This window comes from Muntiacus reevesi, chromosome 6 (genome assembly GCF_963930625.1).
Source record: "Muntiacus reevesi chromosome 6, mMunRee1.1, whole genome shotgun sequence".
Lineage (NCBI taxonomy): Eukaryota > Metazoa > Chordata > Mammalia > Artiodactyla > Cervidae > Muntiacus > Muntiacus reevesi.
In genome coordinates, this window is record NC_089254.1 from 19355871 (window position 1) to 19477766 (window position 121896).

Consider the following 121896-nt stretch of genomic DNA (forward strand, 5'->3'; position numbering starts at 1 on the left):
TGAAGAAGGTTGTATGAAAGGCCACATTGACTCATTTAAATAGTCTTATTTTGATACTATTTGAATTTTATTTTATTTTTATTTATTTTTTTACTATTTGAATTTTGAAAAGAAAGTTTATGGCTCTTACAGAAAAAAAAATGGAAAAAGTATATTGTGCTATTTATTTACATTAGGGAAAAATTGTGCAGTTTACATACAAAAGTCATACATTTACAGACATTTTCTTTAATTAGTGTACTCTATAATTGAAGAGGAAAATTAAAATTTTACATAACCTCCTGCTCCTTCTGCCTCTGTAACACAGCTTGCTCTTTGCAAAGTCTGGATCACGTAGGTCTCAGAAAATGGGGCCTGACAATACTAGAAACTGGAGCTTATCTCACTTGCCCTTGTCCTGCTCTTTGCAATCACCCAGCCCCTGCAAACCCACAAACCCACTTAATCATGCCTGTCCGTGTATAAAAACTCTGTAACCCCTTTGTCCGGGGCTCAGAGCTTTGCCCGCCGGTGTAATAAACCTGAGTTCTCCAACTCCAAGTGTGGTGCTTGGCTTCTCAAGTACTGGTTTCTGCACCATAATGTTTGTGTTGATTGAATACTTACAAAGAAATATAAATGTGATAGACTGAAAAGTTACCTCAGGAGCCAATGTGTTTAATGAAGTAAAGTTGATCTTCAAATAGCTAAAATGTTAAGAGCTATTTCTGTCAATGCACTTAATGAGCATTCTTTATGCATTATTTTATGTAATTCCTACAGCCTTTTGATGTCATCTATTATTGCTGTTTTTCATTTTACAGTTAAGAAAACCGAAACTTAGATCAATTGGTATTTTAATTTTCACTTGAACTTTCAACCAGAAAATAACTTATTAATGTCAGGAAAGCAATGCATTGCTTTTGATGCCTTTTACTCTTGGTTTTCAGTTATATCTACTTTTATCATTTTAAGATTTATCAAAGGCAAATGTGTTAATAGTATCATAATTTCCTTTTTATCAAAAATATTTATCATATATTTTAGAGTATGTCTAAAGACATAAGTATGATGCTTAGCATTGGAAGTCTAAAACTGATATAGTCGTGGGTACCCAAAGTTTTAATTCAGTAAATTTGAGCAACAGCTACATATAAGTCACTGAATTTGGTACTATAGGGGATACAAAGATGAAAGTAATACAGCCCCAACTTCAAAGAAAGACAATTTAGTGCCATGAATACAGTGGATCCCTACCTTTATCTCTTGGACATTTCATCCTCCTATTCTTCAGTGTGTAACTCAGTACTGTGTTTCTAAGAGAGTTGGAGTACAACGATAGCATTTTGGGGGACTGGGAGAATGGGTACAGGGTAAGGGAGACCAGGAGAGTCTAAGCATAGCTGTCCAATCTGCACCGCAGATGTGTTACAGGTGCCAGCTTACTAGCAGCCAGTGGCCTGGGGCTGCTTGCCATCTCAAGTTGTAAGCATTCTTGTTAGCTTGTCCTGATGGACTGAACAAATATTTCCTAAGAACACTTTGGAGGGAAAATATTGGGAAGTCCTGTACTTGAAGGAAATGATGAATGAAATAATACCTTTGTTAATCATATTAACTCTGATTGGAAGCATGTGACATTAGAATAGACCATAGTAGTATTCATATTTTCCCTTGAATCAACTCTGGGTTTCAACTTGTATCTGCTTTTATCATTTTATGACTTATTAAAGAGAAAGATATAGATATTATATAAATAAGTATATGTATATATATAAAATCTTAGTTCTAAGTAATATGAAGATAAAAATGATTTTTGAGGACAATCTTCTTATACATCAGTACTGGATATAGACACATAGTGATTTACAAGGAGTTCAAAATGAATATATACAATGAGTCACTTAAAACATTTGTTTTGAGGCTTCCTGGGCTCAGATGATAAAGAATCTGCCTGCAATGCAGGAGACCCAGGTTTGATCCCTGAGTTGGGACGATCCCCGGGGGAAGAGAATGGCTACCATCTCCAATATTCTTGGAGAATGCCTGGAGAATCCCGTGGGTAAAGGAGCCTTGGCAGGCTACAGTTCATAGAGGTCACAAAGATTTGGACATGACTGAGTGACTAACACACACATTTTGAGGAAACATGATTTTAAATGCTGGTAGCTTTGTTCAAATCCTCTTTTCACTTTCCAACTGTAGAAATACAATATTCAAGGACACTTGCTGTCAGTGGTAATCATTTTTATTTAGTTTATCTAGGGCTGTAGACCAAATCCCAGCAGCAAAGTACCACTTTGATTTAACAAACTACACGTTTAAGTTTTTGGACAGTTCACTGTAAGAGGATTACAGTTGAACTGCAGATATTTAGCCAGGCCAGTTGGCTGTATGCAGAATTAAATGGAATTCTAACTAGAACAAATAACATATATATTCATCTGTATTATCCTAATCAAAATCCTGACAAAAGTTTTCATGGAACTTGACAAGCTAACACTAAGACTCAGATGGAAGAATAAACAGTCAAGACTAGCCAAGAAATGGAGAAGGAACTGGCAACCCACTCCAGTGTTCTTGCCTGGAGAATCCCAGGGACGGGGGAGCCTGGTGGGCTGCCGTCTCTGGGGTCGCACAGAGTTGGACACGACTGAAGCAACTTAGCAGCAGCAGCAGGAGCCAAAAAATTTTTGAAAAATAAGCAAAAAGTGTGAGCCTGCCACACAAGCTTTCAGATATACTTTAAAACTATAGAAATCAAAACAGCCCATTATTGACCCAGACTTAGAAAAATTGTTTTTAAGAACTCAATACGGGTTCATAAAAGTCCTTTACCTTAAAGTCCCTTACCTACTGGTAGGTAGAAACATATTATCTAATAAATAGTGTCACAGTGGTTTACTGTTAATTTGGGGGGAAAAGTTAAAAGTCGTGCCTCACATTGTTCACCAAAATAAATCCAGAGAGATTAATGATCTAGATCAGGGGTCAGAAAAGTTAATCCATAGACCGGCTGCTGTAAATAAAGTTTTATTAGAACAAACCCTTGCCCATATCTTCATGAATTGTCTTTCACAAAACAGCATAGTTCATTGTGATGCAACAAGGACCATTTGAACTACAAATCCTAAAATATTTACTCTTTGGCCTTTTAAGACAAACTTGTCTGATCCCTGATTTAGACATTAAAGAATTAACATAAAGGCGCTTTTTTTCCTTTTTTTTTTTTTTTTTTTTAGGGAATAGAAAAATAGGATTCTGGCTTTTGGGTTTATTACTAGTAGTCAAATTAGTTATGGTAAGCTAACTGCTATGTCAAATAATCCCAGTAAATCAGTAATTTTTCAATAAAATGAAAGTTTACTTCTCACTTTATGTTCAAGTCCTAAACAGGTTGTTGTTCTGTTTCTAGCAGTCTCTTAGGAGTCTAGAATCCTAAGGTAGTGAAGACCTGATCTAGATCCTGGAGTGTCAGGAAGCATGTAACAGGAGGCTTCCTGTGTGCTGTTTTGGATCTGTCTGGAAACCTTTGGCCCTTATTAATTCCTGAATATTCAGGAATTAAGAGGAGAGGCACGCCTTTCCCAGGGCTGAGGAATCCAGGCATTTCCTTTGCTAGTTTCTCATTATGGTGATAAGTACCCTCTTCTCTCTTTAACAGGGAGCACCTTGTGTTTTGTAAGTCTGAAATTTTAATCTTTATCTTTGCTGAGAATAACTACCTTGTAAGACAGTATATATGCCCACACCATGTCGATTAAAACACCTTTGCTCCATCAGAGCTTGGGTCCCTGTGTCTTTCTTTCTCTCTGTCTCTCTCTATCTCTCAATCTCTATCTCTATCTCTCTCTTTCTGGCTGATTCCCTGGAGCACGAAAGCCGGCTGTGTAACCCAGGGAATATTAGCCTCTTTCCTTCTTTCACTTTCTTATCGTTGACTCCAGACCACCAGGTTCCAGTCCAATAAAGGACCAACACTGGAGCGGAGCAGAACTTTACCACCCTAAAATAGGTCTCTTTAGCATATTGTTTTAAACTAGTTATTTTCTGAGAAACAGCAGACAAAAGAGGGGCTCTGAAAACTAAACATGAATTGCCCTTTTTAAAAAAACATTGATTTACATTTTTAAGAGAAATTTCCATTTTTAAGTGGGTCTCCCTCTATGTGCCTGAAAGATGATGAAACTTCTAGAAACTTTTGTCCCAGAAGAAGGCAATGACTTAAATCGGGAAAAAAAAAAAAACCCAACTTAACCTGTTTACTATACTCTTCCTGGTAGCCTTCTATAGCTGATTCTCTCTACACTCAACTTCATTTTTTGCCTTTCGTTGAGGATGGCATTTAAGGTGAAGGCTGTGGCCATTTTGCAGAGTTACTCAGTTTTCTACATCTCTCCTTTGTATACATGTTACTAAATTTTGTTTGATTTTCTCCTGTTAATCTGTCTCATGTCAGTTTAATTTCTTAGACCAGCCAGAAGAACTGTTAAGTATAAATTGGCACTTGCCATGGGCATTTGCCTGGAGAAGGAAATGGCAACCCACTCCAGTACTCTTGCCTGGAAAATTCCATGGGTGGAGGAGACGCTCTGGTGGGCTACAGTCCATGGGGTTGCAAAGAGTCGGACACGACTGAATGACTTCACTCACTCACTCACCCATGGGCACTTGCCATCTACGTCCACAATCATTAAATCATGTGCTGCTGCAGCTGCTGACTTTCCACAACCCCTGAGAGGAGTTCAGAGTGGAGAGCAGAAATGAGGCACTCTGCTTGGGAAAGGGGTGCGGTGGGGGCTGACAACATGTCTTTAGATAGTTAGATTTTTTTTTTTCAGGAGCTAATTTATGAGCCTAATTCTTATATTGCCCCAATATATAGAAAAGTACTAAACTCCTTTTCATGGTGAGAACTGTTTGTCATTACTTGCAAAAGCTTCATGAGACTAGCAGAAATCTTCTGGAAAAATACATGCTTGATTGCATGTATTCCCCCGTCACCAAAATCTGATATATACAGACCTTCCCCCTTGCTTCTTTGGAGCAGTTTGTCAGAGCTATCTGAGGTGCTGTCTCCCAGGCTTTAGTCCTCATTATGCACCCAATAAAACTTAACTCACAACCTTCACATTACATTTTATCAATTTTGGGGGGGGTTTAGGTTTTCGTTTTTGTTTTTTGGCTATACTGGTCTGTGTTTTGTGTGGACTTTTCTCTAGTTACAGCAGGCGGGAGATACTCTGTAGTTGTGGTAAGCAGGTTTCTCATTGCAGTGGCGTCTCCTGCTGCAGAACATAGACTCCAGAGCTTGCAGGCTCAGTGGCTTGGCTCACGGGCTTAGTTGCTCCTTGGCATGTGGGATCTTCCCAGACCAGGGATCAAACTTGCATATCCTGCATTGGCAGGTGGATTCCCTGAACCACCAGGGAAGCCTACATTGTGTACTTTTTTAAGTCGAGAGAACCTAGATGGGTAGAGGAAAATTTCTTCCTCCTCAACTTTATTTATGAAGTGAAGTGAAAGTCACTCAGTCACGTCCGATTCTTTGTGACCCCATGGACTGTACAGTCCATGAAATTCTCTAGGCCAGAATATTGGAGTGGGTAGCCTTTCCCGTCTCTAGAGGATATTCCCAACCCTTCAGATATCTTTCTCTGGTACAATTCTGAGTCCTACTGTGTGACTATCTTTCTTGTTTTAATTATACAATTAATGCTATTTAATTACAGGAAAAAGAAGAACTATACACTTAATTTTATAATCACTAATGATTACTTTGAGAGCAAATTAAAATGTACCATATAGACAGTCTATATTATCTTTGCAATAGAGATATTTAATATGTCTCTTAAACTTAGGTTCTACATTTTCATTTTATTCAGTGCAATATAGAACATAAAGCATACCTGTTATAAAATCTATTTTCTAAATGAAGACAGTCTAATGTTTCATTTTCCACAGTAGTGAATTTCATGGAGCAAAAATCTTTCTAGATAACTTAAGATTATGGAAATTAACTTGATACTGCTTAGCCAATCTTTATATGAAGTATGCTTGCTGAAACAAATATGTCATTTATGAATTATATACAAACAGCGTAATGTAGGTGAATCATGCTGACACAGTAGAGTGATTATAGTACTTGGATTTATGTGTGCTCAAAGAACAGAGCAGCTAAAGTACTAATAAATTAGCTGCCCTTTGTGTGAATGGCTTCCTTATGCATTAGTCATCTATCTACTGGGACTCATGATTCTAATGGCATATTTCCTAACAGAAATAATGTTACCCTCCTCTGTTGGAGACGTCTTGTTGCCTCAGAATATCCACTCTCCTCTTTTACAGAGCTCTGAGTTTTAGGCTGGTCCCTTGTTGACAAGTGAGGCTTCCCCAATGTCTTGGTCCATAAAGAATACGCCTGCAATGCAAAAAACACAAGAGATGTGGATTCGATCCCTGGGTAGGGAAGATCCCCTGGAGGAGGAGATAACAACCCACTCCAGTAATCTTGACTGGAAAATCCCATGGACAGAGGAACCTGGCAGGTTACAGTCCATGAAGCTGCAAAGAGTCAGACATGACTGAGTATACAAGCTTGCATTTGCCAATAAGTAGAAAGAATACTGCCTTTACCAGCCTACCTTGTGGCTAGATGTGTCATATGACTAAATCTAGGTCAATAATATGTAAGTGGAAGCACTGTATATGAGATTCATAAGTAGTTTTTGAAGGAAAAGTTCCTCTTTTCTACTGCATGGAACCCAGACTAAATGACAGGAGCTCTTTCAGATTATGAAGTAACCGTGAATTAGAAATCAGCGCTGAAGGTGATGAACAAGCAATAAAGACTTGCTCGAACAAACACACACTGAGAGAATTTTTGCCGATAGGAACTGCCTTGCAAGAAATGTTCAAATGATTTCTTCAAAGAGAAGGTACGGGCCAAAAACTTGGATCTACATAAAGAAAGGAAGAACTTTAGAAATGGACAGATCATTCATTTGGGGCTTCCCTGGTAGCTCAGATGGTAAAGAATCTATCTGCAATGCAGGAGACCTGGGTTTGATCCCTGGGTCAAGAAGATTCTCTGAAGAAGGACATGGCAACCCACTCCAGTATTCTTGCCTGCAGAATCCTATGGATTGATAAGCCTGATGGGTTACATTCCATGGGGTTGCAAAGAGTCAGACAAGACTGAGTGAGTAACACACACAAGAGAAGGAAAGGTCATTGAAGATCGTGCTGAGTTGGGAGTATCCCTTGGGAATTCACTCGTGTATCCCCACACCCAGGCCCATTATGCCGCAGACCTTCTGTAAGGGTTTTGCAAGAAGTGAACACCAATACCTGGAATAAGAAATCTTGGGACTCACAGATAAGGAACCTGCCAGAGGGAGATCATCTTCAAAGCAGTGCACTTTTTCATCATTTCCTACTCTACCTTTAGCATTAGTATAACTTCATTGGAAAAGGAAAATGGTGAGTTATACAAATGAATACTTTTAAATCAGGAAATAAGCAAGTAAAAAAACCAAAAACTAAAGCTAGAGTTATGACTCCTTCTTCTCTTCATCCTTTTCCTCTAACTGTCCTTTACACCATAGCCCCCACTTTAAACAAAGCCTGTGAAAATGGTACACAGTAGGTCTCTTGAACTTTACACAATTGTCATCGTTCCCTCTATGAAATAAAATTCATATTTTATGGCAAGACAAGAAAACTCACATAAAAAATTTTCTCTGCCCTTTGGCCTCTTCTCTTCTACTCTGCATCATGTGCATTATGCATCAACCGAACCTCCTCATCAGCAGAAATGTCTGCCCACCAAAAAGAGCAACATTCTCCTAACACCATCAAGACAATTCCTTAAAAGATAACATTTCTTCTTGATCTTATGAGGGGCCAAGATGATGCTTAGCTCAGATCAGGATTGTGTAAATTGTCAATACAACATTTAATGTAGGGCCCTCTGCCTCAAACGGAGAAGGCAATGGCAACCCACTCCAGTACTCTTGCCTGGAGAATCCCAGGGATGGCGGAGCCTGGTGGGCTGCCGTCTATGGGGTCACACAGAGACAGACATGACTAAAGCGACTTAGCAGCAGCAGCCTTTGCCTCAAAAAGTTATTTAACTGTGCCTTAACTTCTAATGGGTATAAGCTTCTCAGAGCTTTCTGAGATGCTACCCGAGTTATAATCTTCAATTTGTCTCAAAATTTTCTGTTTCTTTCTTCAATAGACTGATTAATTTGTTATTGACACCACTGACCCTCAGCCACAGATTCTATCTGTACTAGCCTTCTCCTAACCAATAATTTCCACGATATCACAGTTTGGTGGAGAAATTGTATTGTTTTAAAATTATACAGTCATTAAATTTAAATCTACTGATGTAGAGAGAAACACTGTCCTGTTCCACTGTTCACAAACATATCACACTTTGGGAAATTGGGTTAGGGTATCAGGCTGGTTGTTAGAAGACCAGAGGTTTAGAACTTACTCTGCCCCCTCAAGGAGCTGTGCTTTTGGAAAGTATGTGTGCATGTGTGCTTCAGTTGGGTCCAACTCTGTGACGCTATGGACTAGCCTGCCACTATTCCCTGTATATGGGGATTCTCAGTGGGTTCCCAAGATCCAGGGGATTTTTCCAACCCAGGGATCGAACCTGCGTCTCTTACATCTCATGCATTTGCCTGTGGGTTCTTTACCACTAGCACCACCTGGGAAGCCTGGGAAGCCCAAATAAGCTGGTAAACATAGGTAAATGTTTCCCTGAGCTCCGTGAGCCATTCTAGCAAATTACTAAATTCAGGGAAGCAGTCATGGGAACCAGTTTAAAGCCCATGAGTCAGAAGTACAGATCACAACCTGGATTTCAATTGGTGTCTAAAGTAGGGGTGGTCTTACAGGACTGAACCCAAACCTGTGGGATCTGACCTATTGTTACCAAACTAGACAGCCCCTCTCTTAGAGTCCTAGCTGAACTGAAGCCCTCTGGCTTGGTCAGAGAGTTCTAATCTCCTCAGGTTCATATTGTCAATAATAAAACTGAGTTTGATGCAAGCAAGGCAGGCTTTTATTCAATGATCAGAGAATGGAGAAGAGGAGCTCATGCTCTTAAAAACACCTTCTCCTGAAGGGATGAAAGTGGGTGACTTTTAAGCAGTAAGTGGCAGACAGATAATCAGGGCTCTAGGGAAAGTGTGGGGATTTCCAGGGGCAGCTGTGGGCAGCCAGGGCTTTTGTAGTCTTCCAGGCTCCAGGCATTACTGTAGAGAAATCAGGGCTGGTTGAGGGTGGTTTACCATCGTATATCTCTGAAAGCACTCCTCTCTCAAAGACAAGTGCAAAGCATCTCTGCCAAACACCAGGTACATTTGAAATGAACACAGAGATGAATCAGAGCATGTTGTTCAGTTCTTAGGGGTATGGAGACAGGAAGAAAATAAATCAAGGCAAGGGATGTGGTGACAAAAGACAAACAAAAAAACCAAAAAGCAACCCACAGATCTGTGGCGTGGGCTGCATAGAACAGGTGATACTATCTCCAGGTGCTACTAGATCTATTTCTCTCTTCACGAGAAATGGTGCTGGGAAGCAAACCATGCACTGATTACTTTGCATCTCTCAACTACTTTGTCTCTACCCTGTATCTCTGGAAGGAAGCAAGATGGCCTTTCACCTAGAAGGCTTGCTAAAAGCTGGGTGAGCCCTATTTCTGCTATGCTACTTCCACTATCCAAAGTGGATAATGGCCAGTAATTCACAAGAGACAATCCTAGGAAAAATGAGCTAATTTTACAAAGCTGAAATGTGAACTCTCAGATACTGAATATTAAAAAGCCAACGCTTTCTGCAGGAGCCATTCAGCAGCACTCCAGGGGACACTTGATTTGTCTGAATAATAATAAACTATAATGATAATAGCCAAGTGCACCTCACAGGAGTACTAAGCTTTAATGACTCAATATTTGTGGAACCCTTTGAGCACCTCCAAAGTTATGTATGCACAAATGAATAGGTAGGGACACCATATACCATTGTTATTTCTACATTAAATCTCTCTTGGTAATTTCCTATCTTATAATGTCTTGTAAGGTAGGTACTGTATGAGACTAATACATGAACAAAATTATGGAAGAAATAAAATATAAAATAATATATAGTAGTGATTTCCAATGAAATAATTATAATTTCATATTAGTGAAAGAGAATGGAGTCATTAATAGCATCTCTAAAAAGTCATTCCTAGGTTGTAAAATAGAAAAATGAAAATCTGGAATAGACCCTTAAGATTTAAATGTCTGAAAAGAGTCTGAAGAAACACTTGCTATTTTTTTCTTAGGAAGGAGACACCTAAGATTTTAGTTGTTTTTTTCCACACTGAAGAAGTTATAATGATGTTTTCTCTGTTTATTTCCTAGTAGAAATTGTACACATTATTTTCATACATCTCTCTTTCCATCTTCTCCTCCATCACCAGCAAAATTTATGCAACGTGATAGTACTTTTAATATTCCTAGTTTAAAAAATATATCTTCACAGTCCTATTATCTTCATCATATTTTCCAAAATGCACCATTGTGATTTTGATATTATCCCTAACTTCCACTGAGGTAGCTATGCACAAAATACATTGACCCAAACAGTCTCTTCAACAAATTTTCCTCTAATACCAGATCTCCACCAACAAAAGACTCATTTCTTCCAGTGAGTATTGTCTATAAAAACTCCTCTGAGAGAACGCTGTGGAAGAGAGTACCTTGCCTTTTCCCTTTCACCGAACTGACATCACATTCTTCAAGACCCAGGGTGTTTCCAGGGGTGAGGAGGAAAGGAAAAAAGAGTAAGGTTAGCTCTTTGAGGAAATTCTGAGTAGGACAACACTGCACCAGGTTTTGAACAGGTTCCTCATCCTGAGAGAGGGAAGAAGGGACGAAGAGAGGTAGGAGGACCTTAATACAAAACCCACATGCTTTGTGTTCTGTCCAGGACCAGACGTGATGGCCTGCAAGCATCGGTCATAGGATTGTTTTCCATTCACTGAGTATTCTTGCCAATGTTCTGCCTTTTCTTTACAACATTGATGTTTTGTACACAGTTAATATTTTTACATCCTAGTACCCTGTTGAACCTCCTAAATTTTGTCATTCCAGTAGTACTTTTTTAAGATAGCCATTCTCTTATTTATTTATGTATGCATTTATTTATTGGCCTGTGCCAGGTCTTAGTTGCACTCAGGATCTTCTATCTTTGCTGTGGCATGTGGGATCTTCTTAAACTACCTCAAGTAGGATGGTTTTAGATGCACAATGTGGGAGTTTTAGTCGGAACATGTGAACTTTTAGTTGCAGCCTGTGAATTCAGTGGCAGCATGTGGGATCTAGGTCCCTGACCAGGGACTGAATCTGGACTCCCTGCACTGGGGGCACAGTCATAGCCCCTGGACCACCAGGGAAGTCCCAGTCCAGTAGTACTGGGATCAACACAACTCTTAGAGTTGGACAAGAGGGGTGTCTACTCCAGCAAATGCAGAAGCTGCCGTTTTCTATGTCACAGCCCATAGGACCAAGGGTATGTGACCACGCAGAGATGGTGTTCCACCTTCTAGACCATACCATGGTACCTGGGACTCTGGATTGTCTGTTCTACAATCCCTGAGCCCATTCTTCATCCCTATGGGAGCTCTTTCCTGAACCCTCTCTTGCTGTTGACCTGCTTACAGTGGACGTCTTCCTCTCTAGACCCTAGGGGTAGAGAGACAGCTGTTAGCAGAGATGTCTATGGATCCTAGTTGTGAGGGTGCCTTGTGGGCACTGGAGACCCCTCAAGTGTGAAGTGATACTGGGGTTGGGAGAGCCAAGTAGGAAAACTGGATGGTGGAGTGGGGAGAACTGGAGGCAGGGGACGTGCCATCATCACATACAGTTGTAGAATACAGAAATTTCTGGGAAGTCTCAATTAAAACCTTGCCTCAGACTCAGACTTCTTCCAAGAGTTTTTAAAAAGAGTCTTGGAGGTAGGATCTGAGCTCATCATATGGGCAGAATATTCCAAGAATGTATCTGATAGCATGGGCTTCTCAGGTGGCGCTAGTGGTAAAGAACCCACCTGACAATGCAGGAGATACAAGAGATGCGGTTTCGATCCCTGGGTCAGAAGGGTACGGCAATCCACTTCAGTTTAGAACTCCATGCACAGAGGAGCCTGGCAGGCTACAATCCATAGGGTAGCAAAGAGTCTGACACAACTGAAGCGACTTAGCACGCAGGCAGCAGGTGGCATAAAGAGAAAACATATTACTTTTTCTTTTCTTTTTTCTCCCTTCCTGCCTTTCTTCCTCTCTTTCTTTTCTTCCAGACAAAGGAAAGCTTCCTCTTTTGATCAAGGAATGGAGACGCAAGCCCCTGCTTTACAATATGTGCTCTCCCTAACAGGCTGCTGCGAGGATCCTTTACAGGGGTCTTGTCAGCAGGGTGATGCCATCCAACCATCTCATCTTCTCATCCCTTCTCCTCCTGTGCTCAATCTTTCCCAGCATCAGGGTCTTTTCTAATGAGTCGACACTTCGCATCAGGTGGCCAAAGTATTGGAGCTTCAGCTTCAATCCTTCCAGTGAACATTCAGGGTTGATTTCCTTGAGGACTGACTGGTGTGATCGCCTTGTTAGCAGGGAGGGGCGGAGTTCCTGCAGATTGGCCCGGGCGTGCTATTGGCTGCCGAGGCTCCCAGCCGCGCAGGCGCAACACCTCTGAGCACCGCCCACTGCGGCCATCTTGAACTGAGCTGTCAGGGGTCGCCATTGCGCTCTGAGAACTCTGATCTGAAGTGCTGGGTGCGAGGCCTCTGCACACGGCTTCCTGTGAGCAAATGAAACCAGACTAAGCCAACAGGAAAAGAGCAAAAGGTTAGACTTTATTTTCTCACTCACGTTCTATTTTTATTTTCTGAGTATTATTATTGGGCTTTGCTAGTGACAAATCCCCCTTCTGCCTTTTGCCCTGCCCCTCATTCTCGCGGGGCACTGAGGGGCACAGGTTGTTTTCTGTAAGTGCTTCCTGTTGAGTGTAGACGTTGTCATCACCCCAGTGGAGCGGCGCGACTTTCCCCCAGCTGCCTTTAGATATGTGTGATGGTCCCGAGGCCTCAGCCAGAACTCTCTGTATCCCTGAGTGACCACTTTTTGTCTTACCTTTTGGAGACAAAGGACATCAGACAATTTAAGATACCTGGCCCAAATAATAACAGAATAATGGTCGTATGTCAAATTTTCCTTAAAGTGAAGGTATCTAGGTCTTTTACCTGTAGGCAAGTGTCCTCTGACATTGAAACTCACTGCTGTGGCCTGAGTATCCCTGGACACACTTGGGTTTTGTTCTGGAAGAGAAGCTTCAGGTCGGAGAGAGGTTCACATGCATACTCAAGGAGAGTCTGTTGCCCCAGGTTGTTTCTCTGGAGGCTGGGGCTCAGGAGCCTCTTTCTTGAGTGTGATGACCCCACGGAGTGATCCCCTGCAACTTTAGGACAGAATGGGTTCTTAGGATCACCAAGTGGGGGCTTCCTGCCTGGTATCACTGTGCCAATAGATAAAGACTGAGTGGTTCAAAAGCAATCGAAAGTTCTGTGCTTTGATTAGAGAATGGAGAGGTGCAAGCTTGAGCTCTGGAGGACAGGCTCTCCTGAGAGGCCCGCAGTTCAGCTGCTTCCTATTGTTCCCTTCAGCAGGGACAGGGGCGGTGTTCTGGGGGGCCTGTGGAGTTGTGCGGCTCACTTCCAGGCTGCCTGTCTTTGTCATGCTGTGTGTCAAGCAATAAAACTAATTTTAAAATTGTGCTATTAATTTTCCTGGTCCTTTACCCCATGAAAAAATTTTGTTGTAAAGCTATATCTGTTTCTTAACAAAAGTATAAAACATTTTATTTAACAGTTTGTAGTTTTGTTTTTTGTATCTTTTATGTTTGGACAAGCTGGATCTAATTATGTAACAGAGCCCTCACCACTTTCCGGGGTACAGTTTTTTTGTATAGGATTGAGAGGAAATTAGGGGGATTTGCAGGTGGAACTAATGGTAAAGAACCTACTTGTCAATGCAGGAGACATAAGAGAGGCAGGTTCAACCTTTAGATTGGGAAGATCCCCTGGAGATGAGCATGGCAACCCACTCCAGTATTCTTGCTTGGAGAAGCCAATGGACAGAGGAACCTGACAGGCTGTCCAGGTAGTCCATGAGGTTGCAGAGTCAGACACGACTGAAGCGACTTAGGAGCAGCAGCATAAGAGAAGAAATTACTGGTTTAGATGAGTAGTTTTATAACCAGACACCAAGCAATGAGCGTAATGTAGTTAGTCTCTATGCTAATCAAAATATAAAATATTTTCATGCTATATATGAAAAGGGGAGAGAGAATGGAGAAATCTAATGCATACCATGATGTATTCTTTTTCTTTCTTTTACTGGGAATGGGGGAACAGAAAACCACATTTTGTTAAAGAGGTTTTCATTTGTTATGTAAATTATAACAGTGATCTATGACCACTATAAGGCTGGCTAGCTTGCTCCCTAATATTTGGTGATTTAATACAAGTCTAGGCCTAGGGACATGAAAGAGAAGTAATGAGGATTCCAGAGCTGCACTAGTAGTTTGAAGAGAAGCCCCACCCAGCAGCTGCGATGTTTTCTCAAAGTAGGGGGTGCATGCATGCTCAGTCATGTCCAACTCTTTGTGACCCCATGGACTGTAGCTCACAAGTCTCCTCTGTCTGTGGAATTTTCCATGCAAGAATACTGAAGTGGGTTGCCATTTTCTACTCTAGGGGATCTTCCCAACCCAAGGATCAAACGTGCACTTCTTGAATCTCCTGCATTGGCAGGCAAATTCTTTATCACTGCACCACTGCCACATATAGCAAAATGGCTCTCTTTTCCTCATAGTTAGCAAAGCACTCATCTATGCATAAAATGAAAAGCTGATTAAATTTCTAATAAGTGCACCTATATAAGTGACTACTATGGAGAAATCATTATATAGTACATTAAGAAGTTATTGTGGAACTTTCTCTAAGCAATAGAATGGAATAACTTTGGAAATAACACTTTACTTTGTATGTAGAAGGAAGTTAAAAGCTTCAGTCAGTGCTCTGTAATTAAATAGTGTTGGTGCCAGATTCCTAATAGAAGGAGCTTTCTGCTATAATCACTCCCAAATGGCTGATCCATCATTATTAATACAAATGCCCAAGATGAAAATTGATATTGTGTACAGATTGTATTTCTGTTAAACTAATGTAAACTTCCCTTTGTTCAATATTTCTAGATTCCTGGTTTGCTACATTATTGCTAAATTGTTTAGCTGGAATTCACTGACTAGTACCAAGCAAATATTCTGCAAACTTAAGGAAAACTATATACAAAGGGTTAACTGGTAGTTATGATCTTTTGTTCCTAATTAAAGGACTTGTCGCTAATCAATGAAGGGACCACCAAATTAGACATTTTAGTTGGAGAACTACATTGCAGCAGAAACTTCCATTCAACCTAGAAATGTGTTTGCTTTGGATCTTTGACTAGTGTCACACTGCCACTTCTCAATATTTGACGAAGTAATTAAATAAATAAATGGAGTAGATGGTTCTGTATAACTTGGCAGAAGGTAGATTCAGTTTTTTACAACATGAGCAATCAAAAGGAACCTTAATGTTATTATTATGGAAAATAATATTAGCATTTAAACTTTAAATACTAACATTTAAACTTTAAAGAAAAATATGCTTTATATTTTGAAGATAATATTTCTATTTGGTCTGTGCAGCAGGACAGAAAAATTGATTGTTCGAGGAGCAAAGATCTCAACCCTATATTGATTTCAGTTGATTGGAAGTGAGAATGTGGTTTTTTTTTATTTTTATTTTTTAATTCTTTTTTTTGAGAATGTGTTTTTTTTTTTTTTTTAAATTGAGATGTAATTTACCCAAAATAAAGTGCTCATATTGTGAAGATACAGTTGATACAGTTTTATACATTGATTCACTCATGTAACCACTACCCTGATCAAGATACAAAACACTGTAGTCTTCCTTGAAGATTCCCTCCTGTCCCTAACCAGACAGTGCTCTCCCCCCTACACACACCACCATCCTGATTTTACCACCATTTTAGTTTCTTTTTGAACTTCCTGTAAATAGGCTGATACATCACATACTCTTGTGTCTGGCTCAACATTAAATTTGTTAGATTCATATAGGTTGTTGGGTGTATCAGCAATAAGTTGTTTTTCTTTGAAATTGGTAGGTGAAAGATTATGTTTGGCTTTTGTTGGAAAAGGGAGATATTTTCCCAGAGCTAATACCAGGAAAAGTTCTATTTGCTCTACACCTTCCCCTGTTGTCTTTTGATATTTTTAAATTTACCTATTTTGGTGGATATGGAGTGGTTTTAATTTGTAGTCCTCTGAAAACTAATTTTTTTTTTTTTTTAGATATTTAAAACTGCCACATTCACTCCAAACCCCATCCATGTCCTTCAGCATCCAAAGATTAAGCACATGTTCTGCTTAGCTATATAATAAAGTGGCAAGCACGCTGCACCACTGAAATCACAGGACAGTTGCCTATAAAACTAGACTTCTGACGCTGGGCCCCAGCTTTACTTTCTCACAGGTCGTCATCTTCATCCGGGAGAGCAGTTGTCTGAGCAGCCTCTAAATCGTGCTCGTACTGTGCTGCCAAAGCTGGGTCCATGACCACCTCTGGCGGGGCAAGAGCAGGCATGGCGACAAACTCCAAGTTAGGGTCTCCAATCAATTTTCTAGCAAACCAGAGGAAGGGCTTTTCAAAGTTGTGGTTACTTTTGGCAGAAATGTCATAGTAATGAAGATTCTTCTTTTGGTGGAAGACAATTGACTTTGCCTTAACCTTTCTGTCCTTAATATCCACTTTGTTGCCACATAACACAATTGGGATGTTCTCACACACTCGTACCAGATCTCTATGCCAGTTAGGCACATTCTTGTAAGTAACTCTTGATGTTGCGTCAAACATTATAATGGCACAATGAGCTTGTATATGATAGCCATCTCTCAGTCCACCAAATTTCTCCTGACCAGCTGTGTCCCATACATTGAACTTAATAGGTCCTCTGTTGGTATGGAACACAAGAGGATGGACCTCAACACCCAAGGTAGCTACATACTTCTTCTCAAATTCACCAGTCAGATGACGCTTCACGAATGTAGTTTTTCCAGTACCACCATCACCAACCAAAACAAGTTTGAACTGAACTTGAGGTTCTCCTTGGGCAGCCATCGCGATGTTACGCAGTTCACGTCCTGGCGCCCTCACGGCCTCCGTGGCAGGGGAGAGAGGAGAACTCTCAGCCCAGAGGACTCGGGACTCCTCATGGTCACCGCCCGCCGCTGCCTGGACCCCCCGAACACCTGCCCCCGCCCCGGCCCCACTACCTTCTGAAAACTAATGTTTTGAGGATCTTTTTATTTATATTTATTGGCCACTTTGATATTCTCTCTTTTAGGAAGTATTAACATTAACAGTTGAATGACCTCTTTCTCATTTAATAGGAATTCTTCATATGTTCTGGATATGAGCTTGTTGATACCTGTATATTGAGGTTATTTTCTCTCAGTTTTGCCTTATTTTTCATTCTCTTAATAATTTGTTTTAGTGAACCAAAGTTCTTAATTTTAACAAATCTTGTTATTTTTATACTATAATGATATATTTTGCTTTGTATTAACGTCGAGGCTTGTTTGTTTTAGCTTTCACATTTTAGTCTGCAACCAATATTGGAGTAATTTTGTATGTGATTTAAAATACAGCTCCAGGTTCTTTTAAATTTAAATATGCCTTATTGAGAAGATTGTCATATGAAATTGTAGTAGAGACACATGAAAGAATAAAGTATAGACATAGTATTTCCTTTGGATGAGATTGAATCTCAAAAAACAACAAAAAAAGAAAAAGATAAAAGGGACATTCTGAGAAATGTCTCTTTATTTGATATTAGGGACATTTTAGTTTTGGATTAAGAGATAAATTCTGAAAAAGAGATACTAATATTATAAAATAAAAATATTTATTTAAAGATGTATTCAAATTTCCAGTTTCAACTCTGACATGTAAGGAAATTAGAAGTTGTCATTCTTACCCTTATAAGAAAAATGATGGGGAAAAAATCTGAAAGTCAATGACTTATCTTGGGCTTATCAAAGAATTGAGGTTACAGGGCAAAATGAAAATTGAAAGTATTAGTTGCAGTCGTGTGTGTATCTGCGACCCCATGGACTATAGCCTGTCAGGCTCCTCTGTCCATGGATTTCCCAGGCAAGAATACTAGAGTGGGTTGCCATTTCCTTCTTCAGGGGATCTTCCCAACACAGGGATGGAAACTGGCAAACCACTGATCAAAATCTGGAGAGACAGGCAAACATAAAACGTCATAGATAAGATAAAGTTTCGTGGGACAGAAGCTGCTGTAGCTACAAGCTGGTAGAAACACTTAAATGTCACTTTTGATGAATTGTGGGAGGCAGACCTAGTGTGAAAAGGAGAAACTTCTGAAGGCCACAGCTTTAGAGAAGATCTCCCACACATTTTTGGAGGGGTTAAAAGAGCTTCTTGATGAGGGTGCAAGATGAGAGTGAAAAAGCTGGCTTAAAACTCGATGTTTAAAAAACTTAAGATCATGGCATCCAGTCCCATCACTTCATGGCAAATAAAAGGACAAAAAGTGGAAGCAGTAACAAATTTTATTTTCTAGGGCTCCAAAATCACTGCAGAAGGTAACTGCAGCCCTGAAATGCTCCTTGAAAGGAAAACTACAACAAACCTAGACAGCACATCAAAAAACAGACATCACCTTGCTGACAAAGGTCCGGATAGTCAAGGGGAAAGTCACTCAGTCGTGTCTGATTCTTTGCAACCCCATGGACTGTCCAGTTCATGGATTTCTCCAGGTCATAATATGGAGTGGGTAGCCATTCCCTTATACAGGGAATCTTCCTAACCCAGGGATTGAATCCAGTTCTCCTGAATTTTAGGTGGATTCTTTACCATCCGAGTCACCAGGGAAGGCTGGATAGTGAACGCTGTGGTTTTACCAGTAGTTATGTACAGATGTAAGAGTTGGACCATAAGGAAGGCTGAGTGCTAAAGAATTGATGCTTTCAAATTATAGTGCTGGAGAAGACTCTTGAGAGTCCCTTGAACTGCAAGGAGATCAAACCAATCAACCCTAAAGGAAATCAACCCTGAAGACTCATTGGAAGGACTGATGCTGAAGTTCCAGTGCTTTAGCTTCTTGGTTGGAAGAGCCAAATCATTGGAAAAGACTGTGATGCTGGGAAAGATTGAAGGCCAAAAGAGAAGTGGTGGCAGAAGATGAGATGGCTAGATAGCATCACTGAATCTTGGTGTACATGAATCTGAGCAAACTCTGGGAGATAGTGAAGGACAGGGGAGCCTGGCATGCTGCAGTCCACAGGGTCGCAAAGAGTTGGACATGACTTAGCGTGCCAACAGTCTCTATACTCACTGATCTTGTCTTCTCCTCTGTTCAGTGTGCTGTTAAAATTATTCAGTAAGTTGTTAGTCTCAAATACTATATTTTACTGTTCTGTTGTCCTAAAATGTCCATTAAGATAACTTTATAGACTTTAAAGTTCTAAAAAAAAGTAATTTTTCATTCATTTCCTCATTATTTTCTATTATCTTTAATATATTAATCATAGTAATTTTCAAGTCCTTCTCTGCAACTCCATTTCCTTTATCATTACTGGATTTGAACCTACATCTTGAATATCAGCAACTACCTGTTGTTTTTTGCTTGTTTAGTAATTTATAATTGTATATTAAACATTTGAATTATTTTATGTGGGAGTTAATGATTGTATATATTCCTCTAGATTTTGTCATATTTTGCTCTGGCAAGGAGTAAATTACCAGCCCCTACTTTGAATGGCTTAATTTAAGAACTTATAGTCCTGGTCTATGCTAGTTATCTTTTTACTCCTAGCTTTTTGTCCTCAATTGCAAGGCTGACCTTTCGAGATGAAAAACCCTGTTTGAAAAAAATTTCTATTCTAATGGGCCCAAAATCCAGTTTGTGAAGCTTCTAAAATCTCTACTCAAACTTTCAGTATCCCAACCGCTATTCTCTGCTAGATCTCCCAGTGTTTCATAATAAACATGCAAACTTTATGAGTTGGCCAAAGACCAGAGGGAAATTTTTTTTTAAACTTTTTATTTTGTACTGGGGTATAGATGATTAACGAACAATGTTGTAATAGTTTCAGATGAACAGCAAAGGTACTTGGCCATACATATATATGTATCCGTTCTCCCCCAAACCCCCATCCCATCCAGGCTGCCACATAACACTGAGCAAGGTTCCATGTGCTATATTGTAGGTCCTTGTTGTTATCTATATTAAATATAGCAGTGTGTACATGCCCATTTCAAACTCCCTAACTACCCCTTGCCCCTACACTTCCCCCTAGCAACAATAGGCTCATTCTTGAAGTCTTTGAGTCTGTTTTTGTTTTGTAAGTTCATTTGCATTGTTTCTTTTTAGAGTCCACACATAAGGGATATCATATGATATTTCTCCTCCTCTGTCTGACTTAACTCACTCAACATGACACTCTCTAGGTCCATCCATGTTGTTGCAATAGCATTATTTCATTCTTTTCAATGGCTGAGTAATGTTCCATTGTATATATGTACCACATTTTCTTTATCCATTCCTCTCTCAGTGAATATTTAGATAGCTTCCATGTCTTAGCTATTGTAGACAGTACTGCAATGAACATTGGGGTGCATGTATCTTTTTGGATCATGTTTTTCTGGAGATATATACCCAGGAATGGGACTGCAGGGTCATATGATAGGTCTGTTTTTATTTAAGGAACCTCTATACTGTTCTCAATAGTGGCTATACCAACTTACATTCCCACCAATACTGTAGGAGTGTTCCCTTCCCAGAGGGAAATTTTAATGCATATTTTTGGCCTCCTTGTGTTGGTCTTCTTCTCTTTAGTACTCTGATCCTCTAATCCCAACCGGTTATGTAACCCAGAACTCTGATCTTTGTTTTCTCCACCCAGTGAAACAGCACTCTCTGATTGTGTTCTATTTTCCTGGCTAACAGTTTGGAAAATGCCTCATTGAAAAAGCCAGTGAGTGTAGGGTGCACCTCATCCTCCTCTCTTCTCTCAAGAATCATAAATAGCCTTCAGTGGTATCTTTTCAATGCTTACAAATTTTTTTTATGTATATAAAATTTTCCAGTTTTATTATATTCATGATAGGAGTTTAAATTTGTTCTTAGTTACTCCATAGTAGCCAGAACTAGTCATTAAAATTTGAAAATGAATCTCCTATAAGAGAAAATTTATTTTAATATGCATTTTAGGTATTTTTGAATTTTTTGTGTTTTAGTCTATGACCTTTATCCTCCTAAAAACTGTAAGATGAAATAGAGAACAGGAACTCAAATTTTCAATAACAGTGCAGAGTGTTTGTTTCCTTTGAAATATAAAACAATTACAAGAAGATGTCATTTTAAAACTAGGTCTTCTTATGAAAGATTAATTTTACGTGCTGAATACTTGGCCCCAGACCACTGAAGTTCTTGAGAAGATAAATGGCTGTTTGAGCTAGTCAGCAGCCTAGGAGGAAAATAATAAAGCAATACATCCAAACTGGGTAATTTGAAGAGTTTAAAAAAATGACTGTTTTTGAAAAGCATGTGGATAAAGTATAGGGAAACCACAAGAAGTTATACTGCACCTGAGACTAGTGAATCATGGCACTAACACCACCCTTAGGACAGAAGGAACAAAAAGACAAAAAGGGCTATTTGGAGAGAAATTCCTGAATAGGAGCTGAGGTCTTTAGTCAAGGGGCTTGCCAACACATTTCACTCCACAAGAAGGAAGCCAGGAAGAAAACGTACATTCAGATCTCATTTTCCTCCCTTCCCCTAAACTTCTGCTGGGCTTACCCAATTGAATAGAATGTCAGAGGACAAGGGAGCTTGTTAATGTAATTCACGCAAATCCACTATTTCAGAATGTGGAGTAGGGTGGAGATAAGTAAGGAGTGTCTCTAGTTGAGCAAATAAAGACTGTCCAGCACAGCAATGACAGTGTTTTCCCCCTTAACAGTAATTCCAGCTTGGATTTATTTTTCTTCTCAAATGAGATAATAATTTACAACACACGTGTGTAATATTTGTTACACCTCAGTTAAGTAATTAAAATGGAGTTTAATTTGGGACTATAGTAGCTAATTATTTAAGAATTTATTAATTACCCAGTGAACTAAACTGTTTTATAAACTGAAATTGAGAATTGCTATTTATCCTATTTCAACTTTCTAGCTGATTTGAAGTTGTGAAAACAGTTAAATGTTCTTTCTCCTTACTTTTGCCTCTCTTTACTTTTCCCTTTTATTAAAATCTCAGAGATTTAAGTCCTGAGCCCAGTGGATCTCTTCTGTTACAATCTACTCAGAGTCTTAATACCTCAGGAAAAGACTTTCTATCCTATGAGGTCACCTAAGATAGAGAGTTACTTTCACAATACAAGTAATCTGTATAGAATATTTTGTACATAAAAAAAGATTTTACAGGAGGACAAATCCTTATAGCCAAGGAACCCATTTTAGTGGAGTTTAAATTGTTCTCCAAGGTGATCATAATTTGTATTGAGACATCATGTTACAGAACAAATCACTCTGTGGTTCTTTTGATTATATGGAAAGTTCCAGGTTTTTTTGTAGTCTTCAAGACTTCTCAAACAGTTTGTGATATCCGCCTTTAAATAAGGAAAGAGTATTCTGTTCAACTTCAGAATCATCAGGGCCATAGCTATTATCAAATGGAATCTATTAATTAATACAGTTACTTTGTTTTCTTATATTAATTTCTTTAAAATTACAGTCTATTATGCCACCTGTTTAATAGGCTCTGAACTGATTTCTTGTATAGATTTAAGTAAAATAAGTCACTTTAAAGAAAATTATTAAGTTAATAATAGTATAGACAGCATGAACATATATGGCAAACCTTATTAAGGTGTTAATGAATGCTCAGGTTTCAGGGAAATGGACAGGGTCTTTGTTCTTGTTCACTGTTGAATTCACAAGTCTTTGAACAATCAACATATATTTCTGTGACTGAATCATGTATTGGAATTTAAGACAGAGTAGCAAGTAGGAATATCCTTGGAGAAATACCCTCAAACTATGTCATATAGACAAATCTATATTTTTTCTATCCAACAGATTGATCCTACTGTTAAGAATGTATTGCTTATCTTCAAATTCTGTCTCACTATATAATTAAAAATATTTTTGAAATATAACAAATTTGAAATTTGAACTATTGCTAGGGACTTTTTAATATCCCTTAAAGTTTAATAAGTAATGTCTTAACTGTTTATCAGAGTAACAAAATACGAATTACTTTATGTTAAGAATAATGACTTTTATATTATTTTGATCATTTACAATGTAAATCACTACAGATTTCCATTACATCTAAGCTTTTATTACTAAACCACAAAAATTAGCAGGCTGTTTGACTACAAAATTGAATTTTATTTCTTATAGTCATAAAAAGATATGAAAATTAGCTGCGTGAGAGTGCCTTAATTAGGCATCAAAACATGTTTAAATTAGGAAGACAAAAGCCTTTATAGGTTATTAAAGAGCAACGGATTTTCAGGGCTTTATACAAATTTATCTATTAGTTAAAGGATTTTTTTAAAAAGAAAAAAACAAATGGCCAAATGTAACCTATCCTGTAAATATATATTTTACTGAGGTTGCTGTCAGTGGAAGGACGGCTGAAACAGACCTGCCTTTCCGTTCATTCCCTTTGTGATAGAGCTAACATTTCATCAATGGTTTGATGAACTGAACTCTTTCTAGTAAAAGATACTATATATGAGATATTTCTTGGAGCATTCATGAGAAATTAACTTTTGATTGTGTCAGACTATTTAGATTTTACCATGGTTGATTCCGACAACATTGCTAAGTCTATTTTGACTTATATAGTCTATGTAATATAATCTAATATATTTTAATAGTTATAGTAAAAGACGTGGCCCAAAAGAAACCTCATACCCATTAGCATTCATTTCCCATTCTTCACTCCCCTTCACCCTTGGCAACCACTAATCTACTTTCTGGTAATATGGATTTTTTTCTATTCTGGACATTTCATGTAAACAGAATTATTCAGTATGTGTCTGTAAATGACTTATTTTACTGAGAATAGTTTTTCAAGTTTCATTCATGTACTTCATTCCTCTTAGGGCTGAATAATATTCCATTTTATGCACATATTACATTTTGTTTATTCATGTATTTATACACAGTCAGATTGTTTCTATTGTGTTTTTCAAGTTAACAATGCTGCTGTGAATATTTGAGTACAGTTTTTTAAATGAACATATATTTTCAGTTCTTTTGAGTCTGTACTGAAAACTGAAATAGCTGGGTAATATAACTCTAGGTTTACTTTTTTTTTTTTAAAACAATGAAGCCATTTCCAAAGCATCCACCATTTTACATCCGCATCAGCAATTTATGAAGATTCCTGTATTTCCACATTATCACTGACACTTGTTACTGATCGCCCTTTTGAATACATTATGGTAAGTGTAAAGTGGTATCTCCTTGTGGTTTTGACTTTGTATTTCCCTAGTAACTAGTGATATTGATTATCATTTCATGTCCTTCTTGGCTGTTGGTATATCATCTTTGGAAAGATATCTCTTTTGATCTTGTGTCTACATTTTAGTTGGGTCATATACCTTTTAATCGTTGTGCTGTAGGGTATTTTTAAAATGTATTTTGGATACTAGTCCCTTATTAGAGATGTTCAATACAAATATTCTCTCCCTGTAACTTGATTTTAACTATAGAAGAACTGTTAAAAAGTTAGTGTTGGGTGATGAGTTGGGAGAGATGAGGAAGGAAGAAGGAAAAGTAATTATGACCTTACTGGAGTAATTCAAGAGAGAGGTGATGAGGCAGTAGTGATAGAAATGGAGAGGAAACAGGGGAAATTTAAAGAGTTATTTTTCTATATGATTTGATAATAACATAAAATAGATTTAAAAAGCTGACTTTGTTGTGAGACAGTCTAAGTTGTCATCTTTGCTCCTCTGCTTCCTAGCTGAATGATCATGGTGCTTATGGTGTTTGGAGAAAATAAGTTGTACTCACAATTTTTATTTTAAAAATGGCTCATAGATAATACTTTTTGTTCAAATTTGCTCAAGTACTGAAGTTTTGGGGACATTTTAGAAGAAAAAAGTTCTGAAGGACCTATGAGCAAATTTTAATGAAAACTATGCTTCTGGGAATTTTGGAAGAAAAGTCTATGTAACACCAGTGTTCACCTCTGACTAGCTGTGTGATCTTGGGCAATTAAATATCTTTGGAAATCAGCTCTCTCATCTGTGAAATTGGATATTTCTCCCATATGGCACTAGAAAAAGAAAATAATGTGGTAGTTAATAGCATGATTTTTGAACTCAAACTTATACCAGCTATGATCTGTTTTAACTTTGGGAAATTAATACCTTACTGTACTTCAGTATCACCTGGAAAAATGGAAATAGTGTTTAACATCAAAGTGATGTTATGAAGATTGAACTTACAAATTAAACTCAGTCTGATATATGATAAATATAATTCCTGATGAATATTAGCTGTTATTATAAATGTTACATAAAATAAGAGTGCTGATTTTATAGTAGTAAATACATGCTTGATGCTATCCTTACAAAAACCATTATTACTAGATGTCAGAGAAAGAAATATTGAGAGGTTAAGGATGAACATGGATTCTAGTTTGATAAAGATCATGCTGTCATTTGTTATTAAAGAAAAGTAGCATGCCGAAAGGAAAATAAAGACAATATTTGAGCATATTAATTCAGATAACTTGGTAAAATGTCCAGTGGACAACTGATCATATTAAGGTACAATTAAAAGTTGAACTTTATGACCACTTTAAATCTTTCCAAATTAGAAGATTTTGTCATTCTAGGCTTTAGTTGGAGAGAGGGCTAATGTAATGGGAAAATACAGTATGTATGATCCTTGGTTCACTTGGAAGCAGAGATGAGAGGAGAGAAACACTAAAAAACAAGTTCAAGGTAAACTGATTGTAAAAGTGATACAAGGAAGTAGGGAAAAGGGTCTTTTGTTTGAACCTTTAGTCATCCATTCTGGATTTATAAGTGAAGGAGTGTGTGTCCAAGGAAGTTAACTGTAATAATTATAAGTTATGAATTCAAAGCAATTATTTGCCTTTATAACTTTTCTAGCTTTGGAGGCTTCCCTGGTGGCTCCGCAGTAAAGAATCCACCTGGCAAGGAGATGTGGGTTTGATCCCTGGATCGGGAATAGCCCCTGGAGAAGGAAATGGCAGCCCATTCCAATATTGTTGCCTGGGAAATCCCATGAACGGAAGAGCCTGGCATACAGTCCATGGGGTTGCAAAGAGTTGGACCCAACTTAGCAACTAAACAACAACAAGGTTTTTGTAATAGGGAAGAGAAATATACTTAAAGTAATTACATTAGTCAGGGTCCTGGTAAGACACACATGTGATTCAAGTTTGACAGTGAAGGAGAGTTTAGCAAAATATCTCTTTAGAATGGTGAGAGCGTAGTTTAGAAAAATCAAGGTGGGGGTATGCTGTGCCTGTGTAACTGACAACCAGCGTGCCTTTACTAGCCATAGATTGAAAGCAGCAGGGGAGGTAGCAATGATCAGATCCTGAAGAAAGATGTTTGTAGGGAAGGTGATGTGTCAGCTGACCACAGCCAACCAGAGGTTGATGTCACATGGGGGAATATGGAAGAATGAATATCTTCACACTAACCCCCGCCCTGCCTCCAGCTCTCTCTCATCTCCTGGCTTTGTCTCACTGTCTGAGGCCAAAACCTGTGGGCAAGGAAATTGATGCCTACTAGGTTCAGCTCCCTGAGACACAGAGAAAGATTGAGAAGGTATCTAGAGTGCGAGCAAAACTTGAATAGCTAAAATAAATTCTTGCCTCACACAGGAGAAAATCAGTTCAATGTGTTAAAATATAAAATAGTGGTTTAAATGAGGTTTCAAATTATGCTTAATTTACTTTACCATACAACTCTGATTTGTCCCACAACTGAAAAATAAATTCATGGGAAGATTTAATCAGAAATAAGAAAATTACTTTAGAAAAAAAATCAATCTTCCTAATGGCTACATAATAAGCCAACAGACTTTAAAGTGTGGCTGCATAATAACCAACTTGCTGTGATTGTCCAAGCCCTGCCGGGTTCAATATGAGTGCTATGAAGTGGAATGAAAGACTATGGTGAAACAGAGTTTCTCAATTGATTTTAATAACCTTTGAAATTAAAAATAGATGTTCTCTAACAAATAAACTTCTCAATTTTCAATGAAAGACTTATTACACTGTAGCTTCTCAAACAAGTTCTGGTATTAAAGAAAAGTGGATTTGTATATACAACTTATCTCATTTTTATTGTACAGTATTCATAATCATTTTCTAATTTAAAAAATCATATTCCATAATGATAATGGATGATCATCATATAATCAGGTAAAGTAATAAGGATAACAATTAAATTTCTATAAATTTTTATTGAATTTAGAAATATTTTTTCCTTAGTATCTTAAACTTGCTTTTATCAATCTAGCATCACACTTTTCAGTTTTTTCCTTACCAATGTGATAACTGATTGTGCATGGTTTATTGCCGATTCACAGTTACCACTGGAGATGATGAAGCAGGAAGAGATACCCAACAGAACCATCTAAATTTCAGACATAATTTTCCCTGTGCCTATCACTAGCACCAATCTTATCACTTTATGTTAATCATGTCCCATTACTCTTCCCAGGATAGTGACTTTCTCTTGCCTGCTTGTGATTTGGTACCAGGAATCCAAAACGTCCAGGTGGCAACCAAAGCTGTAGATTTAGTAGGAAACCCTTGCTATGTCCCTTGATAGAAGCATTCCATCTCATACCCCTTCTCAGACCAGTGTGTGTAATCCAGTGGAGGCTCAAGTTGTGGGAGAGTCGAGCAAACATTCCCCAAGTGGGTTAGTAGGCGTGATGATGAGGGAGCCTATCCTTATGCCCATACCTTGGCCCCAACCCTATGTATTAATCTTTTGAGAAAATATCACCACACGGTGGCTTTTACCTTAAAGTATATACTGAATCTTGGGAATTCCCTGGTGGTCCAGTGAATCCATGCTTTCACTTAAGACTCCACTTCAGACTCCATGCTTTCACTTCTGAGGGATCCAGGTTTGATCCCTGGTTGGGGAACTAAGATCCCGCAAGCTGTGTAGCTTGAAATTAAACTAGTATATATTGAATTTTGAAGAACAGTATCCCAACTTCCAGCCACTCAGAGTGATTGGGCATCCAGGCTGAAGATTCAAGTTGTGCATTTAAGAGGCCATTAAAAATGTTCCTAGCTTGGACGCTTTTAGGTGATAAGGTATATAGTAGGACCAGTGGGGTCCATGGTCTTATGCTGTCTACTGTACCTCCTATGTCACAAAAACGATCCTAAGTATCAGTTACAGCTCAACCCTATAACTATTACTAACAGTCTTTGAAGAATTGTCATTTTCCACTTCCTTCCACGTGCAGCTATATGGATACTTACATTGGATCCCTCTGGGCAGGCTGGGGGAATATCTCCTGTACATGCTGTGGTGTTACAGAGTCCTACCTTAATGTTACCCACTATCCCTTTCAATTGGGAATGAGAAATGGCTTAGGTCTAGAAACTGAGTAATGGATCAGCAAGTTTTCCATCGTTGCAGCTGACATCAGCCTTCTTGACATATGCTCTTGACATTTTTGGGTTATATATCAATAAATCAAGAAGTGCTATTACTGGTTGCTCCTCAGTCTTGCTCCTAGAACTACCATAATATATAAGCCCTACTTCTGATCATCAGCATGTACATTTATTTGCCAGAGGAATTTTTCTGGCTTCTTCACTTTGCCCATGCAGACTGGAATGCAAGTTATCTAATGCTTGTCTGTCAGTCCCCCATAACATTCTTTAAACAATGACTACAGTAGTGGGAATTTGTAGATAAATACCACTGCCCCTTGGGCTTCTCTGGTGGTATAATGGTAAAGAATCCACCTGAGGTGCAGGAGATGCAGGAGTTGTGGGATTGATCCCTGAGTCAGGAAGATCCCCTGGACAAGGGCATGGCAACCCACTCCAGTATTCTTGCCTAGAGAATCCCATTGCAGGTTACAGTCCATAGGGTCACAAAGAGGCAGACATGACTGAGTGCACACTCACCCACCACTGCCCTCTCATATTCTCTTTTCCTTTTTTCTTCTCTTTCTCTCTTTTTTCTTGGTGGCAGCATGCAAGGTCTTAGTTCCCCAACCAGGGATGGAAGCCAAAACGCCTGCAGTGGAAACACAGAGTCTTAACCACTGGACTGCCAGGAAAATTTCTCATATTTTCAAAGAGTAAGTTTGAACTGTGAATCCACTGTGTTAGATCAGGCTCCAGGTGACTGCAGTAGTAAATTTCTTAGTTAACTTTTCTTCGCTGTCTTCATTTTTTCTCTAGCATAAAGGTGTTCCTTGGTTCACCTTCCAGTAGACTGCTTGCACTCAAATCCTTGTTTTTAGGGTCTACTTGGGTTGAGGAGAAGTGAAATTAAATGCCAACAGGGTCCCATTGCTGTTGACAAATAGTGCCTGGGATTCTGTAACATCACCAAGACTTTTATTTGTGGTGAATTGGGATGACATTCAGGTGGAAAGTGATGCATGGGCTTATGTAATATTACTAGCACTTGAGAGATATGAGATATGTTATTATAAAGATTGTGGGGTTTGTTGGTTGGTGTTAATTGCCATTAAGTTATGGAAGGAAGAAAATGACAGCCTTACATCATCCAGTTCTTAAAGCAGTGCATAGTGGAGCAACTTGAAAGTGTTTAAAAGAACTTCACCTCCTATAAATCTATTATGTGTCATTTCTTTCCATCTTGGTACTGAAAAAGCTCTAAAAAAATACTGGTGGACAACCACACTAAAACTTAACAGTTGTGATGATGATATGCACAAGCCAGAATAATGTAACAGAAAAGATTCCATGTCAGTCAGTATGGCTAGGACAACACTCTTCACTACATCACCCATTATGAAAATGTAAAACAATCATTTCCTCTTCTCATGTAGCGTGAGCTGTGTACACAGAAAAATTTTTTGCAGCTTCTTTTTGCAATTGTCTACTCTAGGGTACTTTCGAACCTAGAAACAGCTTTTAGTTTTTCTCATTGATAAATAACACTTTGTATCTAAAAATAGTTGGTATTTGTATTTTGTCCCTCTAAGAAATATTTCCCAGTCCCAGGAAAAACAGAATTCTTTATAAAGTTTTTTGTAATTTGACCTCAGAGTCTTTGTGACAAAAATCCTACATGCTTGTCAGATTTTAGTATGATGACAATAAGCCAACAATTTGCACTGGGTAACTGAGAATCCTGCCTCTTTTAAAAACCTATAACAGCATTTGAATGAGTAAAAGTTAATATGAGAATCACTTATATTTTTTCTTGTAAAAAGTACAGCTAGTTTCTAGAAGTTATATAATATGTTTTTTTAAAAAAAGAATGTGATACTCTTAAAGATTAGCATTGATTTATCATAATAACCAAGTGCTTATTAAAAAGTATTAATTTAAAAAATCTTGTGTCAGTTTTAGTTCAAGTATAGTTAAAATGCTCTGCTGATTCCTTCATGAATCCACCTGACATTTTCTCATCATCTCCTATATACTAAGCTAATGATTAAATAGAGTATGACAACACAGACATTGAAAATAATGCACAAGGCTCTAGAAATGCAGATACTCAAGCTATTTGGAGGAGTAGTAAATAACTATTAAGAAAATAAAACTTGAACCCAAATTAAAAGGGCCATAAAAGTTGGTCAGTGGTTTTTTAGTAGTTCAACTGCAAGTATTAATAGTTCAGCCTGAGAGGATGGAGGAAGAGATAAACCTGGAGAGGAAAGAGGACACCCTGACTGTTTGGACAAGATCTGAAGGAGGGCATACTATGTCAGAGTGCCTGGACTATTGGAGAGTCTTCATTATTCTCCTTTTCCTACCTTGTACAGTTCTGCCTGCCATGTGAAGAGTCTGGGCATTAGCCTTCCACACGTTTCTAGGGCTTACCTGAAGATGTTTCATTCTCCCTATATATGGATATTGAAATGTGGGCAAACAGCCTCCGCAAATTCTTGACTTTGATCCCAATGATTTCCTTATGATAACTGGCCTGAGAAATTCTTTCCTACCACTCCATTTTTTGGGCTATTTGCTAATAAAACCTAGCTTCTCTTCTACCCAAGACATGATTTTGCCAACAGTTTTTCCACCTCACATGAAAATGGGTGAGAAATATATCATGTATGATAGACACATTGTTCCTTTTGGTTTTATTCTCTTTTGAGTGGTTTAGTAAATATATACATTGACTCCATTGTTTTGATTTAACTTAGAGATATTATGTAATTAGCATTTTAGTTAATTGATTTTAAAAATGATATTAAAAGATTAGGTTTTAGTTTTTCATCTTCCCTTCCATGAATAATTATAAATGTATAATTATAATGTTATAAATATGATATAGTTCATATTTACATGTGATATTCTATATTTATAATTAAGTATAATTCAAGAGAAACTTATGCTTCTGCAATAATATTCATTGGAAACAAAAATGTGAAAATAAAGCTCTTCATATATTTCAAAACTAAATAGCAGTCACGTTACAATTTTTAACATGAAGTTGCTACTTTGAAATGTAAAACTTAGCTGATTAGCAAAACGCAAGAGAACTTTTAAAGCTTAATAAAAAAAGTCAACAAAAGCTCTTTTCAAATTAGAAAGCAAAGTGGAGATTAAAAGGAAAAAAATCAGAAGTTTCTGAAGAATTTTCTAGGACTTTGAAACTTAACTCGTCAGATGGGGCTTAAAAATACAGAACTTTGTATTAGAAGGAAATTTTTTTTTCCCCCTGTAAATGGAAGGAACATCTGGGTAAACTCAGACAAAAACAGAATGCCACAATCAGCTTATAATACAAGCCAATTCAAATGGAAAGAGACGATTCTCAAAAAAGAAAACCCATTTTGAGAATAAAGGAACATACTCAAAACCTACAATTTATTCTTAATGATGTTTCATTTTTCATTTGCTGTATAGCAGCCTTCTACCCAAGGGGCAAAGATTGACAGACTATTCCTTAGTCCCTTAATTTTAGCTGTCCCCTAACTATGACTCTGGGGCTGGAATGCACAAACAGAACAATAAATCAAAGGAACAAAGAATCTTTAAAACTATAAGGCAGAGGGGAGAAGGAAAGTATGCTGAAAAATTCCCTTTACATGCATCCTTAATAATTGATAAAAAAGTATCTAGTTTGCTGAGTCTAGTTATACATTTTTCAAGACAGATACATTTGTTCATTGTTTTCCCTGTCTAACATTCAGCAACACAGAGAGTGCTGTTTCACATTTCCTCTTTCATATTTTACTCTATCAAGTTATATAAAATTGGAATATGTTGGGTTTGGTTTTATAAGTATTCATATTTGCCAAGTCCTCAGCACTTCAAGACATACAATGTATATCTTGTAGGTTTGAAGCAAACTTTCATTTAAATGTCATTTTTTATAAAGAGATACACTGACACTTTCCTCTTGAATTTAGGATTTCTCTTTAGATCAATGTAACACTCTGAGACAAGCTTTGTTTGCCACCTCCAAAACATGAACACCAGTGTTTTCTAGACTCTTAAATTGTTATAGACCAGATCTCGTCAGACATTTTTCTGATTTAAATGTTTTGTAATTTAGTAGTTTAGCTGTGTTTTTATATGTGCTGATATAGTTAATTTCCTTTATACAGATAATAAAGTATTCCAGACCTAATAACTGCTGATGCTACTGCTGCTATGTTGCTTCAGTCGTGTCTGACTCTGTGACCCCATAGACGGCAGCCCACCAGGCCTTCCCGTCCCTGGGATTCTCCAGGCAAGAACACTGGAGTGGGTTGCCATTTCCTTCTCCAATGCGTGAAAGTGAAAAGTGAAAGTGAAGTCACTCAGTCATATCCGACTCTTAGCGACCCCATGGACTGTAGCCTACCAGGCTCCTCTGTCCATGGGATTTTCCAGGCAAGAGTACTGGAGTGGGCCGCCATTGTCTTCTTTGACCTAATAACTAGGTGCACATGTATCAAGACAAGCTGTTGTCATCCTAGTGTTCATTATTATTTTATTTCTGTCATTGTAGGATGGTTAAAAAGCACAGTTAGATCAGATGGAGTGCTCAAGAATAAGCTGTGGATGGTTGGTGATCTTTGGAAGCTCAAAAATCATTAGAGGTGCTCTGTAGTGACCAAATTGACATAGTTATTCACTGTTTCAAGAACCTTTGTTCAATACTTTCACAGATTAACATTAGTAAAATGATCATTGGATAGAACTGGGGAGTCTTTGTTAAAATTTCCTGCTACTAGCTCAAAGTAGGTGTGTTGAGAATGAGAAAAGATGCTCTGGAAACTATATACACACACTTCCACTGAACTTTCTGTGTGGACTATGGCAGTGTCCATTCTCAAGTTTATTATAAGTTTAGCTGGTTAGGGAATAATTTTAAAATATAAGTGGGGTGAAGAAGTTTTGTGCCAGTGCAGTGATTTTTGTGTACAGTATGTAAGTAGTTTCTTTAATTTTAAGAATTGTTATTCTTAAATTTATAAGTTAACTCAACCTCTCTACCTTATGTATGTCATAATGTTGTAGTAATTGCTTATAAATAAGTAATAAAATATATGGAAAAGTAGCAAAGCATTTTTATGATTATCTGTCTTTTATTTCAGATGGGAAAAAAATCATGTTAGCTCATAAATACACTTTCTGGCAATTTTTAGTTTTTCCTTTTCTGAAAGCTTTACATCACATTATACCAGATCTCTAAATATTTTTTTTTCTTTCTTGTAATCAGATTCTCCATCTTCATTCAGCAATTCCCATTCAATTACCAGATGTGGTATATCTAAAGAGAATTGCTCTGCTTCTCTTCTTTAGATTGGAAACGGATTTGCTTATTTATCTTTAACATTCTTGAAGCAATTTCACATAAAATACTCAGTGATGATGGGCATGGTAATATTTAGATGATGCAAAATGATTTGTTTTTCCTGGTTATTTTGGAATGGTCATGATTCAGAAGAAAGCAGTTCAGTATTTGTTTAAGAAAAAATACCTTTTGTGCCAAGAATAAATCTCAGCTTCATAGCGAAGTAAAATGTGAACTCTCTTAAAATGAAAGTGTTATGATAACACAGGGAGACAAGGGGGGACTAAGTACTTGACATCTCCTTCCTCTTCCTCCTGAACTTAGGCTGCTACTGAAGGCTCCCCTGGTCCTGGCTCCACCAGAAACTACAGAGAAGGAGCCTAGGTGGGACACTGTAAAGATCAGATGCCCGGCACAGAGTCAGGCACAGAATGGCTAGTCACCAACACTGACGGGTTAGACAGCAGATTAGACAAAACTTAAAAGATGACTAGTGATTCAGAGATAGATCTGCCAAATTACCCAGCAGCACAGAGAAGCAAGGATTTGGAAAATAGGAAAGATCAGTTAATTGACATTTAGACTGGAATGGATAGGTGCTTTATATTCCTAATGGGTGTCCTACAGGAAGGAATACAAGTAATGGCGGTGGTGGCGGGCAATATTAAGGAGAGGATGATAAAAGTGATCACTATTCAATAACAGTAAAACACATAGACAGTATCAATTATGTGCAAAGGACTGTTCACAGCACTTGACTTTCATTAACTAAGTTAGTGCTTGTAACAACCTTATGAGTAGGTATTGGATGAATCCATAGGTACAATAAATATAATACTTACTGAGCAGTATAAATTAAAAATAAAATGACATCTAGACACCTTGTAGTCAAACTACAGAACAAATAAAACAAGAGTAGGATAAGAACCAGAATAAAACCGAGTAACAGCAATTAGGTTGATAAGATAAATTTTAGAAACAGTAAAAGTTTCAGTGTATAGAAAGAAAATAACCATAAAACTAGAATTAAGTATCCAGCACAACTATTTTCACGTAAGAGGGAATCATGATAATACTTTAACATAAAAATAGAATATTTACCATCAATAGAAATTTACTAAAGGAACTTCAAAATGAATGTACTTTGGGAGAAAAAAGTTGACTCCAAAATGAAGGTTAAGAGACAAGAAAGAATGGAAAGCAAATTAGTAAACATTTAGCTAAATTTAATCAAATGTTGTCTTTATAAATAATAGTTATAATTTCTAAATTAGAGTATAAAGGAAGATAAATAATAGCATGTAACTTGGAAAGAGACTGACAGGAATTAAACTGTTGAAAAAGTTATATTTTTTGAAATGAGAGTGAAGAGTGACTTATATTTTGTTTTTCAACTGCAAATTTCAAAGGCAGTAATCATAAAGATCAAAATATATATTATGTCCAAGCCAGTTAAAGGGAAAAGAGGAAGCAAAAACCAAACAAATATAGCATCTCAATCAATCCAAAAGAAAGTATGAAGAGAGAAAAAATAGTAAAAGTGGAACACCTAGGTAAAACAAAAATGATAAGAAATAAGTCAAAATATTTGTAATTCATGATACACAATTTCTCCAATTAAAAGGCAAAATGACTAGTAGTTTCAAAAAAAGAAAAAAATCAGCCTTGCATTGAATTCCAGAGGCACACATAAAACTTAGGGCTAGAGAAGCATTGAAAGTACAGTAGAAAAAGATTAGCCAGGTAAATATTATTTTTTCAGGAAAATTTAAATAAAGATGAGTAGCTTTCAAAATAAATTTTAAGTAACCTTTAATAACCATTAAGTAAAAAGCATTAGGGATAAATAAGTCACAACATACAGTGATTTACCAATAGTTCTGTGTCAACTATTGTTGTCTCTGTAAAAGTATCAACTTGTTTAAACTACATTTAAATCCAACAGGTAGGCATTATTTATATTTCCATTTTTTTTTAGATGAGGAAATGAAAGGATGGAGGTTAAATAATTTGCTTCAGATCACAGCTTGTAAGGAATAAGATTAGAGTTCAAATGCAAAAGCTAGTTTGTCTCCAGAGTCCATCCACTTAACCATGATGTTGTGCTACCTAAGAAAAGGCTTAGTATACTAGAAACTTGTAGGCATCTAATTTAATGGCCTCAAGTATATAAAGGGAAATTTGATAAAATTGCAAGGAGAACTAATACAATACAAAAAAGGAGAAAAAAGATTTCAATACCTTTCTAAATTATAGAAGATTAGGCAGATAATAAATTAACAAAATGGAGAATTGAAAAAGCTTAAAGTTTGGATTTAACAGAAATTAATAAACTTTTTGCTCTATATCAAAAGTTTATAAAGGTAAGGATAAACATTTGTTATCTAACAAGTTATTCCAAAAAATGGTGGCTCAGAAAAGCATGATTTTCTTATATCACATTACCTGTGGGTCAGGAATTCAGGTATGGTTTAAGTGCTTTGGTTCATGGTGTCTTTTGAGGTTTCAGTCAGGATGATGGTATCATCTCAAGGCTTGACCTGGGGATGATCTACTCAAAAATCCCTCTTGTGGTTTTTATCAAGATTCAGTTCCTCCTGTGTTGCTGGACTGAGGCCTCAGCTCTTCCTGGGTTGGCTGGAGGCCTCCCTCAGTTCATTGCTATCTAGGTTTTCTTATGGGCAAACTGGTACCATAGTAACTGGCTTTTCTTAGAGATGAAGAGAGGGAAAATGAGGAGAGTGGAAGGAGAGAGAGAAGGGGAAGAGGATATGGAAGTAGGGAGAGAAGTTAAGTATCTTATAACCTAATTTTAGAAGTGACAGTCATTCCTTCTGTCATATGATGTTGGTTAGAAATGAATCACTAAGTTGAGCATACCCTCAAAAGAAGGGGATTACCTACAGGTATTAATATCAGGAAGTGGTGGTCATTGGGGATCATCTTAGAGGTTGCCTAATATGGTGCTAGTGGTAAAGAACCCAGATGCCAGTGCAGGAGACATAAGAGATGCAAGTTCAGTCCCTGAGTTGGGAAGATCCCCTGGAGGAGGGCATGGCAGCACACTCCAGAATTCTTGCCTGGAGAATCCTATGGATAGAGGAGCCTGACAAGCTATAGTCCATGGAGTCTCAAAGAGTTGGACATGACTGAAGCGACTTAGATGGTGTACAGCACAGGTTATGAACACAAAATACAGGACAATAATTTGGAGGGGGGAGAAGCAAGATTATAAAAGGAGAACAGAAATAGGTCTAACTGTTTTGTCATTGGCATATTTCTGAATTGAATGATTGAGTTGTAGGTGTCCATTTTGGTATTCTTTATAACTTCAGAGATACAGTGCCATTTTCTTTTGTATATATCAAATATCACATATTTTTTTCCGAAAGATAGTGGTCATTTTCTGAAACAAACAAAAAAAAGCTGTACCTAGTCAAGACTGACCCTTGATAGGTTTAGATTCTACTAAAAATTAGTCATTGCTTTTTATCTGATTTATGTCTCTTAGAGGAAAGTTTACTTCATTCTTCTGTATTTCAGGTTTTATATATGGTGTATTTTAATTCTGTCTTTAAAGTGTTCATTCATTCATTTTAAAGTATAGTTAATTCAGTCTTTTAAAGGCTCCAAAATTTTCACATAAAAGGCACTGAAACAAGCTTATAAGTAGAAAATATACTTTGTGGATATTTGGTCCCATGAATTTAAGCACATGTAAGCTTTTTACTTGAATTATTCAGGTAGTAAACTCAAGTCTTTGCTGTAAATGTGATCTCTAAATGTTAGAACTGTTGCAAACAAAAGAACTTCATTCCATCGTTTTTATATGAAGGTTTTTTTTTTTTTTTTTTGCCCACCCCCTTGCCTGATATTATCAGTTTGATAACAAGAATCAAGCTAATACCATTAGCTTATGACTGATTAGCTGTCCAGTTTGGCCTCAGCTGAAAATTCTGAGCAATTAATTTTAATCTTATGATAATACTCATAGGACTGTAAGTCATTCTCCTTAATTCAAATACAGCAGTTTACAACTTAAATGCATATGCAATAATGAGTTAGGAAAATTTTTTACCCTGAAAAAAGTACCACAACTGAATTTTACTAAAATAATATATTAAATTTTTAATTAATTTTAATTGCCCCTTTTCAGTTAAGATAAACTATGCAGTAGTTCTTTAATTTTCAATTCATATTATTCTGAATGTCTCTTATTTGGTATTTCAAGAGAGCTGCATTGTTTGAAGCTAATTGAAGATTCTGCAAATGTATACATTACAAAATTAAGATTATTATAAAAATTCTAAGCAGATGGTACAAATATATATGAGAAGTAATAAGTAACATCTATATAAATCACTCCTCAGCTCCTAATCATACTTTCTTAAGGTAACCAATTAAAAAAAATTTGCATGTCTTCATAGAAATTTTATTAAAAACATATGTGCATGCAAACACACATTTTAAAATGAGTATAGTAGGATTGTCTAAAAGTTTGCCTTTTCATATTTTTCATTTAATATAACATAGCCATCTTTCAAAAATGTAAGATTAAGTTCTGCATGACTTACTGTTTCATATGGTCTTATAGAAATTTCATAGCTAAATATATAATAACTATTTTTCTATTGATGGTCACTTGAAATATTATTATTAAATAACCCTATATGCAAGACAGGTTATTATTTAAAAATTTTATGTATTCTCTTAATTGGCTGTAACTGTCAAGATTTCCACTGACAGGTCCCATATCGTAGCACTGCTCTTAAAAGTGGATGTGATAATTTTTTAAATTTGGATCTCAATGTTACAAATCTTCATTTTAATTTTCATTTGTTAACTCAATTATAATTACGTGTTAGCTAAAGTATTCATAACAGTATGTCAATTTTAAGTCAAATGAACAGTTTAAAAATAATGTTTGTCTTAAATATTTTATCTTTTAGCATTAAAAATTATAATATGGTAGTGTTAGAATGTATACTCTTCTTTTGACACTTGTGAATTATGATAAAGAATTTGCTTTCTGAAAAATAATGAGTAGCATCTTAATTGCAGTGTAGCTTTTACAAAGAGCTTGAAGCCTAGTTAGTTAAAATCTCACATATGTATTTTCAGCACAAGAATTCTGTCAGAAGTTACAAACTGCTTATCCATCATGGTTTCAACCGTGCTTGTCAGTTTAGTTTTCTCTGAGGGATAGGGAATGAAACAGCTCTCCTTGTAGTCAGTTGTCTCACTAGGTTAGTTAGTGCTTAGTAATATAGACTGGCAGAGCCTGTTATCAACCTGCCTGAATGGGTTAATGAAGGAATTTTTCTGTTTCTGTGGAAACTCAATAGATACTGGTTTGGAAGACTATCATGATGTTCAAAACAATTAGAAACAGGACATTTCTCTTAATCATTTGGTTTAACAGTGACTGGAAGGTAAGGTCATCTAAGCAGAGCTGACAGGTAGTACAGTCTGGGATCCTTGTTTTCTCATTTCAGGAGAAAAACACTTCAGTGCATCTCTTGGCAGCCCCCTCCTTTTCAATGTGAATCTAAGATTGGAAACATTCTAGAATATATTATGCTTTAGGACTTTGTCATTACCCGTAAACTGCCTTCTGTCTGCTTTAACTCATTGCCCTTCTTGATTCCAACCATATGGCTCTAGAAAAATCCCACTTTTGCTCTGCAGAGCCAAGCCCACAGCCGTATGCCAACCCTCAAAATGAGCAATTGAAGTTTTATTTCTGGTGAGGTCAATTTCCATTTCCTACAGCTGTTTCTTCTTTTCTGGGGAGAAAAAGAAAACTAAAATATTTTTCAAAATATTTTTCTGTCACTCATGTGAGACATGATACGTATGCTATGAGAAGGTGCCCCAGTTGTTCTTTTTTTTTTTTTTTTAACCAAGTTCTGCTACTGCTTTGTGGTGTTTTCTTGGTTTGAACCATTGTACTCTTCTTTGCAGGCCACTGTGTAGAAAATGAAGGGGTCAGACTATCCATAGCATTTCTGATGCTTAGTTTATTTCACTTGTAATGCTGCAGGCAGGTTGTATTGATGATGACATTATACTGAAAATGGCTTGAATCTTTAATATGGGGAGATAGGTTTCAGGTCAGCTCCAAAGGAAGAATTGACTACTGTCACAAAAAAGAATTTGAAAAAAAGTCCTGTTTATTTCTGGAGTCCTCAGAAATTGCAAGTCATCAGTGAGAATGCATCAGCAGAAGACACTGTTATGGCAACAAAGAGGGTCGGAGTAGGGGGATGAAGCACCTTGCAGCTGCCGTCTCCATAAACTAACATAGTGGGTATCATCAAGATCGTCCTTAGAAAGGAATGGCAGGTCTTGATGGCTAAAAACACAACCTGGAGCCATGGAAACACAAACCCTAAGAATTTCCTTTGATTCATAATCAGAGCCCTCAACCAAGAGAGAACATCTCAGCTCAGGCAGAATTGATCCAAAGCAGTAAAGAAAATACAGATGAAGATCCTGAGATCTTAGAATGAGAATCTAAACTAGATCCTAACAGTATCTCTTGGTCACATTAGCAAGGACCACAGTTACTTGGTGAGCAAGATTTACATTTGATATCAGAATCAGTGAGACACACACACACACACTATGATCTATTTATCTTTCTGCCTGTCTGAGGGAATTGGGAAATAAAGTGGAATTATTTTCACTATACTGTTTGTGTCCAGTAAGTCTTAATACTTTTCTCAAGTTTCTAGTCTCTCAAGTCAAAGATTTTCCAGGTATTGTCATATGTAAGGCATATAGCTGGGGGGAACCTACTTACTTCAGATAAAATTATAGTGCCAAGAAGGAGTATATTCAGGAAACCATCATCCTTTACAAAGCCTTTTTTTCTCTCAAGGTGTGCCACATATGGGACTTATGATTATTTGTCAGTAATAGAAGAAAAAATTATAACTTTGAAATATCTGAAAGTACTGACCATTTTCATTGCTGGACTTTCCCAAGTTCAATGTATGTATGAAAAACAAAGGTTTTCTGCTTACCCTAATAATTCTCACAGCAATTTAAATCTCATATAGATTGTCACTAAATCTTCAAATGCAGTTCATCCCTTGCTAGCACAATGGGAATTGTTAACTGCAGTCAGCCGAGTGGCTGAAATTATTGATTAATCACCAGGTGTAACAGATGTCTAGGTCACAAGAAAGACCAATGCTAGCGAAGAAATTTATTTTTGAAACATGTCATGTCTGCATTAAATGTTTAATATGCTGTCTTACCCAGCGGTCGTTTTGCATTGCGTGTGTGTTATCTAGGAATTGAGGATCTAGCACCATCTGCAGGTGAAACTGCTAATTCCATCTGGCAGTTAAAACATTTTTAAAAGATTGACAGCTAAGGTTAAGTTTATTTTCACATTGATGGACAAGACTGTCCTCAATTTTAAATAACTGTATGCCAGAGTTGATTGAAAATTTACATCCACTTATTTTATCTTGCTTTTCACTAACATATTGTTTAATCAGTGCTTTTTTAAAAGTAAACTCTTTAGTCAGGAACAAGAAAAACCAATATACAATAATCATTGGAAAACCTAAAACCCAAATAGAGGAGTCTGTCATCTTTTCCTCAGCTTAGTGGTCCCACTAAGTCATTTTTAGCAACAAAAAATATATAATAGCACTCATATATTGGGCATTTATTAGATGACATTGTGAAAAGTTATTTATAATTATCTCATTTTAAATTAAAAACTATCCAGCTGATCTCTGAAATGAGAATTATTTGTCCCTATCTTACGGATGAAGAAATTAAATATAGAAGCTCTTTGTGCAAGTTCACATAACTGGGAAAAGGTGGCATGAAGATTTGGGGTTGAGTTAAAAGTCAGGTCTCCCCAACTCTAGAGGGTCAAAGAAAGGTTAAGAATATTTGATAATTCAGATATTTCATTTAAATGTTAAATGAATAAACACTAAATAGCCAAGCATATTAAACAAGGTTTAAGATCAGAATTCTTTTTTGGAAGATGACATAAACAGTGAAAGTTACACATGTTGAAGTACTTTTGCTTAAATTCTCTAACACTCATTATCTTCAAAATATTTTCCAAATAGATTTTGGATAAAAGATTTTTGAAGTTAATAGATGTGAAAATATAACCAAGAAATAAGAAAAACTTAAATTACTTCTCCATAAATTTATCAAATTACTTGCTTTTCAAAATTCACATTATATTTCTAAAACATTACTTCCATTTGCATGAGTCATTAACTTTCATAAGGAGTGCTTTTATATAAAATCTGTAAGCCGTAAACCATAGCATTTCTTCATTATTAGCCTATACGGGTCCATTAAATCTATTATAAATGCATAGTCTACGGATTAATATTTTAATTGCAGCTTGAGAATCTTGGTGTGGATCTGGAGAACGTTTATGAAGATTTTAAAATCCTGGCTTAGATATTTCAGGATAAATCCTTGAGCTATTATAACTTTTTAACTATAAAAAATATACATTGAAGATCAGCTTAGTAATGTTACTGATAAAATTGCAATGCTGTATACTGAGCAAAGGAGGCAGAAGCAGATATAAAAATTACAGCTATTTCATATGACAGTTTCTATAGGAATTTTAATTCTAGTTATTTAAAAAATTATTCACTTTCATCTAAAGTACTTTTGTCTTTCTAGCACTTATTTTCACAACAGATTACAAATTTAACCACATACAAATTATTAAAGGTTTATTTTGCATTTGTACTTCTATACTTTTGGTAATAAAATAAGACGTAGTAAAACATGTTATAGTCTCTTAAATGATTCTTTAAAACTACCTTTCAGCAAAGATGAAATGATAAAATTTCTTTAATTCTGACACTGAATGCTATTACTTAAAAAGATTCTTATCAAAGTTAGGCAATAATTTTATTCTAACAATGTCACTTTGTCTTGTAATTTTAGACATGGCCTAGGAATGCTTAGTCTTTACATTTAAAACAACAAAATGAGTTTTGTAAACTCATATGATTTAAAATAGGCATGTTCAAATTAAAATGTTTTTTGAAAAAGATAATGAAAAGTTTCAGGTCAAATATAATAGAGAAAAAGAAGTGTTATAATTCTAGTTAATGTATAATTATTTGCATCTCTGAAATAGAGCTTTCAGTTGTTTATATATTCTTTGTTTACATTCCCACTTCTTTAACAGTCATGTCAATCTAATTTTCTTTTATGAAGTATTCAAATCTCTTGATATTTATAGGTGGATTTGATTTTGTGACAGTTTCTCTCGTTTCTGCATCAAAATAGATCATGGTACTGAAAAGAATGGATGAATAGAAGACCTTTTCACAGAAACACAGTGACCAAGTGAGTCTTTTAAAACTCCAAATGCCATTATTTCTTCCCCTGCTCTCCAGAAATGGTACACATCAGAGCAGCAGAAAGAGTAGAGATGAAAAATAAACAGACCAAACTAAACATGATTTTTTATCACTGAAAGGTAATAGCTTTACCCCCAGAATATAGTCCAAAGCATTAAGATGCAGAGCTTTCAATATGTCCCGTGTGAGTTCACTTTTGTTCCCTTGGCATCACTGTCACTTCCTCCTAAGGCTAGGAGCTACATTTTCCAGAACCCCTTCTCTGTGTGGGTCTGGGTTATAGTTCACCAAAGAAAAAAGCCTTCCAGAGAGTTAGAAGCTGGACATAAATAGGAAGCCATTATTTTTTCAAAGGTGTTTGCTGCTAGATGGTTGGAACTAAAGTGACATCTTCGTTCTCAATTTTTCTGACCTTCAGCAGCTGCTTTCCTGACCTCTTCCCTAGCCTCCCCCATGCCCACCAAGGCTCTTCCAGCAGTCCTGAGAGTTCCTAATTTTGCATTAACACTTTATGTCTGGATATGTCAGTTGCCTTCTGTGATGTTGACTGGTCCCAAATGATAAAGACACTATCACAGTAAAGGCAGGGAAAATATTCAGTTTATTAAATATTGTGACTGTCAGAAACATCATTTCAATATGTTAATAACAAATCACATGTCAAAGTAAAATTTTGATTATCTGGATTTCTCCTTTCCTTTTCTCTAACAATGACAACTAAGACCAGTCTGTATTTATTAGTTTCTTTGGTCTTTAAAAGAGCTTTAAAAATGATGTTCAAATAAACTTCCAAGTATTAATAGTTAACTTCAACTTCTTTTGAATAAAAATGTCCATTCTTGTACTTGATATTACTCAATGGTGTTTGACCTGCAGTAGAAAGAGGGAAATCAAGTTTCAAAGACTATTAGAAAACTAGGTAATTCTGACTCATTATTTGCTACCTTCTTCCTCCTGACATAAAGCACTAGAGACTAAGAACTGCTGTCACAAAATTGAGATCTAATCAAGATCATATTTAAATGTCAAAAACACTCGTGACTTAATGGAGCTTGCATACAATTGTATATGATTCCATCTTGGTAAAGGGTTATATTCAAGAAATATCCATGCTCAATAAAACCAAATAAATATTTTTATATTCTCCAGGAAAAGACTTTTGACATTCAGGTATTGCAATATTTCCTCTCAAGTCTCTTTGTCCATCCTTTTCTCTCTCCACCTCTCTCTATTCAATGTAACCACCAACAAACTTACATAGTGTTTTCTACATACCAGGCACTGTTCTAGGTACTTCACATATTTTAACATATTTAATCCTATGACAACCCCATATAAGCTCCATATTACAGATGAAAACAATTAAGGCTCAGGGTAAGGTTTAATACCTTGCCCAAGGTCACAGAGTAAACAAGTGGCAGAGATGTAGGAAGTACACTTGGCAGTTCGGCATCACGTTATGACATCTCTCAAAGCTGTTCATCAAACTACCCTCTTTAGCACCTCCCTTCCCCATTTCGTCTTTCTCCATGTCTTCTTTCTAGCCAGTAATTCTTTGTCTCTTTCACTGAAATTCTAGCAATCCGTAAGAGCTTGGGAGAGCAGGTTACAGTAGAGCAGGACATGTGGTCCTTGAGTTAACTCTTTTTGTTTCATTTGCCCCATGACCTCATGTTTTCTCTCTCCTTAATGTGGTTCCAGACGGATCTAAGAAATATAAATGGGGATGATGATCTGCTAGTTATCATATGAGTAAGGATTCCGATAGTACAGAAATACATAAGAATAGAACATAGAGAAGTAGTTTAGTATGTCAAAATGGACTTGACAGCTTTTGAAGTCATAGGGTTTTCTGTGCCATACAAAAATCTCAAATAAAATAAAGTATATTCAGATTGCCTTCAAATCCAGGAAACTCAAACTTTTATATTAAAATATTTATTTTTTCTCAATAATAGCTGATCAGATAGTTACTCAGTAACTTTTGTTTTCTGGTTTTCAAACCATAATACTATTATGATCTTGTTTTTCTCAAATCAGAGATCATATCCTTCCATGAAGAACAGAAGTGCTAGGAGAAAGATATGTATAATATCCACTTTACCACCAAGCCAGTCTGATTCAGTATCTTCAGGAATAAAATTCCTTATCATTTTTCAAAATATAATATACTCCAGAGTACTTTGATATTCAAGACCCTTGGGTTTTTTAAAGGGCTAAAAAGGATATAATTGCTTTTTAAAAGGAAATCTAATAGATCATAACTCAGTTGATAGAGAATCTGCTTGCAGTGCAGTAGACCCGGGTTCGATCCCTGGATTGGGAAGATCCCCTGGAGAAGGAAATGGCAACCCACTCCAGTATTCTTGCTTGGAGAATCCCATGGACAGAGGAGCCTGGTAGGCTACAGTCTATGGGGTCATAAGAGTCGGGCACAACTTAGCGACTAAACCAATAGATTAAGAAATTTTTAGAGAGTTCTGCTGCAATTTTTCTTTTTTTTCTTTTTTCGGTGATTGTGTAGGAATCAGGACTGAAAAAATATCTTGGCTGGTGATATTTAGAAATTTAAGATTGAAGGCCTAAAAAATTCAGTTTCATTTTACAAGTGCTGATACGATCACAGAGACTTTCAAAATAGATGTTTACATAGCACTGGCTTATAATTTATGTAGGGGGGAGGCAACTTCAGAAACTGCAAGAAAGTCTTATTGCTTTCTTGATTTTCAAAATACAAAGAAATCCTCATTCTAATGATATGAAGAGTTTTTAAAATTGTTTTCCCTGAAATGACTTTTTGGCAACCTACTCTGGTTATTCTTGCCTGGAAAATCCCATAGACAGAGGAACCTGGCGGGCTATAGTCCACCGAGTCACAAAGAGTAGGACATAACTGAACATACATCAGGTAAATGAAGAGAGGGGCTTCCCAGGTGGTGCTAGCTGTACAGAACCTGCCTACCAATGCAGAGGACACAAGAGATGTGAGTTGCATCCCTGAGTAGATGTGAGTTGCATCCCTGAGTTGGGAAGATCTCCTGGAGGAGGGCACGGCGACCCACTCCAGTATTCTTGCCTGAGAAATCTCGTGGACAGAGGAGCCTGGCAGGCTACAGTCCATATGTTTACAAAGAGCAGGACAGGACTGAAGCAACTTAGCATGCATGCATGCAAATGAAGAGAGAAAACTATTATCAAGGAAAGGAACAAGGATATTCAAGGCTTCAGTGGCATATGATCCACTGAACATGTTTAGAAACATGCCTCCCCCCATCAGTGAAGTAGTGATTCACTGATGTAAAGGTGGTAAAATTTTTTTAAAGGGTGAAGGTGGTCTTTTTAGCTAATATTTGACCAAATATAAATTATTGGTGTCTTAAATCTACATTGTGAGATATTTGATCTCTCTTAGCTCTGATGTCATGAAATATTATATAATGTTTGATAGTGGTTACCTACATGCTGAAATTCCATAAGCACACATGAAAACTCTGAGTAACAAGATAACCCTATAATGACACAAGAATGATATGATTTCTAGTTTTAGAGGAAAATAATAAAATCGCGTATATTTTCTATTTTAGAAGTAAAAGAACAAAAAGCGTTAACAAATAGGTATAAATTACTGTATCTATCAACTGAATATCCCACTTGATGGCAGGTGTCAACATGTAATACATTCTTTTTTAAAGTGTAAAATACCTTTATTTTCTTTTCACATTTGACCCCAGAATACTCAGTGCAGCAAGAACGTATGTTGGGAAGTACATATCTGCCTCCATAAAGACACTTTTGATTGCAAATTGCTGTAATACACAAGTTTTTACAGTTACTGTCTTTTGACACAAATGCTTCAGACAGTTCCAAAGACCTGAAGCCATTCAGCAACTTGGCTATAACATTGACATAAGAATCATTGAATGACCAATTGCACTACTATATTTCTGCAACCAGTGTGCAAACACCCACATATGCAGACATCAAAATACCAAACACCCCCAAACTGAACACCACAGTTTCACTATTTCATAAAGATATCGATATTATTAAAGCAAACATTTTCATTGGCTACATTTTAAAGTATTTAAAACATCTTTTTGTTCTTTAGAGAGGAGATTCAAATCAGTTACATAGCATTCATAATTTGCTTTTTATTTTTTTTTCCTTTTAAAAAAATCATTTATTTTTTGGCTGATGCTATGCATGTGCTTTCTCTAGTTGCAGTGAGTGAGGGCTACTCTTTTTTGAGGTGCGTGGGCTTAGTTGCTCCGAGTATGTGGGATCTTCCCAGACCAGGGATTGAACCCGTGTCCTCTACACTGGCAGGCAGATTCTTTTTTTTTTTTTTTTTTTTCCTATATACAATAGATAAAAGTTTAATTAGACTGCAGAGTGTTGTTTCATTGAAATTAAGATGAACATGTTTCACCCAAGGTTTTTTGCCATGAAGTGAAGTCGCTCAGTCGTGCCTGACTCTTTGCAACCCCATGGACTATAGCCTACTAGGCTCCTCGGTCCATGAGATTTTCCAGGAAAGAGTACTGGAGTGGGTTGCCATTTCCTTCTCCATCATAATTTGCTTTTTAATAAAACTTTTTTAGCAAAAATTTTAAAGGGGCAACTCAGTACTGACCAACATATGCAAAAACAATTTTATTTACTGCTAATGGAAGTTTAATGTGAATCAATTCTGTTGGAAGCTTCCTAAAGATATGCATATTATCTGTACTAGAAATTTCTTGTTTAAAATCTCTTCCTATGCAGTTTTAAAATACCTTATATCTATTTCAGTATCTATTTATCTTTTGTCCTTTTTTTCCCTTCCTCATTTACCTACCTACCCAGCTATAGAGAAAAATTCTTATCATAGTAACAGTTTGTAAATAAGAGAAATGTTCAACATGAGAGGAAAGGTCAAGTGAATTACAGTATTTATATTATGGAACTTGATATAGCATTTAAAATTATATTTCTAAGGACACCAAAACACTTTTAAGTAATACTAAATATAGGCATAATGTAAAATTATATACAATAGTTTTTTTCATGGGAGAAGTATCTGTTTAAATAGCTCATATTTGAAGCTTACATATATAAGAATAATACTCCCTTTAGTATAAATGTAACATTGAAAGGTATGTTTTTATCTGAGCTATTGTGTACAGCAGGACAAGGTTCCACAGCTAACTAAACACGGTTCATATCACAGACATCATAGATTTGAATATTTATTACAACAATTTTTCCAGAAGATGGCAGTAAAACAACTTGTATAAATAACATCATCAGTATTTAGACAAGTTTCCAGACAGAAAGAAGTAAAGCATTTTTGAGGACGGGGACTTTTAAAATCTCACACAAAGTTGCTACAAGGTGCAAAAACAGGGTGCACTTCTTCAGACTGTGCTCAGAGTACCTGAGTTCACAATCACTGGAGCATATTTCCACATTAATGTGCTTTTAGCAGCTCATCATTCTCTCTCATAGTCCACACAACCCCTCTCCAGAATGAGTAGGCCAAATCGAAGTTGAGTGTTCCTTTTTATAGCATTTTATCACATCTAACTTTCAATGTGAATTACTGATTTTTGAGCACGTATTTCTTACATAAGTACTAGCACTTAATGAATTCTTTGAAAATATTTTACTAGAATGAGAAGTGAGTAGTGATTAATAATAAACTCTAAGAGTCATAAAAATTATATGCAGAATCTCTGACAAATGGAAATGAGTGTGGTTCAAGCATACTAAGCAGAGCAGGTATTTCTAGTAAAAAAGTACAGTCATTTTGCAATTGCATAATTTCAGTTTATAATACATTTGCATTACCAGTTTTGATATTATGTAGGTATTGAACATTTGAAAGTACTTTGAGGAGATTCTCTGTTTTTCCCATTAAGTCAATCTTTGTTAATATTTTAAGATGTTATTTTAAGTTTACATAAATTTCAAAATTGCATAAAATTTGATTTTTTGTCTATAGCATGAGATCCCATCTATGTAAAACTTTATGACTAAAAGTGGAAATAGCTAACATGAGAAAATCAAGGCATAAACTAGTTCTGGGTGATGGAATTTGGAGAAATTTATTTAAAAAATTTTTTTTCATATTTTCTCTGATTTCCATGATAGATATATATCTACCTTATAATATAGAAAAACCTTTAAACTATATATTAAAACCTTCTTTGTCTAATTCCCCCTTGGAGGAAAGCAGTCAAAAGTTACAAACTTCTAGTTAAATAAGTACTGGGGATGAAATGTACAACACAATAAATATAATTAACACCACTGTACATTATATACAAAAGCTTATAAGACAGTAAAAGTTCTCATCACAAGGGAAGGATACTTTTTAATAAAATTATTTAATGTTGTACCTATATGAGATGAATATTCACTAAACATTGTGGTAATCATTTCATAATATATGTAAGTAAAATCATTATGTTGTACACCTTATACAGTGCAGAATGTCAATTATATTGCAAGAAAACTGGAAGAAAAAGAAAAAAGATCTTTTAAAATGAAAAAAAATTTCTTAAGTCCACCTAAGAGTAATTCACTGACACTCCACAGACTGTACTTTGGATCTTTCTAAGTTACACAAAACATTAATATAATATACCATACATTCTTTTTTAAATAGGTATGGAATGGATAAGACATCCGTCCATTTCTAAAACTTTAATGGATCAGCATACTGGGTTTTATTTTTCTGTATATATTTCTCTTAAAGCTATACTTTATTTAATAATTATAATAGATTCAAATTCAGAACATAGAGTAGAAAGTGAGTTCTGTGGGCTTACGTATTTGACACTGTTCTCCTGCCCACGTGGTAGGACAATGGCATGTGCTGGGAGCCATACATTCACCACCAGTTTTACACTTCTGAAAGCAGACTGCTGCAAATAGAAATATACATAAGTTTAAAACTTAATTTGCTAGTCAAATCCTACCATAAGCGATAACAATTTTCATTAAAGAAAAAAGAGAAACAGTTAAAAATCAATGATTAAATAATTTTTCCCCTTAACTTTTTCCCATTGTTAGACTTTTATGGAAAAAATGAAACATTTGAACAAGAACTGCCATCATCTCAAAAGATAGATTGAAAGCAATAAAACTACTCAGGAGGTTCTGAACTGGTCTGAGAAATCAGTAATTTTTTAAACTGGCCAAGAAATCAGTAATTTTTAAAAACTTCCCTGACTCCTACTTATAACTGAGACCAGGACTTAAATACATGTCATTTATCCTGGCAACTGTATTGGATAAAGTGGAAAATACAGGATACCCTGTACCTCTGCTAATTAGAAAGAGTTCAGAGGAATTGGCATTTTACTCTATTTTAAAAAGATATATTATTTTTTTTAATTAAAATTACGTGATCTATTTCAACATAAGGCAGAGGAGTTTGATGTTGACATTCCAAGAGACATTTATGGAAAACGGTTTTAAAGATGAAACATTGATGCAACTGATGCTAATTGAGAATTTCCTAGGAAAGCTCATACATATTTTGTAAGGAAATTAGGACCTTTTTGATTTAGAAGTTTAGGCAAGTCCAGTAATAAACCAATGGAAGGAGGATTGCTTTCACAGGGAAATGGAAGAAGAGTGAAATAAAAAGATAAATTCTAAAAAAAAAAAAAGATAAATTCTAAAGTAGAACTAAATAAGAAAAAATAAAAGCAAGGAAACAAAAAACAAGGAACACGCTCTTTGTCTGAAGTCCTGCTTTATGTTCCCATGTAGACTTTAGCATGTTAAGGGTATTTATTTCCCTTATGTGTGTTGCATTGTTTCCCTGTTCAGCCAGAAGGACAAAGAGCAAAGGTTTGGTCCCACACACTTTCCTCCATTAATGCACATGGGAACACAGATACCTGGAGATAAAGGGATGAAATTTTAGTCCTTAAATATTAATACTTTTGCTGTTTAATATGTTTGCTTTACCTGTAGCTGGCAAGCATATTTAGTAGTGTCTTACTTTTTTGGCATCTCATACCAGTGTATCCTTCAGGACAGGCGCACACATTATTTCTCATGCAGTGACCACATTCTTAACAGGGAGGCTGGCAGAGAGCTGAAAGAACACATGGCAGCAATCTGTGACTATCATATATTCAATTATTATATATTATATGTTGCATTATGTATGTGTGATATATGGGGACATAGGCAGAGAAATGAGCTAGTAAAATATAAGATCACAACTGCACGTTGTTAAAACCATCATTTCTAAATCATAAAATACAATGCTAGTAGCCATAAATTGCTAGTGGGTTAACATACTTTGAAATATATTGGTAAAGTGTTTATAACCAATGGAGCCTTCAGTATGATAGTGCAAATATTATGAATCTAATCTTACATTTCACCAAACTTTGAAGTAAAGAGTGAAATGACCTGGGAAAAAAACAAGAAAAGAAGTCAAAACCAAGCTCAAAATAAGACCTGTTCCTATGGAAGTTAGAAAAATCGGTTATATGTTTAGAAAAAAAACTTTAAAGTTACTTTTGGGTACCTACTGAGGTCATAGAGACAGAGTTTTCTTTATATGTGACTTATTCCTCTCAGGGCCTGGGAAAAAGTCTTTTTTAACAATAAATCTTTGACTTTTTCAAGAATATTTATTAGATAATCCTGAATACAGTGTACTAGTAACTTCTATGTATATGGTTCTGTTCCATGGAGTTCAGAAGTTGATGTTTGTATCTTTTATGACAGGATTTTTCTTGCTTCATACTTCTTCCTGATGTGAAAATTAAATGCAGTTATTTAAAAATAGTAATACAAAGGTAAACTTGCCTATAAATTTTTAAATTTAATTTTCCTTGAGTGATGATTAAGTGGATTTTAGTTTTTGTTGTAAAAGTGAATGTCCAATTATTTTGTTTTGGTAATTAGGTATTTGTGGACAGATTCCCCTTTTGAAAATTTCCAAACATAAGAAAATTTCCGCTGATTTAAAATAGATTTATAGGTGAAAATAATGTAACACTTTTTGTATAAAAACAATATTAACTGAAAGATTTTAGCAAATGAATAATATTCATTATTTTAGACTGAGCCTCTTCTGGTTAATAATTGAGTTTCCTTTCTCTGGCATTTTTATTGGTATTTTTTATAATGGAGAAATGATCTTAAGTTTTCTGCTTTCTAATTCTTACACTGGAGAAAGAAATGGCAACCCACTCCAATATTCTTGCCTGGAGAGTCCCATGAACAGAGGAGCCTGGTGGGCTACAGTCGGTGAGGTCACAAAGAGTCAGACACGACTGAGTGACTGAACGACAACAATCCTTATTCAATTTGATTATTTCTATTAACTAGGAAGAGATATATTCCTTTCATTACAAAAACATCACAAGAAATACCAGTGGTTAGGAATTTAACACTTAAAAAGAAAAAAAGACCTTTTTATAATGGGTAGTCTTGTTATAATCAGTACTCATATACCGTATAAAACTTGAGTGTAGAGATAAATACTACATCTATACAAAAAAGTATATATAATTAAAGTAATACAGAGAAATGGCATAAAATGTGGACTTCGTTGTGCCACCCCTAATCCCATTTTAAGAAAAGGAAGTTTAGGAGAATACCCAGTCATGTATGTATTTATGAGATTCTCCAGGTCTCAGATGGATCTTCCATCAGATTCCAAAATGAGTCAAATAATCTGGCCTTACTTTGTATATGGAAACAGCTCATGGCATTTAAGGGATAAAGGAAATTGGAAGATACATTTAACCATCTCTAGCCTCACATTTTGGGATTCCCTTGTAACTCAGTCGGAAAAGAGTCTGCCTGCAGTGCAGGAGACCTGGGTTCAATTCCTGGGTCGGGAAGATCCCCTGAAGAAGGAAATGGCAACCCACTCCAATATTCTTGCCTGGAGAATCCCATGCAGCCTGGCAGGCTACAGTCTATGGGGTCGCAAGAGTTGGACACGACTGAGCGACTAAGCACACACACAGCCTCACATTTTAAGTCTTGCTTATTAATAGTTAACCTTTCATGTTTTCAGTGCAGTGTCTCTCTCTCTCTTTCGAAATCTGTAGAATACACAATATATGCTCCTTATACTTATTTTAACCATATTCTGCCTAATTTATTCAATGGCTTTCAATATGTATACCATCTTCCCTTCCCTCTATTTGGGCTTACAAAGGATGTGACCTAATAAAGATCATATTTTTTCCTGCACTTTCTATAACATTTCTTACAGCAATAATACCATTACTTAATGCCAAGTGCTGACTGTAGTCTCATTCACATTTGACAGCACCTGTCTAGCTCAAACTTGAAAGTAAAGAGGTCTGAGGCCTGGAGACTATGAATTTGTCATATCCATGCCACTAGGACGTTGTAAAGAGTGATAACTCCAAAAATTTTAACATGACATGTATTCATTAGATAATTTTTAGTTCAGTTTAGTAAGTTAGAGGGTCCCTGCTTTACCTAGTTATATAGTTGACATATACATTTTAGAGAAGAAATTTTCTTACTAAATCTTACACCTATTGCAAATAGCATTAGAAGCATAGCTTTTTATTTTCTTTCTCACATTCTCCTTCTACCTAAAACTCTTAAACATGCATTTAGTCTCCTAATTTTCAAGATCTGCCTTAATCTAGTTTTTGCATTCCATGTTCATACCCTAGCTCCTTAACAGAAATCTGAATTAGAAAAACTCATTTTGTATGCTTAATGTATCTAGTATTAGAGTGATGGTTTCTTCTCCATCTCAATGTCAATCTTAGAATCCTAACCTACCTCTAAGTAAAAACAAAACAAAACAAAACAGGATTGTAGGTCAAACTGTAACATGACAAAGAAAGTATGTATTTTAGGAATTAAATTATCATGTCTTATACTAAAAATCCACTCTATATTTGTATAAGCTCAAAAATAATAAGATGCAGAAAACAGATTTAAAATTTCATTTATTGACATTATTTCATGCCTATGTGCTCAACTTCAGGTCATGCCCATGATTCTGAAAAAAGCAAAAACAGCTTATAGCATTAACTCTATGAGTGAAAGTGTTAAAGTCATAGGCCATAAATGGGGGAAATGGTACATCCTTATGTCTCATATCACTGGGTACACTGCTGTGTGTAGCTGGCTCTTCATAAACGTTTAATGAAACTAAAGTCAAGAGAGATCATGAGATAAAATTAGAACTACACATTAGATTGACTGTAAATAAAACATTTTTGCTGAGAAAGCAACAGAAATGACACCATTGCACACGAAAGACTGCAAGAGAGCTTTGCTTATTTGTTTCACACCTTGGTCCTACAAATGTGCCAAGGTTGTGAGTCTAACGTAAGTTGAATAAGTACACATTTTACACAATAACTCATATATTTCTATGAACTGGTAGTTTGGTGACCAAAACTGCAATGTCACAAGAAATAGAGAAAATAAATAAATAACATCTTCCCCTTTGAAAATTGTCTTATGTTTGTTTACTCAGAGCTCTGTTTGTGTCTGACTTTTCCTTTGCCTTTTTATTTATAAAGAAAGAATAATTGCCATTCTGACACTGTGTACCAAAGAATCCATTTGGACAGATGCAAGTGTTTGGCTTATTACAGGAACCACCATTGAGGCAGACGGGGTCACATAAAGCTGGTAAACAGCAGGAGGGAGAAAGACCATGAAAGTTTTATTATTTAAAAAATGGAAGCTGCCCTGAAGTACAGAATGGCGCATAATGAAATATTTTATTTTTACTGCCACTTAAACCCATAGCCTATAATTAATTAGACTTTTCCAAACATAAGAGGAGAGGAATAACCAGATAATAGCTTTGAAAGTTTATTCATTAACAAATATTACCAAGCTATGAATGTGGAGGCTATTATTAGAATTCAGAATGACCTTGGTAAGCATTGTTGGTAAAGCAATTGGAAGTTAGGAGAAAGCAATTCAACAGCACAAACAGGATAGTCTGTAATCTGCTCAAATGCATTCAGTCATGACTTTAAGTCATCTTCCCAATTCAAATAGGGACACTGCACTCAAGTCCTAGCACACTCAAGAACATGCTTTGTTTTTGCTTCTTCCCATTGTTTCACGTTGAAAGTCACCCCAAATTCCATTTTTAACCCTGATTTTCCCAGTTCTACGAAGTTTACACAATTTTATTCTTAACTGCGCCTGTCAGAATGAACTTCTCTTTCCTCTGCTTCCAAAAAGCTAAACTTTTATTATGTCACTTGTTATGCAACTTGTATCATAGTACTTTTTATAATTATAACCTATTCTCCACTAATGATATGCTTCTTGTAACTGGGGAAAAAAGGGGAAAAAACAAATTGATCTTTATTTCCCTTTGCATCATGCTTCACATATAGTTGTCAAGCTATAAACACTGAATTAAATTTACATTGAGAAGAGTCATTCGATCACAATGAATTAAACATAGATAATGGCAAACATATTAAGCCTGATACTGTGATTAATAAATAGGATAACATTATGATGTCCAGTTAACTCAGAATTGCTTGAATATTTAATGAAACAATGTCTGCATTGTGATAAAAAATAAATTTCAAAGATATGCAACACAAATATGTTTCTTTCCACCATAAGGCAAGAGTATGAGGGAAAAATAAAAGCCAAAAAAGAAATTGGTTTGGGTTGGATAAGAGTAAAGCTGAAATACATCCTATGGTTGAATACAAAGATAATGAATGAAGATGAGAGAGAGGCTTTTAAACATCTATCTGAAATAAAAACTCTACACCTGTCTCATCTGATTAGTTTTATGTTTTGCAAGTCCTTATCCTTAAGCCATTGATGCACCTTAAACCACTGATGCACCTTAAATTTCTTTCAACTGACATATTTACTGAAAATGTTTCTGATTTTACCTGTGCTACAGTTAGGTCCATAACAGCCAGGTTTACACTCACAGACGTCTGGTTTAAGACATTGGCCTCCATTTTCACAGTGCCTATTACAGACAACTAAGATCATAGGATAAATTAAAAGAAAGGTAAATTAGACTCGGTACTGGTCATATTATTAGCTATAACTTAGTTGCTCATAACTGCCAATCACATTGTCTAATGAATAAGATTAAAGAGAAAGATAAAAACCAATTTATTTTTTGACTTTAAATAGTTTGCAGTTTTCATATTTAGTTATCTTTATTGTTTGCTGTTGTTAATAGAGATGGGGAAAGTAGAAAATCACTGGGGTGAATATAAGCAAGAGTTGACTGTGAAGATTGTTACTAATGAAAGTAATCATAGACATAGATTAAATGAGATTTGTTTATAAGCTAACAAATTAGAGGAGCTTTCCAGGTGGCACAAGTGGTAAAGAACCCAACCACCAATGCAGGAGATGCAAGAGACATGCATTCAATCCCTGAGCTGGGAAGATCCCCTGGAGAAGGAAATGGAAACCTACTCCAATACTCTTGCCTGGAGAATCCCACAGACAGAGGAACCTGGCGGGCTACAGATCATGGGGTTGCAAAGAGTCGGACGTGACTGAGTGACTGTGCACACACAACAAGTTAGAATTCTTGTTCTCTCAAAGTAATGGTCATGGATAGAGTCCAGAAGAGAGTTGCTTCTAAGAACAAGCTTCTTTTTCTTACTCCTGGCACCCAGTGTTCCCAGTGGTATGCAGAATGGTCATCATCATAGCAAATCATGAAGGCATATGTTTTGCTGAGGGTTTGGGTTTATCTCAGGATTAGAGCAATCAACTCTTCAAGGAGCAATTTCATTATATTAGACTGCAAGAGAACTTTGCTTGCTTGTTTCACACCTTATTCCTACAAAACCACAGGACACATGCAGATGTTTCCAGCTAAGCAGGCTCCACCATGGTGACAACATGGTCTACAGTCTTCTGCAGATACAGATTGTGTTAAATCAGCTCCTAATTTGGAAAAAGCCAGTTTATGTTTATGAAGCACAAGCACAATAAAACCTTCTGCTGTGAGTAGTTTACAGGAAACTTAGTTCTATTTCAGCATGAAATCTAGTTCTGTGGGGTTGACTGAGGCCACACTCTATAGACACTTATAAATCATCAGCATGTTTTGGTTTATAAAACTTTTGGTTAACTGGATGGAAATACACAATCTAAAGTTTCTTCTGAAAAGTGAGACTTGGAGTTACACACTCTTGCCCTACAAAGAAAACACTTCTATATATCTATAATTATTTTCATATGCTATTCATACTGAGTGTTAGTTCACTCTATGTTTACTGTAATTTGTTAAATTGTGCCTTGCCTTGCCATGAAAACACTTAACATGACTCTCAGTTTACTAATAATTATATATGTACAATCCACTAAGATGTATTCTTTAAAAATATTACTTAAGAAATAACAAAATTTTTTCTTTAAAGTATTATCCATTTTAGGAATGCCATTTCCTAAACTCTCCATTTAAGATTTCAACCAAGGCAATGAAATTATATGGCTATAAACATGTTTTTCAAAATTTTTTTTAGGTTTCTTTTTACTACCTGATACCTTCTAATTATTTGGTAATAGCAGTTCCTTGGACCCATGTTTGAGAAATTATTCAATAGGCAGATATCCTTTGTTTGGAGCTAAAATATTTATCGGGATATGGTTCCATATAACTAAATATCACAAAAAATTTCTGCAGATACTTTTACCAAAGATGTATGAGCTATTGCTTTTTGGCTCTCTGATTTGGCAAATTTAAATTTTTTAATCAATAAATTATTTTTAATAAACATTAACAAAACTTAGACTCCCTCACCAGCATTAAAATGTATATATTAATATGTACACAGTAAAACTGAATTACCTTCAAAACATTTTAAAAAGATTGCGTTATTTTGGTTTTATTATTTGATTTTTAATTTGAATTTTCACCTTCATCACAGGTTGTTCCACCATGTCCTGGGGACATTCACAAATGTTAAGCTTAATACATTTTCTGTGGTTTTTGCAGTCAGCATGACATATAGCTGTAAAAAATAAAGCTCGTGGCTTAGAAATATTAATTATCGATTAAATTCATTATATAAACTAATAAGAGCTATACTTAACAGTTTGGCAGTTAGAACCAGTGTAACTAGGTTTATATTTGCATATGTTTGGGGCAACACACTCTCTGTTTCTTCCACAAGGATTTTTACAAATCGCTGGAAAAATCAAGGCAAAAAGGCTGATTTGTAGATACAGTGTATACCCGTTGTCTATAGACTTAATTATATAATAAAAGTAAAATTCTCTGAAATTGAAAAACTTGAAATTGCTGTCAAACGATAATGACTGCATACGTTCACAGAATTATTTTTTCCCTTATATTTGTTTTACTGCCAGAATGACTGAGACAAATGATTAATAGGGTAAGAAAAACATACCATATGAGGAAATCAGTCCCATAGAAAATCTGCTGTTGGACATGGCTGCAAACCATAAAAGGGATTACAGTCTTTCAGAGAGCAATTTAGATACTAATTGGCTAAATGCTGGTGAATGGCAGGGAGAATCAGAATGTCAAAGAGCAAAATGCCAGGAACACATCATAAGCTTATTATATGTTCTTATTTCTTAAGCTTCTCTAACAACCCATTTAACACTTTCTGAAGTAACTGAAATGATTGAGGTTGTTTTATTTGCTAATAATAATGAGTTTTATATCATGAACATGTAAGAATTGAGGGTTATTAACATTATTCTTACAGAAAAAAAAAAAAAATGAAGTTTCTCAAGGTAACTCAGAACAAAGGAACACTCTAACAGCTCTGTTGCTTAAGGTGGTCTCAAACAAATCAAAACACAAACAAAACAAAATAATATGAACACTAAAAAGTAGCTTCTAAGCCAGAAATTTGATTTATATCAAACTATGCTGATGATTGAGAAAAGAAATAAACAGTCCTTTCAAAATTAAAGTGATGCCTAGCTTTGTTATCCTTAAGAGCTGGAGGAATTATAGAGAAACTTAATTTATACAAATAAATATGCAGGATTAGTCATTTAAAGGCTAAATACCTTCTGTGAGCTGAACAGAACCCAGACCACATGTTATTCATACCATTATATCTTGCTGCTTACTGCCAGGATTGTCAGTTAGCCCTGTAAGGTTGTGCTTTCTTTTCTGTATAACAGGAATAATAATATCTAGCACATGGAGTCCTTGTGGATTATATGACATAATTGAAATGAAATATTTCCAAAGGCCCTAAAACAAGTAGGTACTTAACACATATATTTGTAATGTATTATATAGTCATAATGTTTTTTAAAATCAACATTATTAAAAAATTGAGAAACACTTGTGTTAATTTTTTTGAAATGTGAAGAGAATATACCCAAATAAATAAAATGAATAGAAGTTAGTGAACTAAATGGAGTAAACAAAATTTAATATATAGAAAGGTGTATCTTTTTAAGCACTTAAAAGTGAACTAGATACTTTTCTTTGTGACATTCGAAGAGTTGTCACACTACCTCTGCAATTGATACCATCTCCGTAATATCCAAAGGGGCAGCGTCCACACTGGAAGTGACCATCTGTGGTTGGCACACGGGAAACACCAAGAAGGCAAGGGGATTCAGCACAACTTGATCTTTTGTCCAATCCAGGCTTTTCTGGCAAAACAGTGATGGCTCTAGTAAGTGATGATGTAAACCCATCCTTATTCTGTGTGTAACCTTGGGCAGACCTGTTAGTTTGAGTATACTCTCCTGCCTCTGTTTGGGTGAGACTCTGGTAAGAGCCTTTATTTCACCATGAGAACTGTTCAGGTTAATGCTTAAAGAGCTATGGTTGTTTGTAGGAACTGCCAACTCCTCCAGACCGAGGTTTGCACTAGGAGTATGATCCACATGTTCAAAATCTGATATCTGATGGGAAATAGCCTTATTTGAATGATTAATTTGGGTTGTAACTGATTTTAATGAGAAGTGTGAGATGTGGTTAGTTGCAGCCAAGAGCATTTTCGTAGTTGCAGGACTGTGGATTGAGCTCGCACCAAGTAGTGAATGTTCTGTTGACAGTTGCTGCAAATTTATGGCTAAACAACCAAAAAAGAAAAAGCTATGTTAGTCACAGTTAGCATAACATTTATTAATGTTCTGCTGTACCTACAGAGGGCTTCTCTGGTGGCTCAGACAGTAAAGAATCTGCCTGCAGTGCAGGAGACCTGGGTTCAATCCCTGGGTAGGGAAGATCCCCTGGAGAACAGAATGGCTACCCACTCCATTATTTTTGCCTAGAGAATTCCACGGACAGAGGACCCTAGCCTGCTATAGTCCATGGGAATGCAAAGGGTTGGACACGACTGAGTGACTAACACTTTCTGTAGTATTTAACATTAGGTAATTCATTCCTTCATTTGAAGTATGTTACATGTACATCAGTCATTATAAGAGAAATGTAAATCAAAACTACAGTGAGATACCACCTGACACCAGTCAGAATGGCCATCATCAAAAAGTCTACAAACAGTAAGTGCTGGAGAGGCTGTAGAGAAAAGGGAACGCTCTTGCATTGCTGGTGGGAATGTAAACTGATACAGCCACTATGGAAGACAGTATCAGGACCCCTTAAAAAGGTAGGAAATAAAACCATTGACCCAGCGATCCCACTCCTAGGCATATACTCTGAGGAAATCAAAACTGAAAAAGACTTGTGTACCCCTATGTACACTACAGCACTGTCTACAATAGCTAGAACATGGAAGCAACCTAGATGCCCATCAACAGATGAATGGATAAAGAAGCTGTGTTACATATATATATATATATATATGTATACACACACACACACATATGCATATGTATACAATGGAATACTATTCAGTGATAAAAAAATGCATTTGAATCTGTTTTAATGAGGGGGATGAAACTAGTGCCTATTATACAGAGTGAAGTAAGTAAAAAAAAAGAAATATAAATATCATATACTGACACATATATATGGAATCTGAAGAGATGGCACTGATGAATTTATTTTCAGGGCAGCAATGGATAAGTAGACATAGAAAACAGACCTATGGACCTGGTGGGAGGAGAGGAGTGAGAAGAGGAGATGTATGGAGAGTAACATAGAAATTTACTATACCATATGTAAAACAGACAGCCAATGAGAGTTTGCTCTATGACTCAGGGAACCCAAACGGGGCTCTGCGACAGGCTGAAGGGTGGTGTGGGGAGGGAGATGGGAGGGAGGCTTTGGAGGGAGGGGACATGGGTGTACCTATGGCTGATTCTTGTTGAGCTAAGACAGAAAACCACAAAATTCTGTAAAGCAATTATACTTCAATTAAAAAAACATTTTTAAAGTCTATCACATGTATAAATGCTATTCTAGGAGCCTTGCAGCATTAAAAAGTCAACACATGGTTACTGCCCTCAGAGAACTTGCAATATATTTAAATACACAAGATAACACAATATAAAGCAGTATAGAAATATTTGTATAAAATTTTATTTCTGCATAAAAAGAAAATATAGATAAGGTTGGCCATAGAGATAGAAAAGATCATTTCAAGTACACATGTAAAGGATCAGTGGCCAGAATAAACCCTTACAAAACAACAAAAAGTCAAAGAAAAATTATAAAGAGATAAACAACAGAAAAGCAAATTTCAGTGATGATTTGAAAAAAGTAATTTGATAACTTTTGGCAAGCTTTATCCAGAAACAAACAATGGAAAGATAAAACTAGACAACTCTGTAGATATGAAAATAATTTTAAATTATATAATAACACATATAATTTTAAACTAAGAATTTGAAATCTCAATGAGTTTTTACAAAATATAAATGATTAAATTAACTGAAGAAGAGCTAGAGTAGATGACAGAAAAAATTGAAAGAAATAGAAAAACAATCTAAAATAATCTCCTAAAATGATGTCAGGACAGCTGATCTAATGGAAAAATATTTTTACCAAATTTCAAGGAAAGACTCTTTTGCAAAACTGTTGCAACATGCACAAAGAGATGAAACATCAACATTTTATCAGAGTGGCCTAATCTTATAGTCAGCATTATTTTTGAAAATACACAAATTTAAAATGAAATACTATTTTTTATTTAAGATAAATCAAGTGCAGCTGTGTAGTTATATATTATCACATCAGGGTGAAATAGACTTGTATCTCAACTAACATAATTGTATTAAGATATAGGTGAAAAAGTTAATATAATGTTAAAAAGTAATTCAATACATCCATTTTTTCTTAAAAAAGCAGTCCGAAAGGGCTGCCCTGGTGGCTCAGTGATAAAGAATCAGCCTGCCAATGCAGGAAACATGGGTTTGATCCCTGTTCCAGGAAGATCCCACATGCCATGGAGCAACTAAGCCCATACACCACAAATACTGACCCTGTGCTCTAAAGCCCACAAACCACAACTACTGGGTCCACACGCCACAGCTACTGAAGCCTGCTTGCCCTAGAGACTGTGCTCTGCATCAAGAGAAGACACTGCAGTGAGAAGCCTGGGCACTCATCAGCAGACGAATGGATAAGGAAGCTGTGGTACATATACACCATGGAATATTACTCAGCCGTTAAAAAGAATTCATTTGAATCAGTTCTAATGAGATGGATGAAACTGGAGCCCATTATACAGAGTGAAGTAAGCCAGAAAGATAAAGACCAATACAGCATACTAACACATATATACGGAATTTAGAAAGATGGTAATGATAACCCTATATGCAAAACAGAAAAAGAGACACAGAAGTACAGAACAGACTTTTGAACTCTGTGGGAGAAGGTGAGGGTAGGATGTTTCGAAAGAACAGCATGTATATTATCTATGGTGAAACAGACCACCAGCCCAGGTGGGATGCATGAGACGAGCGCTCGGGCCTGGTGCACTGGGAGGACCCAGAGGAGTCGGGTGGAGAGAGAGGTGGGAGGGGGGATCGGGATGGGGAATACGGGTGACTCCATGGCTGATTCATGTCAATGTATGACAAAACCCACTGAAATGTTGGGAAGTAATTAGCCTCCAACTAATAAAAAAAATAAAAATAAAAAATTTAAAAAAAATAAATTAAAAAAATAAAAGAGAGAAGCATGGGCACTGTGGCTAGAGAGTAGCCTCTGCTCTCTACAACTAGAGAAAAGCCCTCACAGCAACAAAGACCCAGCACAGCTAGAAAGAAAGAAAGAAAGAAAAGAAAAATTATTAAAACATTCTGAAAAAGTTAATCCAAGGAAACATTAACAGAAATTATAGCACATAGTTAGTGATGATGAAAAAGCATTTGATAAAATGTAAAACCCACTCCTGACTTAAAACCAAAGAGAATTCTGAGAAAGCAACCAGTAAAAGGAAAATTCTAGCAGAAACCTGTAGTGATATCGTACTCAGTGGCAAAATATGGAAGAATTCCCACTAAAACCATTAAGAAACAAAACCATTAAGAAACATTCCTGCACACTTTGCACCGGAAGTCCCAGCCACTACAATCAGAACAAATTTGATAGCTGGAACAGGGCTGTTAGATTGCCCATTTCAAATTTTGCCTCTGTAATTTAAGAACTCTGTAAACATATTGCTTAACCCATCAGTGCCTGTGTTTACTTATCTGTAAAATGGAAATGAGTTACTATATATAGCTGTTATGAGAATTGGATGAAATAATGTATTAAAAATATTTGCTTAGTGTTGGTATATCATAAATATAGGCTAAATCTTAGTTACTATAAAAAGTAAATAGAGACAAACTCACCATTTGCAAAAATTTTAACGACAAAATCAAGACAAGAATAAACCATAGAGGAATGTAAATAGAGCGTTAAATAAGGCAACTGGGTGCATGAATAACTTTAAAATTAGGATAGATTTCCTTATTGCAATAATCAACAACACCTTGCAAAATGAACAAATGCAGTGATATCTTGGAAGGTAAAGAGCTGACATCACAGTATGCAAAGGCATAAGAAAAGGTAATTAGGAACATGCAATAATAGAGTGTTACTGAATAAAACAAGAGTTATAAAGAAAGCACTGTGAAGAAGGAAAGGTCTTATGAAACAGTGAGTTTCACATTTGAGTAGAGTTTGAGTAGATGATGAATGAACAGGAATTTATAGAATATAAGTTTGAAATGATCCCTTCCAACCCTACGTTTCTCTGAAATCACCTTAAATAATTATATGATTTGTTTCTATTACAACATGATTCATTTATCTAGAATATAAACCAGAGAATTCAAAAGATTAGCAAGGAAAAGGATAATCTGTAAAATGCATTCTATAATCTTAGATGAACTTTTTGAAAACAAAAATTCCTGAGGGGTAAGTATGGGAATCTTCTGAAAACAAATGAGAGCTAATACTTATCATTAGAGTTTAACTAAAATAATTACTTAATAAAGCCATTCCCATTTGTTGGTTTAACATTCCTGTCTCTGATTGGCATCTTTACCGTCCTCTTCCTTAGTTACACTGTTGTCAGACCTTGTGAGAACCACAGTATGTGCAGTAAATTCATTTTAAATGCATGTTTCAACTATAAATGTATACACGAAAAACAGATCAGAGTTAAGCTTATAAAACCAAAGCACTGTGAATAAGAACATATAAAGATGTCCTGTGCATTGAACTCCTTGCAAATTAGATCAGAGAACTAGCTTAAACATCACCTCTCCAGCAGATGCTTCTCTCAGGAACTGAATTGTGTTCCCCAAAATTCATTTGTGGAAGCCCTAATCCTGTTGCTGTATTTGGAGATACTTTTAAGGAGGTGAATAAAGTTAAATGAGGTCATAAGAGTAAGGCACTAATCCTATAGGACTGATGTCCTTTAAGAGAAGGTGGCACACGAAGAGTGCTCCTGTAAGGTTACAATGAGAAGGCAGCCAACTGCAAACCAAGGGGAGAAGCCAGAAACCAACCCGGCTGGCAACTTCATCTCAAGCTTCCAGTTTCCAGAATTGTCAGAAAACAAATTTCTACTGTTTAATTCACCCAGTCTGTGGTATTCTGTTATGACAGCGGAGCTAACATCTGGTTACAGTCACCCACTCAATCAATGTCAACCACCTGTATTCTTTCCTAGAACTTTGTTCTTCACACTTATGTGTCTCTTTCCCCCACTAGTTAGAACTTCAAGAATAAGAGCTGCACTTTATTTGCTTTTATAGTTATTGATTTTTGTGCCTACCATGAACTAAGTAAACAGCAACCAACATTAAAAAATCAAGTTTGTGTTAACAAGCACCTTCCTAAAATACACAAATGCCTCTGATAGAAAACTTACTAGTCACTCATGTGTAATGGGGTTTGGTTCAATGTGCTTTCTTCTTAAATTCCGCTTGATAAACGTCTTACTGAGAATGTGAGCCACTGTTCGGAAAAGACAAATGTTATCACTTTAATGCACAGAGTAGAAGGCTCAGAATTTGGGACTAGATATTGATGTGGGTAGCTGAACTAGTAGGGAATTCCTCTCACCATCCTGTAATGTGTTCTTCGAATCTGAAGAGCTATTATCTTCAGTGCTAGACAGGCACACCCCAATTTGAAGTACAAGGTGACATCATGTCATTAATATATATTTTTAATCAAAAAACATAATTTGCTTAATAATACCAAGGACACTGACTTTTTATAATTTACTTTTATTTTTTTAATTTTTAAAGGTTGATATCCACCAATTTTTTGTCTTCTTTCTCCAAATGTTATCCTTGAAAAATTTCATCTGTGGTTAGTGACACTAAGAGTTATATCTTTAACATTATCCTTCCTCCTGAGCTCCACTTGGATATTCCAGTCACCTCAGCCTCTATGAATTCAGACTGAATTCATCATCTTTTCTCTTTGAAACTGTTTCTTCTTCCTTACATCTTATGTGTGTCTTAGTCAGCTCAAGCTCCCATAACGAAATATCATAGGGTGATTTAAACAACAGGAGTTTATCTTCTAACCATTTAGGAGCCTGGGAAGTCCAAGATCTAGGTACAGGCCCATTTGTTTCCTGGTGAGAGAGCTTTCTTCCTGGGTCCCAGACAGCTGCATGTTCCTGGTGTCCTCATCCGGCAGAGAGAGAAGCAGAGCAAGACCTCTGGTGTCTCCTCTTAGAAGGACACTGATCCTATTGGATCAGGGCTTCTCCTTTATGACCTCACTTACCCTTAACTACTTCCTTACTTCAAATACACCCATACTAGGTGTTTGAGATTCAGTGAATGCATTTTGGGAGGAAATAATTCAACCCACAGCAATGTAAAATGTCAATTCTACCCACTCAATTTGCTTAAACCAAGCACTGTAACTGTCTCCATAACCATGTTAATCCCAATTACTGACCAAGTACTATCAACTTGCTTCTTTTTTACTAATTTAAAGAAGTATAGCTAATTTTGATGAGATGGCTGGATGGCATCACCAATGCAGTGGACATGAACTTGGGCAAACTTTGGGAGATGGTGAGGGACAGGGAGGCCCGGCATGCTGCAGTTCATGGGGTCGCAAAGAGACGGACACACTGGGCAACTGAACAAAAACAACAATAGTTAATTTCCAATATTGTGTTAGTTTCCAACATTGTGTTAGTTTCAGGTGTGCGGCACAGTGATTCAGTAGTTTTGCAGATTATACTCCATTACAAGTTACTATAAGACAATGGGTGTGATTCCTTGGGCCATGCAGTATACTTGTCGCTGGTCTGTTTTACATACAGTAGTTTGTATCTGTTAATTCCACATCGCTAATGTGTCCCTCCCCACATCCCTCTTCCCTTTGGTAGCCACAAGCTTGTTTTCCGTGTCTGTGAGTCTGCAGAAAGACTCAAATTTCTTCTATCGTGTCTCTTTCATCCTAGTCGTAGGTCAGAATTCTTCATGCCTTTACTGCGTGCATGCTAAGTCGCTTCAGTCATGTCCGCCTTTTTGTGACCCTATGGACTGAAGCCTGCCAGGCTCCTCTGTCCATGGGATTTTCCAAGCAAGAATACCGGAATGGGTTGCCATTTCCTCCTCCAGGGGATCTTTCCGACCCACGGATCAAACCTAGGTCTCCTACATCTCCTGCATTGGCAGGCGGGTTCTTTACCACAAGCGCCACCTGGGAAGCCCTATGTTTGTGATATTGTCTTAACTCTCTACCCATCTTCACACTTGCACAGTTCCTTACCTGTAACTGATCTGTCCTCCAGAGTGCTTTTAAGTAGACTTTCTCAGATGTAAACCTTATATTTCTCATTGTTTGTCAGTGATCTGTCCACCAGACACCCCTGCTTTTTGTAGCAGGCCCCTTTACCCTCTATTCCAAGCACACTGAATTATTCACAGTGCCCAAGATGTGCTGTAATGTTACATGCCTCTGTATCTTTGCTCATGCTGTTCCCTCTGCCTAGAATGTCTCTCTATTTCTTGATCAGAAACATCAGATTCAGCTGCAGTGATACTTCCTTTAAAAACTTTCCATTATCCCTCAAGGTAGGCATGATTCCCTGTAATGTTCCTACTATTCTCTCTAGACACTTATTGAAAGACACAGATCATACTGAACTATGTAATTACATTTCCTGCTACTACACTCAAACCTATTGAGTCAGAAGATATATCTTATATATTTCTATATCCTGTGCATCTAGCTTAGTGCATGATACTGAGTAAATGCATGAGTATAAGAGAGAATGGAACTGAGTGATTTGAATTAATTAAATGCAACAACAACAAAAAAATCATGCTAGAAGATAGGAACTTTTACCATGACATGTTTTTCCATCACCATAAAATCCTTTTGGACATGAACAGCAATGATAGGAACCAAAGGTATTGAGGCACTCTGTCCCTGGAAAGTAAAGCCTTGATTCACACTCATCATCTTCCTGGCAATTTTTGCCTAAATAAAATATACATTGAGAATTCATAGTGTTTACTTTGAAAAACATTATATGTAAAATCAAAGAGTGATTTATTTTACTCTTTATGTCCTGATAACTCCCACAAAGCTGTCATATACAAAAGGGAAAGAAGTGTACTGTTTTAAAAATTTACTATGTACTTACATATAAGGTTATTAATTAGATTCTATTTAACATTAAGCAAGATCTTTCAAGTATATAAGCTTTACCCTATAAATAAGACTTAAGGCCATTAATATTTCAAGGCAAAAATTACCATATTATAGCAGTAATTTGTACTTTGTTAAAAAATACTCAATGATCTTTTAAAGAAGTTATTAGAATAGTTGCTTGCTTAGCTTAAAGGACAACTTATTCAGTCCAGTTATAGCATTGGCTATAAAAATCCATTGAAATTTTACTGTGTGCTAGGAAAGTCATTCTTCAGTACAATTTTTGAGCGGAAGTGTTGCTCTTTGAAATGTTTAACAATTTATTTGAATGAATATGTTCATAATCATTAATGATGGCAACCCCTATTACAGTAAAATTCATGAAAAAAATCAACATGTGAATTCTTTCAAAAGTAGTGTGTGGCATGGCAAAATAACCCCAATAATAAAACTGTTATTTTAGAATGCTGAAAAAAATTAGAAGACACCTAACTGTCCTGCTAAGTTCTAGTAAAATGTTAAAAACTGATGGCTTCAAGGAAAATATCAGCTCAATAACTGTACCTTTACATGTATGTATTTTAATATTTATATCTATTTTCATTAAAAAAATATTAGTATGAGTTTTTTTTAAGCCTTGGGAAATTAAAGTTATTAGTCATATTTATCTGGGGTTTCTGGAATCAGACATTTTAGAATATTAATGAGTTAACAGATATTCTAACATTTCAATTTGATTTCAACTCTTACATCATATTTTTCTTAGGTAAATGAATTATCAATAAAATTCTTAGATGATAATTTTTATATTTCTCATGGGAAATTTCTTTATTATTCTATACCATATTTTAACAGTAATATATTTAAATATGTTTCTACCTGCCAAATATAGATAGAAATGTTTAGGAACGTGCAAAATACAATATAGGCATAGAATATTGCCAAACTATGGAAGTGAACAAAAATTTAAGAGTATATGTAAGCAATGCACAGTTAAAAAGGACTACAGATAGCAAATGTGTTTGTGATGAATTCTACTAGAATTTTAAAGGGTGCATTAAAATCTTTTAAGATCATACATTTGCTTGAGTTATGTGTAGATTACATGGAGAGCCAAAGATCTTTAGTTTCTAATTTATTCACATCCGAATTTCATTCATGAGGAAACAAAATTTACCTTTGAACTCAGGTGGGCAATCACAAGAATAACTGTAAACTGCCGGGGTCCAGCCTCAGCAGGATCCAGGGGGTACCCTCGGGATGAACGGCGTCGGCGAGAGAAGACACGTGAGACCAGCCTTGATAGGGCCAAGTCTGTGTTTTCCTTTTTGACAACAGTTCTTATACCCTCGCTCAGAACATTTTCAAGGTACAAGATGCTTACTCTGCTTATACAGGATTAGTATTACATCAGTTTGTTTTTTAGGAAGAGCAGGATGTTTTCTGCTTTCTATTTCTATAATAGATCTTAGCACATTATCTTCTGGCCTTGGGGCCCATTAACATTTTACGTGGGTTGGGTGAATGTAAACCTATTTTCCATTTCTATGATGACCTTAACTGAAAGGTAGCAGTCTCATAGGGCAACAGTACAGAGTAGAAGTATATCCTTGTTAACACAAAAATTAATCCTTCTGCAGAAGTTGTCAGTTGAGTTTATCTAAGAAGTTTACCCCACACTGACTCTGTGACTTTGGTGAGGCAGCCCCTGCCTAGCACTCCTGGCTAATAATTAACAACCGTTTCATTGTTACCACACTAGGGCTAAGCTCTTATTTTTCTAGATATATAACTATATTAACAATGGTTTCCACAGCACAACCTTAGCACATTAAAAGCAAAAACACAGCAAGCAAACGTCAACCCAGTAACCACCTTTAGAATAATTTTTCTTATGTTTTCTAATAGGACTCCTTCACCCCCCCAAAAAGGCTCTATATCTGTCATGGCCTTTATATGATCAGGTTGTTTATGCTATTTTATGATTAGGGTACTATAAGCAATCATGCATATTAGTTAGTACCAAGGGCATAAACACATTTGTCAAACAAACTAAAATACCAGCAAAGGAGTTTAAATTAAAACACTCCTTTCACCCTGGATAATCTCATAAAATACCACCACCCGGGAAACTTATTGATTAAAGTTCTAAATTGATTCTTATTTGGGAAGAGATCGGGGAAGGCCTTCTGCCTGTGTCACAGAAATTAGGGAGTAGTCTATTGAAGCAAGCATCAGAAAGACAGATACCATCTTTAAGGTGAGTGCCGGGGGCAGCTTTTTGGAATCTGATCTGCCTTGCCTGTCAGGCTTTCTCCTCGTGACCTTGTCATGGGTGGGATCTAGTGAGCTGGCCTTTTCGAAATCCCGGAAAACCTGATCCGCCTTGCTTGTCAGGTTTTTTCCCTCATTACCTTGTCATGGGTAGGATCTCATGTGTTGGCTCCTGGCACTAAACCTCTTAACGCATCTGCCAAGACCACAGGGGCTCACTTGGCCTTCAGTGACATTCTTTTCACAAAGATCTCCATGAAAACCAGGCAGGCAGACACATAGGTATGCTCCACTTCCTGGCAGAAATTTCCTATCAGACACACATATGGTCCCCCCATTCAAGCAATCACAATATGTCACAGTCACCTGCAAAATAAACAAGAAGTGAAGATTTTATTTTGCTGTAAAATATCTTCAGTTTACGTTGCAGAAATCATGATAGGCATGTATCTGTATGTGCTAATAGGACCAGATCACACATTTTGCAAGATAATATGTATACATTTAATGTAAAATAGTATTTTAAAAGATAATTGCATAAGACAACTATGCCCAAACTCAAGAACATAGCCAAAATATAAATGCTAGGGATACATTTTTAAAATGTCACAAGATGATCAATTTCTATAATGTAAGCAGAACAACTGAAAAAAAAAATCTTAAAGTGGAAAGCAGTTAGTCACCTGACTTATGCCAAGATCTAGAGAGGAAATAGTCACTTGAATTATTTAGTTAACATGACATAGTACATAACTGTCCTCCATACCATTACTTCTGTGTGAGTGTATCCCAAGTTTCATGTGACTGTGGGGCACAAAAATAAGTAAAAGAAAAAACAGTTTGCAACTAGCTATTTCAAATCTCATATTTATAACCTTTTTCGTTGAAATATAGTTGATTGACAATATTATGTTAGTTTTGAGTATACAGCTGAGTGATTATAATCCTGATTTCTAATTCAACATCTAATATTCCTTCACTTGAAAGAAAAGGACATAATTAGTAATCTTAGGTTTACCACAGATCTTTCACAAAGGTGGACAAGAATACATTTTTATTCTTACAGTTAAGTGCAGAAAAAATGCTCTGCTGCTGCTGCTAAGTCGCTCCAGTCGTGTCCGACTCTGTGCGACCCCACAGAGGGCAGCCCACGAGGCTCCCCCATTCCTGGGATTCTCCAGGCAAGAACACTGGAGTGGGTTGCCATTTCCGTCTCCAATGAATGAAAGTGGAAAGTGAAAATGAAGTCGCTCAGTCGTGTCTGACTCTTAGCGACCCTATGGACTGCAGCCTACCAGGATCCTCCGTCCACGGGATTTTCCAGGCAAGATCACTGGACTGGGTCGCCAGTGCCTTCTCTGAAAATGCTCTAGGAATTCGTAATTTAGATCCATAAAATTGAGACTTTCTCTAAGGTTTTAAATTTGCCAAAAAATATTTAACATTTTGGCAGTTAAATTTTCCATGAAATGTTGAACAATTTCTATTTTAAATTTAAAGTAGTTATTAAAACTGTTTATTAATTTATGCAATTATAAATACTACCTCAATCAGGACTCTCGTTTCAGCACTGCAGTCATCATTAACATGCAGGGTAAATTGCTGGGGGGTTTGTAAATTTGTTTTCCACTTAAGAAGTCCTGCAGAGGAGATATTTGCTCCTCTGGGGCCAGAGTCCAAGATAAAACGAATGTCGGAGCCTTCTGGGTCAAAAGCTGTGAACTGATACACAAAGTTCTCCCCATGAAACGTCTGTAATTTATCTTGTGGAATTTGAATCACTGGGGGTTGATTTTCTGTAGCAGAGAAAACATTTAACTTTTGAACCTGCATAGAAAAGGAAAAGTGTGATGCAGAGAGCTCCCAGTGATCCATTTTGATGAGATCTGAACTCTTAAAATTTCTATTATCTACTTTCACTAATTCTGTAAAAGATTTCAAATAAATCTGATTCCATTCTTAGAAAATATAAAACTGACAGGTACAAGAATTCAAGCTTTTCTGTAAGAGTGTCTGTGATAGTGGTTTCAGTCTGTCTGCTCTCTCATGCCCTCTATCAGCACCTACTGTCTTACTTGGGTTGCTCTTACCTTGGACTTGCTGGCAGACGGACTGAAATGACAATGAGACAACTAGCCAATCTGATCACACGGACCACAGACTTATCTAATTCAGTGAAACTAAGCCATGCCATGTGGGGCCAGCCACCCAAGAAGGATGGGTCATGATGGAGAGGTATGACAGAATGTGGTCCACTGGGGAAGGGAATGGCAAACCACTTCAGTATTCTTGCCTTGAGAACCCCATGAACAGTATGGAGAGGCAAAAAGATAGGATACTGAAAGAGGAACGCCCCAGGTCGGTAGGTGCCCAATATGCTACTGGAGATGAGTGGAGAAGTAACTCCAGAAAGAATGAAGGGATGGAGCCAAAGCAAAAACAACACCCAGCTGTGGATGTGACTGATGATAGAGGCAAGGTGCAATGCTGTAAACCAATATTGCATAGCAATCTGGAATGTTAGGTCCATGAATCCAGGCAAATTGGAAGTGGTCAAGCAGGAGATGGCAAGAGTGAACATCGACATTCTAGGAATCAGCGAACTAAGATGGACTGGAATGGGTGAATTTAACTCAGATGACCATTATATCTACTACTGTGGGCAGGAATCCCTTAGAAGAAATGGAGGAGCCATCATAGTCAACAAAAGAGTCCAAAATGCAGTATTTGGATGCAATCTCAAAAATGACAGAATGATCTCTGTTTGTTTCCAAGGCAAACCATTCAATATCACAGTAACCAAAGTCTATGCCCCGACCAGTAATGCCGAAAAAGCTGATCTTGAACGGTTCTATGAAGACCTACAAGAGATGTCCTTTTCATTATAGGGCACTGGAATGCAAAAGTAGGAAGTCAAGAAACACCTGGAGTAACAGGCAAATTTGGCCTTGGAGTACAGAATGAAGCAGGGCAAAGGCTAATAGAGTTCTGCCAAGAGAATGCACTGGTCATAGCAAACAACCTCTTCCAACAACACAAGAGAAGACTCTACACATGGACATTACCAGATGGTCAACACTGAAATCAGATTGATTATATTCCTTGCAGTCAAAGATGGAGAAGCTCTATACAGTTCGCAAAAACAAGACTGGGAGCTGCCTGTGACTCAGATCATGAATTCTTTATTGCCAAATTCAGACTGAAATTGAAGAAAGTGGAGAAAACCACTAGACCATTCAGGTATGACCTAAATCAAATCCCTTATGAGTATACAGTGGAGGTGAGAAATACATTTAAGGGACTAGATCTGATAGACAGAGTGCCTGATGAACTATGGATGGAGGTTCCTGACTTTGTACAAGAGACAGGGATCAAGACCGTCCCCAAGAAAAAGAAATGCAAAAAAGCACAATGGTTGTCTGAGGAGGCCTTACAAATAGCTGTGAAAAGAAGAAAAGTGAAAAGAAAAGGAGAAAAGGAAAGATATACCCATTTGAATGCAGAGTTCCAGAGAAAGGAGAGATAAGAAAGCCTTCCTCAGTGATCAATGCAAAGAAATAGAGGAAAACAATAGAATGGGAAAGACTAGAAATCTCTTCAAGATAATTAGAGATAACAAGGGAACATTTCATGCAAGATGGGCTCAGAAAAGAAACAGTAAGGAGCTAATAGAAGCAGAAGATATTAAGAAAAGGTGACAAGAATACACAGAAGAACTGTACAAAAAAGATCTTCACAACCCAGATAATCACGATGGTGTGATCACTCACCTAGAGTCAGACATCCTGGAATGTGAAGTCAAGTGGGCCTTAGTAAGCATCACTACGACCAAAGCTAGTGGAAGTAATGGAATTCCAATTGAGCTATGTCAAATCCTAAAAGATGATGCTGTGAAAGTGCTGCACTCAATATGTCAGCAAATTTGGAAAACTAGCAGTGGCCACAGGACTGGAAAAGGTCAGTTTTCATTCCAATCCCAAAGAAAGGCAATGCCAAAGAATGATCAAACTATTGCACAAGTACACTCATCTCACACACTAGTTAAGTAATGCTCAAAATTCTCCAAGCCAGGCTTCAGCAATACGTGAACCGTGAACTTCCAGAAGTTCAAACTGGTTTTAGAAAAGGTAGAGGAACCAGAAATCAAATTGCCAACATCCACTGGATCATCAAAAAAGCAAGAGAGTTCCAGAAAAGCATCTATTTCTGCTTTATTGACTATGCCAAAGCCTTTGACTGTGTGGATCACAATAAACTGTAGAAAATTCTGAAAGAGATGGAAATACCAGACCACCTGACCTGCCTCTTGAGAAACCTGTATGCAGGTCAGGAAGCAACAGTTAGAACTGGACATGGAACAACAGACTGGTTCCAAATCGGGAAAGGAGTATGTCAAGGCTGTATATTGTCCCCCTGTTTATTTAACTTATATGCAGAGTACATCATGAGAAACGCTGGGCTGGAAGACGCACAAGCTGGAATCAAGATTGCCAGGAGAAATATCAATAATCTCAGATATGCAGATGACACCATCCTTATGGCAGAAAGTGAAGAACTAAAGAGCCTCTTGATGAAAGTGAAAGAGGAGAGCGAAAAAGTTGGCTTCAAGCTCAACATTCAGAAAACTAAGATCATGGCATCTGGTCCCATCGCTTCATGGCAAACGGATGGGGAACAGTGGAAACAGTGAGAGACTTTATTTTTGGGGGGCTCCAAAATCACTGCATATGGTGACTGCAGCCATGAAATTAAAAGACGCGTGCTCCTTGGAAGAAAAGTTATGACCAACCTAGACAGCATATTAAAAAGCACAGACATTATTTTACCAACAAAGGTCTATATAGTCAAAGCTACTTTTTTTCTAGTAAATACATATGGATGTGAGAGTTGGACTATAATGAAAGCTGAGCACTGAAGAATTGATGCTTTTGAACTGTGGTGTTGAGAAGACTTTTGAGAGTCCCTTGAACTGCAAGGATGTCCAACCAGTCCATCCTAAAGGAGATCAGTCCTGGGTGTTCATTGGAAGGACTGATGCTGAAGCTGAAACTCCAGTACCAGTACTTTGGCCACATGATGTGAAGGGCTGACTCATTGGAAAAGACCCTGATGCTGGGAAAGATTGAGGGCAGGAGGAGAAGGGGATGTCAGAGAATAAGATGGTTAGATGGCATCACAGATTCAATGGACGTGAGTTTGGGTGGACTCTGGGTGTTGATGATAGACAGGGAGGCCTGGTGTGCTACAGTTCATGGGGTCGCAAAGAGTTGGACACGACTGAGCGACTGAACTGAACTGAACTGATGAGAGTGTAAAAGCACTTTGATTATAGCATAAGTTACATAAATACATTTGCATTGCCCAGATAAGATGCTCTCCTCTTTGGCCTGAAATCACTTCTCCGTGTTGATTGTCTCACTTCTTGCTCTTTCAGTACTTCTCTGTCTATTCTTTTCAGCTTTACTTTGTCCCTCACATCTCCTTTTCTTTTTCTCCCTCACCGCTGGTAATGGGACTGTTCTTTTGACATCCCTGAGATTTCCTCTCTCTGCCCCCTCCCCAATTATAATAATTGGGAAGCATTTAGTCATACCAATTCTCAGCTCCTCAGAGGTCCTTCTAGTGTCCAGGCTCCCACACTGGAATGAAAGCTACTAAGGGAATATGGCTATGTTGTGGACAGTGTTCCCTTTATGGTCATGAAGTGACTTAAAACATCTCTTTATATTGTCAGAGTAAGAAAGTTTCCTTCCTTGCCAACTGACTTAACAGAACACTCCTTTTTATTTTACTGGACACACTCTGCTTGCATTGAAAATGCACTGATGAAAGCAACTTTAGTTTTGACTCCCATTCTGCCCCTATATGTCCTTATAACATCTACTGATTTTAATTTCCCCACCTTTCAATACGGGAGTCTTGGAACAGATAATTCAAGGCCCCTTATATCTTTGAACATTGTGAGTTTATGATGAATCAGTCATACCAAAGCCATTACAAACAGACACCAATTCAGAAGTTACATTGTGTTTCTCTTTTTTCTTGCACTGAATTCTTCCCCACATTTCCATTGTCTTCCCATAATATCCCGAGTCTTGCACCTGAGCAATGACTCATCTGACATATGGTCTAACACAGCAATGAAATTTGCACATTCAGTAACGTACATGGTGACATTACAAAGCACTATGTAAATATAAGGCTTTATGACTCCTTAGATAAAATTACATGGAACCAGGGAGTAATTATATCTTGTTGTATCTTGTGATGCCTGGCCTTTTGAAAAAGGAGCATGTGAGGAACATTCTCTCTCACCTATGTGGAATCATACATGGCTATATTTAAAGAAGTAAGGAAATTATATGGTACATGACTATAATTTGGGTAGTTTTTTAGGTGGAACAAGCATCCAGAAATCATCCATACCCAATATTATGCTCAGAATGTCACAGAGTAATAGGGCTGGGTTTGTGTTCTTTATCACATATTAAAATAAAAATCCCATATCTATTGTGCTACAATCATAGAGATTATATATAATGAAAACATTTCATCTTATATTTTCTTGGAGCAAAATAAATTATGCAATTAAGAAAAATTCTAAATTACCCAGTGTTCATCTTAAAAAAACGTTTATGTAACTCACGATTTTAAATTGTTTTTAAATATTTGGATTAAAAAGAATAACTTACTTTCTAAAAATGACCATGTAAATTTTGAAATTTTTGGTCTACAAATTCAACAAGGGCTGGTAGGATTTTTATCCCCTTCAATGTAGCAGAGTCCATTGATAATGCAAACATTTTCCTAATGGAGGTTTTTTAAAAAGGAAAACACCAATTAAGATACAACTAGTTAGTGTTTAGGGAAAAAATAGACAATATATAAAAAGATAGCGTTATATATGTTGATGATTCCAACAAATGCATTTTATAAGTCTGTATTGATTAGCAGACTTTTTTTTTTTCACTTTAAAAAACATTTTTTTTTTTTTGTATATTCTGATCAAAATACATGTTAGAAAACAATTTCCTCTTTGTGTTAATGGAACTGATCAATATGAAAGGAATAAGAAAATACATATAATTGTACCTCTGTGCACAATTATAATTTATAAATAACATGGAATCAAAAGCATCACTTTTCTTTCTGTCTTTTTACTGCTAAACTCACACAGGAAGTGTTTTATTTACAAAGAAATTAAAACAGACTCTTTCCCCCTGATATCTAAGGATCAGACTGGTTTACAGCTATCCTCGTTTCCTCCAGGAGCCTACTAGTCCTTTGAACATGGCAAGACTAAACCAGATCGGTGGCATGGTCATCCATACTTGATAATGGATACTATTACATAAAATAGTGGAGAGATCTGCTGACATACAAAGAAATAATTGTAAATGTACAAATAACTTTTAACTTGGGAAGAAGATCAAATTTTGTCCAGGATATATAAACTTTGCTCATTCTACCAAATCTCTTTGACATCATTTGGGATACTGCACAAAAATGAGAACAAAATAGCCCCAAGAGGTTAAAACAATTGTGAATAACAACATTTGGAAAGTAATTATTTCAGGACATGTGGCAATGTAATATTTGGAGGGAAAGAAAATCAAACAGCTCAAAAACAGAAATTTCTTATTGATGTGATCTGATTGTTAATCTCAAGGGAAAAAAATTAAAAATCTGAGGAAAGGGAGGCAGAGGTTGAGATGGTTAGATAGCATCACCAACTTAATGGACATGAATTTGAGCAAACTCTGGGAGATAGTGAAGGACAGGGAAGCCTGGCATGCTGCAGTCTTTGGGGGCACAAAGAGTTGGACATGACTTAGTGACCGAACAACAGATACATACAAAGTATTTTATATGCTTCTTAGTTCTGAAGAGCCAAGTGATATTACACGCATGGTACCACTTAAATCAGCAACTTACATAGAAAAGAAACCTGTTGCTAAGCCTGGTGGACTGGATATAGGTTAAGAAGGATATGGGTGAGAAGATTCAGCCCAGGCGGTGCTGTTCTGTTATCCCTCAAGTGGTAGATACTTGCATGGTTCAATGAGCTTGGTGGCCACAAGAAACTCCCTTTGAAAGTGTTAGCCTCACATTTTACAAACTCTATCTAAATGCATGTCACTTGCCACAAAGAAGATTAAGTAACCATAAGGCAGTATTTTATTGGAAAATCACTATTACTACTTTAAAAATGTATGTAGGAAAGAAAATTCAACCTGAACCTCTTGTTTTGATGTTTCAGGAGTAAAACAACCTGTCACTTCAAATTATTTGAGGCAGAAAGGAACAATTTTGATTTAATCTTGCATAAACTTGAGGAAGGCTTTTCTCTATTAGTATTTGTGATATGAAAGTGAAAACCTACATTGATATTCCAGCGGCACAGGAAATGAAAAACCTATGATGCAAATGTGAAAATAATGGAAAAGTTACATAGCTTTATAGTACACAAGTCTTTTTCATAGAGACCAGAGACTTGACAAGCTCCATCATATATGATCATTATTTTGGGATTACTGAACCTATAACCATCATTAGATATCTGCAAGATATATGTAGTTCTATAATCAAATAATTTGTTCTAAGTGTATTTTTATAAATTCATTATGAAATTTTAATATATACACATTTTATGTATAAATATGAGGATATCTTTTCTTTTTTACCTTTATTTGCCTCTTCATGGTTGGTTTCTCACCCATCACATCTATGGTACTAGACTGCTGAACATCAGCAGGCAACTGACAATCAACAGCCCTGCTGTTTTGATAAACAGTATAGGTGTAGAGGTGTTCTTCAAGGAACCATTTACTGCTATTATACTGAAAGCATAATGAAAAATCAATTAACCTCTGTTAGATCATGGAAATGCTTTGCCACTGAGTTACATATAACCAAAATATAAATTTTACAATACGTGCCTTGTATAATGGAATACATAATGAAGAAATAAAAGTGACATTGACAGTTTTATTCAGAATATATACACATCCTAATTTGATATAAGTTGCTTTTAATAAGTCACATACTTCTTGTGGGTTCAAATCAAATAACTTACCAATATTAGCCATAAATAATGGATCCCAAGTAACGACTTTTGTAGCAAGAAGGAACATATTTGACTATGTAGTTCACACATAGCGGACTAGTTTTCTACTCAGAAAACCCCTCACTTCTCTTGATCCCACCTTCTACTTGAAACTGCCCTTTCTGCCTCTATATACATGGTTTTCAAAGGGCTTCTCATTTTCTTACATGACCCACTCCCCTGGACTACATCTAACTGGTCCATAGGTGGACCAAAACTATGCCAATGCTTCAGTTATTTCAGATATTTTAACTTCATACCGTAGAGGATGTTGAGCCAGCCTGAAGGCTTGAGTTACAAGATAAAAAGCTATGGAGCTGTTGATGGCCATGTTTATCACTACGTGGAGAAAAGTAATATCTAGCAAAAGGGAAAAATGAAGCTCATAAACAGAGAAAAGCATGATCATGACAGATACACACACACATACAAATGCAGACAAACTGAGTCTTCATGGTATTTAAGTCCCAAGTTAAAATTTTTTTTTTCTTGAGAATTTAGCAGTCAGGTTCCTATTGTGATTTTGTGAAAAATACATTTTCCTCATAATAAATATGATTTTTGCTCAAGCTAGTTCAATTGAATTTATGTAACTTAAAACTGAATAAATTCTACGAATCAGCAAACTAAGATGGACTCAAATGCGTGAATTTAACTCAGATGACCATTATATCTACTACTGTGGGCAGGAATCCGTTAGAAGAAATGGAGTAGCCATCATGGTCAACAAATGAGTCCGAAATGCAGTATTTGGATGCAGTCTCAAAAACGACAGAATGATCTCTGTTTGTTTCCAAGGCAAACCATTCAATATCATGGTAATCCCAAGTCTATGCCCTGACCAGTAACGCTGAAGAAGCTAAAGTTGAAGCTAAAGTAGGTTCTATGAAGACCTACAAGAACTTCTAGAACTAACACCCAAAATAGATGTCCTTTTCATTATAGGGCACTGGAATGCAAAAGTAGGAAGTCAAGAAACACCTGGAGTAACAGGCAAATTTGGCCTTGGAGTACAGAATGAAGCAGGGCAAAGGCTAATAGAGTTCTGCCAAGAGAATGCACTGGTCATAGCAAACAACCTCTTCCAACAACACAAGAGAAGAATCTACACACGGATATCACCAGATGGTCAACACCAAAATCAGATTGATTATATTCTTTGCAGTCAAAGATGGAGAAGCTCTATACAGTCAGCAAAAACAAGACTGGGAGCTGCCTGTGACTCAGATCATGAACTCCTTATTGCCAAATTCAGACTTAAACTGAAGAAAGTAGAGAAAACCACTAGACCATTCAGGTATGACCTAAATCAAATATACAGTGGAAGTGAGAAATAGATTTAAGGGACTAGATCTGATAGAGTGCCTGATGAACTATGGCTGGAGGTTTGTGACATTGTACAGGAGACAGGAATCAAGACTATCCCCAAGAAAAAGAAATGCAAAAAAAGCAAAATGGCTGTCTGAGGAGGCCTTACAAATAGCTGTGAAAAGAAGAGAAGATGGGCTCAATAAAGGACAGAAATGGTAGGGACCTAACAGAAGCAGAAGATATTGAGAAGAGGTGGCAAGAATACACAGAAGAACTGTACAAAAAAGATCTTCATGACTCAGATAATCATGATAGTGTGATCACTCACCTAGAGCCAGACATCCTGAAATGTAAAGTCAAGTGGGCCTTAGAAAGCATAACTATGAATAAAGCTACTGGATGTGATGCAATTCCAGTTGAACTATCTCAAATCCTGGAAGATGATGCTGTGAAAGTGCTGCACTCAGTATGCTGGCAAATTTGGAAAACTCAGCAGTGATCACAGGACTGGAAAAGGTCAGTTTTCATTCCAATCCCAAAGAAGGGCAATGCCAAAACTAAATAAATTCTAACAAATTCACCCCATTTAATAACTCAATGTCATATCATATTTAAACTTTAAATGCTATTTTTCAGTATTTAAATGCATTGGTGTCTAAAGAAGTAAAGCAAGAATTATGTTCCGGCTACATAATGACACAGAAAAAAGATATATTTTATTACCAAAATTTAGGTTCAGTTATTTTAAAAGTATATGCCTTGGAATGTTTTTAATGGCTCAGAAATAGGAGTTTACTGATGTTTCAGTATTACAGGTCAGCAGGAAAAAGAAGGCAAGAACACACTAGTCTATGGCTCGCAGAAGCTGTGTTGCTGAAAGAGTGAGCCCCATAACACATCTCCATGTTTAAGGGACTGTGTCCAGTCTGGTCTAGCAGATAAATCAGTGGTTCCCTTTCAGCAGAGGGGGATGACAACAGTCATCAGAGGGTAGTCGTGATATTGATGCTTAGATGGATGTATGGACACTTGTTTTGGTTTTGGGTGTTGAAACAAGACTCCAGGCAATGACCGGGAATACAGGGGTTATTTCCACTCCTCTGTTTAGACAGCCTACTCCAAATGAAGAATAAACAGGATTCTCTTTCTTTTCCATTCAACAGCATTTTGTGAGTATCTGTATGGAATCCCTAGTGTCCCAGACGGTAGAGTCTGCCTGCAATGCAGGAGACCTGGGTTTGATCCCTGGGGAAGGGAATGGCAACCCACTCCAGTATTCTTGCCTGGAAAGTCCCATGGACGGAGGAGCCTGGTGGGCTACAGTCCATAGAGTAACAAAAAGTCAGACATGACTAAGTGACTAACACTCACTTCCTTTCATATGGAATGAGAATATTCTAATAAAAAGAGATCACGGAGGTGAGAAAAACAAAATATTTTCTTATTGCTATAACCAAGATTCAAATAAGGTGTAATGAGGGAAAGAAGCCGCTAAGTCTAACTAGCATGGTCAAGGAAGGCTTCAAAAAAGGAACAGCACTTCTCTTGAAAGTGAAAAAGGAGACTGCCTTTTGGATACTGGGAGCAAAAATAGATAAGAGTGCCATTTAGGAAGCCTGGAGCAGATACCATGTGAAGAAAACAGTAATGCAGGAAAAAGCATGGGATTTTCCTGGAGTACAGGAAGTTCACACCTGGAAAAACAGACAATAGCTGGATCATGAAGGGTCATTTGTTTCTAGGATAGCAACTTAGGTTTAATCCTATCAGTAAGTGATTTAAAAACTGGATTCTGTAAAGTCTTAGATGTTTTTAGAGTGAGTGAAGAAAATGACTGGGTGGACGGAACTCTAGATAAAAACTTGTTTAAAATGACTACTGCAAAAGTAAAAATGCACATCTGTATTATGTTACCATTCATGGGGTGGGGGAAGAAATTTACATTCTCCTCTGTGCAAAAGAAATAGAGTAAGAATAAACTAAAAAAAAACAATGGATACTTTTGGAAAATGGATGGGAACAGGATGGAAAGGAGGAGTAATGGGGAGAGGGACACAGGGATGAGAAGAACGTGACACTTCTCTGCATTGTATACCTTTTGTATGGCATCAACTATTAGAACCACGATAATATATCACCTACCTTCCAAATAAGTATACAACTAAAATCAACCAGAGTGTGAAGGAAATTCAAAGTGGAATACAAATACTAAAAAAAGAAATCCAACAGTATTACAAATAAAATAGATAAACACTATAAACAGGGTGGGAAAGAAAATAGTTAACTTACATAATTTTGGTTATTGTTAGTGAATATATAGTTTTTCTATAGTTCTGTATAGAGTTAGAGAATTCCACAGTGCACTCTTTATCAGATATTTGGAGAAGGGAAGTAGAATGAGAAGAAATATCACAGTAAAAAGTATACCTGAAAGAACAAAATGTACTTTCCAAGAGAATATAAACCTATGAAATTCTCTTGTCAGATCACTTAATTGGAGTGTGATGATCCACATTTGATGTGATGTGATGTGATGTGACGATAACATTTGGTTTATTCTGCCAAGAACAATATAATGACAACTTTCTTGAGTGACACTAAAGTGAATGAAATAATATATATTACATTTTCTATTACATGTCTTATTATTTCACTGAGGTTAAAATATTTCATGGCTCATTTGGAAAGGCTCTACTCATAAGATCTTGAAATAACCATAATTCTTGTGTATAACTATTTGACAAAGATACATACAAAAGTTATTTCCTTCTTAAATTCTCAGTCTCAGAATGAATTGAGAGAAAAGTAAAAAGAAAGCTAAATTATGATTTACTATTGTAAGCTTCTAGCTTACCCAACGTAATAAGTACACTCCAAATTTAAAGTGCTTTCCTTAAAATAAAATTCCACAAATAAAGAAAAGGAAGATCGTATAAATATCATTAAAAATAAAGTATAATTTGATGCACTAATATTCAAACTGAGTAACCGTGTCTGTCTTATGTGGCCTCAAAAAAGAAAAACACCTTTTTTTTTTTTTGCAATTTTCCTATATGAAATCCATAATTAGGGAAATATAAAGGATGAGCACAATTATTCCTAACTTTTTGGTTTGTAAAAGGGAACTGTTCATATCTCTAAATCCTATAATTTAAGTACAGTGTCTTCAATTAAAATGACCTCCATTCTTAGTGTTTTTACATTTCAGTAAAGAAGCTGATATTGTTTGATATTATTTTAATTTCTTATTGTGACTAAAATAGTGAGCTAATGCCTCAATAAAAATTATAAAAAACAGTTTAATAGAGTTACGAAATGGAGAAGCTTTATGGTTAAGTAACTTAACAGTTTTCCTGCTCAGCTATCTGAGGATATGACATCCTTAGAAATTATGTTGCTAATTGATACCCCAAACTAAAGAAAATTAACCTGAATAACTCATGAACTTAATTGTTTTTGACATTATAATTAACATACCTTCAGTTTAGTAATTTCACATTTAATTGAAGGTGATTCTTTGAAGCCTTGACCAAAAACTCTCACCATCACACAGTTGTATTTTCAAATATTACAGAATCCAGCATTCTCAAGTTCTATAATCTCAGGAACCTTGTCTACACACAAAAAAAAGATTTAAAAAATAGAACAGATTTTCTTTAATTCCAGAAAAAACTAATTATTTTCCAGGCCAAAATTAAAAGCATATGTAAAATAATATTTTAAAGTCTATCCCCAATATTACTTAGTACATTAATTAAACTGTTATGTGTTAATAGTAATCTAGCATTAAAGGAAGTATTACCTACTATTCAAGCCAGTAGAAACAGCATTACAGGTATTATCAGTGCCCCATTATACAGGTTTAATTAATATTTTAATAATATTTGATACCAAATAATACAAGTGTTAAAAAATTACTGCCACCTGGCATATGCTTTGCTTTTGCCATTTGGTTTATGTCATAGAGATACGTTACAGAGAAAATGCTCTTATAAAAATAGGTTATGAAAAAATGCCCTTGTAATAAGATAATGTATTTAGCAATGCAATGTATTAAATTAAAAAACAATTCTTAACATAATTTTTGGAAAGGACTATCAAATTTTGTGCATGCTGTTGTCCCTGTATTGTTGACATTTTTATGTATTATTGCTATCCTACATGCTACCATAATCTTAGGTATACTTCTCAGTCGTAGGAGAAAATAATTTCCTTATGAGTCAGAGTCAAATGACCTTCTTATGGTATTTCTCTCCTTCTGGTCATGGTAAGATTATTCATTATCTCTATCAGCAAGATCTGGTGGTTAAAATAGATAAATTCAGTATAAAAAGTAATTGAATCCTTTGTTTAAGAACTGTTAAGATCTATGTGAATATAACTTTAAAAGCAATAGGATAAAAAATAAGTAAATAAAAGCAATAGGATATAAAAATCCTGCTATTTGTATTTAGAGTTCTAAAATATTTATGAAAATTTAGAAAAATTATATTATTTTATATATTCAAAGCTTACACAGCAACTTCTATTTTTCTGCTGTTATTCTAAATGTTGGAGATATAATCATGAACAAAATAGTCCTGGCCTTTCTGATACTTACATTCTATTATGGGAGGACAAAAAAGAAAAAATAAATATGAAGTATATCACATAAGTGTTTTCAAGACAATGGAGAAAAAGTATATTAACTATTAATACATTAAGGGAGATAAAGGCTATGGGGTTGTGTGAGAAAAACTATTTTATTTAGAATGACCATGGAAGGATTCTATGATAATATGATATTTGAATAGAGAAGACAAGGAAGTCAGTCATGAAGATATATGGAAGAATGTGTCAGTGAGAGGGAGTGGTAAGTGCAAAGGTCCTGAGGCAGAAGCAGGCTTGGCCTTTATTAGGAACAATAAAGCTTCCACTAGAGAACACTGGAAAGTAATGACCTATGGAGGAATGGTGGATGAATTCAGCGAGAGAGGAGTCTGAGATTGTACAGGGTCTTCTAAGCTATAGTAGGGCCTGCCAATCTTACTTTGAAGGTGATGAACAGCCAACAAAGGGATTTAAGCAGAGTAATAATACAGTCTGACTTAACATTTCAAAGGAATCACTGCATGAAGAATAAACTTGGAGAGAATCTAAAATAAATCTCTCTCAGATAATGGTGGCTTGGACTAAGTTGGTAGCAGGGAAAGAGATAAAATTCTTTGAAACTAGAGGGGAATTTCTTTCTGATGGATCAAACATGAGGCTTGATATGAAAAGAAAAGTCAAAGTGACTGAGTTTTTAACATGAACAACTGTGGAAAGAAGTTTGCATTTACTGAGATGGAAAAGAGCAGGTTGGTGGCGGTAGGAGGAAAATCAGGAGTTACTGGTTTAATGATTATGAGAATCAAACTGACTTTCTGATGTCTTCCTCTAATTTACTGTGACAAAATGATGAGTACCATTTAGATAGATTAGAAAAAAAAAAAAAAAACCCAAAACTAAGCATATTAGTAAAATGAGCAAAATATAAAAAGTGCTTAAAAACACTAAATTTGGGAGTTCCTGGCAGTCCAGTTGATTTCAGACTTCACTTTCCAATGAAGGGAGTGTGGGTTCAATCGCTGGTCAGGAAACTATGATCCCACATGCCTTAGAGCCAAAAAAACACAAAATGTAAAAACAAAAGGAATATTGTAACAAACTCAATAGACTTAAAAAAATGGTCCGCCATCAAAAAAATCTTAAAAACCACACCTAAATGTGAGTTCTAGAAAAACAATTATTCTCTACAAGTAGAGGACCAGCTATGTGCAAAGGTCCTGAAGTCAAGAGGACCTGACATTTTAAGGAACAGCCACAGAAGCCAGAGTGAGTGGAGAGCAATTAGTGAGGGTAATAGTAGTAGAGGGTGAGTGTGGAGAGATTCTGTGTGCTTGATCACATTGTGTCTTCGGGCCATTATAAGTACTCCAGCTTTTATTCTGAGTAAGATGAGACTGTTTTGGAAAAGTACTAATGTATTGATTAATATAATTTGGGTTCTTTTCCATATATAATCTGAATAAAGTCTGGTAAGACACTGAAGTTTAAAAAAAAAGTTTTCATAATCAGATAAGGTACACAAGATCAAAGTTGGACTGTATTGACTTACCTTGGGAATCACTGCAATCATAAGAACTAAAGCCTGAGGAGCATGCACACTCCCATTCCATACACTGCCCACGGCCACTGCATAAATTTGAGCATTTTAAAGACAAGAGAATGTCTTTAATTGACTTTCTGATTCTCCTCTGTTATATTTCCCCTCTTCAAAATCCTCTTTTCACATTCATTTTCTAAGAGAGCTACAGCTGCTTCTGCCCAGCTTAGATCATCTTTTAGGAGATGATCTTAGACACACGTCCATTACACTGTCTAGTCTCTTGCCAAGAAAGCCAAGACAGTGCCTTCCTATGCTGGAGGTGGCCAGAGTGTGCTCACACGGTGCCAATGTGCTATATTCAGTGAGGCCAGATGGTGTGGGCCACGTGGGGGCAAACTCTTGGTTGACCTCCTCAGTGTGGTCCTCAGGGAAAAAGTAAGTGAACTCTTCTAGGTCACTTTGGCCAAGACTTTAGAAAGCAAACAGAGGAAGAAACTCACTAAAGCTGTGCTGTGTCCATCTGCTTTGTCGACCCCACCTTGTTTCTTGGCTGTGATTACCCTGTTCTGTGTATGTCTCTCCTTGTCCAAAGTTTCTGATGCATCTTGGCTTTCATTCCTGGGGTGATTTTGTAAATTTAAGTCTAGATTGGTTAGGTTCACATGCCTTTTTTCTTGAGGAAGGAAATCCAAGCTGTTTTCTTCTTGAGATGTAGGATTGCTTATTTCTCTGCGAAGAGCTTCTGAATTAATATATTCAGATGTGACATCTAGCTCTGGTATCAAGGAAGAATATTTGACATGTTTGGGGTCTTTGCAAGCTGAAACGACCTCTGATGGAGAAACAGTGTCCAGATGATGAGAAGATCTCATCAGTGAATGTAGTGGATACAGTGAAGTAGTGTCCACTAAGCAGCTACAGTAGGATAGTTTTCAGGTGATGGCAGAGAAACTGGCATTGTGTCAAACATGCTTTCTCCTGGTAAGATCCTTCCAGATGGAAAACAGGAAAGAACAGCAATTTGGACAAGAACAATTTTTCCACAGTAACTTGGAAAAAAACAAACAATGTTGAGTTATCAACCACTCATTTTAAGTCAGACATGAATATGATAGTAAATGAAAATAAGTTACTTTCTTACCTCCACTCATTAACAAAAGCAACACAATTATTAAAAGTTTGATCAATTATGATCCCATTTTTATCATGGAAATCATTTTCTGGATTTTCATCAAAGGTGCCGCAAAGTCCCAGAGTGTTTCTGTAATCTAAACTAGGAGCTCTGATTGTTAAACTCATGCCCCATTCACTAAGATCAGCATGGTTAAAGCTCCAGAAGAAAATGATATCTGAAATACAGAAATAAAAGATGTTTAAACAATATTCAATATAGATTAAGAAAAAAACCCTATATTTTAAGCAATAAGAAATAAATTCATTTATACTTTTAATACAAAAGGAAAATAAAATACTGATTTTCTTTAGATCACAACTTTCCTTTTAATATTACATGTCAAAGTAACAGAATTTGCATTTTGCAGACTTGAAGTTTTATCTCCATATTGATCCTTTCACTGAGATATTTTGTTTATGCTCCTTTTGTTAAATAATTTACACTAAAGCAAATATTTTATACAATTAAAATAGCTAGAAATGTTGAGGATAATGTTTCTGAAATAATATCCCTGATAATAATTATTTCATGTAGAGCTAGACTGCTGAGTAATTAATTTACACAGATAAATATAGTTCCAGAGGAGAACAGATTCCTGTGGGTAATCAGTATTCTCTTGCAGTCAGTAGGTAATAGAATCAGAAGCCAAATTATACCAGAAAGTTGCTTGGGGAACTGGGAATGGGAGCAAGGGGGTTTCTTGAATCATTTTAAGAGCTTATGTCATCCATGAGCCTCCTCACAGGAGGATCACCCCTCCTCACAGGAGGATCACCCCTCTCCCAGGTCAGGTGCTTTGATGTCTGTGTTGAAGATCACTGAAAATACACCACCTGTGTTTTGTTCCTCTGACTCTTCTTCCCCTTTTAAAGTTTTAAATTTAAAAATAGCCCTTTTCTCCTTTGAAAACAGTTAAGTGAAAACAGCTAAGTGTTCACTGCAGAAAAATATTTTAAAAGCAACCAAATTTTACATTACTACTCAATCTGAGGTAGGTAGTATATCTTAATGCAAGTGCTTTGAAAAGCTCTCCTATATTTCATTAATATCTTCTTCACCTGTCAATAAATCCACATTTACTCCAAAATTTTCATGAGTACAAAACGTTCTAGTATGTGCCAGCACTATATTTAGGGTTTTGGTTAAATGGTTTTATTCATCACTGATTAATTGTACTTTTTCCCTCTTGGAAAACTATAATGAGTTTCACTATGGTTCTGCACATCCTTGATTATTTTGATAAATTTTCAGAACTAAAATTTCCTGAAAAAATGGCACACATAGTTTCAGATTATTTTTTATGAATAGTACGTATGTTCTCTGGAAAGACTAACTACATTGTCTACACTTGGTCTTGCATGAGAGGTGTTTGATCTGCATTTCTTTGATAAACTGATGAGGTTGACATTTTCATATTTTTGTTGGTTATTTGTACTCTGGGACATATTAGTTTTATTTCTTTGTGAATTGCCTATTTATATTATTTGCTCATTTTAATTGGAGTGCTGACTATATTAGCGATGGATGAGTGCTTTCTATATTAACTATGCTTTATATGTAGCAAATATTTTACCTTTTTGATTTGCATTTTGGTTTTTAATGACAATTCAAGAATATAAAGCTACATTAAAAATTCTTACTCATCTCAATGCTATAAAAACATTCACTTAAACTTTCTGTTGCAGCCTGGCGGAGCAGAGACCAGAACCTGCCCCATGACTCGAGGGTGCGGCAAACTGCACCCTCGTGATTGTCCTGATTGTCCTAGTAAGCATGTCGACCTGACATTCTTGGGGCACGAAGTGCTCTCTGCTCCGCTTCACTGCCTACCCCTGCATCCGTCTCCATGGAAACAAAACAAGTTATTCCTGATCAACAGCAAAGCCCGCGCTAATCAAACTCCCCAGTATGGCCATTCCCTAATGATCTCATGTGACTTCTGCCAATAAACGTGCGGGCTGAAAGGAGCCATTTTGTCTTCCTGCCATGGAGAGCAGGAGGGCCCCCTGACTCCCCGCTTGCCAAATTATATGGGTCTGTCTTTTCATTCCTGCTGACTCTGTTTCACGTCCTTCTCACCCGCTGTGCTGGATCTGGCAACATTTACTACTTCCATTTAAACTTAAATTTCATTCACCTGGAATTTACTTTTTTGGAAGATGAAGGGAAGATGACCTTAAAATACAAATAATCAGCTCACAGATATTAAGTATTATTTTAAAATACATAAACTGAGGTCTGTTTCTTGATTTTCTAGTCTCTTTCATGTATCTACCAGTTTATTCCTGAAGCAGAATCATCTGTATTCATTTAAAAAATAGTTACTCCTGAATATTTATTCTTATGTATTTCATCTCTGCCTAATATACTGTTTATTGGATGTTATCAAAAATATTTTTTATGAATAACCCACCATTATACTGAAATCTTAAAATAAGGCATTTTAAATTTGACAGTTTTAACTTTGTTGTGTCTGTTTGTGTGGTAAGTGAAAAAAAATGTATTCTGAGATCTGTGTTAATTGGTAAGTTATTTTCTTAAAAAAACTAACATTGGAAAATAATAGAGCCTAATTTAATATAGATGAAATTCAGATTTGAATCTAAAATCAGTAGAAAAAAACAAAAAATAATTTTAACAGTGACTAATCATACATACTGTGACTTTTCTTCCTAAGTAAGATTCACTTATCTTGATATTGCTGGTTATATCTTGGCTCTTTACAAATAAATATGGCTGTGATTCATGTAGCTGACCACTGCACATATCAAAAGTAACTACATCACCTTCTTCTTTGGCAACAAAGCCGCAGTTAGATGACACAGGATAGTGAAAGCTTCCACAGTCCCACTGATGTACATGGACTTCAGAATCACATGACATACTCTTTTAAAGCACAAATGTTCCAGTCTTGAAGTTATCATACATCCTATCATTAAAAGAAGTCAATTGCATTAAGAATTGATTTAAAATATCACAATAGTATGTTATAAACTAAATATACATATTAAATATATTTATATGCATTCAATATATTTTGATGCAAGAATGGAAAATCTATATTCTAATAGCTTTATACATCACAACAGTCATTTGTAGACTACTAAATGAAACAAGGAGGTAATAAACACCCGAATCTCTCTCACTACATTTTTCTTGTGTTGCATCACTTCAGTCGGTCCCCACTTGGAGGCTTCTCTTTCTGACACTGCTTTCTGGCCCCTCAGATGCACTGCATACTTTGATGAGTCTGTCTCTCTCCACCCGTACAAGCGTACGCCTCGTGAGGTCAGGGGATGTGTGTCTGTTCTGTGCACTCCCATTCTCCAGCCCTTAGAGTGTGGTTTGCCACCTAGTTGTTACATGGTTAATACTGTTGACTTATAACAAATTAAATTAATCGCCACTATGCTTTCTTCAGGTTTTTCCACATAAACTTCTAAGTTTAGTTATAATTATAAAGGATTTAATTATAATCATAAAGGATTTTTGTATGTGGGGTCACCTACAACCTTTCAATACCTTTTCAAACTTTTGGAGTTTCACTTGCTATTAGGGCTGGGGGCTCTACATCTTTTTGCTGATATTAAATAATTTTATTAACAATGATCACATTGTAATTTTTTAAAGAAGAAATGACGTTGTATCACAAAGAAAATTATGACTCAACGAGGAGGTATTCTTATTCTTTCTTTAGTAACATCTTAAAATCATGTATTTCCCAAAACAGTATAACTGAGTTTAAATACTTCTATGCAGATATTAACAGCAAGATAGTTTAGGTTAGTGTAGGGTCATTTTGCTCAGTTTACTTTAAGTTCCAAAGGCAGACATCCAGGTATTCGCGATGGATACAACAGTTTTTCCCCTGAGTATCCTTGCAATGAATTAGAAGTGGTTAATTTTTAAAATAATTATAATGTATTAGCTTAATCATCTTACCTAAACCTTCAATATTATTTCAATATCATGTAGAAATACAATACAGTACATATCTCTAGAAGAGAGAATTTAATCATTATTATAAATAAATGGTCACGCTAAAATGACTGTATTTATAAGAATCTTCATTTTTACAAACTCAACTTCACAATTATTCTGTATATTTTATAAAAAGAGCTAGATTTTAGGGCAAAAAACATTTCACGCGAACAAATATTTTGAAACAAAACAGTGATGTCCATACATGCCTTCCTTTTTAATCTTTCAGTGAACAGGACTAAGAAAAGAAATAGTATAATGTTTAAAACAAAGCAACAAAATCCAAGAGAAACACAAACTACCAAAGGAGAAAGCTTTCAGGAACCTACCTGCCATCAAGGTGATTGTATGTGGATCAGTAAATGAATAGCAGTAAGCAGTTGGGACATCTTTCACTCTGATCTTAAAAGCAAAGAAATCCCTAAATATTAGTATTAATTGTTATTTAGAGATATACAATAAATTTTCTACACGTTCAGTGAATTTTTAATCAGCTACTGTTTTATCATAGTTATTAAGATAGGAATCATTTTAAAACTGAAATAGCTCATTAAATAGCTTTGAGATGAAAAGTTTATAAGGTATAGTAATAAAATACATCTATTGTTAAAGCTTAGTTTATAAAGAGATTTTTATAATTTGTTAACCTGGATGCTGTCTGGAATGTAGCTGTTCCACAGGAAAGTCTCATGAACTATAGGTTCTACTACAATATTTGTGACTCTATTCCCATTTTGTGAAAACTCTGTAACTGCAGTATAGTAGACGAAAGCATGGCTACAGGTTCCATTAGCACAGGATGATGTCTGGTGAAGGTCCACGTGACAGGAAGACAGTGCCAAATTTAAGCCTAGCTGTTCTGTACCTATTTTAGTGAAAGAAATACACAGAAAATTTTCCTAAGAGAAACTACCAACCAAAATCCATAATAACATAGAACAGTGAATTCAGAATTTATTCTTAAATTATTTCCTCTTATTTAAAAATATACTGGTAATTTCTAAATAAACCAAAGCTATTGAACTCTACCTGATCTTTACAAATAGTTAATCAACATGTGTGTAAACATATATACATACATACTACTATTTTTCATAGGTTATAAATTCATGTGCTCTTGGAAATAATTTAGAAGCAATATAAAATTTATTTTTGTTTCTGTAAAGAAAGCACTGTAATTCTAACACTATGAAACATAAGTTTTTCTGTCTAATTCTGTTAAGCTTGGGTACAGATAAATCTTAGGGCTTGAACTTAGTTTCTATTCATTGTTGAGTGATAGCAATGATTACTGAAACAGAGTTCACCAAGCAGATTTAGTTATTGATACAGAGTTCATCATTTTAAAAAACAGAAAAATCAAAACTAAGTAATTCCACACCAGAAATAAATCTGCAATCTCTTTTCACCTTCCGAATGTCCCAATATATTCAGAAACTTGAGATGCTTTTTGCCTTGGAACAAAAAACACACACAAAAATAACTTGGAAAGAAAAGAGAAGGAAGGAACTCTAGAAATTTGTGTAACTAAACAAAATGGATAGATTCCACCAAAAGCTGGCTCTAAAAGAAGTTTGCTCTCACATTCAATTGGTGAATACAAAGTTCATCTGAGATAGGCTCATTGCATAGATTCTAAGTTCCTGAAAAAATTTTCTCTTCATGCATTTTTTCCCCCTAGGAATGTATACTTTTCCCATATACACAACAAACAGCAGAAACGTCTAAACTCTTAGCCGTCTCCCTAAGGGGAATATGAAATATATCTTGCTTAGATAGAACCATGACATAATTTCCCCTAGTCTATGATATGAGGGCCAAATACTGTTCTTTTTAAGACTGGGAAAAAGCAGTGGGATCTTTCTAGAAATGTAATGCATGTGTGTGCTCAGAGGCTCAACAATGTTTGACTCTTTGCGACACTATGGACTGTAGCCCACCAGGCTCCTCAGTCCATAGAGTTTTCCAGACAACAATGCTCGAGTGGGTTGCCACTTCCTCCTCCAGGGGATCTTCCTAACCCAGGGATCCAACCCAACCCCCCCCCCCTTTTTTTTTTCCCAGGAAATAATTTAGTGGTTTTTTTTTTTTCTGACAGTGTTTTTTTTTTTTTTAATTTTATTTAGTTATTTTTTTTTTCAGTGGGTTTTGTCATACATTGATATGAATCAGCCATAGAGGTACACGTATTCCCCATCCCGATCCCCCCTCCCACCTCCCTCTCCACCCGATTCCTCTGGGTCTTCCCAGTGCAACCCAACTCTCTTAAGTCTCCTGCACTGGCAGGCCAGTTCATTACCACTAGCTCCACCTGCGAAGCCCAGAAATATGGTAGGAGACACCAACTTCTGCTCTATAGGAGTAGAGATATAATGAAAATATGCTTAAGGAAGATGAGATGAAGAATATCAGAATGAAATAAAGAAATTTTATACAGAAAAAAGGAAATTGTTTTTATTGACAAATAACAGATAAACTTCTAAAATGTAGGAATATATTTAGGCTGTTTTTGTATTATTTTAGCAGTGCTTATTGTGTTGAAAGAATTTAGAGCAGGCAAATATACTTTAAAGTACACTTGGAAGGAAATCTTTGCCTAAAGCAATTTTGGAAGATGTCAATAACATCACCCTCTTCCTATTATTCCCCATAAACTTTAGTAAAATTTGCGTATTACGCAAATATACACAATAAGCAAATAGATTGAAGCAGATATGTCAAATAGCCTGAGAAAGAGGGTTTAATTTCATATTCTGGATTATATTTAAAAATAAAGTGTTGCTTATGGTGCTCCTGAAATCCGAGTGAATAGTTGGGTGTTACCTAAGCCTTTTGAGTGTCAAACATGTTGGGAGAGCCTCTTTTGATTCTTTTTTCTGTCTCTGTAGTCATCTCTTTCTGGGTGAGTACTTTCCATGAGGCAATCTCTCTTAGCATTTTTATCCTTTTGTTTCTCTGATTTAATTAGGTATAATATAGATGTGAAGACCTAGATACATTGCACTTGGTGTATTTACTAAATAAAATTTTATGCCCTATGGTGAAAAAGGTATTAATATATGAACAGAGTTATAATCTCTCTTAAAAATTATTTTAATTTATTTATATTTTACTTGCTTGGTCCCTATATCAGAGGCTTAGGGGGAAAAAAAGAACCCAATCACTGCCATACATGGTTTGTCCTCTCATAGTCTGTCTTTTTCTGAGGGAGAATTTCAGCTCTTTCTGTGGCTGTGACAGTGACATATATGTGACCATGTGTCATACAATCTATATAACTAGTCATTTAAATGGAAGAATTTGAAAGCAAAACATCTCAAACATGAGCTTACATTAGAAAGCAGAGTGGGAAGAATGCATTTTGGGATTTGTGTTACATAAGCTTGAACTTTTAGCATAACTTATCACACCTTCCTCAGGGATGACTTGGAAGATCTTAAAGACCAGTGTGTCCCTCAATCTCTGAAAACAAAACAAAGAGAAGAGTAAGTGGAAGGATGAGGAGAAGGAGAAAGAGAAAAAAAAAAGGAGGAAGAGAAAGATAACAATGTGGAGAATGTTTATTATTGTCTTTTTTTTCCTAACTTGTGCTCTGAGCCCTGGAGGGATAAATGTGGATTGCAATATAGATTGCTTTGGCAATCATAAATTCGGCCCAGTATTATTAACATGATTGAGTTGTAAAATGATGTAAACATGCAATATAATTAATTATATGAGTGCACTCCAGTGACTTCCTGAAGAAAAAAAGCATTGGTTAGTATTTGAAATCTAATAATGAAGTGGATTTAGCATATTACTTTGATCAACAGTTGTCAGTTTTAATGAGATTTTGCACTCCTGACCAAGCTCACTGAATCCAATAGGACAAACAATAGGAACTGTGCTCTTTATCCTCAATTGGTATCCATTCCCGTCTTCAGATATAGTGCTCAATTCAGGTTGTAACTGGTGTAAGAAAACATGTAAAGCAATCATTTTAAAATATAATTTATTTCTGATATAATAATTTTGAAAGGGCATTCCCCTCCATAGCGCCTATGATGATAGTAATAAACACTAGAATTTTTTACCTAACCAAGATCAATTAAAACCAAACCCTCGAAAACATCAGTAATGCACAGAAGAGTACATTGAGTTGCTGTAATGTTTAGAGTTTAGGCACAGTTTGGTTCCACAACACATTTTAAGCAGGTTGAAGCCTGCCTTCGTGATTCTGGCTCAAGGCAGACAGAATATTTTTCTTAAAAAAAAAAAAAAAGGGCAAGTATATTCCAACTTTAGTTCAGTAACAGGCCCTCAAAGCTCATTGGCACTAGAATTATTTAAGCTATTTCTCAAAAAATACAAACTCTTGGGTCTCAACATGGAGTCTGTGATGTGGTCCTGGAACCAGCAGCCACAGATCACAATGTGGAAAACACAGTTCTAGAGGGATAATCTTTCAAATATACACCCGCTGCCACATACCTTAATGCCGGCAAAAAGTTCTTGGCTTTCAATGGCTAAACTTTGTACATGTGGGTTCTCCAAGAAAAAGACGGAAGCACTCCAAAATATATATGAATACAGTTAACAAATAGTCATTTAGCAACACAATTATGGAAGACATATGGATAAATTATTGAAGTACTTAACTTTAACTTTTGGTAGATTGTGCATAAGATATAATAGAGAAAAGTAATTTAAAAGCTTGCTTGAAAATTGAGAAAAAGTCCATTATAAAATATTAATTGTTTAAACTTCAACATAAATCAGTGTTTTGTAGACTTTGTATTTAAGATGTTTTTAAAGGTGGATAATAAATGACATTATCATTGGAAAAATAGGAACTTTTTTCCCAAAATAAAATTATATTTTAAAACAAGAAAGGGACATAAATTCATAAGGGTTCATTGATAATAATCAGTGAATTACTAAAGCAGATTCTCATAGAAAGTCACTAAGATTACTTATTAATCCAGTTATCACTGCAGTTGGCACAACTCCCAAGAAAAAAAATTAAAAGAAAAACATTGTGCTTTATGTCCTGAGGATAAAGCTTATATTAGAATATATATATATTTAAGCATTTTTGTTTTTCATTTTTATTGGACTATACTTGTTTTACCATGCTGTTAGTTTCTGTTGCACAATGAAGTGAACCAGCTGCGAGTATACACACATCCCCTCCCTCTCGGACCTCCCGGCCTCTCCCCGCCCATCTAGGTCATTCAGACCACTGAGCTGAGCGCCCTGTGCTTTACATATAGCAGGTTCCCTCTAGCTAGCTATTTTACAGGACTATATATGTGTCAATGCTAATCTCCCAATTCGTCCCCACTTCCAATTTTAAAATCCATTTTTGAAAATTAACACATTTATGAAAATAAAAGAAAATCCAACTTTTTGAACATACCTTGTCTTCAAGTCTGAGATTTATACCATCCAGTTCTAAAAGAGAGAATGCCTGAACTGTGGTCTTTTATTTCAGCTCTTCTTTGATTTCTTGAGAAGAAAGCCTAGACCAAGCTATGTGAAATCCCACCGAGTTGTTTGTAGGGAAAACATCAAAAGCATACCTACAGAAAAGCCTGGACTCAATAAGCTCCACCACAGCCTCTGGCCTTCCTGGAGGTGGTGGTGGTAAAGAGGCAGACAGCTGACCTGGTGGGAGAAAATTTGTGGTTGGTCATCTTACAGAGTTGTTATGGGAAAGCTCATGGAAACTGTAACTCAGGGGTTTATATTAAGGAAATGTAAAATACATTTAGAAAAATAATTATTCTCTGCTAAGTCGCTTCAGTCGTGTCCGACTCTGTGCGACCCCAGAGACAGCAAATCACCAGGCTCCCCCGTCCCTGGGATCCTCCCGGCAAGAACACTGGAGTGGGTTGCCATTTCCTTCTCCACAATTATTCTCTAGCAATCAGCAAAGTACCATATTCTTACTCTGACTCATAATCTCATAGATATTGATAGCAAAGAAATATGTTAGCTTATCAAGCTTATATTAATGCATGTTGAATATGACTACTCTTGAAAAGTCTAGCTCTTGAAAAGGAATTTACTTTCTGTTAAGCAATTATCTTTTCTAAAAAAAAAAAAGGAACAAATAAAATAGGATTTCTACTTTATAATTTCCCATTATAAAAATAGTCATGATAATGCAAAATCAAATGCTTTACCCTTTTACTCTTATAAGTTACTCTCTTAACCCAATCCATCATCATTCTGGGTTGAAAGAGATGTTCATTACAGAAGTGATTATACTATGTTAGTGGAAAATATTCAGAGAAGGAAATGGCAACCCACTCCAGTGTTCTTGCCTGGAGAATCCCAGGGACGGGGGAGCCTGGTGGGCTGCCGTCTATGGGGTTGCACAGAGTCAGACACAACTGAAGAGACTTAGCAGCAGTAGGAGCAGCAGTGAAAAATATTAAGTGTTAAACAATAGTCTTATTCTTTTCATTTTTATGAGGTTAAAAAAGTTTAAAGTTTCTCTAGGAACTCAGGAAGATTTTACAATTTTTAGCCCTGGGCATTTTCAAGATTAAAGCAGGGGAATCTAAATGTTTCAAAATAGCTTTTGATTTTTTTGTTGTTGTTCTATTTTAGAAAAGAGAAAAATATCTGACAGATAAATATTAAAAGTAAGATTTTTTAAATGTCCTAAAATATACAAATATTTTCTATGATGTGCACTGTAATTAATTTTATGATAATCACAAAATAATTTTCTCAATTCTGTAATGTAGATTTTGGAAAATTCTGAGACCTTAGTCTAAATGTGAGGGGAACAAACTTATGTAATTTCAGATATTTTAAAGAATTATTTGTTAGATATCTAGTTACAAAATCCCAATAACAAATGAACTGTCTTCAAATTAATCTAAGTAATAAATATTTTGCCAAACATTTTAAACATTAGGCCAAATCATTATCTAGATTTGAAGGAAATAATAGACTACTTTGGAATATGTATGATTTTTGAAAAATTACATATCTGAATGAAAATTTTCTATTAAATAAACTTAAAAAAAGTGCTAAATTTATTTCCAAATAGGGAAGAACTATCTATGGAAATGATTACTAGGAAGAGATAACAAATGACTGAAAAGAAAATAAATCATGAAATTAATTTTTTAATCAATTGGCATCCTCTATTTGGGTAAGCTAACCACTGCTTGCAACAATGTAGATCAAAAAACATTTGCTAAAATATAAAGAAAAAGACTTCAAAACAACAACAGATATATTATTTCTGCTTGAAAGGCACAATTATCACTTTGTCAGTTCTAACAAAGCACCTGCTGTAATGTATTCTCTATTTTATCCTGAAGGTGTATCTGTTGACTTTTGACTCAATATTTTCACTCAAGTGTTGCTTTCTCAAATTGTGTGTGACTTTGTACTGCAATTTTTCCAATTAATTACACAAATATTCTGAGTAGCATAACAGGTGGCTTAAATTTATTGTTTATTCAAGAGGGAGAAGTGATTTTACTTTAATATAAGTGTATGATAAAAGAAAATCCAAGTCTCTAATGCAGAAAAAATTATACTTTATGGTTAATGTTACTATTATTAAGGATACTATTTTATTCTCTTATAACAGGGTATAATCAAACTGAGACTTTGAGATATAACAATTGCTTATTTAGACAGCGCTAGGAAAATGGGCTGGAAAATCCATTTGCAAATGAAATAGGGCATAGAAAAACAACACAGTGATTTGAGGATTATTCTAGTACTACTTTTTAAAGACAAAGAGCTGGTATCTAAATTTTATATTATTTATCCTGATTCATTTTATGTAAATATGGTTTATTTCACCATTAAAGATACTTTTTTCAGTTATATTAATTATATGTCAGTAATTCCTCTTTCATTCAGTATATCACCATATAATTATTAACATATTTTAGCAACAAACCTTACAAAAAGGCTAATGTTTCAATAAATAATTTTAATTCTTGCCCCCTATTTAGCTAGACATCATAAATTTTATTAGACAACTATTTAGAGTTTTTGTTACAGGAAGGGGGCCTTAACATATGAAATAACTTTTAAAAATTTAAATTAGAAAATGAAAAATATAGATTGGGAAGGGACCACCATGAACATTTTTGGGTTTATCTTTCAAGCTTATTTGGTACAAAGTATGGACATGAGTTTGAGTAAACTCCGGGAGTTGGTGATGGACAGGGAGGCCTGGCGTGCTGCGATTCATGGGGTCGCAAAGTGTCAGACATGACTGAGTGACTGAACTGAACTGAACTGAACTGAACTGACCAAGACTACTACTAAGGTCAAAGTATGTATTCTTGCATCTTAATATTGTTTACAGAGTATTTTATCATGATGCATGGATCAAAAATATTGAATCAACCAGCAGTTACTGGATATGTGCAAATTTTTCATATTATTTGAAAAATGCTCTTATAATTAAATATTTCTTTAGGTAGGTTTTGAAAGTGGAATTCCTAGAAATAAATACATGTGAATTTTTAAGGCTGTTGAGATGAATTGCCAGATTTTCTCATGAAAAGATTCTACCAATATACACATATATCTATAGGATACAAATATACCCAACTCCCTATACCTCTGCCAGTTTCAAGACTATTTCTTAAAGGCATAATAAAGTGATTTTTATTTTTCATATCCACTAGACTATTGTCAAATCTTACTGTATTTCAACACATAAAGTAAGTTACAGAAAATAAAAACCTTTGGAAGTTATTGGTTTATAAGTACATTGTTAAAAACAAACTGTTTTAGTGAAAAAATACACAGAAAATTTTCCTAAGAGAAACTACCAGCCCAAATCTATAATAACATAGAACAGTGAATTCAGAATTTATTCTTAATTTCCTCTTATTTAAAAATATACTGGTAATTTCTGTCTAAATAAACCAAAGCTATTGCACTCTAGCTGATCTTTACAAAGAGTTAATCAACATGTGTGTAAACATATATACATACATACTACTATTTTTCATAGGTTATAAATTCATATGCTCTTGGAAATAATTTAGAAGCAATTTCAGTTTCATCAGGGCCACATGGGTATAAATTTGCATCAGAAACAGCTGCAAAAGGTTAAGGTTTATAGATTTATCCAACTGATAAACAGGTGACAGATATCTAAGAGGACAATTTTTTGGAGAAGTATGTTTTAATATAGGTTAAGATTTACTAGTTCTCATTTTTCTTTTATAATACTTTTTTTTCCCTTTTCAGGCTGAGATCAAATGAAGATAATTTGGAAACATATTTTGAAGCAATTTTAGCTTTCAGATCTTGGATTCTAAATTTTAGTCTGCATTGTTAAGTAATGAAACATTACAGTCTCCAGAGATTTATAGCACTCACTTGGACACCTCTTCCTTAGGAATTGCCTCCACCATAATCATGCACAGGATTACAAAACTGAGTCTGCCACTGTCATGGTAGTACTTATGCCCCAATGTCAAGTCCAGCACATTCTGAACAAAGATAGGCTCATCAGATTGCTTCTCAGAAGAATTTAGAACCAAACAGAGATGAGGAGTTGAAAACTGAGACAGGTGAATAATGGAGCGCTATAGGAATGTCTGTGTGTGCTTAGCTGTCAGTCGTGTTGGACTCTCTGTGACCCTCCCCAGCCCCCATGCCGCTTCCACCCAATGGACCGTAGCTTGTCAAGCTCCTCTGTTCGTGGGGATTCTCCAGATAAGAATACTCGAATGGGTTGCCATGCCCTCCCCAAGGGTATCTTCCCAACCCAGGGATTGAACCCAGGTCTCTCACATCACAGGCGGACTCTTTACCATCTGAGCCACCAGGCAGATTCCTATGGCTAAGATTATGGAGTTGTTCTCTTGCCCACACTCTCTGAGGTGTTCCATTTAACTCTTCCTCAGATTCAATGACATATCCTAAAACCTTAGTGTTGATTTTCTTTTTACATTATTTCTACTTGTTTTCTGTTATTTGCAACCCAAACTAATGTTCCATTGTGTGATTTTTTTCATGTGCATTTTTTTTTTTTTTGGTCATATGTATTTATATTCATGAGGGATGTTGCTCCATAGTTTTCTTGTAATGCCTGTATCTGGTTTTACTTTTGGAATAATGCTGACCTCACAGAAGTTTAGCTATCCCTTTTCTATATTTTTTGGAAGAGTTGTGTGAAATTGGTAGTATTTCCTCCCTACATGTTGGGAAGAATTCCTAAGTCATCTGGGCATGACTTTTTTGTTTTGTGTGATAGATTTTAACTAGAAATACAGTTTATTGAATATACATAGGATTGTTGAAGTTATTTATTTTGAATGAGCTTTCATTTTGTGTATTTCAAGAAATTTGTCTTCTTCATTTATGTTGCGTTCATTGGCAGAGTTATTCATAATAATCCTTTCTTGTAATATATGTAGAATCTGTAGTTCTGTTACGTCTGCTATTCCTGATACTGGTAGTTTCTATCTTCTCTTTTTTATTGATTGAATTGGCTATGGACTTATTAATTTCCTCGAATTTCTCAAAGAACTACCTTTTGATTTTCTTGAGTTTTCTGTTTTGTGTATTGTTTCAGTGATTTTCACTCTAACCGTTACTTCCATTTCCTGCTTACTCTGGGTCTCATCTGTACTTCTAGGCTCAGTATATAAGCTGAGGTCTATAGTTTGTGACTATTCTTTTCCAATATAGATGTTTAGTAGGTTTTTCTTTTAATTAACTTCAAACTTTTTCTAATATTCTAATTTCCTTAATTAAGGCCCAGAATGTGTTATATCTCACTAAATGCTTCATGTACAATTTGTAAATAATACTGATTGCCTAGCCTCCTCCAATTTTGCGATTTGTGGATAATATGGATTTTCCTCCACTTTGCTATTATTTCTGCATGCTCAATTACTGACAGATGGGCATTAATCTCCAACATAGACCATAGATTTGTCTATTTCTTCTTGAAGATGGATAAGTTTGCTTCATATATTTTGAATCTCTGTTGTTAGGTACATTAAGGATTTAGATTTTTATGTTCTGTTGTTCAGTTGACTCTTATCATTAGGAAATGAATGTTGCCTTTCCATGTAATATTCTCTGCTCTATAATCTTTGTCTATTAATTTAGCCACTCAAGATTCCTTGTGATTTGTGTTACCTAAGTATATCTTTTTCTACTCTTACACTTTCAACCTTACTTTTAAAAATCTTTAAAGTTGGTTTTTCTAGGCAGCCCATAGTTGTGTCTTACTTTTCTATCCAATTTGACCATTTCTGACTTTCAGTTGAGATTTTAGATCATTTTTGTTTAATTGATTATTGATATTGTAGGGTTTAAATTTACCATGCTGTTGTTTTCTATTTGTCTTATTGGCACTTTTCACATTTTTCTGCCTCAAGCAAACAGTATATTTTATGATTCCGTTTTATCTCTTTGTTGGTTGATTAGCTATGATATTTTTTTCATGGGTGCTGTAGGCTTTCTAGAATACAATCTTAATTTCTCATAGCCTGCTTTCAATTGATATGTTGCCTCTTCATGTATAGTTCAAGGACTATTTTGCTAACTAAATATGTAAAATGTGAAAAATATTTTTCCATGCATTATTCTAATAAAAGCATTCAATTTTTTGTTTGAATGACATTCTTTACAAGTATAATCTTAAATCAATGTTTCTTTTCTTATTTGGCTTCTAACAATCACTAAGGGTAGATAAATTGTGTGAAAATGACATATGAATTATAAAAAACAAAACCTAGTCATGAGAATATTAAAGTGAGATATTTTTTCTTAATTTTTGCTTTTTTGATGGTTTTTAAGGTAAATATGACTGACTGTTGCCTACCCAATCACCATAGGTTTGGGGTAGAAATATATTCAAGTGAAAAAACATTTCATAGTCTCATTGAAGATAAAACCGAGAAGAGCCAGGGAAATCTGAAGTAGTTGTGATGTTTTTCCCAAATAAGCTCCTTAAAAGGGGACAAGTTTCAGTTACCACCAGCTGTCTTTCAGCCTTTAGGTTTTTCATTTTATTCTGTCTAAAAGCACATAAAAAAGTTAAACCTGGACCTTCATCCTGTCACCATGCAGGAAGAGCCTAGAGACTCACAGAGACCTCAACCTGGCATTGTAAAGTGGCCAAATCATCATCGTTATTGAACTTTTGTCCCAGATTCTTACTAAGCAAGAAAAAGAAATTCTTAAGAGGATTAAGTGACATTTTTGTTTGCCATCTATGAAGCTTAACTGAAGTCTAAATGGTACTTCAGGGTAAGCTTTTACTGGCATATCAGAGAGGATAATTATGTATATGTTTGACTAACTTGTATATTAAAAATAAAAAATAGCAATCATCTTCCTTTCCCTAAAACCAGTAAGAAGACTCGAATATGGAGCATGAGAGAAATAATTCTGACTATTTAGGTTTCAGAAACTGAGTGAGTAGTAATGATATCAATAAAACAGGAAATATTTCTTAAGTTTTAAGGACATGTTGTGAAATGCAAATTTTAAATACTGAGTTTCTAAATTCAATGCAAACAATAACAAAATAAAGTTTCTGTTGAAGTAATTATTTGTATGTTATGCTATTTTCTAGGGTAAAAGTTTTCTTTTTTTTTTTTCAAACAGTTGCCACTATTTCTTAAACTAATGGGACTTCTCTCATAGCTCAGTCAGTAAAGAATCTGCCTGAAATGCAGGAGACCCAGGTTCAACTCCTGAATTGGGAAGATCCCCTGGAGAAGCAAATGGCAACCTACCCCAGTATTCTTGTCTGGAGAATCCCATGGACAGAGGAGCCTGGCAGTTTACAGTCCATGGGGTCGCAAGAGTTGGACACGACTTAGTGACTAAACCACCACCACCACCACCAATGTTGGTAAATTGTTGGTTTTTTCCATTGAAACATCTGCAAAATTTTACATAAATATTTGATAGCATTATTTGAAATTTTATAAAAAGTATGTTAGTCATCAGTCGTGTCCGATTCTTTGCAGCCCCATCGACTGTAGCCTGCCAGGCTCCTCTGTCCATGGGATTCTCCAAGCAAGAATACTGAAGTGGGTAGCTATTCCCTTCTCCACGGGATCTTCCCGACTCAAGGATCAAAGCCGGGTCTCCGGCACTGCAAGCAAATTCTTTACAGTCTGAGGTACCATGATGTGTAAAAAGTGTTGAAAAAATATGGTGTAAAGAATACTGAAAAATACTTTAAAAAGAAAACCCACAATATTTTTCAAAATATTTGAAAATATTCACTCAGCTTGGCCACTGAGTGAAGCTAATGTGTCTCTCTGGGTTTTCTCCTTTCTGGTGAAAGACACGAGCTTTACTAACTGAGCAGATACTACCCTTCCCTACTGAACATACTGCCTGCAGCCAGGTTTAGTTGGCCAGCAGCTGTGTAAGGAATGTGAACATTTACTAACTGACTCTTTCAGGCTAATTCTCCAAAGACTTTTCAGTGCACAGAGAATGAAATGCAGAGCTCGTAAATATCAGGCCCACTGCCCTTCCAACATGTTTTATTAGCTCTCACATGCTCACTGAGATCCAACATCTTTGTGAGTATACCCTATCCTAATCACATTAAGGCCATCCATTATTACTGTTGCTATCTGGGAAGTTCCTTCCCTCACTCTTTATTTGACCAAGGGCTGTTCACTTTCAAACTCTCAGAGTCAGTGCCCTGTGCTCAGAAAAGGCTTTCTTTGACGACACCACATTATAAATTTCATCTTCTCCTTACCTCCAGTATTCTTTACAACTTTTAATCTTTTCAATTGTAACTTACTGAAATTAATTGTAATTTATAATGTATATTCTTTGCCATTTTTTTGCTGTATTTGTGTCATTTGGTGTTTTCTAATTTGGTGAGTCTAGTAATCTCAGGATGAAAATGTTCGTAGATGTAACCCATGCATATGTGTGTGTGTGTGTGTGCGCGCGCATACTGTCACTTCAGTTGTGTCTGACTCTTTGTGACCCTATGGACTGTAGCCCATCAAGCTCCTCTTTCCACGGGATTGTCCAGGCAAGAATACTGGAGTGGGTTGCTGTGCCCACCTCCAGGAGATCTTTCCAACCCAGGGATCAAACCCTTGTCTCTTAAGTCTCCTGCATTGGCAGGTGGGTTCTTTACCACTAGTGCCAACCCTGGAAGCCCAGATGTTACCCATACGATTATTATTTGCTGAAGCAATGTTTGCCTACTGTAGGCAAACCCAGCAGTATTTCCCAGCATTTTCAGTCTCCTACATATGGATGAGATCAGATAATAAATCAGTAGGGGACTGGTTTTCCCCCATAACCTGGTTACCTATCAGCACACTACCCCCCATCTTCAACAGGAATAAATCCCTCCTTTATCAGCTTCATACTTGTCTAAGCCTCCAAAGTAAAAAAAAATCACCATTATGTAGTTTCTATTTTGAGTTCCTTGCAGCTGAGTTGGGCCACTAGTTCTATTAAATACTGCTATTGATGTAAAGAGTACATTGTCTATTTTCAAAGAGTTCAGAGTCATAATTAAGCTGTAAAAGAAAAGGAATGGATTCATTAGTTGTCAATTCTGAGCTCCATGACAGTATTTTGGGGATCCCAGTAAGAGTCCTTATTCTCCAACATCCTCAGTCAATACCATGATCAGTGTCAAGGTCACACATCTGATGTGTATTTTACGTCTGTATATCTCATGCCGCCTCTTAGATAACAGGCCAAAACAGAATTCTTGCTTCCTCTCTCTCCTCAGCCAGTGTGACTGTTCTCAGTCTGTCCCATCCCAGTTACTCAAGGAAAAAACCTAGATGTTGTTCTTGGTTTCTCTATTGCCATCTTCTCCCATATCTAATACATGAGCTTCCATTTCTGAAAGACATCTCAACTCAGTACCCTCTTTCCTTTGCCACTAGTCTAAGCCATTTCCACCTCCCCCAACCCCTAAACCACTGCCATCTTTCTACTGAATTAATGCAATAGCCTCCTAGATAGAGTCTTCTACAGGAATGGTAGCCTTTTCAGTACAATCCTCAGATTCTGTTATTCACCTATTTAAAATCCCATAAGACTTTATTGCAGTTAGGACTAAATGTAAGTTCTTACCATGGTCTACAGGCCCTATAGATCCTCCCTTCCACATTCATCTCATCTGATCTCACCTCCTAGGGATCATCTGCTCAGTGTTTCTGCCATGTGGTTTCTCCTTCAGTTCCTCGAGTGTCCATCTTTACAGCTATCTAAGGACGTTCTCATTGGCTGTACTTTTTAACCTGGAATGCTTTTTCCCACCTTTCTCTTCATTCAGAGCTCAGCTCAAGTTCATCACCTATTCAGAGACATTTCTCAGGTGCCTTGTAAGATGCATCCCTGTACAGTCAATCCCTATTGCATTCACAGTTTGCTTTGCTTTCCAAAATAATTTTGGTTTGTTTTGTGATGAGCATTTTATTTTAAAATGATTTATATTCACACAAAGTTTGCAAAAAAAATACACAGCTATCCCTTATCATCTTTATCCATGTTCCACTAATGTTCACTTACTAAAAACCATGATACATTTGTCAAAACTAAAAAATTGCCTTTAGGACTCTACTCGTAAATAAACTGAAGTCTCTGTTTAGATTTTTACCAGTTTCTCATGAGTGTTCTTTTCTAATAAGTTCTAGTTACTCAGTCCAGTATATCTTCATGATGCATTTCTCATGCTTGCTTAGTCCTCTCCAATCATTGACAATTTCTTACTCTTTCACGGTTTTCTTTGATTTTGACATTTCTAAATAGTACTATTTACATGTTTTGTGGAATGTTTCTCAATTTGGGTTTATGTGAACTTGCTGATGATTAGACTGGGGTTATGACTTTGAGTAAGCTGAGCACTGAAGAATTGATGCTTTTGAACTGTGGTGTAGAAGACTCTTGGGAGTCTCTTGGACTGCAAGGAGATCCAACCAGCCCATTCTAAAGGAAATCAGTTCTGAATATTCATTGGAAGGACTGACGCTGAAGCTGAAACTCCAGTACTTTTGCCACCTGATGTGAAGAACTGACTCATTGGAAAAGACCCTGATGATGGGAAAGATTGAGGTGGGAGGGGAACGGGGACAACAGAGGATGAGATGGTTGGATGGCATCACCGACTTGATGGACATAAGTCTGAGTAAGCTCCAAGAGTTGGTTATGGACAGGGAAGCCTGGTGTGCTGCAGCCCATGGGGTCACAAAGTCGGACACGACTGAACGATTGAACTGAGCTGAAGAATACCATAAAGGAGAAAGGTACTTCCTACTGAATGTTATTAGTAGATAAATGGTATCAATATACATTACCATTGCTGATATTAATTGTTTGCACTTCCACATTAACAAATAATTTTGACGATTTGAATATCTTGGCAAAGAACCCTTAACAAATGTGGCCAATTTAAACCAGAAATTTAGCCTCATTTTAGCAATAATAGTAAACCAAGTATCTTACTGAGCTCCATAAACTCCGTTAGCTCCATAAACGCCATCCAGAGGATGGCACAAACACACCAATAAACAGAGTTCCAACACTAGCAATTCATGTGCATTACACATGTTTTCTTACCTTCTGAACAATATCCCATGCATCCTTGAGCGGGCTGTAGGAAGTACACAAAAAACTTTCCACGGTTCCATGCAGACGCCGGGATTTGAAAAAGACAGCAGTCTTCCACAGTGCTGAGCAAAACTGCCTTGTGGCACAAGCTGTCAGTGGTGTGAGTCCCCCGGTGGAGGCAGTGTTTCCGAATCCTTCAGAGACAGCCAGATGGGGGCCTGTGTTCCACAGTGGTTCAGCTTTTGAAGCAGAGAAAGCAAAAACTGAAACACCAATTTGTTTTCATACATGGTAGATACATCAATTTTACATCTTCTTTCAAACAACCTTTAAAATATTAAAGGTCAGTTCAGTCGCTCAGTCGTGTCTGACTCTCTGTGACCCCATGGCCTGCAGCACCCCAGGCTTCCCTGTCCATCACCAATTCCTGGAACCTGCTCAAACTCATGTCCATCGAATCAGTGATGCCATCCATATTTTAATATTTAAAAATATTTAAAATATTAAAGTATCAATCATCAAAAAATCTAATAACTTGTGCCTATACCATAAAAGAAAAGATAAAGTCATAAATAGTAAATTTAAGGGTACGTGTTTGTGTGCTCAGTCATTTCTGATTCTTTGTGACCCCATGGACTGTAGCCTACCAGACTCCTCTGTCCATGGAATTTTCCAGGCAAGAATACTGGAGTGGGTAACCATTTCCTCCAGGGGATCTTCCTGACCCAGAGACTGACTGCATCTCCTGCCTGCATCTCCTGCCTGCATCTCCTGCATTTGCATATGGATTCTTTACCACTTGAGCCACCTGGAAAGCTCATAAGCTCATAAAGCTCATAAATTTAAGGGTAACTTTCTCATAATCAATACAGTATTTTTCAATTAAAATACCTTTATTACATTTATTATTATTCATTTATATTGTGAACTAGAGAAATTCAGTATCAGTGGATTTACTGAATAGCTGATACATCCTAAGACAAGTCAATCTGAAGTCATCTTAATATATAGCACAAAGATAAAGTGATCTTGGAGATTTCTTGAAAATTTTCTGAAAATAATATTTGTAAGATGTTAGTGCAAAGTGGAGGAGGCATCAAAAAATCAGGGGAGAAAGAAAGGATTGCTGAAAATCTGGTGACGGACCAACTGGTTAGCAATTTGGGGAAACAAATGAAGTTTTAAAGCCTCACTTGAAGCCAAATTTGGATATCTTTCCCAAGTCCTTTCTACATTACATACCTAAAAAAGGAAAATAATTCCCACTTTTTGAAATTTTTTAAATGTGGGTATAATAATTTAAAATGTGGGTAACAACAAAGAAAGGGCTTCCCAGGTGGCTCAGTGGTAAAGAATCCACCTGCCAATGCAGGAAATGCGAGAGATGTGGGTTCGATCTTTGGGTTAGGAATATTTTTACCTGGAGAATCCCATGGACAGAGGAGCCTGGCAGGCTACAGTCCATAGGGTCACAAAGAGCCGGACATGACTGAAGCAAGTTGGCATGCACACATGCAATGATAAAGAAAATGAGGCTTCTGTTAAGACATAATCCTTCTGTTAAGCAGGCAAGAACTGAGGGACGTAAAATAGGCAGTATTTTACTATTTGCAAGTTACTGAGGTTAAGTACACGAACCCTGGAGACTGACTGCCTGTGATCAAAACTTGGCTATCTGACCTGCTATCTAGGTGACTCTACAAGTGTTAATCCCTAAAAATATATTTCCTGTATTATATGGTGAGAATAATGATGCTAGACTGTCTTCTATAAACATTGTAATAAAAACACTTGGTGGACTGTTGAGTATTACATTAACTATTACTATTATTGTCAGAATAGAGGAGTATGGGAAAACTCCCTCAGATTAACTTAATCTTGATGAAAAATTAAAATATTGCAGTGTGAGTTATAAATTGGTTGTAACAGGATTCAATCCGTATAGCAAAAAATACTTAAGAAAAAGCACATGGAGCTAACATTGAGTTGATACCTCAACACATTTGGTCGGCATCTCAGCAGGTCTGTCAAAGAGCAGAAATTGATACCATCCAGGAGAAAGGGAGTGGTCACTTATCAGGTCTTGAATGTCTGACTGCTGGAGGTGAAAGGAGTCAAAATGGACATTTCAATAAGGGCTCTGAAGAAACTGGTTTCCCCCAGAAAAGCACTCCGGAGCTAGATTGGAAAGGTAGATGTCTTTATAAATTTCTTCATTGACATAGTTCAGTCCTCAATTAAAATTGATTCCCAAAACAAAAACAGAGCAAAAAAACCCCAAGTGTACATAAAGACCATCTGAAATATCATGATCACTTGCTAAAACAAAAATGACTTAATATGTGCTTTCCATAAATACAATCAGCTAATCAACAAATTCTTTAGAATGTGTTTTTGAGATATTTGAGCTTCAAGGACTTTATTTTCATTGGGGGGGGGGGGGTGGTTTTTGGCCATGCAGCTTGTGGGATTTTAGTTCCCTGAACATGGATCAAACTCGTGTCCCCTGCATTGGAAGCATGGGGTCTTAACCCCTGGACCTCCAGGGGAGTCCCTATTTTCATTTAATTTGGTCAAGGGCTTCCCCAGTGGCTCAGTGATAGATAATCTGCCTGCAATGGAGGAGTCATGGTTTCGAACCCTGGATCAGGAAAATCCCCTGGAGAAGGAAATGGCAACTCACTCCAGTATTCTTGCCAGAGGAGCCTCTCAGGCCACGGTCCCTGGGGGCGCAAAGAGTCGGGCTCAACTTAGTGACTGAACAACAAAATTGCTGATTGCTTTGGGTCAAGGTTTGTTTATTCCTACAACTGGGTCCTCCAGGTTTGAATGCCATAACTGACACTCCATGACCTGCTTTCTGCCACAGTAGCCACATGCACCCCCAAATCCCATCTCTGCCAGGTCCTGAAATGCAGCAAACTAAACTAATCTTTTAACACTAGTATAATTTTTATAAAATGCCCTCATACTAAAGTTTCTTGCATTTTTTTCTAGTGCAGGAAAAAAATATGAAGTTTTAAAATTTTATTCTTTTTTAAATATAAAAGTATTGAAGTTGATTTTCATTTCTAAGCACAGGAAAGTGAATGAGGTGGACGGGAACAGTTTTGAAGGAAACACAAGAGAAGAAAATGGAGGAAAAGCTAGTTCTGTAGCTTTTTAGGAAGGCCATTTTCTGAGCAGAGGTTGGCTTGGAAGATACTTTTTCTGTCAAATTTGCAGAGAGAGAACATAAAGTGCCTCTTCCCAGCAAGAGGAGAGAAGAGAAAGCAATGAAAACAGTTATCCTGGAAATACAGCTCTTGTTTGAGGTTCTTGTCTCTTATATAACGAGAAACACATGAAACTGCCTTTGTTTGGAGTATCTTGTTTACACAGTAGGCAGAAAATCTCCCAACGTTAGGTATTCTGTTTGTCCAAGGGAAACACTGCAGTAAGGATAGTATCTTTGAAATAGAAAAGGGAAAGAAAAATTTAATTATTACTAAAGTATCTAACTATGGAAAAAGTCTATCTAACTGAATAAAACTCTCAAATAGTTATTATATAACCTAAGGTTAGAGTGTTGATAAACAAAAATCAGTTTCCAGACAAAACAAGGAGCACAATAAACTAGAGATATTAATTTGCATGTCAGTCTCACAAGTATAACTTATAAAATGTTTTGCTTTTGTTTATAGTTATAGCAATTAAACTTGGAAAAAAGGGTATTGTTTTGCAAAATAAAAGATCTCCCTAAAGAATTTTTTCAGTAAAAGATTTTAGGAATGACCACAAAACGTTCTTTTTCCTTTTGTCTCTAGTTTCACCAGTTATAAATGTCCCCAAAGGCTCTAGTGACTTTGACAATCTCAATTTGCCAACACTAAATATTTTATAAAACGTATGAGAGTAGAAGTCAGAGGATGTGCTATCATTTGATTTAATTTTGAAATAATTCTAATTCCCTGTCAGTATCAGAAGATTGCACATGGTTAGAAACCAAGGAAAATACTTAAAATGAGATTACTAGTGAGGTTTATATAATTATTGAAATGTCTTCTCTGAGCTTATCCTGCAATAGATTTTATCTGGGGGAAAACGTCAATAACTCCATGTTTATTCTGTGCAGTATTTCTTCTTGCTAAGCACTTCTGAAGTTCTCACATTTCCTTTGATTTTGCTGCTTTGAGTAACTGTTTCCTAATCCAAAATCAATGATGTCATAAATGTAGAAGCAATCACATTATGACAATGACAGTACTAAAGAACCATATAATATTTGAACAGAAATTTTTAAATTTTTATTTGATATTTATTTTAGAGGAAAATTCTTAATTGTATAATTAATAATAGCTCATATTTTGCATTATTTATTTCACAATTTTCCCCTCTAAATCGACTAGTCACTCTTTAAATGTTCAAGGTCTCTGCAGAAAAAACTTAAATTTTATTAGCAATGAGCTAGTGACACTCTTAAAAACCTCATTACAACCTTAACTCTAGAAGGGAGCATAGTTAACTGTGGCTGATTTGGACTGCCATTCAGGAATCAGAAAGCCTAGCTCCTCAAAGTATTAAAAGAATAACTCTACAAGCATATCTCACTCATAAGACAATTTCATGACATGAATGATGTGTGAAGCTTTCTAGCAAATGTACAATATAACATTTTTTCCTTAAAACAAAAGTGCATATAAATATACATTAAAATTTACATTTCCACTTATTTTGTCTTCTCAAAGTGATTTAAAGAAGCTAGGTAGTATATAATAGAATCTGCAATATTTGGGTTTCAAATACTTTGGGAAAACATGCCAAGTTATAAATAATAGATATATAATGATATAGTTTTGTTTGTAGATATAAGTAACCTGTATTATGTTAATATATTGGTTAATACAATGGCTAAGACTAGCTTATTTCCTAATTCATAACTGGGTGACAGACAAATATGACAAGAAACTAAATAAATTATTTTATTTTTAATAGATAAATATATTTATATGCCTAAAGACAGGCATTTCATATCTGAGTTTATAATTAGAAAAACTTTGGTATACTGGAGAAGAGAATGGCAACCCACTCCAGTATTCTTTGGAAATTCCGTGGACAGAGGAGCCTGGTGGGTTATATAGTCCATGGGGTTGCAAAGAGAAGGACATGACTTAGTGACTGAGCATATTGCTCAGTGGAGAAGGCAATGGCAACCCACTCCAGTACTCTTGCCTGGAAAATCCATTACAGCATACTAACACATATATATGGAATTTAGAAAGATGGTAATGATAACCCTATATGCAAAACAGAAAAAGAGACACAGAAGTACAGAACAGACTTTTGAACTCTGTGGGAGAAGGTGAGGGTGGGATGTTTCAAAAGAACAGCATGTATATTATCTATGGTGAAACAGATCACTAGCCCAGGTGAGATGCATGAGACGAGTGCTCGGGCCTGGTGCACTGGGAGGACCCAGAGGAGTCGGGTGGAGAGGGAGGTGGGAGGGGGGATCGGGATGGGGAATACGTGTAACTCTATGGCTGATTCGTGTCAATGTATGACAAAACCCACTGAAATGTTGTGAAGTAATTGGCCTCCAACTAATAAAATTAAAAAAAAAAAAAAAGTTACTTGCTTAATGAAAAAAAAAAAGGCAATAGTTGGAACTTTAATATCCCACTTTCAACATGAATAAAAAAATAGGCAGAAGATCATAAAGGAAAAAGAGCTGGAACAACACACTTTAAACCAACGTGACCTAATAGACATCTATAGAACACTATGCCCAAGAACAGAAGAATATAAATTTTTCTGAAAAGCACATGGAACATTTTCCAGGATGGACAATACATTCGACCCTAAAACAAATCTCAATAAATTTGAGAAGACAAAATCATACAAAATATGTTGTTTAACTGTAATAGAATGAATATATGTCAACAGCTGAAAGAAATTTAAGAAACTTACAAATATGTGGAAATTAAACAACTAGCAAACCAAGAGATAAAAGAAATGAAAATGGAAATAAGAAAATATATTGAAAAGGATGAAAATAAAGATAGAACACACCAAAAAAAAAAAAAATGATACAACACAACAAAATTTGTGAGATGCTGCTGAAGTAGTGCTTAGAGGAAAATTATATTAAAAAAGAAGAGATCCCAATATAACCAACTAACCTTTCACCTGAAGGTTTAAAAAAAGAGCATACTAAATCAAGTGGAAAAAGGAAGGAAATTTGAAAGACTAAAGAAGAAATTAATGAAACTGAGAATAGAAAAACAATGGAGAAAATCAGTGAAACCAAAAGATGTTTTTAAAAAATAATCAACAAAGTTGATATAGTTCTAGAGTTGCCAAGGGAAAAGGAGAGAAAACTTACTTGCTAGAATTAGAAATGAAACAGGACACACAACTACACAGCTTATTAAGCAATACTATTACAGTTGCATGCTAATGCACTATAGAACCTTTATAAAATTGACAAATTCCTGAAAAGATACAAAGTACAAAACTGACTCAAGAAAAAGTAAGCAATCCAAATAGATTTATATGATGTGAAAAAATTGAATCGGTAAAAAGACAAGACTCAAATATCGAGGAAGAAAAGGCCAGGTCTAGATGGCATCAATGCTCAGTTCTACCAAACATTCAAAAAATAATACCAATTCTTCATAAACATTTCCAAAAACTAGAAAAAGATGGAATACTTCCAGACTCATTCTATGAGCCCAGTATTACCCTGATATCAAAGCCAAAAAAAGATCTCACAAGAAAAAAAGAAGAACAAAATATGAAGACTCACATTTTCTCATTTCAAAATTTACTGCAAAGCTACAGTAAACACCACAGTGTAGTGGCGGCATCAGGAGAGACAGAGACTGGTAAAGAAAGCTAACAGTCCAGAAATAAACCCGTGTACCTAAGAGAGGGATGACACTTTTTTTCCAACAAAACTGGATAGCCACATGCAAAAAAAAGAAATTGGACCCTGTGGTTATACCATATACAAAAATTAATTCCGAATTAGTCAAAGACCAAAATATAAGGACTAAATGTGAAGACTTGGGACAAAAACATCAGGGTAAATCTTCATGACTTTAGATTTGTCAGTGGATTTCAAGACGTGATAATAAAGCACAAGAAAGAAAGGACAGGCAAGCAAGGACTTGCGTGCTTCCAAGGACATGATCAAGAAAGTGAAAAAGACAACCCACAGGATGGGAGAAAACAACTGCAAATCCACATACCTGCTAAGAAAACTGCACCTAGACTATACAAAAACTCACACAGCTCAACAAAAAGGCCAACAACCCAATAAAAAAACTTGTAGAGGATTTGAGTAGGTATTTCTCCAAGGAAGATATGCAGATGTTCAAGCGCATGAAAAAAGATGCTTGGACATCATTAGTCACCAGAGGAATGCAAATCAAAGCACAATAGGATATTATTTCACATCCACTGGAATTGTCAGAATCAAAATTTCAGATAATAACCAGTGCTGATGAGACTGTGAATACATTAAAACCTTCATATGCTGCTGCAGGGATGAAAAACAGTGCAGTCACTTTGGAAAATAATTTGGCTATTCCTGACACGGTTAAGCACAGAATTACCCTATGATCCAATAAGTCCACTCTTGGGTATATTTCTAAAAGAGATGAAAATGTGTCCATACAAAAACCTATACCCAGATATTTATAGCAGCACTGTTTATACTAGCCACAAGGTGGAAACAACCCAAATGTTCATCAACTGATTAATATATCCAAAACATGGTATATGCTTACAGTGGAATATTATTCCATCACAAAAAGAGAGAAAGTACTGATACATGTTAGAACATGATGAACCTTGAAAACATAATGCTAAATGAAAGAAGTCAGTCTATTATATGATCCCATTTAGATAAAATATCCAGAATAGGCATATCTACAGAGCAGAAACTCTATAGATTAGTGATTGGTTATGATTGGGAAGGTGGAGAGTTTGGAGGAATGTATAAGGGGAGTATAGCTAGAGTAAAGTATTTCTTTTCAAGGTGATAAACATGTTCTAAAATTCACTATAGTAATGGTTGCACATAATTGTGAATATAAATAAACCCAGAGATCATTTTATACCATAATAAACCACTGTACACTGTAAATGATTTGCATGGTATCTGAACTATATCTCGGTAAAGCTATTTGGGAAAAAAGTATGTTCCATTTGTCTCCCCTTTTATCTCTACTATAAGGACATAAATAAGTTTATCATAAACTTTATTTTCAACTTTACCATGCAAGGAGCTTAGAACATGGTAACGGTTAATATTCACCTTTAGTAGAGAGGTTGTGCATGCTAAGTCGCTTCAGTTGTGTCCAATTCTTTGCGACCCCATGGACTGTAGCCCACCAGGCTCCTCTGTCCATGGGATTCTCCATGCAAGAATACTGGAGTGGGTTATTATAAAGGGCAAGAAGGGGTAATGTGAGCTATAGTAAACACTGAAGCAAATTCCTCTGTAAATATTGGTCATTTTTCTGGAAATATATTATCTAAATGTAAGAAGCACATATTAATATTACATATTAGTGCATATATTTTGAACAGTTCTTAATGAAGATCTAGTTAATGTGTAAGCAGCCAAAGAAAGCATGGATCAATGATAGCTTGTTGAGGCCTCTCATTTTTGGAAATACCTTAATTGGGTTCTAATATTCTTTTTACAGTTTTTCATGGGAGAGTGCTTGCTCCCTGTTTTACAGAGCAAACTTACCTTAGTAAACTTGATGGAGAGCAACAAGCTGATAAAGTAAAATTATGCACTTATCTTTTATAAATGTTGAGCCAATCTTTGTTTTAAAAACTGTAGATAGTTTTACACAGATTGATTTCTGAAAAACATATGGAAACTTGCAAGTAAGTTTTATTTAATGCTCCTGTCAGTGCAAACACAAAACAATCAGGAAGGACTAACGAATGTTATCTTAACTTACTACTGTGTTTTAAACCAAGTGCTCTTTGTCCTGGGTTGAAGTGGTTTCTTCTCAGAGATCTATTTTACAGTAGCAAAACTGATTCTAACCGATATACGAAAGATATCTTACACAAAACTTATTGAATTACTGTAGGGGTAAAAGGTTATTATTTCCAGGGGTAGAGAAGAAGTGGTGTAGTTTGGAGTTGAACTCCTTTCGGATTATTTCAAATCCAGTTGTCGCCTAGGACACCTGGAAGATTCAGCAAAAGTTTCTTAACAGGAAATTAAAGGGACATTAAGAAGCGGATATCAGCGGGAAACAAAAGGACAAAAACTGAACGGAGGGTCTTAACAGCAGGAGAGAAAGCAACAGTCGCTTGTGCGCAAAGGAAAGCTGAACAGCACCAAGGCTGTAAAGTGACCGTCTCAAAGAGGGCGGAAGGCTAGCGCGGAGGTCGGTGTGGAACAGAGACTGGATGCGGCCGTACAGAGCGCAGGCACGCTCCACGGGTCGTCCGGGAAGTGAGCCCCCTCCTCCAAAGGCCCAGGTGGCGCCCCGAGCTCCCATCCGCCAGCGCCCTGCCTGGCCAACCCTTCCCGGGGACCAAGAGCACCCACGCCCGTCAGCACCAAACTCCGCCAGGCGTCGCTGCTGCCACAGGTGGGCCAAAGACGTCGCTAAGCCCTGGCCGTGGGTGCGGGCGAGAAGGTGCCACCGCAGCGCCTCCGGCCTCCTATCACAAGACTCAGTCCGTTTCTGCTAGCCCTTCAGGGCCGTCTGCGCGTCCTCGCTGTGGGACCCGGGGGTCCTTTCCGGTGACAACACCTAGAGCCTGCCCGCCGGAGAGCCACGCCCAACGCGTCCCCGGACGCCGCCGCGCGCCCCGCGGGACCTGGCTGAGGCTCTACCACCCGGGTTGCCGGCAGCAGTCGTACTTTCAGGGGACAGACTCCCAGGTTGTGACTTGGAATCTCGCGTCTCGCTGTTCTAACAAATGCTTTAGGAGACCTTGGTCCCAGAAACTCTTCAGATGGACCTCCAATTAAAAAAAAAAAAACACAAAGAAAGCCTTGTAGGATTTGTTGGAAGGGGCAGTGCCCCTAATTATACCGACAGATGGACTGTTTACCTGATAATGAGGGGTGCTGGTTTGTCCTAAAAGGCGCTTCTCAGAAGTTGCTCTTGCCACTTCAGGCCTCAGTGATGAATGATGGGAGGAGGAAGTAGAGATTAATGTTTCACCATTAGTAGCTCTCTTCCTGTGTTTATATGGCAGGTTTTTCAGAAGCAAAGAGGAGAGCATTTAGATATTTAAATGAAACATTACTCTCATGGTTTTTCTCTGGTATTCTCACTTCTTGAGTCCTTTGATTAATCAGCTGGGGCTTCACCCTCAGAACCGGTACCTAAGGGGAAATAAGACACTGGTCTACAGATGATGGTCCAGGAGTTCTGGTGGGCATCAGGGTTCATGCCATAGTTCCATCTATAGTTTCAGAGGATTGAAATGTGGACTATGCACAGTGATAGAGGCAGTAGGTGCCCAAATGAATAAAGAAGTTCTTTTAAAAATTGATTATAATTTGTTTGAAAGAAATTTCCATTTAAAAGTTTGAAACCAGTTTCAAACTTCAAGATGAGTATTCATCTTGGAAAAAAAATCCTTAATGCTGCACAAAGCTTGTGTTTAGCCCTCTTTTACATGCAGAAGAGGCACCCAATCTTATAGAAAAAAATGAAACATAAGTTTCTGGTAGAGATGGACAGATGAGTTTCATCTTGAAGTCTAATCGCAAAAGAACAATTTGATGTGAGCAGGTTTAAAACCCAGAGATTTTTTAGTCTGCATCTTTTGTTTCAGCTTATCAAAGCCCTGATAACACTGGGACAGAAAAGTAAACATTAAGTTTTCTCAGTTTATTTGTGAAATTACCAGAAATAAAGTAATGGTTATAGTCAGGATTAAATCATATCAGACATTTTTTGTAAATTTATTGTCCAACAATATCTATAGAGGGGCTTCCCTGGGAGCTCAGCAGTAAAGAATCTGCCTGCAATGCAAGAGATTTGAGTTCAAACTCAGTTCTTTTCAGGTTCTTTTGCAAAATTATGCTGAACTTATATGGCCAAAACCTCCAAATTCAGGGGACAAAAAGACAGTGATAAGTGCACAAATCCTGAGGTCAGGACACCTAGATTCTAAGCCTAGATCTGCTCCCTGTTTACTAACTGTGTTACCTTGGATGGTACACTTAACCCCTCTGAACCTCATTTATTTTGTGCAGTGAGATTGACGGTAATAATACCCACCCCATAGAGTTTAAGAAACAGTAGTTTAAGTATATGTGGCGGTGGGAGTGGAGGAAGAGGGGTCTGGAGAGAGAGCACTTAGGTAGTGTGTGGCACAAGGTAGCTGACATGAAATATATATAATAGTTTGCAGGTAATAAAACCAAGATGCAGTATCACATAATTGTACTTTTCCTTTTATCTTTTTATTATAGCATTATTTCTCAGTGTTATCCTCTTACAGTGCTGAGTATAATTTGGAGGAACCTGAAAAATGCACACTTACATAATACATGAATTCCTTGGCCCATGTAAGTTTTACTAAATGAGAAAATCTGGCTCTCAATGTGGACACATCTGTTTTTGTTTTTGTTTTTCTTTGCACGGAGAGGGAAAGTTTGATAGAAATGGCCTTGGAGAAGAGAATAGCATCATTGGATCAATTTTTGAGCTCCGCAAATTAATCCTGAGGCTCTGGCACTGAGTTTATATTCAGGAGGCATTGCTTCCAGATACAGAAACTAGATGGAACAGACATTTCATTCCCAACAACAGTAAATACCTTTTTCTTAATGAAGAGTCAGCAAACTTGACATATTAAAAAACAATACATTGAGAGCAACCATTAACTGTGAATTTTGTAATGTTTATTGTAGCACGTCTCTAGGAAACAATGTAAATAAGCTAAGAGCAGGGAGCTGCATGCCTGGCATGAGAGCTTGTTTTAAGAATGAATCTACATCCCTGGTCATAGCAACATTACTCACAGGAGTTAATGCATGGATTAAACACAAGTGTCCATTGATGTATGAATGGTAAGCAAAGTGTAGTATATATTAATACAGTATAGTATTATTCAACTTTATAAAGGACTTTCTGACAATGAAGTTTGCTAAGTGAAAGATGCCAGACACAAAAGGACAAATACTACATGTTTCCACTTATATGAGATAACTACAGTAGGCAAGTTCACAGAGACAGAAAGTAGAATGGAGGTTGCCAGAAGCTGGGGGAGAAGGAGAGGGTGATGGGGAGTTATCATTTAATGAGAACAAAGTCTGAATTTAGAAAGATGGTAACGATAACCCTGTATGCGAGACAGCAAAAGAGACACAGATATATAAAACAGTCTTTCGGACTCTGTGGGTGAGGGTGAGGGTGGGATGATTTGGGAGAATGGCATTGAAACATGTATATTATCATATGTGAAATGAATCACCAGCCCAGGTTCGATGCATGAGACAGGGTGCTTGGGGCTGGTGCACTGGGATGACCCAGAGGGATGGCATGGGGAGGGAGGTGGGAGGGGGGTTCAGGATGGGGAACACATGTACACAACACATGATAATGTATGGCAAAACCACTACAATATTGTAAAGTAATTAGCCTCCAATTAAAATAAATAAATTTTTTTAAAAAATTAAGTATTTAACATAATGCCTGTCAAATGCTAGAGAATTGACAGTACTACATTCTGTATATTTCTATATTATTTATAAGCACAGTTACTGAAATATCTTATTCAGTTGTTTGTGACAGAGCAAATGTATCAATTAGAAATTAAG

The 121896-nt window shown here is 36.2% G+C and overlaps 2 protein-coding genes across 2 annotated transcripts; both read right to left on the reverse strand.

The window, feature by feature from the left end:
- Positions 1-16632: 16632 nt before the first annotated feature.
- LOC136171113 (GTP-binding nuclear protein Ran-like) lies at positions 16633-17283 on the reverse strand. The gene has a single exon (XM_065939811.1). It carries the CDS (start codon positions 17281-17283, stop codon positions 16633-16635), a length of 651 nt encoding a protein of 216 aa, XP_065795883.1.
- Positions 17284-19990: 2707 nt separating this feature from the next.
- Positions 19991-111972, reverse strand: VWDE (von Willebrand factor D and EGF domains). Its single transcript, XM_065938458.1, is given in 41 exon segments — positions 19991-20053; positions 47249-47352; positions 50359-50454; positions 51342-51378; positions 51380-51438; positions 51543-51638; positions 55100-55195; positions 56443-56538; positions 57342-57371; positions 57374-57436; positions 58442-58474; positions 58477-58558; positions 58619-58713; positions 64914-64954; positions 64956-65052; positions 69742-69780; positions 71018-71204; positions 72384-72634; positions 77531-77647; positions 79296-79398; positions 79523-79678; positions 84733-84869; positions 87395-87522; positions 87524-87634; positions 87636-87951; positions 87954-88319; positions 88322-88374; positions 88527-88710; positions 88713-88734; positions 91218-91488; positions 92866-92942; positions 93188-93405; positions 96341-96488; positions 97011-97100; positions 97939-98181; positions 101544-101614; positions 109104-109223; positions 109226-109261; positions 109264-109333; positions 111088-111272; positions 111903-111972. Coding segments are annotated over 41 exon segments (4857 nt in total).
- Positions 111973-121896: the final 9924 nt, after the last annotated feature.

Coding starts and splice junctions, on each gene's coding strand:
- LOC136171113 (XM_065939811.1), bottom strand. CDS start 17,283: ATGGCTGCCCAAGGAGAACCTCAAGTTCAGTTCAAACTTGTTTTGGTT.